General features: G+C 42.4%; 4 protein-coding genes and 2 long non-coding RNA genes across 18 annotated transcripts in view; 3 read left to right on the top strand and 3 right to left on the bottom strand.

Moving 5' to 3' along the window:
* Window positions 1-45991, bottom strand: part of LOC147262809 (uncharacterized) — a 46798-nt gene extending 807 nt beyond the window's left edge. Inside the window, exons 1-3 of the long non-coding RNA XR_015112484.1 lie at window positions 45639-45991; window positions 37154-37228; window positions 1-1349 (exon numbers count right to left, since the gene is read on the bottom strand). The exon at window positions 1-1349 is cut by the window's left edge and continues 807 nt beyond it. This is a non-coding gene — a long non-coding RNA (uncharacterized LOC147262809). The remainder of the gene's footprint in view (window positions 1350-37153; window positions 37229-45638) is intronic.
* Window positions 45992-76171: 30180 nt separating this feature from the next.
* On the top strand, window positions 76172-77293 carry lepb (leptin b). Its single transcript, XM_086202458.1, has 3 exons — window positions 76172-76210; window positions 76303-76450; window positions 76569-77293. The coding sequence occupies exons 2-3, from the start codon at window positions 76304-76306 to the stop codon at window positions 76884-76886; spliced, it is 465 nt and encodes a 154-aa protein (XP_086058584.1). The 5' UTR covers window positions 76172-76210; window position 76303; the 3' UTR covers window positions 76887-77293.
* A 1855-nt stretch (window positions 77294-79148) lies between these two features.
* Window positions 79149-82849, bottom strand: LOC147262807 (uncharacterized). The gene is made up of 3 exons (XM_086202007.1): window positions 82666-82849; window positions 81910-82478; window positions 79149-79749 (listed from the first exon to the last, which is right to left on the bottom strand). Exons 1-3 carry the CDS (start codon window positions 82689-82691, stop codon window positions 79388-79390), a joined length of 957 nt encoding a protein of 318 aa, XP_086058133.1. The 5' UTR covers window positions 82692-82849; the 3' UTR covers window positions 79149-79387.
* Window positions 82850-90338: 7489 nt separating this feature from the next.
* Window positions 90339-114200, top strand: prrt4b (proline rich transmembrane protein 4b). 2 transcript variants are annotated; one of them, XM_086202005.1, is made up of 5 exons: window positions 90339-90403; window positions 91354-91633; window positions 98047-99122; window positions 104769-104906; window positions 110287-114200. In XM_086202005.1, exons 2-5 carry the CDS (start codon window positions 91584-91586, stop codon window positions 112350-112352), a joined length of 3330 nt encoding a protein of 1109 aa, XP_086058131.1. In that variant the 5' UTR covers window positions 90339-90403; window positions 91354-91583; the 3' UTR covers window positions 112353-114200. The 2 variants fall into 2 exon arrangements, with proteins under 2 accessions (XP_086058131.1, XP_086058132.1); XM_086202006.1 differs by lacking the exon at window positions 90339-90403 and having other exon boundaries at window positions 91489-91637.
* Window positions 114201-114579: 379 nt separating this feature from the next.
* impdh1b (IMP (inosine 5'-monophosphate) dehydrogenase 1b) lies at window positions 114580-133299 on the bottom strand. 12 transcript variants are annotated; one of them, XM_086201993.1, is made up of 16 exons: window positions 132847-133299; window positions 127409-127507; window positions 127208-127285; window positions 121653-121701; window positions 119510-119611; window positions 119348-119422; window positions 119042-119248; window positions 118873-118960; window positions 118586-118785; window positions 118165-118255; window positions 117986-118081; window positions 117379-117522; window positions 117144-117288; window positions 116796-116939; window positions 116628-116711; window positions 114580-115660 (listed from the first exon to the last, which is right to left on the bottom strand). In XM_086201993.1, the coding sequence occupies exons 1-16, from the start codon at window positions 133056-133058 to the stop codon at window positions 115639-115641; spliced, it is 1836 nt and encodes a 611-aa protein (XP_086058119.1). In that variant the 5' UTR covers window positions 133059-133299; the 3' UTR covers window positions 114580-115638. The 12 variants fall into 12 exon arrangements, with proteins under 12 accessions (XP_086058119.1, XP_086058117.1, XP_086058124.1 ...); XM_086201991.1 differs by having other exon boundaries at window positions 127208-127288; window positions 132847-133289; XM_086201998.1 differs by lacking the exon at window positions 132847-133299 and adding an exon at window positions 129840-130217 and having other exon boundaries at window positions 127208-127288.
* A 6469-nt stretch (window positions 133300-139768) lies between these two features.
* LOC147262804 (uncharacterized) lies at window positions 139769-142255 on the top strand. Its single transcript, XR_015112483.1, has 2 exons — window positions 139769-140298; window positions 141740-142255. It is a non-coding gene; the product is annotated as an uncharacterized LOC147262804 (long non-coding RNA).
* Window positions 142256-144179: the final 1924 nt, after the last annotated feature.

Below are 144179 nucleotides of genomic sequence, written 5' to 3'. Positions count from 1 at the left end.
AAACCTGAAAACATTCAAAAATTATTTTTTTTGTGGGAAATTAAGAATTTATTGAAAGCTGAAAGCATTACTGAGCAGGGACCTCAGGGCAAAATATAGAAGGAACTGTGGTAACTACACATGCTGCTTCGACATGCAGCTTTGCATCATCTAGGACATCATAGAGGCGCGCGCACACACACACACGTGAACAATTTGGTTCAGATATGGTAGGTTGAGTTACAGTAGTTCGGGGGTGATTTTGTTTCCTTTTTGTTCTTATTTTTCAAGAGTAAGAAAATTCAACGTTTTAAAAAAAAAAAAAAGATACAAATCTGAATGTTTTCATGTGTTTGGTGAATTTTGGAATAGCTTAGAGCCACATTGAGGTCCATCAAACAGGATTTTATGGAAAATACTGGTCCTCATTCAGAAGTGTACCTTTTTTTGTTTAATAAGATTTTGTCCAAAAAAAAAAAAAAAAAAAAAAACCCAACTTGACCCTGATCTCATATCTGATGATTCCAACGTGACACGAGGGCTCGTCTTATCTGTCTGACGCTCTCCTTCACCCCTCCTCCAACTCTGTCCATCGCACTCCTCATCTCCTCTCTTCTATCTCCTTTCCAAAATATAACCAGAACTCTTGAGTGTGATGGTTTTGATTAGAATCAATTAATCTGCTTGCAGCCAGTCATTTAAAGACACAGGCAAACTTAGATGGCGGTACTTTAAAGAGGACCCTGTTTGTTATCGATATTTCTGTGGCCTTCAATGCATGATTGGAATAATCCAAATACTTAAATTTCATAAAACTCCTGGACTAAACAGCCACTTTCGCCTTTCAAGGGTTGCCTAAGTGAGTGGTGAAACGGATATAAAAGTTTGATGGCACTTTCCAAAAACTAAAATGAGGTAGGTTCTTTAGGAAGACTGGTTTCCATTCCTCTGGCAGAGCTCCAGAGACTTGAAGAATCCTTGCCGAGGTGCACTGGAGCCGCTGCGGCTGCTCCAGGTGGCCCGACACCTCACCAAAGCAACCGGTGTTGGGGTTTTTTTCCTCAACAATTGATCACCCGGCTCTGCCTAGCGAGCTAATAGCAAGTAGGAGTTCTGCCAGTTTATGGCGCTTTCCTGCCAAACCTAAATTAACTCCCCACTGTTAATATATACGCCAGCACTTTTTTTTTTTCCACGAAGGTCCATGTAATTATTCCTGAGAAATTAATTAAAAAGAAATGGACTCAGACGCTTGTAACGTTAAACAAACTGGGTTCTTCCTTGGCACGTCGTTTCTTCCGGCCTCAACTCCAATTTTATGTGCCTCTACTTGCAACTGAGGCTGAAGGTGGAGTATACCGGCGGGAGACCTTTTGGGAAAAAAAAAAAGAATTTTAGTTTATTTTATAAGAATTTTTTTTTTTTTTTTAAATGCGTATTTTAGGATCATGTCAGTCAGCTGATCCAACTGACGAACCAAGTTCATTTGCGGTTTAAAGGTGGTGGTTTTCTACTCTCAGCCAGTAATGAAATCAGTTAAGAGTAATGGGTAACAGATTTTTAATTAAATCCGCCACTACGATTGAAACTCTGATAGCAGATCCAACTACGCTACGGAGCAGAATTCCACGAGTGGTTTGCTGAGAAGGAAGTCATATGCATACAAACCCGTGCGCGCTATACTGTGTATTACATCATCATTAAGTACGTCTCCCCAGACTAGTGACCCTCAGCATCTGTTTGTAGTTTCCTCCATCAACACTGATGAAACATCTGTCGGCTGCATCTCCAACAGAGGCGGCACACTTAATTGCGCATAGATTACCTCGCTAATAGTGTCAACTTTTCAATGTCCGTAGCTTTTTTCTTCTTGAGACCCCGGGAGAGAAAACCGATATCTTGTCTTGATCTGACGATCGGCGGAGGAGAACGGGTCAAAAAATATCAGCGCCTTACAGAAGTGGTTGCCGAGCAGGATCAGCACGTGGGTGTCAGGTTCATGCACGGCCTTCACGGGAAACCTTGTTGATAAATTATGACTCTTTGACATCGCTGACATCCTGTCTTCTGTTTGACGCCGTATTTCATGGTCAATAAGCTGGAGTTCAACTAGAACAGCGGTTTGACCCACCGTAGCGTCTACAGTCAAGCTCCGCAATCTTTTTCTGTCTAATTGACCTCCTCCTTCCTCTCGGGGTGCATTGTGTGTGTGTGTGTGTGTGGGGGGGGGGGGGGGATCCCTCCCCATAGGCTGGGTAAGAGTCTTAGTAGTAGTCTTGTAGTACTTAAAACTGCCTGCAATGAATATTTGGTCCAAATGTGGCCCATATCCCACATACCAGCTACATCCGGGTCTCCTCTGGGCCACTTTTGGCAGTTCCGGCTCTGATGCGGGCCACATTTGGGCCAAATCTTCTTCGCCATCAGTGATTTCCAGGGCTGTCGTGGCGGCTCTTTTATTTATTTATTTTTAAATGCAGCATTTACTCATCTGTTAATGACCGACTTGTCACGGCACAGGTTAAAGAAGTCTTCCTTAACCGTAGGGCGATATAAGTTGTATTTTTCTAACCTGCCCAGCAATCCTACCAGGTATGAAGGCTCAAGATTGAAGCGGTTGTCATACAGTGACAAGAACGACCATTTTTCAAAACCTCCCTCAATAAAAAACAAAACAAGAAGAGAGGTTACAAATGGGTCCAATACTTGTTCTTGTCTCATATATAAAGTCTCATATACGGGAGACTGAATTTTATAGCGTATCCACCACTTTTATAATGCCGAGAGAGCGCTGCCGCAGACATTCATAGTTTACCCACCTTTTTATTTTAACCGCTGAGACCTTTCCTCACCGTAGACGGCAAAAAAAAAAAAAAAAAACATGAAAAGAGCAACACACAAAGGTATTTACGTCATTGATGATGACAAACAAAAGGAGGGCAAAAGGTCACGATAGATAAAATGAAAGAGTGGAATTAATGAAACGTGTCGTTCACCTTCCCTTGAAAATATGAAGCTAGATGAGAAGCAATGATGGACAGAATTTAATAAAAACCACAAACATAACTGCCTGGTATGAGTTCTGGTATCTACAAATATACTTGGGGGGGGGGGGGGGGATACAGCAATCTGAAATCAATACTGGATGAAAGAAGACCAGAGAAGATGGTCGGGAATGAAAGTGATAAAGAGACAGAGAGAGAGCGAATGGAAGGTAGAGCAACAGAAGGAAAGGCCAAGCTTGACAGAATCAGATGAAAAGGTGGTTAGTATTTCCATAGTAAGCTATATGGTGAGGTGACCCAGCTGCCCTGGTGGAGTATGTAAGTAGGCGTTCACGTAGCAGCCCACGGGCACTCGAGGGATGCAAAGCTGCTCTGAGGTCAGCTCCAAAGGCACAGGCATCAGGCCTTTGTGTTGAAACGGCTGCCAAATCCCCAGGCCCCAGATCAGATGAAATTAAAAATGCGCAAGCAGGAAGTATACATGGAGACCCCAGGCGCGTGAAGGAAAACACAAATTGGAAAAGGAAAAACATTAAGGAGGAATAAGATACCAAAGGGAATTGGTAATACAGAGACACATAATACTCTCCTTTCATGTAAACTAATATTTCTAAATGTGAAGGGGAGAGAAAAAAAAAAAACTTGCATTGTTGATGCATTTAATGAAAACGCATACATTTAGTGTCTTTTAAATCACTTTGAGTGTTGGTCTTATGGACGCTGGGAGGCTGATGATGAGCGAGCCTATAAAAAGATACATTATTAAACATAATAACTTCAAGCATCATTGGTGAGGATGCATAATTAACTCGAGTCATAAAGAGACAGGGTGAGCTACAACCACTACCAATTATTTGGGTTTTTATTTTTTTCAAAACGGATGGTTATGGCTTCCCTGATAGGGCTGAGGGTTTGAAACTCCTTCCTGATCCGCGTCATGTCTAAGAATACATCAATCATTCATGGAATTGCCCGAATTTAAAACAAAAAAAACAAAAAACGCTTCAAATTAGATCTGATGTCAGGCGGTCAAAATTAATGTAAGTCAAAGTATAATGAAATAAAATGACATACTGATCTCATTATGAAGTTGAACTACAATTACAAACTGCATTCTTACACCAATCATGTCCAGAGTAGAGTTCCTGCATAAAATTATATCACAGCGAAGCTGACCTTTGACCCTTTTGATCTATTGTGTTGCCTAACAGGGGGGGGGCGGAGCTTTTGTTAGATCCTCCCACGCGCTACACGTCCTCCTGGTGAAGACTCTCGCTGTGAGTTATGCGATCGACGACTGTGACGGGGAGAAAGTGGTATAACCGGGAAGAAAAATGGGTGTGAGAGACAAAAAAAAAAACGAATAAAATCCACGCCAACAAAATGCGCCATCCCTACGGCGCTCTACTCTCCTGTATGCATCTGACATGACCACGACAACGCTGACATAATCGTTCTAGAGGAAAGGGAAAAAAGGTGTTTGTGAGCTCACAATGACCTTCACGGTGGTGTAATGAAATTCCCTCCAGGCGGTTCACAGATATGAGAACGGGTCAAAGTCATGACGACCTTGACCCCTGACCCTCACAATGCAAGTGGTTATTTGTACCCAATTTAAAAAGCTATCCTCGGGGCATTCATGAGATGACGTGTTGTGCGTTTGACCCGAAAGCGCAACACCGCCGCCGAGGCGTACAACCGTCCTCTTGTTCCCATTTAATTAGAGGAAATGTGGGTTAAACGTGAAGTACAGTACTGCGATACTGTGTGTATCTGTGAGAAACTGGAGAGGAAACTTTAGAAAAAGGACAACGCTTCCCATACAGGCTCAAACACTGGAGAGGCAGATATTCATTCACCAAGGGAACCAGCAACTGCACAACCTGGAAAAAAGTTTAACTTTCTGACGTCCAACTATCGTAGAGATGACGGACTTCCACGAAGGCTTCTTCTCCACTCTAAAGCATGTAAAAGTATTGTTAGCCACAGAGCTTATTTTCAGCGGAAGTCCAGTCACCCTGTCTTTGCCGAGAATGCCACTTCTGGTTTGGCCTGCGTCATCCCTGCAGCACTGCATAGATTGTATCTGTCACTTACCAGAAGTGGAGGCTTAAAAAAATTGCTAAACTAGAACTAGTTTATACATTCAATGCTGGAGACGCTTCAGGCTGGAGGGACGGAAGGTTAGTATGTTCTGTGCTGCCTGTGTAGTACGTGTGAGCGGGGCATCAGGATCCGGTCCAAAGATATGTGTCAGATTCTGACACCTGCCTACTTGCACAACATTCGCGAGAAAGACTTTAGCGCAATCTGCTCGTAAGCCTGTGAAATGTGTGAACTTGTTACATCCAAAGGGAAAAAGTAAAAGTTTATGTATCGAGGCGTTTAGTGGAACGGTCCACCAGAAGCAGGACCGTAACACTGTTCTGCATTTTCTGCCGTGAACTCACGAAGTATTTGATCGTAGATGTGACTACTGCTTTGCAACGCTCAGTAATTTACTGCAAGTGCAGGGCAAACAAAATCATCCACAGCCTCAGTTCGGAGACTGAAGAGATACTGTACCTGCGAAATTCTTTGCATGATGTCACCAGGTTTCAGTCAGATATGTAAATCGTAGCAGCGCGCACAGTGCAAGTAGTCAGCGAGGCTCTGACTCACAAAGTACCTGTATAATGAATGACAGTATAAGTCTGCATCCAGCACACTGTAAGCCTGCAACAAGACACGTCGTAAGCTGCTTAATGTCAGCGCAGAACAGAGGAGAAACAGAGCCGGGGAAAAGAAGAGCTTGATAGAGGATGGGAAGGATGGATGGATGGACAGAGAGAAAGAAAGAAAGAAAAAAAGAGGGAGAAGGATTTGGGCCTGTGGTAGGATGACACAGGATGGGGGAGAAAGGGGGAGGATGACAGGGAAAGAAAGGATGGAGAGAGAGAGGAGGAGGAGGGAGGTGAAGGAGACAGACAGTGAAAAAAAAAAAATCCCTTCCAGACAGCTTGGTGACAGGACGAAGTAACCCCCCCACCACACACACACACACACACACACACACACACACACACACACACACACACACAAGTCCATCGCCACATAATCCAGGTAACGTGGCAGGAATAATAGATGAAACATCAAACGGCAATCCGCGCTCCCTCCCGTGCTACCATCCGCCCACCTTCAGCTAAACCAGCCGTGGCGTTCGCACCCCTGCCTGCCAGCCGTCCCCTGCCATCAAAAAAAAAAAAAAAAAAAAAAAATCCTCTTTCATGTTATCAACACACACACATCACTGTTGACAAATCCTCTTTTTTTAACACTACGCTTTGAAAAATGATTGCACATATCGATAGATAAATATATATCTGTTAATTATTTGTTTGAAGTATTTCTCGCGATGCGCCACGCGGCTAACGTACGGTGAAGGATGTGTGGAGTCCCGACACATGACAGGAAGACAGAGTGTTAGTGCTCCCACGGTGAGGATTTGAGGGGTCGTTACATAAACATGGGGCCTATTAAGTATGGGGGAATGTAATTTGTGGAAGTGACAGATCATCCTTTCTGGGTTGTCTGGTAATTGCAGATGCTGCATCATTGTAGCCGAGACAAATAGAGGTGGGAGGGGATTTAAAAAAAAAGCGAGAAAAAAAAAAGTGGATGGACATGTGGGGCTTTGCTGGTACAGAGGGAACTTTTCTCCTGTTCTGTGTCACGTCGCACCTTTTGGGCCCTAGTTAGTGGAAGCTGCTAACACATAATTGAAAGTGGCAGAGAACTGGCTGTGCACTGCTGGAGGCTGAGGGGAAGCTGGGGTTTGATCAAGAGTTGTGGGTCAAAAAAAATGAAAAAAAAAAAGAAGTGGAAGAAGAAGAAAAAAACGGCGAAGGGAGGGAGCAAAAGTGGCAGGGTGGATTTCCACCTTCCTGAAGTTACAGCACATGCTGAGGTAAAGATAAAGAATGACTGGAACTCAGTGTTTCTTCCTCTTCCCTCTGACTGCTACCACACACACGCCGAAAAAATGAGAGCGCACACACCGTTGTTTGGGAAAGTCAGAATTTACCTCATCAGAGCAACGTCCTCAGGGCTCAAGAGGGTCTCCTTTGCCCTCCTTTCCACAGACTTCCACTCCCTCTCTTTCTCCTCACACAGCCCCAGAGCCGAGACCTTAATGAAGACGAATGCGAGGAATCAATTTGCGGCATCTTCCCTCCATCTGGCTGGGGCTTGTCTCTGCGCCTCAATTAGCACGGCAGCTGGGGGAGAGCTCCTCCAAAGCAGTCCTATTACACACACCAGCGTCCTTACGGAGCAGCTACGAGCGTCGCTCAGAGAGGGAGAGCGTCAAATATGTGGAGAAATGTGCTACTTTAAAACTTAGCAGCGAATAAATCTGTTTTTTTTTTGTTTTTTTTGATTAACAAAAGGAAAGAAACCATGGTGTTGCCAAACTCCAATCTGCACTCATAAAAGCGCTCAGGACAAAGCCAGTTGATGAATCGAGAAGAAAAAAAGATGTTAAAGTCAAGTTGACTTGGTCTTTCTTGATTTTGCCCATTGCAAAGAAATATAGACCTGACAGGAGAGGTAGGCTCCCAGATTTCTAAGTGCTTCTTGTTATAATCCCTGAATTTGTCACGATGGCTCGATGGCAATCAAGAAACTATTTTGTTTAAAAAAGGAAGCATCAAAACCCCTACTACATAATGGCTGCAGGGCCGAATTTACCTCCACCCAATCAAAAACTGCTACCAGCAAGATCCGTTGTCCCGTTTAGCTGTCCATCAACTGCCGAAACCAGAATGCACCTGATTGGGCAGCTTAGCGGTCCGTCAAAAGGCTGAGACCGGGAAGCCTCAAGCGGGTATCAACGCCATGTTGGATCGGTGTTGGGAGAGCAGCATCAAGGAGGACGAGCATGAATCCAGAGGAAAACACAGCAAAAAGAAAAAGGTCTTTTATAGAAAAGCAACTGATAAGAGAAAGTACGATAAAAGGCTCGGTGCAGCGCGAGTGATTCTTGGGGATTCATTTGCTCGCTGGAGGAGTCTAAAAGAACCGAAAGGTTCAGTTACGGACGCGCAAGGAGCAGGACAGGTAAGAGACCCATTTGCCGACTTTGCTTCGAGCGAGAGAGGCTTTATTTGCGGTAATTTATTGTCAATGTAGGTGGTGAGGCGCGAGGAGGGAGGGTTCATGATCAGAGTATGATTAAAAAAAAAGAGTTAGACGGATTTATACCATGTTGTTTGTAAATTGTGTTTCTTTTGTTAAATTAAAAAAGAAAAGAAAATAATAAGAACAAAAAAAGAAAAAAAAGCCCAAAACAGGCGGCGCCTACCCCTCCTGGAAATGCGTATTTATCTCAAAAAAGAGCTAACGATGAGGGGCGATGATGGAGATATCATATTTATGCGAGGTGAAAGTGACCTTGACCTTTGACCACCAAAAGGTCACATCATCTGTGTGGCCCAGTGGATGTTTGTGTTTAATTTAGAGAAAGTCTCTTAGATATCATTAAGAAGAATGGGATCGCCAACCCAGGGTTTACTTTGCCATTTATCTAGTTCAGAAGCAGTAGATCAAAATAAACAATTAATCCAGCGCCGCCACAATCTGCTGTTGCTCTGATTTGTAATCAAATCAAACTTGCGCACTGACCAGACGCACGCCACGCCACAGCTGTACCAGCGCCCCCTGTCGGTCTGTGTATCAGATAAAAGCCCACAAATAAAAGGCACGGCGGTAAACTGCCAATAATATCTAGTTTAATCTCCAGCATTTACAATGTAAGCTTGTTATGATGACAAGCTTGGCGATGGATGGTCCGGAGCAGATTTTAACACCAGACTTTAAGAGCTCAAGCGAACGTTTTGTTGCCTTGAATGGAGGACAGCCAGCGTGGCCCCTTGAAAGGGGGGCGTTTGGAGGCCATTTGGCAGAGGGAGACATAATTAAGTGAGAATGAAAGCAGGTAAGTTCACTATTTGCTCATTTGTTTGGAAGCCGCTTCCTTCAGGGTTGATTAATTGCCCTTTGAGTAAAAGAAAATTGAGACCCAGAGGAAAATTGAACTCCTGGATGAAGTCAAGCCTGTACTTCGTCTTGACTTTTAAGGGCCCATTTGTGTCTAAATCCAGGCAAAGTGACCCTAAAGTTTCATTTCAGAGATAAATTTCCAAAAACACAACCTGTGTCTGAGATCAGTCACTATGCAGAAAGCTGCAGAGCGCGCCATTCAGATGTAGAGAGGGAATTATTACAGAAAGGTAAAAATAGAATACACATTATGTGGTATCATGCATTGTGCTGTCTGACAGAAAAAAAACGGCAGACAGGCGAGGGGAGAGTGAGCGGCGGCGGCAATAAACACAGACAGGTTGATGTTGAGTGTCATTTTCCACGTAACTCTAAAAGGCTGGTTTAAGTTCTTAGCTTTTAATGAATATTCGTGAATGTGATCAGTATGTTGGATGTGTGAAGTAAACAGGATATGACGTCACAAACAAGCATGAAGTACTTTGTTGTTATGAATTTGGGGAACGATAAAATGGTTGCATCTCAGCGAATAGGAGGTATCCCAGTATTTGGCTTTGATGGAAATGACAAAACGCAGAATCGTGTGGAAGGGATGTGATACATGCAGTTGAAAGTTTTAAACTTTTTTTTTTTTTTAATCAGTAATCTGACCATTTGTACAATTGGGATTTTTTTTCTTTCCATGTTAAAAACTCAGTTTAATTAAATTCAAAGTTGAACTGTGAGATATCAGTTCATGTCTGAACCGCAGAAGTGTTGTTGCATTTCCCCCTAACGTAGTTATGACCGTGTTGAATTGGGTTTTGAGTACACTGCATTAAATTGAGTACTTTTAAATGAAGTATTTCATTTTAATATTTTATACTGCAAATAACAGCTCTACAGTTTGCGTCTCGCAGTTCGTTTGGTTTTTTTTTTTGGTGACAAACAACGCAAAATATATCCATTTTGAAGCTGTAAAATACGTCAAATACATCAAATGCAATATCTAATATTCCTGTAAAGTGGTCACGCCAACTGAGCCAGCACGTAATTGTGCGAGAGCGCAGGTAGGACCGGTGTCGTGTCCCAAAGCCTTTTGTAGATGAGCTATAGTCCTCTCCCTCGGCGAATAAGTGGAGTGATTTCAGGAACAGCCACAGTGTTGACGCTGCTGTACTCTCACGGAAGACAACAAATCAACAAGTGTTAGTGTGACAGTAATATGCGCTGCATTGTTATCATCCTCCACGCTAAATGGCCCCCCTTATCAAACTGAGTTGGCGTACGCGCTCACCTAATTGAGTTGGGTGAGTGCGCAGGTCACTCGTGTGATTCACAACAGGCACGTTGCTCTCTTTCACTCTCTCTACTCCTACTCTCTCACTCTACCTCTCTTCTGTATTGATGCTGAGACATGTGAAAACATAAAAATGATTTCAGGCGGACTTTGATACTGGGCAGCGCACCATTCAGGTTTAATGGTGCGCAAAAATATACATAGAGTTCGAGTATAAATGTAGATGGGACGCATTAGGAGGAATAAGGAAGGTGGCAGGTGAAGAGGCATGCTAGCCTCTCATATATAAACTCATTAACATTTACTCATAATACTTCAACACATTCCCATTCGTAAACACATATATCGAGATACAAACACGGACAGCCTTGCATCAGTGTACAACATCCCTCCCTGCAGCCCCTTGACTCACACACGGTTTCTCTGACCGCGTGCCCTGCAGCAGTGCATAGACACTCCACCTGGATGAGCTGTAACAAGCTCTACAGGGATGGGAGATGGGAAAGACCCCCTGCTGCCAACATAGAGGAGCCTCTGACGTCCGCGGTTATCTGTGTGTGCGCGCGTGTGCACCCGCTAACGCACACACGCTTGCTGATGAGTCAGACTGAACACTGAGTCCTGCCCCTCGGGCAACACTCCTCCCCGGCTGTGTCAGCATTGGAGGCATTTCAGCCAAACGTTAAGCATACAACCATTTTCAAGACAGCTGTATTTATATTTAAATAGGACACATACATTTATGTATGGTTGTGTGTAATGTGTGTGTGTGTGTGTATGACTGTATAACTTCAGTTGAAGTAGTTAAAGGAACTTTTGTCTCCCCCTTCTGGAATTGAGAGAAATCACAACAAAACTGATAGAAGCTGTAAATATGTGTTCACTGCTAGCTCGCTAATTAGCTCGCCAACTAGCATACCAACGAGCTCCCTAATAATGAAAAGCTCCTTGCTCTTCTTCTAAAATGGTACTAGAAAATGAAAACAGATCCATAATCCAACACCCAAGTCTATCATATGAGCACAGTAAACGTTCAAGCTGCACCAGCTACTCCAAATGGGCAACAAATCCAACTTTCCCCAACACCGCTAATGCCACATCCAGGTCTCTCTTCAGGCCCGACTCTCCATTGAGGAGAAAAGCTGTAGCAAATTTCATCCATGATTGTCTTCACTGTCACTTTCTTTAATTAAATCCCACATCTGAACAGAGTCTCTCTTTTATGTCCAGCATCCTCTACAGAAACATTTCTGCACTGTTTCTTAGGTTCGTCGCAATAATGCTAGCTGCATGCTGTCGCTACAGTTTTTCCCTCCTTTAGCTTTCACTTAACACCGTGTTGTGCTGGAAAACATGTCACCATGGGTATGCTAGCAAAGGAATCACACAACTGACAACATTTACGCAATTGCATTCGTTAAGGGTGTTCACTTGTATGAAAAAGTTGCGTGCGCTAGTTATTTTTATGTAGCACATGCTCTGGGAATTTTAACTTTGCTTGAATCCATCTCAACCTCAGTCTATCCCCTCATACTTAAGATATAGAAAACACAGTGGCACGTTTCATTTTAGTCTCTCTCAAGATGTTGTGTAACAGTCTACTCGCGAATGAAGGTCACATGCAGAGGAAAGGCTGCGAGCCATGTTCAATATTCAGTTACATGTACAAGGTTCACTATGTGCACTGAACCATCCGCGTGTCCTTAATTATGATGAAAATGCCTGAGAGGGAGATGAAGTAGACCCCTTCTTCCTCACTGTATGATACCATCGCTTCATGTTCTACCATGCTCTCCGGCCTTGCCACCACCCCCCCCCCCCCACACACACACACACACACACACACTCAACCACCCAGTAGCCACACACACTCTGAAGTCAGTCCACACCAATTAGCCTTTGCTACAAGTTGTGCCTTCACACTGTCAGTGCAGATCACCTGCTTGTTCAACACTACCTATTAAAGGCAGAGATGGAGGTGGATGAGGAGGCTGGCTCTCAAGAGTGGTGCTCGTCCGCTTGTTGCCTGTTCAACACGAAAAGAGAGAGAGGCACATCGGCGGCAATTTCTCCAGAAGCGTCCCCACATTTCCTCAGCCCTCTTTGAGACGAGAAAGGGAGAAGATAGGGAAAAAGGAAGATGTATTGTGGAGAGAGTGAAAGAAAGAGATGATTAGATGTTGTTGGTGTGTGTAAATAGGGGCATAGAAGGTAACCACAGAAAAGTCTGCATCTCTGCTGCCCCTCTCAGGTCATGAAATGCAACTGCGCACACAGTCTGCTGGGAGTTTGACCAGTGTTCCACAGACACTCCTCTCTCTCATCCTGCCTCCCCCCTCAGATTTTTTTTCCAGCCCTTTCCACCATCATTTAGTGAGTCTTCTTCCTTGCTTTCTTATTTTCCTGTTGTCTCATGGCTCACAGCGGTGAGCTCATGGCTTCGTCACTCTCGCCGTCTCCACCTTCCCCTCCCTCTCATTCTGCTGCAGCACTGTGTAATGGATGCCCATGGCTTTTGCATTCCTGCAGCGTACAGTGTGATCTTGTCTGCCAGAGATGCATTAGTATGTGACATGAATTTTGTTATACATATTCTATAAACATATTTTTTTACATGTATTGCATGAGGTAGTAATCAAGTCCAGTCATACATAAATGAGTGAACTAATGTGGAGCCTTTCAAATTGCTGCCAATTCAAAAAAGTAATCCATAAAATCTGATCTTATCAGCACCTGTTATGTGGGAAAGTTATCATTTTTATAGGTTTGTGAAGTTGAGCTCTTGCTCAGAAGTTCAGGGCCATGTCAAGGTGCCTGTATGTTGATTGACCAAGCTGTTTAAACAGGCAGGCCAGCCGATACACTGCCATGTGCTAACAACTGTTTCTTTTCTTTTTTTTTAAGTAGGTACTCCTGCGATGTTGGAAAGCTAAGATTCTTATGATTTGATTGATGCCAACCACTTCAGGATAGACTCAAAACAGCAGGTACAACAATTACAGCTTTTCAGAAAACCTACGCCTGTGGTCTGGGAAATAAATCGAATGGATAATCTAGAGGGCAGCACGGTGGTGCAGTGGTCAGCACTGTCGCCTCACAGCAATAAGGTTCCTGGTTCGAGCACCGGCTGGAGCACAGGGTCTTTCTGTGTGGAGTCTCCATGTTCTCCCTGTGCCTGCGTGGGTTCTCTCTGGTACTCCAGCTTCCTCCACAGTCCAAAAATGTACAAGTTAGGTTAATCGGCGACTCTAAATTGACCGTAGGTGTGACTGTGAGTGTGAATGGTTGTCTGTCTCTATGTGTTGGCCCTGTGATGGACTGGCGACCTGTCCAGGGTGAACCCCACCTTTCACCTGAAGGATGCTGGGATAGGTTCCGACCCCCCGCGACCCCTAACAGGATAAGCAGTAGAAAATGGAAGGATGGATGGACTTATTTTTAGAGTGGTCTGGGTATGCCTGGGCATTCCATCAGTATTAAAAATTGTCTTCGAACTTCTGTTGTTTAACTCAGTGATGAAAAGTAAGTAAAATATCGAAAGAAAATGATCGAAATGTCAGGTTAAAAATGTCTGTATCGCACTTGTGATTACAGCGCGAGATGTCCATAACCTAGCTGGTATCATTGCCTTTTTTGGATTGAGAATGACTGATCTGGTGTCACTGGTTAACAAATTTGAAATCCAATATGATGGTTGTTTCAATTAGCTGAACGTGACAAGTTACAAACTTGGGGACTCCCACTGCAAACTAGTAACAGGTATGAGCTTTTTTTTTTTTTATTGCAGCATTCCCCAGTGGTCATATTCTCTTTTGTGGCAAGATGTCCCGAAACACCAAACTTGGTGAGTCATGTAGTTGTCACAGCTCTCAGCAGAGTTGCTGGGATATGACCTCACTGCCTGTTTGGCAATTTCCCTTGGCTGTGACGGACATGTGGTTTTGAAAATGAAAAACCCATCTGACTAAGAAACCCAACAGAGCGCCAATGCAATTTTGGCTGCTTGGTTCCCAACTTCAATCAATCAGCTCTTTCTATGTGGAGCCACCAAGTCACATGAGTAACTGTCTGTGTGGTGGATGAGCAATTAGATGTACTCTAATTCTCAGGATACATTCCCAACAATCAGATGACAAAACTCACTCTTAAGTCCCAGACGGTTTGTGATGAAGGCAGAAGTTAGTGAAAATGTCTGAGCTGGTGCTGTGCTTGGAGAGTAGGAGCCTTACAGCAATGCAGTGACAGCACCGCAACTAAGTACAGAGTCTTGGGAAGATGTACTTAGAGCTTTAGTGGCGTATGCTAGACAGCAAAAGCTGACTGCGGAGTACTGAGCACCACAGGGATGCCAAAGGGAGACACGAGAGGGAGCAAGGCAGAGGGAGCGAAGGGGAGGAGGCGAGTGACAGAGGAGCTTCCATTACTAAACAGAGGGAACATTAAGAAGATTTAATTTGCCTAATGACAAAGGCAGATCCCTAAATGGCTGCGCGCTATATTGTAGTGAAAAATATTCCGTTAACGCAGTACATTTCAGAATATTTAGGGCCGGATCCCTTCATAGTTTTTTCTTACGTACCTTTCAGCTTTTTGTTTATACCCCTCTGTGCCAGTTTTTGTTTTTTTTTGTTACATAATATTGCGGACAAAAAGTAAATTGAGGCTGGTGCATCCATGCTCTCTTTTCTGTGTGAATCTCTCTATTCCCTCTACTTCCCTATCTCTCCAGCCCACTTGCTTCATTACCATCCCAAACACACAGCACAGACACACACACACACACACACACACACACACACAAATGTTTACTTAAGTCACTTTTGGGGTATTTACATAGAATAAGATTCATTTCCTGGAGACATACAGGAACCCGAGCCTAGTCCCAAACCCAATGCTTTGAGACAACCTGGACCCTCACATCATCCCAGGCTTTACCCTTAGCCTAACCCTAGCTTTGCCCCAGCCCTAGCCCCAGCATGTTATCCTAACCCTTGCCCCACCCCAACTCTAACCCTTTGGCTTAACCCTTAAAAAAAAAAAAAAAAATCTGGGTTTTACAAAGTCATGCAAGAATGAGGCCAAAAGATCAGAAATAATTTGGTTTTTTTTTTTTACCTCCCAGTTCTTTCCTCTGGTGGCCTGCGGGTTTTTTGGTTTAAAATGCCTGAATTAAGGCTAGGGCTTAAATATAATGCTTACAATGAAAGTGGCTTAAGTCACACTCCCTGATGAGATTCTCAAACATAAGAAAAGAGACTCATTTCTTGAAAACTAAAAAACGCACAAAGAAAGACACAACAATAAAACTTGCAAGTATAAATTCTCGTCTTGACTCCTGCAGATCAATGAATTATGTGATTAACATCAAAGCAAAGTTTACATCCCAAGCTCCAGGGTGAGGATAAAGTGTGCACATCCATAATTGATGGCAAACTACGCACACACACAAAAAAGGGGTCTAACTTTGCACTGCCAAACTTGCTCTTACTCCAAATGAGCTAGAGGGCTAAAATCCAGATATGTATTTGCATGCAAGGCAATATCAGTGGATAAAATATGCCTCAGTGACCCTTGCATCCTTCCTGTTATCTACAAAACTACAGTTAGAAAAGAAGAAACCTGAGTTCATCATTAGTATGCACATATACAAGATGGATTATATTTGTTAGACCTTGCTTGGTGGGTTTGTGTTTTGTGAAGCTCCATTTGCTCCAATTTGTTGTACATAAACAGCACATTCCAATTTGTTAGAGGTCTAATAATATTATAAGTCAGAAGGCTTTGTTTTACCAGGCCAAAAGAGCCATTGGAGCACTTAAACTCTCCATCCTCATATTATTTTTCCCCTCGATGTAGCCACATTCGCCTTTCTTTTCATGATGTCCCGTGTGACCTTGCACTGTGCGGCCGAGTTGGCGAATAGAGATTAGACAAGGAAGAATACAACTGGGAGGGATTTAGATCATTAAAGAGAATCCACGGTTTTAAGCAGGGATGCAAAAGAGAAAAGACAGGTCTTAAAAGATACATTAAAGCTGAGCCAAGAAAAAAAAAAAAAAAAGGAAGATGGAACGGCCAAGCGGGTATAAAATGCATATGTGCATGCTTGCCTTTGTACGCCTGTGGGTAGAAGTGGTGTGAGGTCCTTCGTTTTTATTCCAACATAGTCATTAATCCCTTAATTGTGCTTAATTACCTGATAGCTCTAATTAGGGCCCTTGATAGTGTGAGGACCGACCCTCCTGATCGCATTGAGAGTCATAAAAAGACCCCTGCCTGGCTGAAGCCCACTGAGGGTGTGTTTGCTTATATACACACGTAGAACTGCAGCTGTTGATTTTTAGCAATTGAGCATTCTGCCAATCATTCTACAGATTAATTGAATAAAGACACATCTGCATATTTATTACAATACAATGCAGCAGGTCTCTTAAAATTTGCTTCATTTTCAGACACACAAAAAAATGTATAGCTTAAATTGCATGCATAGACAAAACCAAACCTGCTGACCCTCCTCACTATAATCTAATAAACAGAACAATCAATTGCTTCTTACACCACCTTATATTTTGCTGTCAGAGTTATTTTATGCAGCACTGGGAGGTGTGTTATTTTCTATTGAAAACTTAGCTGCTTTTATCAGAGTTAGCCATGTGGTTTGTTCCCAACTACCCAGTACACACATTCTTAATTGGCGTGCAATGTTTTTGGGGGGGGGGGGGGGGGTTTGGCCGATAGAACAGGGAGAGTAACCCAGTCGGGCCATTGTGAAAGTCAGCCTACCTTAAGTGAGTGAACCAGTTTTAGCTTTACTTGCAATATATGGCAACGGTGCTCGTGTTTTGAGGTGTTTCAGAATGTATTCACTGACAAATCACCTAGACAGTACAAATTCAAGTCTCTATATGTTGGTATGATCATAATTTATATTAGACCACAAAGGCAAAGCTCTCGATTTACCGGTTGATCTACGTTCCTCCCCTCACCTATGGTTATGAGCTCCGGGTAATGTCTGGAAGGACGAGATCGCGGGTACAAGCGGGTGAAATGAGTTTCCTCCGGGGAATGGCTGGGCTCTCCCTTAGAGATAGGGTGAGAAGCTCCGCCATCCGGGAGGAGCTCCGAGTAGAACCCCTGCTCCTTCACATCAAGTGGAGTCAGACGAGGTGGCATCCGGTCAGGATGCCTCCCTGGTGAGGTGTTCAGGACACGTCAAAGCGGTAGGAGGCCTCGGGGAAGACCCAGGACATGCTGGAGAGACTACATCTCTCAGCTGGTCCGGGAATGCCTCAGGATCCCCCATGAAGAGCTGGACGAAGTAGCCGGGGAGAGGGAAGTCTGGCTCTCTCTGCTTAGGCTGCTGCCACCGTGACCCGACCCCAGACAAGCAGAAGAAAATGGATAAATGGATGGATCACAAATAAAAAGGCCTGCTGTGTTTGAACTTCAGAAATGCTTTTCAAAATGAGTGGACGCAGGACAGCTTCAACATGTTTGCACCGCGACCACCACAGTACTGAGAAATGCAGTCAAACTAGTACCACGTGCTGCTGCACGTACAAACCACACCGCTACAATCACAGCTGTAATGTTACTTCTCATTTCAAGCAGTCTCTCAAACGAGTTATTCCTTAAAAGTGGGGTTTTAACTTTTGTCAAACATGTAACAGTATGGTGGTTAGCACTGTTGCCTCACAGCAACAAGGTCCTGGTCCTTTGTGTGGATGTTGTTCCCATATCTACGTGGGTTTTCTCCAGGAACCCCCCCCCCCCCCAATCAAAAGACATGTCAATTGCTCCTGTTGTTGCCTAAATGTTCTGGCAGATCTAGAGTTGCTCAAGCACTGCACATGGCTGCTCAGTAGAGGTTAGGTGCAGTTTGAAGGACAAACTTTGCTGCGAAGTGTACATGTGACAGTCTCTCTCTCTCTCTCTCTCTCTCTCTCTTGCTCTCTCTTAAAATCTTCTTTAAGTATTTTCTTTTAATCCCAGCTGCTTTGGCCCAGCAGGTTTATGGCGTACTTTTGATAGAAATCATCCATTCAAAACATGCTGACCACTGAGCAGTCGCATGGATTAAAATGAAGCTTCAAGGCAAAGAATTCGCACCAGGTCATTTTCGGGTTATTCACGTACCTGAGGAATGGTTTCACCCCTTTTTATGAGTGTGTCCATTTGTCTATAATGGACAAAGGACAAGAGTGTTTTGAGTGCTTTCAAGTGTATGACAGGGTCGACAGATTATATTGGATATTGGGATTACAGATGAGAAGGACTGTTGTTGTTGATGGCATGTGGGTGGGACAGGGAGATGGAAAAAGATGGGGTGAGTGAGCGAGCATATGTTCACTTTATTTTGGTATCTCTCCTCTTCCTTTGCACCCTCTTCTTCTTGTTCTTCTTCTCATTTGTTCTCCTAATGATGAGGGGTTGACATGGCAGTGGGCCTGCTCAGTTAACTGGCTTATGTAACCGTGCCCCGGCGGCTTGGAGGATGTGCTGACAGCATGCTTTCTCAGCTTCATTAGCAGCGTTACACAGCTGGCTCCGAAATAGAGGGAGGGGCAATAAGGGAGACAGAGAGATAAAGCAGAGGAGGAATGACAAAGAGAAAAGAAAGTGTGACTTGGGAAGTGGAGAGCAGAGGAAGGATGGAGTAGAATCCCTATCCCAAACTCTTCACAGTTGGTCAACTTACTCAAGCACTTGTGACTCCCATCTCTCTCTTTTTTTCTTGACTCACTCAATTTCTACAGCGGCAATGCAGCAGACGAGCCTTAGTTCCACCTATTGTTTCTTGCCTCAAAGGAAACAGACATGAATGAAGGGGGGGGGGGGGAGCTTTTCTCCCATCAGGAGCTCATACCGCATGCTATCGTGGCTGACATCAGAGGAAACAGAAAAGCAATTCACATGCAAATACCGATCTCCCTGTAAACTGAACACAGATTAGGAAAACAGCAACCCTGCATCACAGACCCCAAACAATGTCAGAGAAGACACGTCAGATAACACAGATGTAACGCGTCGAAAACATCAGAGACGGAAACTGCACAACAGAGGAAGCTGTCAATCAAAATGTCTGAACTGTGGGATCAAACAGAAGGAGTACCAAGACAATATAACACATGGGCAAAGTGTAGTTCTGCAGCGAGAGCACCTTGTGCAGTGAGTGGTTGGGTAGTGCAGGCAACAAACTCTTTTTGATTTCGTTGTAAAGCCGTCATGTCGGGAAAAAAACTAAATGCTGCTACGGGACTTGATTCAACAGCCAAAACATCTCTCAGACAGTTAGGAACAATTTCAATTTAACTACAGCAGCAATGCCTGCTTGGCTACGGGGCAGGATGGCAAGAAGAGAGACAATGGTGATGGACGATGGTTGGGGGGGGGGGGGCAGTATGAAAACATACACAGATCATAAACAAGTGGTGAAAATGACCTGTTCCCATGTGTAAGAGACAGACACCACCCAGGGGCCCTTGTAATTGTATCTATACTAATGTCAATCAAGAAAATCTGTATAAAGAGGTGGGGGGAGTGGTGGGTGGTTCGATAGAAAGGCGACTGCAGGGCAAGAGAGTCATTTTGGAGGCTCCAGAAAGGAGAAAGCTGTTCTGACGTTGGCTGCTTTTTGGCTTTGACACACTTTAATACCGTTCTTGACAGGATGTGTAGATACCTTGACAGTGGATACAGGGTTTTGATGGGATATGTAAGTGAATATGCAGCGGTGGAAGCAAACTGTTGATAAGAGCCATTTAAACCCAAACTACGATCTTTTCCCTGGCCTGGCCAAGGTTGTTTTATTATTACACCTACCAGCCTATTCTAAAAATGCAGTACCAGAAGGTTCGGAACAAAGACTGGCGCCTCATTTCCACATACGAATGTCTGGAGTCCCTAAATCGCTTTAATACACTGGAAGTTCAAATATATCCTATGGAAACCTCAAAGGTGTAAGATTTGTATGTGAAGCACCTCAAGTGTTTGCAGCAACAGTTCAACATTTTAAACCTAGGCGAGGCAGATGTGTAAGTGACCTTGGAAAATATACTGGCAAAAAGCTGAAAATTAGCTAACAGGCTATTGTTCTTTCTGGAGCTGTGGCAAAAAAAAACAAAAAACAAAAACAACAACAGACAACATTTTTTTTCTACAAAGTCATAAGATGTAAATACAAGGAAATGAGGAGTTACAGCTATATAGGACTTGTTGCAGAACTACATTGTTTCTCTTTTCATACATTGTATCCCAAACCAGAAAACAGAGAGACACTTTCCTGTCTTCCTACCCTGTGTGGTTTAGCACAAGCAGCTTGGCAGCTGCTATCTGTTTACATGTTGGTATTCAAACAAGAGTATGATTGGTGGAAGGCCGAGTCTAGCGAGAGCGCCGAGCCCAGGGCCTGGATAAACATCCGCTGGGCACAGACAGAAAGAAAGGCACAGAGGTGGGGATACACTGCACATCTCCTATACCCTCTCAACCAGAAACTACAGCAGCACAAGCTGCACAAAACCCCTAAAACTTTGATGCTGAGGGAGACGCTGCTGCAATCTGAGGCCCCTCGTCTTCAAGTGTTGACAAGACAGTGCTGGAAGAAGACTTGGGTAGTTCAGGAAGTGGAAACAGTTAAGGAGTGCGCTTGATATTTATTTTCAAGGTTTAAGAAGTGGAGGTGTATTGCATGGTTCCAAGACGAAAAGAATTGAATAAATGTACAGTAAGGGGGCAGGAGACCGAGTCAAGCCGACAAAGCGACTGACTGAGACATTGCCTATGTATTCCTTTATGTGCTTGGTGCAGTAAAAGACTCTACAGGCAGTCAATACCTCCATTTCCAATAGCTTGCTGTTTTGTTTTTGTTTTTTTTACCTCCTACTACATTTTTACTGCTTCTCATACCCTTCTTACCTCAGGCAAACACACAAAAACACACTGTAATTTTACTTTCCCCTCTCACTCTAGCCCCATTTCCTACAGCCTCTGCCTTCATTTGCTAACGCTTCCTTCTACTGCTCCTTCCTTCTCTCTCCAGAGGGGGGTTTCTATGGGACAAGTTTATAGTTATATAACCTGTGTTTGTTTGTCTGCTGTGTCTATGCTCTTGCATGGCAGATAACAGGCTGATGACAGGGCGGATAAAACTGCTATCTTCAACTGTTCAGGTGTGCCAGCAGTTGATATTCTAAGCTCGCTTGCGTTCGCTACTTTTTTAGCAAAACCGCAGTAGCAAATACAGAGAAAAAAAAACATATGTAGAATTTTTTTTAAATGTTTTTTGTAGTAATTAGTTGGACAAACATCCATCCATCCATTTTCAACCGCTTATCCTGTTCACGGTTGGGGGGGGTGGAGCCTATCCCAGCTGCCTTCGAGAGGCGGGGTTCACCCTGGATGGGTCACCAGTCCATCTCAGGACCAACACATAGAGACAGACAACCATTCACACTCACAGCCACACCTACGGTCAATTTAGAGTATCAATCAGCCTCGTCCCCTCTTGATGTCTTTGGACTGAGGGAGGAAGCTGGAGTACCAGAGAGAACCCACGCAGGAACAGGGAGAACATGGAGACTCCACGAATAAAGAGCCCGTGCTTGAACTTGGGATCGAACCCGGAACCTTCTTGCTGTGACAGCGCACCACCGTGCCGCCCTTGGACAAACAAACATTCAGTTCCGTTCCAAACAATATTTGTTACATAAAATTAATTGGCTCATTTTACAGTATATTCTCTTGTGGTAGTTGAGTGGCTAAAGGTACAGTTCTTGCAAAAATGAAAAGTCAGTGATTACTTCCTCACTGTGGCGGTAGAAGGATGGGTGACCTTTTTTTGTTCACATGAGATGCGAATGGGGACCAATTGCCTCCATACAGCTCGTCAGGAGTAATGAGAGTGTCCAAAGCCTCGGTATGTCAAGTTTTTTTGAAAGACATCATAGATGACATGTCTTTAGTCTCAGTAGTGTTTGTGGTATAGGTGAAAGCTCCATATTACTGAAGATCAAAATTATTTTAATTGGCCACTCGTGCCACGGGATCAATGGCAATCAGTTGGAAAAGTGGTCAAACCCATCTGCGATTCATCTCTTGGCACAGTTTGCAGGCTAGCGCACAGCATCACGTGGGCCCTAAATTAATAATTCATGCGGTTAGGAGGTTTAAAATGTTCAGGTTTTTTTTTCTATTTAAAGGCTTCTTTTTTTTTTTTTTACTTCCAACTTGTAGAAAAATATTTATCCAAGAAAAGCAGACACGTATGTCAGAAAGTCAAGTGCATCTTTTTGCTCTTGGCATTATATCTGGTGACCCCTTACATTTAATAGCGCTCTAGCTTCTGGGTTTAGGTTGCAGGTGAAGACAACAACTGTCAGAGAGAGTAAAAGTCAAATCGTTTATCATTCCCTTCATTGTCAAAATGCAGGCAAATTATTTTTAACTGCAGATCTCTGGAAGTGAGTTGAAAGTGGACAATAGAGTAATGCAGCATTGCCTGGGGGCCGCACTACTGTCAAAGTGGCACTAAGGCTCCTCCTAAGTCGCTTGGTACCCACTGTGCTTGGGCTGCTGAAAGAACATCGCTCGAAGAGGGAGAGACAGTCAGAGAGAGAGAGATAGAGGTTGAGAGATGTGAGAAATGCTACTGATTTTCTATTCTCTGTGAGGTATGTTGCTTGCGTGTCTCCTGCAAATTTTGTGGGGTTTTTTTTCTCCCCTCAGAGCTCCTTTTAAGTAGCACACTCCAGGCAAACACAAATATCCCTGAGGCTGGGGTGGAGGGAGGGCTTGAAGATGGCACAGAGAGAATTGATTAAGACACACACACGTACACACGTCCCCCTAGACGCTTCCTGGTTGGTACGTGTATGCATGCACGCTCCTATACACACCCTTGGAGAAATGTTACACAACACCAACCCCATCTCTTTGCTCTCCAGAATTTGCCCTCTCTACATTTATCATTCACAGTTTTCTCATTTTGTGCAATTTTCTCTGCTCTTTGCTATCTCCTTCCTTTCTCCTCATCCCAAAACCCCCTGTCTCGCCCTTATTTCTCACAACATATCCTAGGAAAGACACTTCCTAGTTCTTTCACTCATCCCAGAATGGGTCCTTTCCCTCTTTTTTTGACTTTGATGAATCATTCTCTCCCCCCCCCGATGAGTCCAATTATATCTGACGGAATCGCTTCTATGCTAGTGATGTTTTCCCAGCGAACTCTCCACTGCCAGGACTGTGCTGCTGTCATTCACTTGGCTAAACCGAAAGTCGGAAAAATGGAAGTGCCAGTGGCAAAACACACATCCCGCAGTGAGCCAAAACTCTGCAACCAATGCTAAAGCTGTGACAAAAACTTTCTGTTTGTGTGGACTTTCGTCGGCCCCTCTGGTCAAAAGAGGAAGCGTTTACAGGAATTCTCAAGAGCACCATCACCTCATTTGGAGGTGAGTGAAAGAGGGACGCAGTGTTTCAAATGTAGTTTGCAGGACCCGTGAGCGATGAGGAGGTAAATAATCAACACGTTCCAACTCAGATAGCAGTCTCACTTGGGCCTTATCTGGGCCGTGTCTGGCACTTCTGGCTCTGATGTGGGCCACATTTGAACATTAATTGTTATCTGGAAAGTTCCTTAGAGTAAACACTGCTTACCACTATGTCAAATGTAATGTGTGGCTGGTGCATACGAGAGGGGAAAACCTGTTTATCAAAACTATTTTTTTAAACTTTTAATCTAAAAACGACCCAGAACAAGACAGTTGGTGTTCGGTGATTTCCCAGTGGCAATTCCCGATATTCTGAATCTTGCAGAAGCTGCTGTGATTAAATAGGACTTCAGAAAAATATGTTGTTAATTGATGCTGGTCGTGTGTGAATTGTTTTGCATAGAGAAGCAGGAAAAGAAGAAAAATACGTCATGGCCGTGAAGATGGAAAGAGCACAGTGTATATGTTTTAGTGGTGAGCTGGAGAATTGTTTCATTGGTGGTCTCAAATAATGCTAGTGCTAGCTACTGCTACAAGCTAACGGTGTGCAGCGTTCGGTTTACAGTTCACGATCATCTTGTGTCTCATTCGCAGTTCCTTTCACACAAGAAAAAACGAAAACCGGTAAAATTCAAGAGAGGTGAAACCAATCTAGTGGGGAAAAATTAAGATTATGTCCATAAATCCTTCACACTAAAGCATTGAACGGACACAATCAGTTCAGATTAGACAGGATTGTCGGGAAGGGCCAATCAGACCACGTAACCTGATTATCCTCTCATTTAACAGCATGTCTCGCTCAGTGGTTGTAGTATTTCCGATTTTTCATCAAAACTACCCTTAACACAGGATAAAAACGGACACAGTTACCTCAGTCACAAGTCCTTTTAGGTGCTTTACGGAAGCTGAATGTCTTTTTTGTGTTATATGCAACGACAGTAAAATATCTGTAACATCAGAGCCAATCAGTGAGCAAAATTCTCGACATTTCAGACGTTCTGCAGCAAATACCACAAAAGTTGATTTGAGTGATTTAATTAATGAGCATTTTTGACTTCGCCAACTCACCTCCCCAGACATCAGACAAATAAACTGATTAATATGGACACTTTAAAGTTTTCAGCTGTGCTGGTGAAAAGATTTGATTTGGTCTGTTGCCAAGCTGCACTCGCCCCTTTTTGTAAGGCCACCGCTTTTCAACGCAGCCTTGTTTGGTAAATCACTTTGGATAAAAGCGGCTGTTAAATAACAGATTAAGAACACACCAGAATTGCACGTGATTTTTTTTTTTTTGCCTCATAAGCGAGGCTGGCAGGAACGCATTGATGCTGGCTGGCAACTGGGTGCAGGTGGTCGGAGCTCAGCTGTGTTTGATTAGGATTTCTACATAATAAGAGGATACATGAATTTGCCCTCAGCCAGGGATTCAAACTGATAGAATTTCACACACCAATTGTATCTGTCTTTTCCACCACATAATTAATTTCAACGTCAAGCCCAAAATAAACTGGTCAAGTTTGAACCCCATAAGGTGACCGGGGGGGGGGGGGGGGAGTTTTCCTTCACCAGGTGCTCGCTCGCCGGGCAGTGACAGTGACAGATCTCTTAATACAAAGAATAAAGATTTTGCCTGCCTTTTCATAAAAAGTGTCCTAAAATGATCTTTTGATCATATAAATAAATCTGTAGGGTAGCACGGTGGTGCAGTGGTCAGCACTGTCACCTCACAGCAAGAAGGTTCCGGATTTGAGTCCATGTTTCGAGCACGGGGTCTTTCTGTGTGGAGTCTCCATGTTCTCCCTGTTCCTGCTTGGGTTCTCTCTGGTACTCCAGCTTCCTCCCACAGTCCAAAGACATCAAGAGGGGACGAGGCTGATTGATACTCTAAATTGACCGTAGGTGTGACTGTGAGTGTGAATGGTTGTCTGTCTCTATGTGTTGGCCCTGCATCCAGGGTGAACCCCGCCTCTTGCCCGAAGGCAGCAGGGATAGGCTCCAGCCCCCCCACAACCCTTAACAGGATAAGCGGTAGAAAAAAGATGGATGCATGGAAATTATTCTGTCGAGATACGGAGTTCCAAAAAGTACACAGAGAGGTGTGTGTGTGGGGGGGGGGATCACAGATGAAAGGAGAAAAGAAGAAAGTAATTCTGAGAGATTTCGCAAAAGTATCTTGAGGTCTTGCAAAACAAAAATTTCGCTTGGGTCAATGTACTTCTGGGTCATCGTAGTCAATACAGTGTGGTAAGCACAGTTGCACTCTAAGTGTCTGTCCAATCTGAAAGTAGCAAACAGTTTTAGTGTCTTTGTATTTCAGGACAATCCAAGTCCGTCCCCAGTGTGTGTGTGTGTGTACACCATTGCAGAAACTTAGATTACAGTCACCCAGAGGTACATTGACCTAAATGGAAACTTTCGTGGAATATCGCAAATGTACTCCAACTTTTCTTTCAACCGTCTATTTTTTTTTCTCCTCACCGTGCCCCCTCCAGGGCTCTGAAACTTTTCAACAGAAGCAAGTGTGCGCACTTACACACACACACACTCACATTCTTCCATCTATCAGTATGCAACTTACATAGCGACCTTGCTTTGATCTTTGCTCCATTCCACTTTTACGTTGTGCCTCCTATCACTCTATTTACTTCAAAGTTGTAGCCTGATTTGTATGGCTTCCTTGGCTACGTTGTCCTCCAACTCAAGGTGGATTGTTTGACGACTTCATCATACAAATACAAGAATGAATGCAGAGAAGAGAAAATCGATCAGTGGCACCAATTCCATGATGGGAATTTCGCAATGCCAAGTGACGCGTCATCGCGCAATGCGCGTTCACGTGAAAGAAAAGGGTGAGGGCACTTCCTGTCTCATTAATAACGTGATTCATGCAACCTTACAATTGTAACTTTGCCTTCTGTAAATACAGTATTGTAGGCGAGTTATTTTTTTACCGGCAGGGTCTTTTTTTCATAACGTTAAAAAAAAAAAAACGAATTGTGAAATAAATTGTTCACATCTCTGTTTTGTGTTGAAGAGAAGTTAAAATGCAGGGGCATTTCAAAAAACAACTTTTTTTTTTTTTAGCAAAGTACTTTTACAAAAAACATTAAAAAAAAAAAAATGTTGCCCAATCTTGTGAAAATACTGCAGATCACATTGCAAATTTGTTTACAAATCCGCCAAAAAACTAAAACCGAGCATTTCTGACCGCAACAGCCACAAAAAAATAGCCCACGGAATCCTTAAGGGACAGACTCTCATTAGCTTTCATAGCAGCGAGCCAAACCACTCCATCGATCTTTTACAGATACTGTATATGCTGGAATGGCAGTGGTGTCCCGCCTGTATTAAAATCTCACTTCGCACCGGCTACCAAGCATAAGTCACCTAGCAACCATGTCTTCTCAAGGGGTTGCTGAAACGCTTGCATGCAGATATATTTGAAAGAAGCTAACAGAGACGTTACCGAGCTCTCCTCATCAATGTATGTGCTAAACTGTGTGACTCTTTTTTTTTTTTTTTTTTTATATCTCTAACAATAAAAGTGCAAGGGAGACAGGGAGAGCATTGATCTGGCCCTGTGAAACATCAACTGTGCGTCCAGCCACACTTGGCTGAGTCGGGGCGATCGAACTTTGGCAAGGCATGAGCTGCATCAGAGAAGGGGATAGAGAGAGAGGGGGTGGGGGATCCAACATGTGCTGTGATAAACCGGGAGCCCAGACCACCGGCAGCACACGCTCCTGTAAAAGGCTACACAATAAAACTGGGCAACAGGATCGGAGAGAGAAGTTTGCTCGCTTTGCTGTAACGTTACAGAGTGGAACTAAGGCAATCTTTTAGCAGTGTACTCAAGCACACACTGACAGCTTTGCCCCCAAGTTGCAGATGCCAGGGGAAATGTGCTTCATTAAACCCATGCGTGCGCGCACACACACACGCACGCGCGCAAACATGTACCCTCCTTAAGCCCCCCCACAAATTTGCACAGACACAGTACAAATCCATCTACAAACATGCAAAGACAGAGCCTGGGCCACCTGCAGGGATCTTTCTGGCATACTTCCTTCACCCAAGTGTTGTTGCATAAGTGGTGTAATGTAATGATGGGCAAGGTTTTGACTGTTTGCCATCCTCGAGGGCCCAGAGACATTGTAAGCTTTCACACAGCGGAGAGGGACACAGCAAGGTCAGAAAGAATCGAGGCTGACGCGTAAGTGTGTAAACTAAATTAAAATGAAGTGTTGAAGCAAGGCACACGAGAAAAAAAGGACATGGACGGAGAGGGGAGGGGGGTTTAGTGTTGCGTTTGTGCGGATGAGAAAAGTTAGTTGACAAATTATCGATTTGATTCTCTCATTCACACAAGCCCGGTGTTGCATAAAAACTTATGAACTGAGATGAGCCATATCACCTGGAGCCATATCAGCTTTGAGCTCTTAAAAGCGGCAACACTGAGTTGCAATATAACTGTTTTACTGTTACAACCCAGTTTCAAGTCTGTCCAGATGTAAGCTTTAATGGCCGTACAAGAATAAAGGTGTACAAGCTATAGATAGCCACTATAAGTCATACGACACTGTAAGACCTGGTCGTTCTGCCACTTGGACAAAAGGTAACTACAACTGGTTCTTTGGCTCTGGTGGCAAATGGTGGACAGACGCCCCAGCTGACATGGAACCAACTCCTACCCAGACAATCGAAGATGATCAATGAAAATGCAAACGAATATAAGCTTAGCATGCTAACTGTGTCTAAAATACCACATGACCCTGGGACCCCACAAAATCCCAATGGATTTGTGCCGGTTCAGATACATGAACACACTTTTAAAAAGTTGTATTTGTACACATTTGTGTGGGTTTTTTTCTTTTAATCATCTTTCGTCAATTTAGCGCATTGAAATCTGCATTGAATTTAATCATTAAAAAAAGCTAACCTTTCCCTTGCGCCCTGATGTAACATTCTATGTCACTGATGCACCAGCGCTGCAACTCTCGTCAGTGCGGAGGACTTTGAGACATTTCGGTAATTTAATGTATTCGTAATTATTTCGGGACTGCACTCACTCTTGCAACTCTAGCCTATCCCAGCTGATTGAATGAGCATTGGGTGAGAGGCAGGGTTTACCCCGGACGGGTCACCAGTCCATCGCAAGGCCATCAGGAGCAATTAGGGGTTCAGTATCTTGCTCAAGGATATTTGTGCAAGGTCACCGGGGGAAGTGAGGACCGAACTGACCCTGCTAGATGGCCACTCTACCTAAATGGGCAACCCTGATCAGGGGCGACATGGCTCGGAGGTAAATTGGGACTTAGGGAGAGTCGTGTTACGATCCAATGCACTGTGACTCTTGCCAGTGCTGAGGACTTGTCCTCCCTGCCAGGTGAAAAGAAAAGGCGGCGAGTCCCCATCTGTTGAAAAAGTCGCGTTACAAAGAGACAGGTTTTTACTGCATGAAGGTGCAAGTAAAAGAGCAAGCAGGGTTAAATAGAGCCCTGGCAGCAGGAGCATCAAGTGCACCACACATAACTGATGTGTGTGTGTGTGTGTGTGTGTCAGTGCTATTTGTTTGTATACACACCCACTAAGGAGTCTTGACAATGACAATGGATGTCACTGAAAGCCTGTAGCTAAATTCCAGCTAGAGTAGCATCCTACAACATCACTCTACTTCCTGCATGGACAGCTCCGTTAGAGGACACAGTCCCCCCCCCCCCCCCCCCCCCAACACACACAGTACAAACACTGTCATAGGAAGTTGTGCTAAAAGTGTTGAGGACAGATGCAAACTCAGCTGGGGAGAGCGGAGCAAAGCTGAGAGCACGGAAGGACACACACACACACACACACACCCCTAATGCTACAGTTATAACCAGCAGAGAACAAAATGGACAGCTAATGGTAAATAAATCAGGTAGCAGGACCCAAACAACTCCGACCTTCAGCTTTAAAAGCCAACCACTAGAAAAGTCTTGGCCGGAGAAAGGTGATCAGGCCACCCCCCCCAAACACACACACACACACACACACACACACTCACTCAAAGCAAAGTAATTCAAAGTGATGTGTAATGAATTTGTGTTAAGTAATTACAGAGAGGAAAAAAAGGAGAAGCAGAAAGAGCTGGTTGGAAGTGACCTTGGAGGAGGAAAGGGCAGGCGTGATATAAATCAGCACTGAGATTTGCTTAGTGTAGCAACACTGCATCAGATATGAAATATTAACACGCTTCTTCCTCCAACGTGTTTTTATTGCATTTTTCCACTTGATTTAGAAAGACATCCGGGTTTTCCTCTCACTGAAGTAGCCTTCGTGCACGTACATACTTTACTACCGCCTTTGCTTTTCACCTGGCGGCGAGGACTTGACTCGCGAGTCGCATTTGTGGTCGCAAAGTTTAGTTGGCTGATGTTTTGAGCTACCTGGGATAGGCGACATTATGTCGGAAAAAAAAACAAAGAAAAGATTCAAAATCATCAAAATAAAAACATGAGAGAAATGAAAAACAAAAACATAAACAAGGAATTATCCTTAAATTCTGCAGCTGAGACCTGGACTGTACTTTTCCAAATGTTAGATGTCCAAAATGTCAAATTAAGCCAAAAATTCACTTTTTTTTGGTGATGGACTCAATATCTAGCAAACCAATCAGTCTTAAATTAGACCATGATTTAAAAAAAAAAAAAAAAAACGAACGTGGAATGAGGATTCAAGTCAGAATGAAGTTGCGCTTCAGATCAACATGTCTCAGTATAAATTGAAAATATCAAAGTTGAATGTTGAAGCAGTCCAACTCTGACAAAAAAAAAAATCCAATTTTGCTTCCCCAGCTTCCTTCAGTCCATTACTTCCTGTAACTTCTGAATGAGTGCATTCTTCCTTTATTTCTACAGAATAAACCATGTTTGAAAAGGAGGGGAAATTTGTATGCAAGTGTTGCGAAGCCGAGCGCAGACCTGTGAGTGCTGATAAAGTTCAGAGTTGAACCCATGCTGTACTCTCTCCTTTGTGTTTGTGTGTGTGTGTGTGTGTGTGTGTGTGTGTGTTCAGGAGCCAGGGACAACTCAGTCTGTTCTATCAGCGTACAAACTAGCTTAGCTGCAGCTGGGATGAATCGACACTGTGGCCTTCATCCTCATTGTGCACACACTTTTCTGACTCATCTCACCCACAGATGCATTCAAAAAGAAATTGATTACTTCCTCTCCAGACCGCCCATTTCCTTTTTTCTTCTCCGTTGCTCGCTTTCCTGCCTTCACCCTTTCTGCGTGAATGTTTTTTCTGTTCATACTTTCCTTCAGAGGGGGGCGCGGTGAGGGAGGGACCGACTTTTGTACTGCGTTCCTGCTCACTCAGAAGTAGTAGGTACCAGTGTGCACCTGAAAAGGGTACAAATGCTTTCAGGTAACGTTGCGTACCCTTTCTCTGTGCACTTCTGGCCTCTTGAAGACCAATATTGTATTTTTCAAAGGTAATAAATGCGCCTTCTGAAGGGTGTCCTTCATATGCCTCTGCTGAGCTCCCTGGTGCTTGAGGTCTGATCGCAGCTCTGCGCCTCCTCTGTTCGAGGAGCACTTACTGTATGCTGCAAGTACAGGAGTACAGCAAATCTCAGCTCTGTTTTAATGAACTTGATGCGTCGCCTTTGAAGTCAAGAAAAGTGAGCCTTTTGAGGTGGCGCTACTGTGTGTGCGCGCCTCAGATGTAGCGGCGTTTAAGAAGTGTAACTTTCTCATGTATGCATGGTACCGTTGTTTATTTCCAATGGGAAAGAAACAGATCTGCACACCAAAGAGGTCCCTTTTGCAGAAGTCACATTGTGACGTTTTGAGTTTGAGGATCTTTGACTGCGTCTTCTTCTGCTTGCTTTTTTTTTTTCTGATCCCACACTCATCCCACCGAGGTACTGGATATGCTTCTCTTTTTTTCCTCCCCTTTTTTAAAAATTTCTGCATTTTTTTTTTCCTGTTGACATTCTTCACCTCCTTGCTTTGAAGAAACCCTAACAGCCACCTCTAAACTAGCTAACTAGCATGTTGAAAATTGCAACCTTTGACAGTTGCAAGTTTTGAAAAGTTGGTGAACAGCTTTAAAGATGTACAATAAATATGTTTGGAAACTCTGCTGTGCTAAAAAAGACCTAAATTCCGGCTCATTTATTAATGACCTGCAATTCAGATACGGTTCTCTTTTTTTCCAACGGATATTAAACCCCCTAAAATATGTGTTTGCACACCATTAAATATTAAATTTCATTAGTAGACAAAGTCATTTTCACAACAGTAGCAACTTAATTCCATAGTAATTCATTCATTGGAAGCTGGCTGGGACTGCCTGCATCTCCCAATAAGAATCTCTGGTAAAAGCTAGCTTGTCCCTTCTAGCTTGTCTTTTAACTCAGTGTTTTTAATTCTTCAAGTCACTTTTATGCGGTTGTCTCGGTAGAGTGGAGTGATTGCTCCGTCTCCTGTCACGAAATTTAAAAATGGTAGCAGTTTGACATCGTCCCCTCGCTACGGCTCTGTTTCGCACACCCCGTTGCCTGAACTCCCCAGCTCAGAGACCGCAAGCGCTTGTCAAAGTAAAAACCCCAGTTAACGTCATTACAAGTCATTCATGCTGTACGCTTTAGTCGTTTTTCACGTTAGTAAAAAAAAATAAATAAATCGCACAGTAGACCCGAGTGTGGACACTGAACTTGATGCCCCTGGATTTCTCATCTGGGGAGGGGGGTTGGGGGGGTTATGAGTCCAGACACACTCTTCTTTTTCCACAAAGCTTTCATTCCCCAGAGAACTTCTTCTTTCACATCTTGTATCCTATCAGTCTGGGGTTGCAGACAGTGGTGCCAAGAGAAGAGAAACATAGAAAACACACTCCTGCAAGCCTGAACTGTCTGCTGCTGTCACAATAAGAACTGCCCGAGGCCAGGAAAACATACTGGAGAAGTAAATCTAGCAGCTCATCTACTTGAGAATTCTTCAGACACGCATACTTGAAATATGCTTCTGGAGGTGAGGTTTAAGACCTTTCCTCAGCCAGACTTGTACGGATAATGCTATACCCTAATGCAAACCAGCCATTTAAGTCGAACTTTCTGAAGTGCATTCCAAGTTTGATTATTGGTTAATGTCATAAAAAAGTTAGGAAACAGAAGACCTTCAATTTCTTACAGGAATGCACATTAGGAGAAGTTATTATGTAAGACAGGAGGGAAACAACAACAACAACAACAACAACAGTGAACTTTAGTTCCGTCTTTGAGAAGTCTAGCCAGTCCCAACTTGAAAACAGTATTCATATTTTGAATGAGCGTGGCAAAAGAAAATGAACATTTCACTAATCTCATTTTAAGACGAGCGCAAGAAGACAAAAAAAACAGTAGCAGTTGAACATTCAGTCTGAATGTTATCAAGTGGTGGTGGAGAAGTCTGATAATGTGAATCAGACGGATGCAACACAACAATATCAATGAATGGCTCGTCTCAATCTCAACTTATTCAACCATGGCAGAGAAATAAACGGCCCAAATTAAAGTGTCCACAAAATGAAGTGTCCTGGAAAAATATGAACAGCCCTAAAGCCTGAACTGGCTGCTACGAGGACGACAACAAAGAAGAGCGAGACGCGGTCGTTGGCCCCAAAAAAACAAAAAACACCATTGATTTGTGAATGTATGTACACATGCTGGCGCGCAAAACACACACGCAAACGTGTACTACGCCCACACAGCCAATTCTACGTGTCATGGTTGAGAGGATCAATGTGTCAACACAACAAAGCCGGGGCGGTGGTCTCCTCGAGGCATGACAAGGTGGGAGATATTGAGTGCCTGGCCTCTGAACCTGGTGGTGGAGACAAACCCTCTGGGGAGGAGAGAGAAAACAGAGGAAAGGAGATGGAAAGGCGGGAGCATTTGGAGAAAAAAAAAAAGGGTAGCGAAAAGTATGGGTAGGGGGGTGGGGTTGAGTAATGATGGGAAAGGAATGAGACAGGAGAGACGAAAGGTCTTCGAGGCAATAGTGTAAGAAGCGGAAGGGGGAGATGGCACAGAGGAGAGCGGAAGGTAGATAAACAGGACTGGGAGAGGGGAACGGTGTGTGTGTGTGTGTGTGCGTGCGAGAGCGCACGCCCTTTCAAGTGCTGCTATGCCACGTTCAACATAATATTGCTTGTTTTTAACGTGTTAGCGAGTGTGTGTGGCTGTCCCCTCGGGTGTCGATTCCAATTCATTTCAAGTTGATGTTACTGGAATGACAAGACGTTTCATTGGTTGCCGCGGCTTCCACTAAATACGCCGCATCAAAAGGTCGATAGTGTTACAATCACACGGCTGTGTTCCGAAATTAGCACCCTTTGGTATTATACAGCCCAAGAACACGGTCATTTACAAGCAAAAAAGACATGAATGGTTGGAAAAGTCCCCGATTTTTGGAATGAGGCTACAGATTTGACGGATTGGGAACACATTGGAGGTGGGGCCCCGTTTATTCACATAAAAGCTGCCAAGTGGCCCATGAAGGTATAAAAAAGTTTGGCTTCCAGCTGTGAAGAAAATGCTGCAGGAGACTTGAGCCTCCCGAAATGTCTACTTGCTAACTGCTGCACCAACTGCCAGAGTTGCTAACCTCCAGTTTAGCCCTCGGTTCACTTGAAGGAGCATTGAGAGACAAACGTGTGCCTGAGTGACACTGAGGAGTACACATTCATATGAAATGGCGTTTGAGACCATATATCTTGTTCCTTTTGTTTTTCAACCCCTTTTTTGCATTTATTTCAGGTTCATATGTCAGTGCGTTATCTTTATGTGCATGTATCTCAGGCATTGCGTTGTGGCTGCAGTGGGAATACATAGCACCTATATGAGCTTGCATCTGAGGACTATGGGATCTCTCTCCCTACTTTATGCAGGTTAGAGGGATTCCAGGGGAATCCTCTGCAATGCAGTATTAAAGACATTAAAAGATGTAACTGTTCTTTGTCTCACACACACACACACAGTCTTTGTTTATTCTAGATCCCTCCCTATGTGCATGAGAGGGTTGTGTTCTTCTGAATAATCTTTCAGCGAAATGAAAATGGGATTTAACTGCGGTATTGGAGTCGAGCGCGGAGAATATAAACAGTGAGGTCGCACAGATAAAAGAAAGAAAGAAAGAAAGCGTACAAATGTCTGGATGTACATGTTTGCTTTACATTTCCGTGTGTGATGCGTCAACTAGACTTTTGTTGAACAATGTTGCTCTGTTGAATGTATGACGTGCTGTGTATGCACACGCCGTCTATACATTTACCGTTCTGACAGTAAATATGAGTGTGCTGCTGTTTGTGGACATACGTCTGTTTGTTGAATGCGGTTGGCTTAAGCGAGGGAGGGAGGGAGGGAGGGAGGGAGGAAGAGAGGGATAAAAAACAAACGGTCCAATCCTCTGAAGATGATGACTACGCGTTTGTCAGAGTGAATTTATTTATCACAGATGCCAGTGAAATTAGCATTGAAATGATTCTGGTGACAGACCAACTCTGGATATCTCCGATGGCAGACACCCAAAATGTTTATGTTTACAGGACTCAACGGGGGGAGTAGAGAGAGATGACGGTGTGTGTGTGAGTGTGAGAGAGAGAGAGACTTTGCAGTGTGGAGAGATAATCCGAAAGGCACGATTAGGCAGAATAAAAAAACAAAAACACACACGCCAGGGTTGGAAAATTGGACTAAATGTTGAAAAGAGACAATATAAGTAAGAGGAGACTCAATAGAATGAGCTGTCGAAATTGTTTAATTACGAGTCCGGTTTGATAAGTTGAAAAAGAGAGTGTTCCTCCTTCACAAAGGGAGTAAGAAAGGAAGAACATAGGAGAAAGAATAATGAGGGGGGGGGAAAAAGATACTTTTTATGTATGGAAGAGATAATGCCTATATTCAAAAGACGCCAGGAGAGCAAAAGATGGATTTATGGGGGGGTGGGGAGCAGGGTCAAGAAAAAGAGCCGCTAATGCAGCTGAAGGAACGGGCAGGTATATAAAGTACATTCTTCTCCGTGCATAATGATTTAATCCCACCTGTGAGCCTTTTTATTATTAACCAGAGGATCACAGTGCGCCTTCCTCCTCCACTACCCCTGCCTAAGGAAGTGGACGGAGACGGCGGGGAGAAGTACGAAAGAATAACCGTGTCGGCGGAAGAAATGGAAGAAGAAATGAAGAGGATGGAGGGGGGGGGGGGGGCGTTTGCAAGCGGGGAGCACAGAATGTAACAGTGTGTTGCCATGGTAATAGATACACTACTGAGTGCAACTGTGCGCATATAAATGGATGCGAATGGGAATTTCTGGAATCTACCATCATAAATAAACATCTCAATGGAGTTCTCTCACTTGCTGCATCTAATCTTCATGTCAGGCTGTTTCATGGTGATCCCCATCTGTCTCACACTCTCTCTCACACACACACACGGGTCATTTTTGTGCACATGTCCCAGCAGAAACACAGGAGGGAATCCAAATGGTGCCATAACGGTGACCTTGACCTCCGAAGCGTTTTCAGGTCATCTCGAGTCCCGGTGGAGGTTTGTACTATATTTAGAGATTTTCTTGCAGTCACAAGAACGGGACGGACACTGTGCACATGTGAGGTGACGTGACCTTTGACCAGAGAAATCTTTTCTCCCCATCCTCGAATCCCAGTGGACATTTGTGCCAAACTTAAAGCTTTACAGCATTTTTGGGAAGGATTCATTTATAAACAAGAAACCGCAATGTCTGCCTGTCATGGTGACCTTGGTCTTTGATGATCAACATCTTTTCAGTTCATCCTCGAGTCCCGGTGGAGGTGTGCGCCAAATTTGAAGAAATTCTCCAAAGTCATCCCTCAAATATTGTGTGAATGAGAATGTGACAGAAATGGCACGCGTGTGAGGTGATAAGCGAGCTCTGACCAACAAAACTGTGCGGTACAGACCTCCACTGGGACTCGAGGATGAACAAACTTAAGGAAAATCTCCCCGGGTGTTCCTGAGATATTCGGGTGAAAAAACAGGGATGGATATCAAAGCAGAACTCATTAAAGAGCTAGACTTTGAACTAATCCAAAGAGGATCTATAAAACCCTCACTAAATCATGCACTTAAGCCTCAAATTAGCCTTTTCATTTGTGTTGATTATTGAAGAAATCAAAAGCTTCATCTAATGCCGTTTTGGTCCCGCCAATCAGGCGAGTAATTGGTTGTTGTGCACCGTCCAATGTTATCATCCAAATATGCACTAATAACATAATCAATTCTCAAATGCTGATTACATCAAACAGGGAACTCAATCTAAAAAGAGTGAATTACCTGCAAATCTAAAAGAGTGAATTACCTGCAAAACCATGGACAGAAGTGTAGTTTTGAACGGATCATCTTTGGTCTCCAGCAGCGTCCAGAGGCTGGCACTCTGTCGATTCACCAAGATGTCAGGCGGGGAGGGGAGAGAGAAACGAAATAAGTTAAAGACATCTAATTGCCTTCAATTTAAAGTTGTGTATAAATGTAAAAAAAGGAAAAAAGAAAAACACAACTGCAAAGTCCAGGCGTACACTAAAATGCCTCACAGGTTCAGATGTAACATTCATAGTGATGTTTACATCGAATTTTGCAAAATGTTAACTAGAACGTATTGGGGGTGTAATCACTGAGCCACTAAATCGATGTATCGATTGATATTCCTATGATCCAACTACATCCATCTGTGCTCGGCAAGTTGGCCTTCCGGACGACACATCGATCTAAAATCCTTTTCAAATGTAATTAATTGTATCAATACTAGGAAATAACTCACTAGATTTATATAAAAATGGGTTTTTCATACTTTAATGATAAAGATGTTGAACGTCACTCTCTTCAGTCTGCCTGACCGTGATGTCATCACCACACACCAGCGGCAGTGCGAATTTCAGAACGACAAAACGTAGCATGGCGAAGGACAGAGGAGAAGCCGGCGAGCGAGCCAGCCCAGCGACTGTTAAATCGGCCCGAAGGGATGTTGGTTGCACTTTAATTTTAAAAATAAAAAACGTGAATGCATTTGATTTCAAGTCACTGAATCGTATCGTTCTAAACGAACCGATACCGCCCCCGAATCGTATCCGTAACCACGAAATCGTGACGCGAATCGAAACACTGTTAAAACTAATCGTTACACCCCCAGAAAAGTATGTCAGGTTTGTATTCCTCCGCCAGTTTATATCAAAGTTGGTCTAGACTCACGATAACAAAGCGAGTGGAGTGGAGACGACAATGAACGTGTCTTTTTGGTAAAATGAGACTCAAATATCCAAACAAATGGGGAGTCAAGAAAGGTCTTCGTCTCTGAATTTCCCTCCTTTGAACCCTTGCACTGAATATTTCATTTGACTATATTTATGACCTTTAATCTGCTTTTGTTCATATTTTAATATCTGTAATATATTTGCCATCTTCACTCAAGGCTTTATTGAGACCTCTTTGTCATTTCATGCCATGTGTGGTCGATTAGATGGTTTTTCAACTTTATGACCGCTAAAATCCAACCTGTTGAGTCCAACTGATCATTTTTGCCAAATTTGGAGAAGTAAAGAAAGTGCTAAAGACGGCGCTGCACCCTGTGCGTGCCGAGTTGGTGAGAAGCAGAGAGCAAGTTTAACTGTATTCCTCCTGCCACTCACCCCCAAGTTTGTCAGCTGCGTTTCACTAATTAACCGCCATCTTCCGAGCTGCGGCTGAGTGTGTGGTGACTTGCTCCTTTTCTCTCTCTCTCTCTCTCTCTCTCTCTCTGCAGTGATTGCAGCAATGCTCGGATGTTAGCAAGAGGAGAGGATGTTTCTGGGTCACCAGCTGCCTACGCTTTTTGCAAACACAGCAATGCTAGACCTCACCAGCTGTTTTCTCTCACTATCTCTACCCCTTCAAAACTTCCTTTTGTTTTGTGTGTGTGTGTGTGTGTTTGGTTTTTATTTTGTCTTCTCTTTCTCGCTACATGTTTCTCTACACTGTTTCCAGAGGCTTGCCTGCGGCTAAAGGAAAATTAACTGTCTCCTCTCTTACTACAACCTCTTCTGTGCATAATTTTTCTCTGCATTAATAGAAAGGAGATAAGAGACTTAAGCAACTCTGAAACAATGGCGCATATTGATCAGTGGCGAGGGAGCAAGGAAAAGGACACGCGGCGGGGACGGCAGACATTTTGCCTTTGATTTTGGTGGTGGGAGGAAGCGTTGATCATACGGTTCCTCCGTCCTCCGATTCATTTAATTACCTTTCAGTAACCTTGCAAATGAAGGGGAGATGGGAAGAGCGGGAAAAAAAACAGGATAAAAAGAGGACGAGAGGGAGAGAATGCAAATGAAAATGGGATAAGAGTAATTGGACAAGAGTGATAATACTAATCCTACAGCAGTTAAATATGCATCAATGGGATTTAAGCCACGGCACGGTAAACGTGCGGCGTCATATCAGAAATAGTTTTAAGTGTATTTTAAATTATATCTCACTCAGTGTATGAGTTTACAAACGCTAAGGCTTTGCATTTGGGTGCTTTATTTTAAGTGTTTATTCACACTGCTGCTCAGGGGTCCAGGAGTGTGTGGTGTGGGTGTGGGTGTGGGAGCGCGTCCCTTTTTCATCCCTTTTAACCACCTGTGCATTTGGATGCTTCCTCGCTAGCGACGGCCATTTTTGTTTCACTCTTAGGTTATGCGATGTATCCTGAACACCTTCGAGGAATTTCTTCAAAGTTGCCCCAAAAGTCCACTGGGACTTGAGGATGAGCTGAAAAGATCCATCCATCCATTTTCTATACCGCTTATCCATCAAGGGTGGGGGGGGGGGGACTGGAGTGAGAGGCGGGGGTTCACCCTGGACAGGTCTCCAGTCTGTCGTGGGGCCATCAGGAGCAATTAGGGGTTCAGAATCTTGCTCAAGGAGACTTGGACATGGTCACCGGGGGAAGTGAGGATTGAACCAGTTACCCTTGGGTTGCTAGACGGCCGCTCTACCTCTGAGCCTTATTTTTTCATTAGCGTTTCCTGTAAAAATGGCATTCAGTGGAAAGACAATTGCCAAAAATGTCTTGACTGCTTGGAAATCAAATTTAAAAAAAAAAAATCAGCTCAGGACAAATTGCATCAGTAGTTTGGGTTCATCCGAAGAAACGCGTGCTCAGTGTTCTCTTACATCATCGTGTCTAAATTTACGACAAAAGCTTTTGTCCAAAATTTCTTCTTCAAAGCTCCCATTTCTTTAATGATTTCTGCCAGAAAAGTTGTGCGAACAAGTGGCCATTATTGTTTTGTGTTTTATTTTGTAGTGCCGAGCTAAAAGCAAAACCTGGCTTGTTAGTTGTTGCCAGCTAGCTGTTGCTAGCTGTGGGCTAACCCCATGTGGATGCCACCGCTCTAGTTCACCAAGAAGTTCACCAAGTTTTCAGAATTTTTAGTGTAGAAAGCCGGAGAATTTTACTGCAAATGTTGCGATTGACACTCAGAATGTTGGGTGTGTAACTGCCAATACCAGAGCTCTTTGATCAGCGGGTCAAAAGTTAATACACCACTGTTTTAACTCCTTCTGCCACACACGATGACTGAACCACCATTTTGTGATAATCTCTGAAAATCATGACTTGCCATGTGTTCCAACCCCGTGTGCAAACAACCCCCCAAAAAATAGAAGTTCCTGCAGGCCTGTGCTCAAAAATGAATCTCAGTGTGCTCGGAGCTAATCTCTGCGTACTCCCTGCATGCTGTCCTATTCAATCCTTGAGTTTGGGAGATAAAAGATCAAACACAGTCAAGTGGGCTACAGGGATTTGTGCTTGGAGGTTACATGCACCCACACACACAGCATACATATTCACTCAGATGGGAATCGCAGTTCCAGAGTTGGAGCCGACACTTATGGTACACAAATGCAAGACAAAGCCATGCAAAGTTTGTGTGTGTGTGTGTGTGTGTGTTTCTCCTGCACGCTTTGGATGTGTGACGCGTTTATTTCTCTTATCATGTACATCAGCAGGCATGCGCACACGTGCGGCAAGGACGGCAACGCTTAAAAGCAAAACTGGGAGGGCAATTTGAATTTTAAAAACAAGAGATCAATCACTTCGAGCAAAGATTATCATTTCACACACGGTGCTTTGAACGGAGTACTGGTGGAAAATGTTAAGCACTGACAGCAACCAATACGCCTTTGAACACTCTTCTGCCACAGTTGAGTAAATCCAGCGGGAACCGTTACAGCTGCATCGTCTTACCACTGAACAACCAAGCTCTTTAATGGGGAAATAAAGAACTTGAACACCTCCTGAACTGCAGCTAAGGGCTGTGTTGTGAGACTCTGAATATAGATATTTTCACTTCAGTCTGTGGTTTTCTGCCGGGTTCGCAGGGGTGCGCACCCTACCTGTGGTTTCTGTCTCGCTCGCAGCCAAATTTAGTAAAAAAGCAGATTAAATTTAACTGCATTCCTTTTGAATGCGTGTTCCGTATTGTGCTGCATGACTGAATGCCATCACCGTGTTGCAATGGCAGAAAAGGGACGACCGTCTCAGACCTATTGTGACGGACACAATGACAACTTTTGCTCTGCAAAGGAATGAAGGAGCCGTCGGATCCACCAGGAATGTCTGCAATTCTTGTGAAAATACAGGACTGGCGGAATCAATATATATGTTCTGTGTCAGCATGAGAATGAGTTGAAGTGACAAAGGCAGGGAAATTAAGAATAGGAGCTAACGTTAAAAGACGTCTGGCGTAACAGTAAGGGTGAGGGACACATGGAATTAGGAAAAGACATAGAGGATGAACTGTCAGCGTCACGTAAGTCCTGTCACCATGAAATCCGCACTTTCACCAGCTCACTTTACCGCTTAATCAAAGTCTAACTTGAGTGATTACATGGCCCTCTTTTTTTTTTTTTCCATCAAAGTGGCACAATGTTAAAAAAAGCTCCTAATGCTGTGCTCGAGGAATCATTTCTAATTTATTCTCACCAGTCCTGATCTGCCAACCAAAGCTATTATAGAAAAGTCAGGATGATGTACTGTCAGAAGCCAGCAAAATAGATGTCATCCACAGCAATAAGCCTGTAAGAAGTACCGTCAAATTATTTTCAGGACCTAAGTAACTTTTCCCTCATCTCCCCATTTGGCCCCTGATGCCAGTTCTGCAGCTTATAAAATGCTTATTATCGTAATTGCATAACTGTGCATATAACATTTAAGGATTCACCCAGAGGAAAGGTAAATTCAGGAAGAAAAAAGAAAAAAAAAAAAGAATCGCTTCTTCTGTTTCTCCCTGACAGAACTAAGCCCTATTTAACATCAAGATGTGGACCATTACGGCTTATTTCTGGATTTTACCTCCTCAAGCCAGCCTACGACTGCTTCTCACTCTGCACTGATATATTTCTGAGAAGTGACCGCATTTAAGGAACACCGATCATATTTGAGGATCGCCGGGCGGAAAGGTCTTCAAATTCGTCGGCAACGTCCACGTGAGCTAAAGGACGATGTGGAAAGTTTTTTTGATTCTTAAAGGTCAAGGTCATGGGGGCGGGGCGGTTATTTCCTCTCCACTGGGACGCGAGGGAGACAACGGCCCCTCGTCTCCTTTTTAACGTTAATCTGTATTTTGATGTTCACATTGTTTTACACACACTTCTATGTTGTTGTCAGTGAGACCATACAGCATAAATACTAAATGCTGCTACACAATACATTCAAGTTATTTTTCCCACTAACTGAATTCAGCGGATGATGAAATTCGTGATGCTTTGTTGACTTCTTAAAATTTGATGGCAAACAAAAAGAATTCAGAATAAAATTTTGGAATTTGAAAAAAAAAAAAAAACTCCAGTCCCCCCCCCCCCCCCAACGTAGCTGCGTGTGTCAGGTACTGCAGTACAGACACTGTACAGTACGGCAAGCGGTTAATTACAGGACGTCAACTTGTGCTTGGCTTTCACATCTGCCTCTTTTCCTCAGGAGGACGATTGGAGTGTAAATGAGTAGGAGCGAATGAGTGGAAAAAGAATTAAAAGCATGAGAAAGAGCCCTTCTTTGTGTTTACGGTGGCTCACTGTAGTGAAAGTGACATTTTGGTGAGATGTGCACTTTACAAAAGCCCTGTGGGGTGCAAGGGGTCTGCCCAGCCATGCCAGCCTACTCTCTGCAATCACATTGTATCCTGACACTGAACACAACAGGCAGGCCAGGCCATGTGCCCGAACACATTACGCTCTTCTCCATCAAACACTTAAACAGAAACACACTAATTTTATTGTACCCGACATGAACACAATATCCTCTAATAATCTGGCAACATACACACACCTGGGTTTGTCACACAAGGGAGAACCATCATGCCCTGCGCTAGCCCAGGTTAGCGATGTGACAGTTTCTCGATTAAATTTTAAGCACAGATGAAGTAATAATTGTGTTTGTAGTTTCTATTGCCCAAAGATATTATCATGGGTTTGTTAGAGCCAGTTCTACATTCTGACCCGAAGTCCAGAAGAATAGGTTCTTTTGCTAGCATGTTGTTGACAGCTAAGCTAACGTTACCCTCTTTCGCACCCTTCTCTATATTTACCCTACTTACTCGCCGCCTCCTAGTTTTTAACCAGTATCACCACTCTTAATACGACAATAGAATACCAAAGTCTTGAGAATTTTTTGTTTTCTTTCCCTAAAACAACTATCTCATCTATTCCTGCGCTGCTGCATTTGGATCCACTAGCTTGACAGCCAAGACAGCGGCTGTGTAATAGAGGAAAGTTAACCTATTAGTTAGCTAACCTCACTTTATAAGATGACCACTTTATCTTTTAAAGCAAAAAACCTTTGTCATTCACATCTCGGGGTCCATGGGGAACTCGAGAGAGCAGTGTCACGGTTAAGTACAAGCAGTTTTCATACCCTTCAGTTCTCGCTACATGGTCTGGCACACAAACTCAGGTACGGATGAGGCTACATGACAGAGTATGAACGGTTACAACGTGACGTGACTAAACAAGACAATGTCTGGAGGAACTGAGTGAGAATATTGTCTGTTCTGAAATTTGACACCGTTATAGAATCATCTTGGGTGGATTTAGACAGGCTGAAAGGCTATGAGGCGCTTTCATTCACAAGGATACCCAGCAGGCTTCAGTATTGACTGAAAGTTACCACCCAGTGCAGAGAATTCACAAAACCCACATACCAATCACAGTCGGCTATCCCAGAGCATGGGGGGGGGGGGGTGTTCTTTCACTCTCATGACATGGCCACTAATGCTGGAATTCCAGCACACAATTGAGGGACTGAAGCAGAAAAGAGAGGCACAAAGAGATTGAAGAGAGGGCAATGACTTCTGACTACCGGCTGGGCCTCTACGGTATAGCCGTGCTGCAACCAGTGCTAGTAAATACACCACACACCTGTGTTCTGATTTAGAATAATATTTATTCATGTAAAGAAAAGCTGTTGGGTTTTTTTTTTGCCTCTTAAGTTGTCTTCCTTTGTAGCTAGTATGTATAGCACTTCCCTTTACAACACAATGCAGACTTCACCCTCTTCCTGTCAGTTAATGGAATTCATTACGAGAATCACACTTACAGGGACGCGTTATATTTCATAAACTATGGCATACGATTCAAGCAAATTAGCTGTGGTTTTGTTTATGGTGGCATTAGTGTCAGTTAGTGGGCGCTAGCTAGCCAGACGATCCTGCTGCTGTAGTTTTTAATGACTACGCTGAACTTGGAATAAGACATCAGATGATCTCTAAGGACTGAAAAGAAAAAAGGAAAAAAAAAAAAAGTTAAGATCAGCGATGACTCAGTGATTTTTATTTAATAGCAGGAGCCATGTGGCCCGCACTGACAACAAGAGGATTGTTATCAACTGATGAGAAATCCATTCTAATGAGGAGAAAATGAAGGGGGGGAGGGGGGTTTTATCTCAAACATGATAAACACCCTCTGAACAAGTTAATGAAAAAGAAAAAGGTTCCATTTCACTTGAGGTAACTTTCTGGAGTCTCTACTTTTCTACTTAGTTGTTTTACCCTGTCTTTAGTCTTTGTGCTCAGCTAATTGTGCTGAAACTTCACTATTGTACCTATGAGATTATGAATAATCTGTCCAATTTTAGGAAGGTGAGACTGCATACATCACTTAATCGTCAAGCTGTTTAACCTTTCGCAGATCTGACACCAAGACAACACAAGCTGAACTTAAAGCTGGAGTCCTTCATGCCCCCTCTCAATGGAAGTTTGATCTGTAACATTTCCAGAGTACATAATGTGGCCATGATGTTGACTTTCTCCTCTCTCCTTCCTCTTACTTCACAGGTGGAAAGAGTGATACGCCATTTCGACATTGTGGTATGAGGAAATGATTAATGCATTTGCAGCACAGCTAAGAAAACTGGCGAGTAAAGCTGTAGGCACAATGCCCAGTCTGGTCTATCCTCTCAAGATTTGGCTTCTAAAAAGGGAAAGCGGTATCATCAGTGGGTGCTACGCATATTATTATGGTTTCACGGCATTTCTTCCACCAGGTTTGCAGAAGAGGTTTTTGGAAAGGAGCTAAATTGCACAGTTTTGACGCTATATCATACAGTACTGTCCTGAAATGTTTCTTGTAGGGTTGAGATCTTTTTTCATCTGTGTGTTTTAACCGAAATACGCCCTTCATTCCCACGTTAGAAACGCGTTTACTGAGGGTGATTTATACTCTTAGAGAAGGGAGGAGACAAGACGTTGCATTCATTGAGTCGTAACTAACAGAGAGTTTGAGAAAAGATTATAAGCTGTGCCATTGAAAAAGAGAGGTCCAAAATGTATTACCTTTCTCCAAACAGACCCATGGTAACCCTCCAGTCAGCCGGACGTCAGAAAAGGCAAAGGGGAGTTTGGAACCGCATGACGGGGCAGGCAGGAGAAGGTGAACGTGATGATTTTTGTGTATCAAACAAAGAATCAACGTGAAATAAAAGCAACGCAACCGACTAAAAAGGACGCAACCTCAACTAACTGGACAAACAGGCGACAGAGGAAGCTGACAGTGACTGATTAACTAACGAGGCACAGGTGAAACACTCACACACACAAAAAAGGCGGGAAGCAGACAAAGACAGGAAGTAAATGCGGATGTTGGAAGTGCATTTAAAAATAAAACAGGAACTGAACAATAATTGAATGAAAACATAAATCCCAGACACAGGGAAACAGGGAACAACTCAACAACTAAACAAAAAAAAACGATGCAAACTCCTAATATAAGAGTCCAAAAGCTAAAGTCAACAACCAAATTCCACGCATTTAAAAGGAGAAGCTAAACCATTTCCAAAATAATTCCTGATAGGCTAAAGGCAATCACTTTCAAACTAATCTGATATCCATAGATGAAAACAGATCATGTAAGGATTTTTACAGGATTGTCCCCTTAACTTTAATGATTTAAATCAAGTCAAGATGATTTGTTTTGTTTTTTTTGTATCTGCATCATGCGATCAGCACAGGACGACAACACAGCTAAAGCTTCGATGTTTACACTCAGAATCAAAGTAAATATGATTACAAGAATCATTTAGGCTTTTATTGTAATTTTGTGTGGGTTGTATAAGTGGCTGGTTGCTGTGAGTACTATTTCCTATAATTGCAGGTTTGGACCATTGAAGAGAAACTATGCTGTTGTTTTGCATCCATTCAGCCATGAATGTCCTCAGTCAGGTACAGCCCCGTGTTTTTAATACAGGTTAATTATTTCCTCGAACACTTCCTCCTGCAGTGATTATGACATAGCAGCATTCCATCTGTAGTTGGGAAGCACAGGGGAGAGTTTGATTGCTGCTCAAGGGCTGACGGTGGTGATAACTTTGACTTGGACCCCCTTCGCTGCTCAGCAGTTGGCAAGGTACAAGCAAAACAGGAAAAAAAACAAAAAACTTGGCTTAAGGAGCTTTATTAGCAGTAGTATTTATTTAGTGTTACTATAACGCACTGTAGCTCGGCCTCTACTACACACACTGATGGAGTACTCTGAAACACTCGGAGCTTTTTAGATATTAAACCGTCACACCAAAACCTGGAAGCCTACGTGGCAGTAAAACAAGACCGTACCTATTCCTTGGACCGGCACATTATGAAAGACATTTTTATGTTGTCAATACTTCATCATATATTGAAAATGGAGTACAACAAATGACTTGTTTGGAGTAAAGTTTTGGAGCAAGACCACACCATCTGTCATACATACAAATCTTACCAAGTCAACCAGAGTCAGCCTCCTGTGCCTCATCTTTTTTCATCAACTCATCCTGGACCAACTCCAGATGTTCTGCCAGCACCTTGGTCAGGAGCACCGGCAGGAGTAATTAACCTAACGCACATGTCTTTGATGGTGTGGTGAACTGGAACTGGGGGAAACCCACGTAGACCCACGTCGACACGGGAAGAATATGCAAACTCCACACTGGGACAGCCAGGGCACAAACCCAGACCTCCTTGCTGGGAGGCAACAGTGCTCACCACAGTGCTGCCCCTATAAACCCATCTAATCCCTCTCGTTAGTCTCAGTTCTCGTTACCCACCAAACCAAACTCCCCTTCTTTCTTCAGCGGGCAGCACGGTGCCATAGTTGTTAGCACCCTTACATTACGGCAAGAAGGTTCTAGGCACAGAACTCTGTAATTCCAAGTCTTTTCTCGCTCAAGTTCTCCCCTTCTGAGCAGGTGCTCTGGTTCTGTCCCACTGCCACAACATGCGCAATAGGTCCTGCACCTCACAACGGTACTAGTTTCTTTCTCATTACAGAAAGTACGGGGGAATGCCGAGCTTGCGCTCACGGAACATGACCCCTACCCTGAGTCTCGACCCCTGGTTCCTCTTAACATCATCAGAACATGCACCCCTCCGCAATAAAATTCTTCCCCCAATCATCCCTCTGTTTATGACCCTCTCTCCTGCCTCTTCGTGACCTTTGCTCATCTAAATTAAACTGCTTTACACCAAACCAGAAGTATAATCGGTTTTGGAGACTGTCAGAGTACCCCGAGTCTGCTCTTTTCAATACATTAGCAATAATTTTCCAATTTCCTCCCCGCGACACCACTGTTCGTCTGATTGGGAGGTAAGAGGTGGGAACTTTTCCTGAACATTTTTGATGCTGTCTGAATGAATGAAATTACAGGGATTTTAATGACGTCATTTACACTTCAGCGAAAGTATACAAACTTTAACGCCGGGGTTTTTCAGAAAGTTTGAATGTTTTAACACAAAAGTCAAGGAGAAAAACCAAACCCAATCACCTCAAGTGTTAACCATTGAACAAGGACATTGCTGGGCTATGACCATTTTCTTAAATTTAATGGAAATCATTCTATGGTTCAACAAGCACAATCATCTACACAGTGCTAACAACCTTGCTGACCAAGAATGTTCAATTTGTGCTTCTACCCCTTGTTCCTTTCTTAGAATATGGGCTGAAAGTGTACCCATACTATATATACACACCCCACACACTCATTGGTTTAAGACTCAAGAGACCTACAGCGCCCTTTCTCTCTCCCTCTTTTTCTAATCCTGGCAATTAGCAAGAAATAATTAATGATAAAAATGAAAAAGTTGAGGGCAGAGAGCCTTGAAGATAGAGTTCTGCACCGTAAGCATTCAATTCCCCCTCTCAAGGTCCTTAAGGTCCACTGCTCTCTGGCTCTGATCCTCCTTCAGCTACTGGGGGAGGCTTGAACAAAGGCCTCTTTGATATCAGTCGGACCTCCTTCTCTGTATTTCACTTTGTACCTGTACACTTTTTTTGTTTCCCTCTTTTCTCAAACTGTGTTTTGCATGCAGAGTTCTCCGCTTTCTTTAATTTCAACCTTCCAAGGTGCTCTGCATCTGTGTGGCCTACCAACGACGGGTCCATTTGAAAATATTTCAAAGGTTATACCAGACATCTGCTGTACCCCCAGAGTAAGGATTTGTTTGATTGCCTCCCTGTGAAATTAATAAGAGCAGCCATTAACAATCTGGTCTAAACAGGAAGTCCGTGGTCGTGAAGGGATGTGTGACGCTGCTGAACCTCGATCACGCAGTGCAGAGATTTAATTGGTCTGAGGGGTCGGACGAGACCTTGTAAAGTCACTTTGGGACCGCAGACAAACACAATGTAGTCTCGGGGTCACAGAGAAACCGCAGTGTCACTCTAGACTCAGGACTAACTGTGATGTCATATCTCCACAAGCATTTGTTTTAATTTGTATAACTGTGTCTAATCAGTTCTATTCCCCCAAAGGAAATCAATATTCATATCTATGTGTTGCCATGTCTGTCTGCAGCGGCGTGTGTGAATGCGCTTCTCTGAGAAGACAAAATGTCATGAGGGAGAGGAAAAGGAAAAAAAAAACACTGCTAAGCACTCCTGCCCCCTGGTGGCAGCATGTAGTAGCACCTCTTATTGTGCAAGGAAAGGGGAGTTGGGACTGCTGCGGTCTGAATAGTCTGGGGGTTTCTGCTTATTGCACCACCTTTGCCTCCTGAAGGATGTCTTTGATCTTTGCATACATTTAAATTCCAAAGAGGCAAAAAATACCAAGGGGTGGTAAAGCTTGTTCAATCATAAATGCAGAGACTGGGATTTAGATCTGGAATTACAGAGAGAGTAGGCATCATTTCATAATACTCCTTGAGCAAACTCATTTGCTCGATATTTCAAACGCTTGATGTCAGACCTTGAACACTGCCTTCATAGAGATGACTTGTTTGCCAATGGCAGACATAATTTACTGGGGGGGGGGGGGGGGGGGGGGGTGAATGTCGCCTGAAAATGTGCAATCAGTCTTGTGCTAGATTTCCTTCCTCATCTTATTTGGACATAAGTTTCAACTTCTCCTATGCACTTTTGAGGCACAGAAATTTGATGCAAGACAACTTGAAGTTGAATTAGTGGTGATTATCATAATTTTGCATTTAGAAAAAAAAAAATGCAGAGACATTTCATCAAACACTGTCTGTAGTTTAAATATTTGGCCAGCAGATGGCATGAGCAGTTAGTGCAGTGTATCCACCCTGACATTGCCCCTCCCCTAGGTCTGTCTGGAGGCGACTACACTTTGGCAATTCGCTTGAGGCAAGGATGAGATTTTTCTCCCTTGAATCAAACATGATAGAGTCCAGATATCAGGAAAACATCGCAAATCCATGCACTTAGTCTGACTGAATCAATTTCTCTCACACCCAACAGCTTCTGCCCCCCCCCCCAACAGCTCATCCTCCCACACACACACACACACACACACACACACTCATACATCCCTGTCAAAGCCTCTTTGACCTAGCAGCCCATTTGCTTTGCTCATGTGTGTGAAAGAGACAGATCATTACTGTACACGCTGAACAGCGCGGCAAGACTTGTCTGGAGGATCGATAGAAACGTCAGATGGAGGAAGGGGGAGATTAGACGTTGACCGAGGTCGCGGAGTAAGGCAAGGAAAAATGACAATTAGCTAACTGATGTTTCCATGTTCAAAATGAGCGTTTAGGAGTTAAGTTTAAAAATGTAACAACAGTGGAATCATTCGGTTTAAGAATGAAAAAACTGACAAGGTCACAGGACTGCCTCACCAATGTCGGCCTCTTGACCTTTGACCACCAAAATCTTCTTCAGGTTGTATTTATGGACGCCTGTACTGTAGTTGAAGAAATTCCTTCAGTTTCCTGAGATTCCTATGAGATGACAGTGACCTTTGACCTTTGAAAATAAAAAAAAATGTTTTCAGGTTATTCTTGAGTAAGAGTGGACCTTTGCACCAAATTTGAAGAAACATGAACAAGGTGTTCCTGAGATGTTGTCCTCAAGTGAGGCGACAATGACCTTGAACTTTGACCACCCACTTATCATCACTTCATCCTCGTGTCCCAGTGGATGTTGGTACCCTGTTTAGCTCAGAACTTAATGTCCCTTTAATGTGGTCTCTCATATAGAAAATGCTGTAGATCCTCTTTGATTAAGAGCAAGAAGTTCAGGTTTCTTTTCTCGTTCCATCCATCCATTTTCTACCGCTGACCCTGTTAAGGGTCGCAGGGGGGCTGGAGCCTATCCCAGCAGACTTTGGGCGAGAGGCGGGGTTCACCCTGGACAGGTCACCAGTCCATCACAGGACCAACACATAGAGACAGCCAACCATTCACACTCACAGTCACACCTACAGTCAATTTAGAGTATCAATCAGCCTCGTCCCCTCTTGATGTCTTTGGACTGTGGGAGGAAGCTGGAGTACCAGAGAGAACCCACGCAAGACCCCATGCTCGAGCCGAAGCTCAAACCCAGGACCTTCTTGCTGTGAGGCAACAGTGCTGACCACTGCACCGCCCTCCTTCCTTGTTATAGAAAGTAAAAGAAAGAAAAACAAAAAAAGGAAAACTGGAGAACTCACAATCTTTTTCAGAAATGTGCTGAGAAACAACCTCTTCAAACTCATTCCTTGTCCCAACCAGTGCTTAAATGTCAACTTTGTTGCTAATTTACTGAAATTCTCGTCATCATGGAACATCACATGATCAGTTTTCTTGCGTGCATTAAGCAGCAATTTAACCCCCCCCCATCATCATCAAAAGATGATGTGAAGCTTCTGGTCAATTAGCTGGTGTGGTTCCCTCCATCTGAAGCATTTTTAAAAACTGATAAACCCACAACTCACAGACTGTTCACATCTGGAAGTGATTGAGGGGTCAAATTTGATCACAGTTTTTATTTCAAGTTGAAATTCACTGGAGATTATTGATGTCTTCAGTCCTTAATAATTACAAAATGACAGAAATAAAGGAAGCAGTAGCACACCAGCAGTACACACTGAACCATGCTGAGTTATTAGGAGTTGAGTTATTCATCATCCCTTGGTGGTACTAATAACACTTAATGCGCATCAACTTGCAGTACCACTGGTAGAACGCCACTATTACATCCGAAAATTCGAAGGAGCTCTTAAATCAAGTGAACAGATTATGTGACTCTAGTAGAAACTTCAGTTTAAAAAAAAGGCACGGAGTTTAAAGATCTCCTTTAAGTCAAAACTGAACATCATCTTATAAAAGCGGAGTTAAACGCATGAGCTTTGCTAATTCAAGAGTTTTGCTTCCTCAAACTGAAACTGTGAAAACACCCACATACCTTTTACTGTAACTCCATGTCTTTTACAGGTTCGGCCGTCCGTGGACATCTCGCTAAGTGGCTAGAACCTCTGACGGCTACTGAGGTTGCTCATTCTCTCTGAGGTCGTCTCTGCAGAAACTGTTAATTACCACCTCTGTTGGGCAGGGAAATATTCAAATTTGACACTTGCTGAAAAAAATTAATGAACAAAAATAAGCCACCTTGCTTATAAATTACGACATGATATTCCAAAATTGTGTCACACTTGCCTGATTCGGTTAGCTTTGAAATATATTCTATTTTGGTGCAAATTATGTTGACTCACCCATTTAGTAAATAGTTGGCTGCTGGCTAGACGTCACTTGGCTTTGGATAAATTTGTTAAATTTGTCAAGCGATTGGCAGATTAATAATCCTCACCAGGGTGGCACGGTGGTGCAGTGGTCAGCACTGTCGCCTCACAGCAAGGAGGTTCTGGGTTCCAGCCCTGGCTGGAGCACAAGGTCTTTCTGTGTGGAGTCTCCATGTTCTCCCTGTTCCTGTGTGGGTTCTCTCTGGTACTCCAGCTTCCTCCCACAGTCCAAAGATGTCAAGAGGGGACGAGGCTGATTGATACTCTAAATTGACCGTAGGTGTGGCTGTGAGTGTGAATGGTTGTCTGTCTCTATGTGTTGGTCCTGCGATGGACTGGTGACCTGTCCAGGGTGAACCTACCTCATGCCTGAAAGCTGCTGGGATAGGCTCCAGCCCCCCCCCCCCCCGCGAGCTTTATGCAGAAGAAAATGGATGGATGGATGAATGGATGGATGGATGGATGGATAATCCTCACCACATTAACTCAGGAGCTTTGTGTCTGTATGGTACCTCCTTAGGTAGAGCAACAGCTCTAGCAGAGTTTGTAATAAAGGCACTTGGGGTTTTGGATTTTTTGTTTTTTTAATAACACCTCAATTTAAACTCATACTGCAACATTTTCTGAAAACTAACCAAGGGATTTAGTGGACTAGACCTGGTCAGATTATGATAGATATATATGTATATATACAGTATATATAGCTAGGTATATAAATAAAGGCATTCAAAACAATATGGAAGTAGTCAGAGGGTAAAAATGATTTTTTAAGCAGTTTGTTTGTATGGACTTCTAACTGGATGGAGTGATTAGTCTCCTGCAGGAACAAGGCTTACCGGAAGTATCTCTTATAACTTTATTCACTTCCGGTATGTAATTTGTCTGAGAAAACAAACCTTTTAGAAGACATACACAATTTCCTGAAGTCAGTTTGGTGTATTGTGAAAATATTCAATTCGAGCAGCAGCACACTTCCGTATGTGTCCTACTTATTTAGGGATATCACCTTAGCAACAACTGGCAGTTTACCGTTTTACAGTCCACCATCATCTCACTTTCATTCTTTAAGGCCACGGCGTGAATGCGGCGTCACCACTCATGTGCCAAAGGGATGTCACAGAGGCTAGAGCATGTGCACTTGCACACGTGACTGTATGTGAATGTTGGCGCATAGTGGGGGCTCAGCGGAAAGGGAGGGGTGGTGCACGCGGGGCTGCATGTCTCGAACATCAGAGAAGATAGATGACGCTAATGCTATTAAACAAGGAGAGAGGTTTGCGTCAGCAGAAAAGTGTCTGCCCGGGATCTGTGAATGGTTTAAGAAAAGAAGACTGCATGAATGACAGCTTGAATGAAAATGATTTTAAAATAAAAAAGAACGACTGGAAATAATTCCGACTTTTAATCGCCTACACTTGACAAAACAATGTACCCTAAATCTCGCTGAGGAGAACTTTATTGGTTAATCTCAGAAAATGTAAATGATGAGAGGCAAATATTAGTGAAATATGATGCCATAAAAAAGGAAGTGTGTGTTCTTTTCCTCATTTTGATAATGTGTTGTATTGCTTGCTTTATTATCATAATCAACTTGAGTTTAGAGGTCATTCATACACACTTTTTAATCTTCCAACTAAACCATTAGAGATCTGCTTTTTTAAGAACCTTTTTAATCTCCTAAATCGGGGTCGGTACTTTCTCAGCTCAACAGGAACCAGGAATGACACAAACTTATTTAGTTTTAAATTGCCTTGTGAACAGGAGTGTTGTGATGGGAAAAAAAAAAAAGTGGAGATACCGTCGGCCAACTGACGTGTCTTTCTACTGCTGGTGCAAATACAAACAACAAGAACTGGAAAACATCTCAGACTACAAATGTTGCCCTCATAGTGTCTGCTGGTCACAGTCACCTTGACCTTTGACCATCAAAAGGTTTACAGATTATCCTCAGGTCCCACTGGACATTAAAGCTAATCATTTTTGCTACATCATATTGGCTATATCGTATTAGCTAAGTCATATTTGCGACATCATATTGGCTACATCATAATGGCTACATTGTATTAGCTCAATCATACTGGCTACATCAATTGGCAATATTGTATTAGCTAAATCATATTTGTTACATCATATTGGCTATATCGTATTAGCTAAATCATATTTGCTCATCATATTGGCTACATCATAATGGCTACATTGTATTAGCTCAATCATACTGGCTACATCAATTGGCAATATCGTATTAGCTAAATCATTTTTGCTACATCATATTGGCTACATCATATTGGCTATATCGTATTAGCTAAATGATATTTGCTACATCATATTGATTATATCGTCTTAGCTAAATCATATTTGCTACATCATATTGGCTACATCATATTGGCTATATCGTATTAGCTAAATCATTTTTGCTACATCATATTGGCTATATCGTATTAGCTAAGTCATATTTGCGACATCATATTGGCTACATCATAATGGCTACATTGTATTAGCTCAATCATACTGGCTACATCATTTGGCAATATCGTATTAGCTAAATCATATTTGTTACATCATATTGGCTATATCGTATTAGCTAAATCATATTTGCTCATCATATTGGCTACATCATAATGGCTACATTGTATTAGCTCAATCATACTGGCTACATCAATTGGCAATATCGTATTAGCTAAATCATTTTTGCTACATCATATTGGATACATCATATTGGCTATATCGTATTAGCTAAATCATATTTGCTACATCATATTGATTATATCGTATTAGCTAAATCATATTTGCTACATCATATTGGCTACATCATATTGGCTGCATCGTATTAGCTAAATCATATTTGCTCATCATATTGGCTACATCATAATGGCTACATTGTATTAGCTCAATCATACTGGCTACATCAATTGGCAATATCGTATTAGCTAAATCATTTTTGCTACATCATATTGGATACATCATATTGGCTATATCGTATTAGCTAAATCATTTTTGCTACATCATATTGGCTATATCGTATTAGCTAAATCATATTTGCTACATCATATTGGCTATATCGTATTAGCTAAATCATATTTGCTACATCATATCGGCTATATCGTATTAGCTTAATCATATTTGCTACATTATATTGGCTACATCCTAATGGCTACATCGTATTAGCTAAATCATTTTTGCTACATCATATTGGCTATATCGTATTAGCTAAATCATTTTTGCTACATCATATTGGCTATATCGTATTAGCTAAATCATATTTGCTACATCATATTGGCTATATCGTATTAGCTAAATCATATTTGCCACATCATATTGGCTATATCGTATTAGCTAAATCATATTTGCTACATCATATTGGCTACATCATAATGGCTATATCGTATTAGCTAAATCATTTTTGCTACATCATATTGGCTACATCATATTAGCTCTATCGTATTAGCTAAATCATATTTGCTACATTATATTGGCTACATCCTAATGGCTACATCGTATTAGCTAAATCATTTTTGCTACATCATATTGGCTATATCGTATTAGCTAAATCATATTTGCTACATCATATTGGCTACATCATAATGGCTGCATCGTATTAGCTAAATCATATTAGCTACATTATATTGGCTACATCCTAATGGCTACATACTATTAGCTAAATCATTTTTGCTACATCATATTGGCTACATCATATTGGCTATATCGTATTAGCTACATCATATTAACTAAATCATTTTTGCTACATCATATTGGCTATATCGTATTAGCTAAATCATATTTGCTACATCATATTGGCTATATCGTATTAGCTAAATCATATTTGCCACATCATATTGGCTACATCATAATGGCTACATCGTATTAGCTAAATCATTTTTGCTACATCATATTGGCTATATCGTATTAGCTAAATCATATTTGCTACATCATATTGGCTACATCATTATGGCTACATCGTATTAGCTAAATCATATTTGCTACATCATATTGGCTATATCGTATTAGCTAAATCATATTTGCTACATCATATTGGCTACATCATAATGGCTACATCGTATTAGCTAAATCATATTTGCTCATCATATTGGCTACATCATAATGGCTACATTGTATTAGCTCAATCATACTGGCTACATCAATTGGCAATATCGTATTAGCTAAATCATTTTTGCTACATCATATTGGATACATCATATTGGCTATATCGTATTAGCTAAATCATTTTTGCTACATCATATTGGCTATATCGTATTAGCTAAATCATATTTGCTACATCATATTGGCTATATCGTATTAGCTAAATCATATTTGCTACATCATATCGGCTATATCGTATTAGCTTAATCATATTTGCTACATTATATTGGCTACATCCTAATGGCTACATCGTATTAGCTAAATCATTTTTGCTACATCATATTGGCTATATCGTATTAGCTAAATCATTTTTGCTACATCATATTGGCTATATCGTATTAGCTAAATCATATTTGCTACATCATATTGGCTATATCGTATTAGCTAAATCATATTTGCCACATCATATTGGCTATATCGTATTAGCTAAATCATATTTGCTACATCATATTGGCTACATCATAATGGCTATATCGTATTAGCTAAATCATTTTTGCTACATCATATTGGCTACATCATATTAGCTCTATCGTATTAGCTAAATCATATTTGCTACATTATATTGGCTACATCCTAATGGCTACATCGTATTAGCTAAATCATTTTTGCTACATCATATTGGCTATATCGTATTAGCTAAATCATATTTGCTACATCATATTGGCTACATCATAATGGCTGCATCGTATTAGCTAAATCATATTAGCTACATTATATTGGCTACATCCTAATGGCTACATACTATTAGCTAAATCATTTTTGCTACATCATATTGGCTACATCATATTGGCTATATCGTATTAGCTACATCATATTAACTAAATCATTTTTGCTACATCATATTGGCTATATCGTATTAGCTAAATCATATTTGCTACATCATATTGGCTATATCGTATTAGCTAAATCATATTTGCCACATCATATTGGCTACATCATAATGGCTACATCGTATTAGCTAAATCATTTTTGCTACATCATATTGGCTATATCGTATTAGCTAAATCATATTTGCTACATCATATTGGCTACATCATTATGGCTACATCGTATTAGCTAAATCATATTTGCTACATCATATTGGCTATATCGTATTAGCTAAATCATATTTGCTACATCATATTGGCTACATCATAATGGCTACATCGTATTAGCTAAATCATATTTGCTACATCATATGGCCTACATCATAATGGCTTCATCGTATTAGCTAAATCATATTTGCTACATCATATTGGCTACATCATATTGGCTGCATCATATTGGCTATATCGTATTAGCTAAATCATATTTGCTACATCATGTTGGCTACATCATAATGGCTGCATCGTATTAGCTAAATCATATTGGCTACATCATATTGGCTACATCAGGGTGGCACAGTGGTGCAGTAGTCAGCACTGTCACCTCACAGCAAGAAGGTTCCAGGTTCAAGCCCCGGCTCCAGCACGGGATCTTTCTGTGTGACTCTGCATGTTCTCCTTGTTCCTGTGTGGGTTCTCTCTGGTACTCCAGCTTCCTCCCACAGTCCAAAGACATGCAAGTGGGGACGAGGCTGATTGATCATCTAAATTGACTGTAGGCATGGCTGTGAGTGTGAATGGTTGTCAGGCTATATGTGTTGGCCCTGCGATGGATTGGCGACCCTAACAGGGTGAACCCCTCCTCATGCCCGAAAGCTGCTGGGATAGGCTCCAGCCCTCCTGCGACCCTAAACAGGATAAGCAGAAGAAAATGGATGGATGGATGGATGGATAGATATTGGTACATTGTATTGGTTACATCATATTAGCTACATCGTATTTCCTACATCACATTGGCTACATTATATAAGCTACTTCATATTGGCTACATCATATTGGCTATATCGTATTAGCTAAATCATATTTGCGACATCATATTGACTACATCATAATGGCTACATTGTATTAGCTCAATCATATTGGCTACATCATATTGGCTATATCGTATTACCTAAATCATTTTTGCTACATCATATTGGCTACATCATATTGGCTATATCGTATTACCTAAATCATTTTTGCTACATCATATTGGCTATATCGTATTAGCTAAATCATATTTGCTACATCATATTGGCTACATCATAATGGCTACATCGTATTAGCTAAATCATATTTGCTACATCATATTGGCTATATCGTATTAGCTAAATCATTTTTGCTACATCATATTGGCTATATCTTATTAGCTAAATCATATTTGCTACATCATATTGGCTACATCATAATGGCTACATCGTATTAGCTAAATCATATTTGCTACATCATATTGGCTATATCGTATTAGCTAAATCATATTTGCTACATCATATTGGCTATATCGTATTAGCTAAATCATATTTGCCACATCATATTGGCTACATCATAATGGCTACATCGTATTAGCTAAATCATTTTTGCTCCATCATATTGGCTATATCGTATTAGCTAAATCATATTTGCTACATCATAATGGCTACATCATAATGGCTACATTGTATTAGCTAAATCATATTTGCTACATCATATTGGCTATATCGTATTAGCTAAATCATATTTGCTACATCATATTGGCTACATCATAATGGCTACATCGTATTAGCTAAATCATATTTGCTACATCATATTGCCTACATCATAATGGCTTCATCGTATTAGCTAAATCATATTTGCTACATCATATTGGCTACATCATATTGGCTGCATCATATTGGCTATATCGTATTAGCTAAATCATATTTGCTTCATCATATTGGCTACATCATAATGGCTGCATCGTATTAGCTAAATCATATTGGCTACATCATATTGGCTGCATCAGGGTGGCACAGTGGTGCAGTAGTCAGCACTGTCACCTCACAGCAAGAAGGTTCCAAGTTCGAGCCCCGGCTCCAGCACGGGATCTTTCTGTGTGACTCTGCATGTTCTCCTTGTTCCTGTGTGGGTTCTCTCTGGTACTCCAGCTTCCTCCCACAGTCCAAAGACATGCAAGTGGGGACGAGGCTGATTGATCATCTAAATTGACCGTAGGCATGGCTCTGAGTGTGAATGGTTGTCTGTCTATATGTGTTGGCCCTGCGATGGATTGGCGACCCTTACAGGGTGAACCCCTCCTCATGCCCGAAAGAGAAAATGGATGGATGGATGGATAGATATTGGCTACATTGTATTGGTTACATCATATTAGCTACATCGTATTTCCTACATCACATTGGCTACATTATATAAGCTACTTCATATTGGCTACATCATATTGGCTACATCATATTAGCTACTTCATATTGGCTATTTCATATTTGCTACATCATTTTGGCTACATCGTATTAGCTACATCATATTGACAAAATCATATTGGATACATCATATTAGCTATTTCATATTTGCTTCATTGCATTACCTACATCATATTTGCTACATCATATTGGCTACATCGTATTGACAACATTGTATCGGCTACTTCATATATGCTATATCATATTTGCTACATCCTATTACCTACATCATATTTGCTTCATCATATTGGCTACATTCTATAAGCTACATCATCATGGCAACATCGTATAAGCTACTTCATATTGGCTACATCATATTTGCTACATCCTATTACCTACATCATATTTGCTCCATCATATTGGCTACATTCTATAAGCTTCATCATCATGGCTACATCGTATTAGCTACTTCATATTGGCTACATCATATGAGCTACACTAGTGGCCATGTCTGATGCTACTTCTGGCTTCTTGAACAGGGAATTAAGGCCACAGTTAAGGTACACGGACTCTCCAAAATTGGTAGATTGAGATAAAATGTGACGGGTAAGTCTTGATTTCTACTGTGACACTCAAAATGGGAGATTCCGAATTTTCACCATGTACAACCTACAGAGCATAAATCCATCACTGCAACAACTAAATGATGCTATCTAGTTAAAATGCTTTCAAAGTGTCTCAGGATTGTTTCCATTACTTTGTGTGCAACTTTGAATGATGGCAAAAGGGGTACAACTTGCAAATAACAAAATTAACCAAACAACGTGGGCACAAATTTTGTGCAGGTAGAGAGTGTATACGTATAAAACTTCAGTATAATAACATGACTCACATTTGACTCTTTTTAATTCAGCTAATTTACATCTTTTTTGATGAGATTAAAAAAAAGAGGTTGCAGTAGGAATGCAATGCAACACAAAGATTGAAATTCGTATTATTCCTTGATTGTCAACCACATTAACCTCTGTATGGAGACACAGTTTGGGTCCTGCATCTTATTTATTTTCATAGTGGTTCACTTCTTGATTAGATGATGAAAATAAAAACCAGGAATGTTCTGGGTACAGAGATCTGGAGCCTCACAGCTCACTACACACTGAGGGCTCTCAAGTCTGAGCTCATACTCTAAGGTTGATAAATGTCATTAGGATGCTACTTTTACATGTAGTATTTATAATCCACATTGGGGAGGGAAAGCCACAGCCATGCATAAAATTATGTAAATCACACAAATGTCCTGTTCACATTTGCAATTTTATCTTAATCTGAATTTCGTGCGGGGAAAATTCACATGGAAAAATTCTTAGCAAAATTATATTTTAAGTGGAAAAATATCCAATGCAGGTGTCCGGAAATGTTCTTAAATTTTTATGTTACACGTTAAAAGTCAAATTTTATACATGACATCTTAATAAAGCACCATAAATATAACTTTTTCACAATAATCTGGGATTCCATAACATGTAAAGTAGAAAACAAGGAAGCAATCAACAAGTAAAACGAACTGTGAAGTCCAGATGCAGTTCCAGAATTGTAATTAAACCTGTGACTAACCACTGACCACAACAACTAATTACCAATACAGCAGTTATATTGTGATACTACTGGGATGAGACTAAAAACTGTCATGTTTTATTGAAATCTGCAACTATTCTATGGATTTTATGATATAAAAACTCACCAAACAAAGAAAAACTGGGGGGGGGGGGAGTTACTTTAATCAGCTGTGATGCTAAAGGTATCAGAGGTTAATAAGATGGGCAGAAACTCATTTACTGCCAATATTCTAAATAAGAGAAATGAAAATACGGTGTGAAGGGTAACTTGTATGTAGCCTCCTACTGGGGGGGAGGGGGGTAGTGATGGGGGATTGATTTAAAAAAAAAAAAAAAAAGAAAGAATCTCCAAAACAAAAAACAAAACAAAACAACAATAACAACAACAAAAAACAGCCCCCAACTAACCACCCCCACCCCCCGCCCCCAAGCCTGGGGTTTGAATTAATGTGTTTCTATTTTCGGCTCTCCCGTGTTTCCAGGGGAAACCTAATGACGCAATGACGTCAATGCAGGTCACCAGCAAGAAGCAGACTGGAGGAATTGAGTGGCTTCCATTAGAGCTTTTGCAGCATTTTCCAGAGAGGAGGGAGGAGGACAAAAAAATGGATTAAGAAATTCACAGCAATAAAAATAAATATAGAGCGAAAAATGAATGGGAGGCAATGCGACTGACGTCTGGGAAGAGAGAGGAAGGAGGGAGGGTAAGAGAGAGAGAGAGGGGGGTGGTGGTGGTGCTGGTGTTGGAAGGAGGGTGGTGGGGTGTGTGTGTGTGTGTGTGTGTGTGTGTGTGTGTGTGTGTGTGTGTGTGTGTGTGTGCGCGCGCGCGCGGGGTGGTGGTGCTGCTGCTGGGGGGGGGGGGGGGGGGGACCCTACTGCTGCATATCAATGGGTGCCGTTCAAATTCCCAGGGATTATTGGAGGGGAAAAAGGGGGGGAAGAGAAAAATGATGCACGCTTCCTCGGATCGGTGATGACTGGGTGAGCCCACTCTATTTCTATTATTTGCTTATTGAAGTGAGTAAAGAGAAGCTGCCGTTGTGTTTTTCGTGCTTGCAGACAGTGTTGCCACATAGAGCCATTGAGAAATTCATCCCCGAGTTTGACGGTGAGGCGTGAGGCGGCCAGCGTTTCCTCCGGTGAGACGTGTTGATGTACGGTGATGGAAGAAAAGATTTTTTTTTTTTTAAAGCGTATTAAACTAAAAAAAAGTATCTCGACTTCCATTCAATTGATTCTAATTCTTCATCGTTACGCGCAGCGGTGGACGTGCTCCGTCTGGCGCTGCTGTTCCGAGCCCTCGGAGTGCGCTGGGGGTAAAAAAGAAAAAGAAAGAAGGCATTTTAATATCGAGAATAGTTGCGGTATCTGAAATATTAAAAAAAAAAGGATTCATACGTTTCACTGCATTGCAAATCATTCAACATATTACAACATTTCCGAGTCATGAAAACACATAGAACAAGTTAAATGTCATTTGCTTAAAGATCACTTTTTTTTTCTTCAGGGGACGGCCCGTGTGTGTGTGTGTGTGTGTGTGTGTGTGTGTGTGTGTGTGTGTGTGTGTGTGTGTGTGCTGGGGGAAGGGGATGGGGAGGGAGGGTGGGTGCGGGGGGTGGTGGTGTTGTGGGGGGGGGGGGGTGCAGTCGTGCGCGTGGAACCTATAAGAAGTACTTCTTCCTTTTTTTGGGGGTTATTTTTCTTATTTATTAATTTATTTTTTCAAACATGGAATATATCGAAGGTTCCGCTGGTGCACAAGCACGCACGGATATCAGGCAGCTTTTCAGTGGCAACAAGTGCCAATTCATGCACTATCAATCCATCTCCTGCCTGCCTGCGCATCCCATCATGCCCAAGATTTTCTTTTTTTTTATCATTTTATTGTGTGAGTACGTCTGTGGATATGTGTGTGTGTCTGTGTGTCTGTGTGTAAAAGACCTAATATGATGTGGCAGCTTTATTTGATAAATGTCTCCTTTATTATATATATATATTTATAAAAAAAACAAAAACAAAAAACAATTTCGCCCTTCTTATTGTTTCAGCCACTCCACTTTCCCCCTCGGTCTGGGCTCCAGTGCAGGGCGTTCACCGTGCAGCCTGAGCTGCTTCCCAGCACCGTGGACAGCTCTGTGTATTTCAGGACCGGGGAGAGCGCTCTCCCCAGGCCGATGAGCTGCTGTCATGCGGTCATCCAGCCTTAGAATTATTCGCAGTTAACTCATATGGGCCTGCAAAATACAAAACAAAACACAAAAAAAATCTAAATAAATAGAAGGAAAATTGTAAGCGATTATTGTACATTTTAAGTAAATAACTAAGCAGGCATTCTGCAAAACCTGAATATGTAGGACACAGAAAGAGCAGCAAGGCGGCATGTGACACTTTTTCCCCCCACATATGACGCATGTGGTGAGGTAAGTGTGGCAGATGCCTACGTGTACAGATGGTCCAGTCTGCTGCTCTTTGTTTGACGTATCAACCCGTACAGGCGATGGGCTCCATCATTCCAGATGTGATCTCAGCAAGATTTACTAAAAGAGCCAGCCCCTCCACCACCACCTCCACCACCACCACCACCTCCTTTTATGAACTTGGTCTTTACTGGACCGTGAAATTTCTCCACGCTCGCCGAACGGATCCACGCTCCCTGTTTCTTCATTCGTGTTTAATCCTGTGTTGCGGTAACCCCACTGCCCCATCCCCCAACCCCCACCGTCCTCCCCCACTTCCTCAACCTTTTTCTAGTCGAGATTTCTTTTTCCCACACAAATTCAGACGCGAACCATTCAGGACATTCCCCGTTATCGCTGCAGATTTGCGAGAAACCGAGGTTTACGCGTAATTACGGTTCCAGTTTTAAACCCCAAAGGTTTCTCCTGGTAAATTTGCACCCAAGGGTCGAAATCCGAAGGACTGGATCTCTTAGCCTCGTGTAAAAGCTCCCAACAAAATCTTAGTTTACGACATTGCAGCCGTCATTTGTTCCAACAGGTTATATTCTCATCAGCTGTGAAAAGACTTTTCATTTAAAAACAAACAAACAACAACAACAACAACAACAACAAAAAACGCGACAATAACCTAGCGTAAGGCCATGTGAGCAGGCTGAATACGTCTAGATGAACTCGTTGAGGTGGAAACCGAATAATTAAACCATTAAAGACAGATATAGAAAAAAGCCTTTTATTTTGATACATTAAAATCATAAATTATTACATTATAAAATTAGATCATCCGCAGTCCCGAAGCCTTCTCTTTATAGAGCGATCGGTGGTGGGTGGTGGGTTTGGAAGCCATTATTTTGTTATGATCTGGGTGTGGCACGGAGATAGAAGTTGGTACAACGTGGTACTAGTATCACTAAATCCAGACTTTGAGGGATGTTACTACACATTTTGTGTTTTCAGTTGTAAGTGATGAACTGGCGTGTAACATAGGAACTTAATCGTTTATAGCTGTTTATTTTTATTGATCTTTTTCTTTTCCCTGCCTTCAGTTGCTCGTCTGAGGACGTATTTCAGGTTGTGATGCTGATCAGAGTCTGGTAACCCAGATTATTTGATGAGCAAAGATGCAAAATGCTAACTTTTTGAGGTGTTTCTGTCTGTTTTCCACATGAGCTCACTGTTGAGTAAAGAAACAGTTTTCCCAAACATGATTTTAACAGTCAGTAAGGGGAGAAAGGAAAGAAACGGGGGAGGTGTGTCAAGACAAAATCTGATGCCTCACATTCAGCAACAATGACATTTGTGGCATTAATTTGAGCATAAATAATCTGATTGAAACCTTGGAGGTGGATGATACAGTTAAAGTATCCATGTACAGCCCTTTAGATGATTTGAGGGACCTGATGTGGAGTTCTTAATATATAAAAAGCATTCAGCTTTGGTATGCTGTGTTGTTCACATGGTAGAGTTCCCGTATCATCGCCAGCATTCTGTTCAGATAAATCAACTCTGATTGATATTTTGTAGAACAGCTTAATCTGAATCGGAACAAAAAGTCATGACACTGTTGTTGTCTCCGAAGAAAAGAACAGCTGAGGGTCTTGGACGTGGCGCTGTGGTAAAGGCCAGAGTATCGAGGTGTGAGTTGTCGGGATGTATCAGCTCACTTACGTGCAGAGATGGTCAGCAAGGAGTATTTGGTACTCAACACAGAAGTCTCTTGTGAAAAGACCAGACCAAGATGCAAATTTATCTGCGTGACTCGATGGTTGAAGTCTAGAGGGGCACAAAATCGTTTCACATCAATTTTATTGAAAAGACTTGACAATTGTGACTTCAGGACATGTTTAAGAAAAGACAGGGGAAGGGTCATTGTTAGAATTCCAAAATAAAACAAATACAATTTTGGATTGGTGGAATTATGCATGTGTATGGTTGAACATAAGTGACAAGATACGTATTACAGACGGATGTCAGACCTGCTGCAGCTTTAGCTCCAGTGGCACCAGTGAGAACAGTGTCTGGTTGCAGTTGGAGCCTAAATGTATTCATCCAAGACTTAGAAAAGTTGCATCCAGGACATGTTACAGTGCTTTACCAAACCCGGATGCCTCTTTTTGGTATAAATACATGGATGTAGCTCATTAATGCATATAAGCATGGTCTATTTACTGTTACAGCAGCATGAGAAATGTACAATGGAAAAAAAAATCCTTTTTTTTCCAAATATTTGCGTGTGTAACTGCTTATATTGGCAAATTATAGCATTTTGCTCTGAATTTAAAGAGAATTAAAGATAAATATTGCTTAGCTTCAAAAAACATAAATCTATTTACTCAAACAGACAACTATTGACAAACTAATATTACTTTTAGATTCATATATTCACCTCTAGTCACTGTGTTATTACTGCTGTTTAGGAAGTAATATTAATGCTACATAACATTAACGCAAATAATGCTATGTAGCAGCAATGCAAACAAGGAACAACTAGCTTACGCTAACACCTGCAGCCTATTACAACATAAACAAAAACAGATTAACAGCTCAGGGTAAATTGTCCGTGCCATTAAACACATCCAATGCATTCAGACAGTGCTTGCCATTGGCCAGCGCTAACAGCTAGGCGTAAAAGGTCAAGTTACATTAATGCCACACAATGTTAATGTCAATATTGTTAGTTCGGCTCAAAGGGTACATGTAAGTCTGTCAAAAACCCAACAAAGTTACAACTGGAACCACTGTACACAAGGAGCAGCTAGCTAACGTGCAGCTAAATATGATGTTAACACAAATAGAGGAACAGCTTGCGTTAACTTGACATTGACTGAATGGTTCCATCTATGAAACAAGTCACACACACACACACACACACACACACACACAGTGCTTGATGTTAGGTAATACTAACAGTAATAAAAGGAGAAGTAACATTAATGCTACATAACTTTAATGGCAATAATGCTAGTTTGGTTCAAAAAGGGTATGAAGAGAACATGTAAGTCAGTCAGAAACAGAACAGAGCTAGAGGAAACAAGGAGCAGCTAGCTAACATTAGCACCTGTACCCAACTAGGACATTGACAGAAACAGATGAACAGCTCAAATTAAATTGTCATTGGCTGACCACTTCTAGCCATGAAACAAGTCCAATTCAAGGAGACAGTGCTCACTGTTAGCCAATGCTAGCTAATGTTAGTACCTGGAGGTAACTATGATGTTAGCACCTGCAGAGAACTATGTTGTTGCGTTACCTGCATGCAGGCAGTTTTTGCTCTTTACCTATACTAACAGCTAATAGTTAAGGGTGAATTATGGGAAGAAATAACTTAAATTATTTTATATTCAACATAAACCTCACGGGCCCTTTTTAAGCTATCGGTGGTGCCGGGCAGTTGGTGCTATGTGTGCGTTGTGCGTTCAGGGTGTTTTCGGCTTCGTTTTGATATTAGGGGGCGCATAATCTGAGCGCAAACCACAGCGCATGGTTCAAAGAGACAATGCTTAGACACTTAGTTACTCATTAGTTTGCTTTGAGCATGGCATAACTCAAACCAATTAGAGTGCCACGTGTCATTTGCTGTAAAGCCCAGGGTGCACCGCCACGACTTGTTTTTTAAGAGGTGCATGCATTTCAACTGGGGAGAAGCAAGCGCTGCTCTTCTGAAGAAATAGACCTCCTCGTGCATCAGATGATGGCGCGCTCATGTCTTAAGTTCAGATACGGGAGCAGCAGGCATCCACCAAAGCCACTGGAGGTGAAGCAGGTCTGGGAGGAGGTTGCAGCCAATGTTTCCACATCATCGAGCATCAATAGAGCCCCGTTGCAATGCTGCGTATCCGCTCGTCTGATTGATGCAACCCTCTCATTAGCACTAACACATCACACCACTGCCCAAAAAAACCAAGCCTCCTCTTGGTTTATGGCAAAAAATGTTTTCTGGTGTTCTCAAATAGCAATGCACCACGGTTGCACCACACCACGCCTCATTAGGATAGTAAAGAGCCTGTCGGTGCAGGTGGGGCAGCAAGTTCATTTGTTAGTAAAAGGGCGAGGGCGCTCGGTGTGAAACATTATTTGCGCCGGCTTGAAACTAGCAATGACACTTGCCTTTGACCAAGCACCAGCTCACACCATCCTGAAGAAGGGGCCCCGTATGCTGACTAACAGATAAAAGTTTTGTTATTTCTCCCTGCAGTTCACCTTTTACAACCAGCCAAAACAGACACATCCGTCAGTTACACATACCAACACGTTGCACTTATTCCATGACTTAATTATCGTATAGCCGTTAGCAAACACCCACTGTTTTATACGCCCTGAATGTAGATGTAAGATGGTGGCACCGTCTAGTTAAGCTCCATAGCTTTTCCAGGTCATGCACTTACACTATTTATGAAAAATTCTCACAGTATTTTACATTAAACCTCAGTTATTGGTTTTATTATCAACCACCCTACACAGCCTTTTGGTAAATTCGCAGACAAAGTAACATTTTTAGTATTACACACCTGCACAGATCACACCAACTGTGTGCAAGAAACCAGACGGAGGTCCGGAAGTTCAAGATCAATAATTAAAAAAAAAAAAAAAAAAAGAACTTTATGATCATTATACAGCTGTTAGTTGAACATCACATGCCACAGTTGCACAAAATGGATGAAAATGCAAGGTTTGTTTGAGCTATTCAGGACGGACAAGAAGCTGAGCAGAACTGTCATCTGGTGAAATATGGATCATGACCTTGATGCGATGATTGTCTTCACTTATCAAGGCATGCTCTTATTTACAGAACATTAAACAGAATATCTGAGTTAGTGAGGCGACTCCGGGAGGAAAGCCCCAACATTATTGCATTGTGTCTTTTTGAAGGTTTGGGATTTTCGGAATGTGATTTAAAAGGCTTACGACAACTTTAAGGGGTTAAACTTTTTTTTTTTCTGTACTGTATGTTTAATACCCTTTGGTTTCTGTGGCATTGAATTCAACTTGCAAAGCATTTCTATTTTCTACCCAGGAGTTGCCACACATATTGGGATAAACTGAGGGCTGCCTTTTTTTTTTTCCCCTGTAGGTGCTGGAGAGATTCACCACGAGATGTTGAAATGAAAAGCATGTCCTTTGTGGGTCTTTTTGCGGTCTGGGCTTGCTGTTCCTAAGGCAGTAGCCAGGAAGCCCTTACCCCAAAAAGTATCTGCGCTGGATTCTGGCATCTGAACCGAAGACCCAAAAGAAGCAGTGAGTATTTGTGGCGTTCCAGGGTGAGGTGACAAATTATTTGTGGTGCACATATTGAGGCATTTCAACATCACCAGCAAATTAGACGCAAGATTAATCCAACAGGAAGTGTCTTTATATTGTCACCAACTTCTTACATGCAGACTGAAACAGACAAAAAGAGCGAGAGCAAAACGTAGTTAGCCCAAAAATTCCACTTAGAAGGGCACAGTAATTATAGACTTTTGCTCCTTCTTAACATACCAGTGACAAGACATACAGAACATTTACTGTACGTAGTAAAGGGAATGTCACTCAGCCACTGAATAATGCCATCAATGGAATCTACTCTGTGTTTATAAAGTGTATGGATTCTTATTGTAGAACTTCGATTCATTGCTATCGCTTGTTATTTTGTACTAATATTGACAAAGAGAAACAGATAAGTGATGCGCTTTTTTGTTGCCTTTTTTGTCTTAAAAGTCTGTTATAAAACAAGCAGCTGTAGTGTCAAGATTTTATGACATTCATAGATTCTGAAATTTTAAATAGACACTATTCATTATCATGGATTTAGGACTAAGTCTGATTTGAAAGTTGTTAACTAGATCTACAAACTATGCTGACACACCTTTGTTATTTTGATGCTCATTACGTAACAATACAAATTTGCCAAAATATCAGAGATAAATATTTACGTTGTATACCATATACATCATATGAAATCGTACTTTAAAGAAGCTGTATTTGCTAAAATGTCATATATAGTGTGGGATGCCTATTTTCCTAGTTTTATTATGATGGAATGTTTAGGTCTGTTGTTATTACCTTCACAAAAACGTAAATATGAAGAGGGGAATGAATATGTAGATTTGTACATATTTGTTATGTAATTGTGATTATTTATGAAAGCCCAAATAAATACTCAGACCGTGATTTGTGTTTCTTATGTTGCTATAATTGTTGGTGTTGTAACGGCCTTATAGGAAAATAACAGCAATTCTTTTAAAATCGTATACAATTTCAGATACAAGTCTTTTCAGTTAGCACCAGCTAACGTTACGCTAACGTGTCCTGCTTTCGTGGCAAGCAGACTAATATGAGTGACACGTTTTCCGGCCTCAGCATCCGCATGCTGACCTAATGAATCTGATACTGACCTTTACTCGAGAAATAGAGATTCCCAGTTAAATCACAATAGTGGCCCATAATTTGTGTGTCACACATCGCCCCTGGATATAGGGCAGCGCCTCATCCATGCCATCAGACAGGGAGGTGCAGCACTTGTGCACTTTTGCCCCGCTTGTGGAATTCAGGCAGGAGACGATATAAAGTGATAAGTACAGTATAATTATTTTTATTAAAAACTTTAAATCTTGATAGTTCTGAGGACATTAGAAGTACTTATAAGAGAGAAAATGCAGGTTTTTGCGTTAGCTTCAATGTGAGGAAATTCCGTGACGTCATTGTGATTACTCTTATAATGTATTTTTATATTGTTTATTATACTATTGGGACTATAGATGTAAACGAGCTATCTCTGGTGGAATGTATTTATTGGGCGTTTATTAAACGTTAGCATGAGTGGGAACCTTTTCCTCTCTAAGAACAATTTTGGTAAGAGCTAAAAATAAGATAAGGCTTTTTTAAAATCCTTTTATGTATATCTTTATCTCTGTGTTTTTTCTTTATTTAGGCATGTTTTGTGTATAATTACTTGCCAAAAGTGTTAAAATATATTCTTTAAGTATGGTTATTGCTATCACTGTATGTGACTTTTTTTAAACAAGATGTTTTTTATGTGTGCCTTCAGTTACTCTACAGATGTGATTTTTCAGAAAGGAGACCAAATATATTTTTTTTTTTTTTAACTAGAAAATAATAGTAAAGAATAGTAAGGATAAATTCAAGATTACCACAGATACAACATGAACTCATCAAATGAAACAGAGTTGCGATGGCAAAAACACAATTGAACATTTAAAAAAAAAAATTGCAAGCAATTGTTTAGAAAAGTAAAAGCCAATATAAAAACTCATCAATATTTAAGGACATAAAAGACAACTAAAATATTTTATTTCATCTTTGATTCTTTTTATTAAAAAAAAAAAAAAAAAAAGGAGACTAGTATAGAAAGGTGGCTTTTGCTGTGGAGCAACTCAACCCAATCAAATCTTTGGGTGAGGAAAGCCCTCCAGAGGATGTTTCAAGAACTACAACCACACTTCCATCACACAAAAAAAACAGTGAAGAGAACATCAAATAATTAAAAATGTTCCTGTAAGGTTTTCACTGTTCCCCAGCTGGAAACAGGATAGCTTAACAGCAGGTTAAAATTATAAAAATGTACCCTCCTCTTCCATGACGTTCCCCCACCAAAGTTACGGTAAAAGGGATAATCCAATGCCTCAGCTATGTGAGGGCAAGTTTCTTTCTCTTGGCCTTTTGCCCTCTGAAGTTTTGGTCTGTGTTTTGGTTCTCTGTCTTTTCCAAGCACTGCCAAGGATTTGCGCTTAACTCATAAAACTGATGCGAGTTGACTCAGCAGATAATTAATCTTGTTCCAGTCAGTCATGCTGCTGGTGGGACGGGCAACACACTCTGATGATTGTATCCAGGCCAAAAAACAAAAAAAAAGGGATTTAGTGGAAACATGAACAGTGGAAATTCGGGAAGATGTTTTTCATCAGATCTGAAAAAGCAGCGACGCACCTGAATAAGGGGGAAAAAAACAAAAAGAAATGCTCCCACGATGCAGAGAGAAAGGTCAAACGCAACGCCATCACGCTAACGGGAGAAAACGAAACGATTCTGGATTAAGACTGCCAATTTGTGAAAACACAACTTAAACCTGAGTTTGCAAAAACAAAGATGTTGTCAGCGTTTTCTTTGAATCGATCAAAACCAGTTTGGAGTCCTTTCCCCGTCAGAAATGTGTTGTTGCTTCCCGTTTGGCAGTTTGACCGCGTGACGTTTGACGCTGCAACGACGCTCCAGGTTTTTGGAGGTACGGATGTTCATGTGTGGACTTCAGCACTGGATTCATTCACGCAGGTGGAACCTCGGAACCTCTTAGAACACATTTTCTACGATGACAAAAAGCTCCTCAGTGGAAAAAAGAGATATTAAACTTTTCATATGCAGCATTTCTGCCCATAAAGATTACATATTCAGTGGTTATGTGCTTATATCATCCCAAATGTGTTTCAACTTGTTGACTACGATTACTTTTTCAAGCTCCTATTTTTTCCGACGGTGCTGCTCGACAAGAGAATTTAATTCCCCTCCTTGATTTGATTTATTTTAAACTTAAATTAAAATGTTTTTAAAAGCACTTCGTCTCATTTTATTCAACTCAAGTACATTGTTATCATCGTTATTTTTTTTATTATTTTTTGTTGTTGTTGGTTTCAGTCACAGTCGCGGTAGTTCAAGCAGCTTTGATCTAGCAGTCGTTTAATTGGCGGCTCGATTAAGAAGTTATCAAGTTATCATAACTTGACACTGTTAGAAATGTGAATTAATGTAACTTGATGAGAAAAAAAACCAAAAACGACGTGAATAAAAGTGTAATACAATGCGATTTCTAGCTGAGCCTCCTCACCTGCAGTGGTGGCTGTTTGACAGTGAAGACAACAACTCCCATGATCCCACGTTGCTTCAAGACATCAAACTTTTTCTTTTTCTTTTTCTTTTTCTTTTTTTATTTGATCAAGATAAACGAGATACTGGGTGTTTAAACACGGAATCTGAATACACGTACAGTTGTGATGAATGCAAGGGAGAGAAAGGAGTTCTTGAAATTGAAAAGTGACAAATTAAGAGATTGGAGCCTGATTTCTTCTTCGTTGGTGGGCTTTGGCAGCTTTGTCAGAACAGATCTGAACTTTTAGGTGAATGAGTCGATGACATCAGATCATTTGGAAGTCGTACAAGTCAAGTTTTAAACACCCCAACTATTTCCCGTACTGTCGAGTCATTGTCTAGACTATACCATTGGTGCAGCGAGAAGGGGGGGGGACTTACTGGAATTGACTAAAGCAAACATTCCAGTATGATATTTTTTTTCTTCTCTACTTTGGCTTGGTCCTATCATGTTCTTCAGAGGCCAAGTGTTTCCATGTGCGTCACTCTGTTGTCGGACATGAAGGAGCACTGACAGGACAGCGAGGCTCATCCCTTACAGCTGAAGTTGAACTCTTTTGGTGCCCCTGCTTACTTTTCCCTAAGCTAAATAAAGTCACCATTGATTGGTGATCGATTTAAAAATGTCCCGATCGCAAAAATATTGATCTGCATGTCAGAACTTGACTCAACTTTTTTTTTTGGGCACTTCCATATAAACGCACGCTCATTTTGTGGAAAAAAAAAAAAAAAGTTTTGGGGGAAAATCCTACGTTTTGCAAAAGTGAAACTGTTGCATGATCTCACAAAAGTTACAGAGTCACGTTGCATTTTTTTTTTCTTGCAACCATTTTTTTTCTTTCACTTATGATACAAGGGAAGCACTGAGTCACTCCATGTGTAAATTTAACGAAACATTAAAAAAAAAAAAACTAAATCTCTTTGCTCTTGAAACTTTTGTTGTTGTTGTTGTTGTTTTCGTTCAGAGCTGCTAAAACAAAGGTTGCTTTTCCAAATGCGTTGCAACGTCTACCAGGAATGAAAGTCATCAGGAACGCTCAACCGTGCTGAATGTTTTCTTCAGCTCCGGGCGAGGAAAAAAAAAAAAAAAACCCCAGTGTTTAAAACGCCGCGAGTTGCCCCTCTCAACCTAAACAGAAAACCGGTGTTCTGCCTAATGCTGTTGATTCTCTGGACTGGTTAGGTTCCTTCTGTGTTTGTCTTTTAGTAGTTTAAAGTAAACGCAGGGGTAGATTGGAACTCCTGAGGGGACGAGGCTGGAATTACAGCCCTCTCTTCGTGGGTCTGTGTATTTTGATGGAGTTTTGAAGTAAAATCCGGGCCCACGAAACACTGACACTCCGTTTTCTTTACTCCTTTAGTGTTTTCTGTGTTGTTTTTTTTTTCTACTGCGGGTCAGTTGGATTAGCGTGAGCAAGTAGAGGCGCCTGTGGAAAAAGACACACACACACACACACACACACACACACATGTATAAGGTAGCGTGAGGCATTTCCTGAATTATCATCTATTTGAGTGTGAAAGCGGTGAAACTGGCTCCCGAGAACATAAACTTGTTCATTTTACTTAGGACATTTTCTATGGAAGCCTGTATGGGGGGAAAAAAAAAGCGTCCCTTGATTTTCTTCATTGGAGGAGCTCTGTTTTTGTTACTAATATCTTTTCCTTAAAAAAAAAAAAACTGTTTTTTTTTTTTTAAATCGGGAAGATGAGAATAAGAGAGCTTTCTCGTCATCGCACAAATCAACTGAAACTGTTCCCGATCACTTCAAGACATTCACGCATTCAACAGAAACGACAAGAAACTAAAGAAGAGAGCGGAGAGCTGCTGGAGCTCGCGTGCATTGCCATCTTTAAAAAAAAAAAAAGAAGTATGTTTTTAATTTTTTTTTTTTAAATGTCACAAAATACCTTTAATTCCCTGAAAACTCATCTTAATAATTCAGGGATTTTTCTTCTTTTTTTTTTTTTTTTTCCTGCGGCGAGTGGAGTCGCCCCCTTAGGGGCCATTTGAGAAAAACAATGACAATATTTCACCATTGGCTTCACTTCTGTGGGGTCATCTATACAGTCTAAAACTGAGTCATTTTTCTGAAATTACTTTTTTTAATTGAATGCCTCTTTCATGCTCCATTCAGCAGCAGTTTCACGGACTGTACAAAGATCGAACTTATAAAGCTAATAAAGTAGCCGGCGCTCCTTCTAAACCCCTCGGGTCCACCCACGGGTCTACACACGTGTCCACCCACGGGTCTACACACGTGCCCACCCACGGGTCTGGAAAAAAAAAAGGTTATGAAATTAAAAGTGTACCTAATGGAATTTCCCCTGGTCCCATCATTGCAGCAACCTTAGTTTAATCTATCTGCTTTGATCAGTGGTAATGTAAAGATTTCTGTAAACCTTTATTATATTTTTTTTTTCTGTAAAAATATGGAGTGAATTTAACTTGGTCAAATTTTATTTAAACAAGGATATTGTCAAAGTCTACATGAAGTTGTTGGGTTGTTTTTGTTTTGTTTTTTCCAAAAAATACTTTTAAAAAAAGTTTACCGATAAATACCTGTTTGCTCGAGTTTAATTTTTAGTTTTGAAAGCGACCTTGTGAAAGCAGCGGTCGATGGTTCGAAGCCCAGCTCTCGCCCTGCCTCACCTCTGCTAAAGAGACACTAAAAATAACAACAGCAACAACAAAGTCAAGGTGACTTGAGAAGTTTTAAAACTAACAATGACACCTTTTATGTGGGGAGGCGTCTTTTTTGTAAAAATAAATACAACATCCAACCAGTAGAAAGCTTCGAAATATTGAAATTTTGTCTACACTTCTCATCAAATTAAACATTAGTAACACTAGTTTTCTGATGCAGTAAAATGTACTACGTGTTCATCTTTACAAATACGGTAATTATACACAAGAGTTTAAAAAAAAAGCCTCAAGTCTTGTAAAAAAACACGACAACTGTAGTTATTATTGTTCCATTTGTTAACTCATTGTCGCCCAAATGATAAGATGAAATAATAATTCAAAGAAAAAGGACGAGTCACCGGTTTTATTCTGAAATGCAAAAAAAAAAAAAAAAAAGCTTACCTATCAAATTTACATCTACGTGTTTTTGTTTTTCCTCCATCTTACAAAAACCCCCATCTATGTTTTATGGTTTGTTGTTGTTGTTTCTATGTGTGCTTCCCCCGTTTGCGACGCCAGCTACCTTCACATTTTCCAGCGTTTAAAAAAAAGCTGAAACTGTGCCACCAAAATAAAAGCACAATAATAACGATAATAATAATCATAACGATGATGATAATAATAATGATAATCCTCCGCATGTAGCAACTGAAAACATCTCACAGGAAAACTATGCTGGGAAATGCCTGAGTCAGAGAGATAATAATGAATGTCCCTCATTATCAGAACATTTTGATGATTTGACCTTTAAGGGTCAGATTCAGGTTTGAAATCTGGATGGTTGGGGGGGAGCAGGGGGGAGGGGGGGGGGTTGGTGGTGGTTGCTGGGGGGGTAGAGAGGAGGGGAAGGACCCTCAGCTGACTATTTAAATGGGGAAAACCTGCGGAAAGACATTTCTGTCACTTTTGTCACTCGGTTCAACTGGTGCGCAGCCACAAAACACGCAGGTAAGACGACCATTTTTGCGCAAATATACATCCATGTACAGATGAAATGAAGAACTGGAGTATTTATTGTTTTGGTTTGTTATTTCCTCCAGGATGTACACCCCTCTGCTCCTCGTCTGCGTTTTGGTGGCTCCTGGTTGCACCACCAAGGGAGACACGGGAGAGATCAGAAACACGATTCACAACATCACAAACATAGCCAAGTTAACTCTGGTTCACATTGACAAACTCAGAACAAAGGTATGCATGTTCAGGCAGCGTCTCAGCGTCGGAACGTGACTGCATGCTGTGTCACACTTCCAGCAGAACACCAAGGTGGAGACATCTAAACCTACAGCCTTCATCTTCTTTTCCTCAGTTGCCTGCGGCTCCCTTGATAGAAGTCAGCGTTCCTTCCGTTGAGGGACTAACTTCTATCACCCGTGACCTCGGACTTCTGGATAATGAGCTGCAGGGTCCCTTCACGGAGCCTCTCAGTCAGATCAGGGCTGACGTCTCCAGTTTGGAGGGACGCGTACGCTTCCTCGCTCAGATAACCGAGTGTCACATCTCTGAAACAAGAGCAGAAGCCATCGATACTTTGTTCCCGGACAGCTACCTCCACCAAACGCTAACGAAGGTGCAGAAGTACCTGCAGAAGTTCCTCCTCAACAAGGACAAACTGAAGGTCTGCTGAGGTAGAGTAGCGCCTCTCACCCTAACGAAGCTTATTTGCACAATGTAGCTCTCAGCAGTGTAACCAGCACAGAGTTTCTGCCACTTCCTCCACGTAGAGTCAAAATAATGACATGAGATGCAGAAATACATTATTTTTTACAATATTTTAACCACATTTGATATTTTTGATATTGTATGACTACCAACATACAGAGAAATATATATATATTATACATTTATACATATATATTACATCGTGTTTAAAAATTTAAGTGTGACGGTGCAATTTTTAATGTTTGAAATGTATGGAAAACTCTGGAAGTACGCTAAAGCTATTTGATTATAAGCTTTAAGCAGGCACTAAGCTTGTAAACATGGACGGAAGCTGAAATATTAAGCGTTTGGATGTTAAATGTGTCAATAAAAACACTTTCAAAGTCAGTCCTTTGGTTTCTGTTTGGCTTTTTAGGGTTCTGGTGGGACAAAGTGAAATTATTTGAGTCCTGCTTTGGAAAAACTGCACTGTAGTACAATTTCAATTTCAGAGTTTGCTGTAAAAATGTTCTAAAATATGAAGATTTGATTTGATTAATAAATGTCAAAGGTGTTAGAAACAAATCATAATAAGAATCACTGGATTTAAGTGTAATCTGTGAGTTTTGTGTAACTTTAGGCTGCAAAAGAGGAGCTGAAAAAATCTGAAATAAAAGGTTTTACCTTTTTTTTTTCCCCCCAAAGATTTGGAGTCATTTCCTAAGTTTTAAACGACTCAAACGAGAGCGAAAGTGTAATTCTCGTGAGTCATGACTGAACAGAGGAAAACAGGGTGACTCCAAACTCCCATCTGGCGCTCCGGAGGCCCCGCTGTAGTGGCAGTATTTTTACCTGTAGCGTGGTTTCAAATACTACTCTGAGCAACAGAACCCTGGAGCATCGTCGTTGTTGATGAGGTTTCATAGGATAAAAGATTACGTGTCACGGATGAGGCTGCTGCTAAAACAATGAGTCAGAAATACAGCTCAAATCATTCATTTCCACTTTGTCCCCGTCAATGTGTGTGTGTGTGTGTGTGTGTGTGTGTGTGTGTGTGTGTGTGTGTGAGAGAGATGTGTAGCTCCTCCATTCAACCCTCCCGCTGTGTGAAAAAAACTGAGATTATAACAAAAATAACAATCCCAAATCTGACGCTACGTTGGCGAATAAAGTGGGAAAAACTGTGTCGACCATCCAGCATTTTAATGATGCGTCAGCAGTTGTGCCGCCCTGCTCATAACACCAGGCGGAGCGCTAACATTTCCAAATTGCGCACCTTAAATTCAGATGAATTCACTTGCAGAGGGACAGTGTAAACGTGTACATTGATTATTTTCAGGGTACAAAAAGATGGACGCACCAGATTTAGCAGACAACTCATTCCGATTGTAGTCCTGTACATTTGTGCATGGATGTGTACATATGTGCATAAATGTTTATGTTTGTGTATACACGTGCGTGTATGTGTATGCTTTGGCTTTTTTTTCTTTCTTTTCTTGCGCATGTATGTGCGAGCACACGCGTGTGTAGTCAGGAATGCTGGTGGGAGGAACGCGGAGGTCTCTTGTTTGGTCTCGATGCGCGTGTGTGATTTGATCAGCCCACAGCACCCCTCACACAAATGAACACTCAAATCGGTTTGAATCGACAACCCGGCCTCTGAACGCTGTTCTATCATTTTCATATTCCGTGTGATTTCACGTCCCAGTATCACCTTGACTTTTCTCTGTCTCATCTGACAGCTCCCTGATTTGTTTGCGTCTCCCTCGCTGGTGCAGGAACTCTCATCGGCCGTCGAGGTTCTTTCTGACCTCTTACATCGCGCGTGCCTGCCGATACGGAAGGAAAGAAGCGACGGCAGACTTGAGCGTAAATCATAATGTTGTCAGATACTTGATTTTTTTTAATTTTTATTTTACATTTTCTCTTACGAGGACGCACCGCTAGTGACCTCCTGGGACGATAACAAGGTCTGACATAATTTACCACTTTTTTCCTCTCTTTTGTTTTGATATGAAGTCATGAACTGCATCTTTGAATGAACGTTCCTCCGTGTCAGCAGATAAACGATACCTATGGTGAATATTGACAATAACAATCGAGAAAGTAGATGAATCGGTATTTGCTAATTTTCCGTGCCTTTTTTTTTTTAATAAAACAAAATCATCATTGTGTATCCAAAAAAGGTACAATATCATTCTTATTTATCAACATTTATACATTATAAGGTACTTTTTAAAAGAAAGAAGTGAAGCGGCTCTTGTTCACATTTTTTAGTTTTATTTCGGAAATACGTGTTTTAAACCAACCAACCGTTTATGAAGCAACACTTCCTGTGATGTCATTGTTCATTCTGATTAAATAGTGCATATTTTGAACTTCAACAAGAAACTTTTGATTAAAATGAAAATGATGTTTTTGGGGTTTTTTTTTTGAGAATATTTGTGAATCATGCAAAAACTGCAAGAGAAAATTATAAGCGAGAGTTTAAATTCTTGTTTGGAGGGCAGTAAAAGGGAGCGTGTTCAAGAATCTCTCCAGTGTGGAGTGATAGTCTTCGGGGTGACACCGCATGTGAGCCGCGTGTATCGACTCCTTCCATTTTCTGCTCTGCACGGCCACGCCCCTTTCCCTCCAGCATTCGATGGTGTTCTCGATGGCAGCCGGGTCGCACAGGGCGTCGTTTTCACAGAAGAAGAATAGGGCGGGCGCAGTGATGGGGCTGTTGTTGAAGACGTGGATGCTGTGGTTGTAGTAGTCCGCTGTGCTGGACTTGAAGAGCCAGAAGTAGAACATGGCCAGGTTTTTAACCAGGGCCTCCAGACGTGGCAGCAGGGTTTTAGCGAGACCTGAACAAAAACAGATGGCACAGAGCTCCATTACATAGGTTACACAAAACTGTAGGCCGTAAAACAGGCGGACAAATGTGGCCCCAGCACCCCATGTTAGTGTTAGAGTTAGGGTTAGTGCTAGGGTTAGTGCTAGGTTTAGTGTTAGTGTTAGTGCTAGGGTTAGTGTTAGTGTAAGTGTTCATGTTAGGGTTAGTGCTAGGTTTAGTGTTAGTGTTAGTGTTAGTGCTAGGGTTAGTGTTAGTGTTAGTGCTAGGGTTAGTGTTAGGGCTAGGGTTAGTGTTAGTGCTTGTGTTAGTGTTAGGGTTAGTGTGAGTGTGAGTGCTTGTGTTAGTGTTCGTGTTAGGGTTAGTGCTAGGTTTAGTGTTAGTGTCAGGGTTAATGTTCGTGTTAGTTTTAGTGCTAGGGTTAGTCTTAGTGATAGTGCTAGGGTTAGTGTTAGTTTTAGTGCTAGGGTTAGTGTTAGTGCTAGGGTTAATGTTAGTGCTAGGGTTAATGTTAGTGCTAGGGTTAATGTTAGTTTTAGTGCTAGTGTTAGTGCTAGGGTTAATGTTAGTGCTAGGGTTAATGTTAGTTTTAGTGCTAGTGTTAGTGTTAGTGCTAGGGTTAATGTTAGTGCTAGGGTTAATGTTAGTGCTAGGGTTAATGTTAGTTTTAGTGCTAGTGTTAGTGTTAGTGCTAGGGTTAATGTTAGTGCTAGGGTTAATGTTAGTTTTAGTGCTAGTGTTAGTGTTAGTGCTAGGGTTAATGTTAGTGCTAGGGTTAATGTTAGTGCTAGGGTTAATGTTAGTTTTAGTGCTAGTGTTAGTGTTAGTGCTAGGGTTAATGTTAGTGCTAGGGTTAATGTTAGTTTTAGTGCTAGTGTTAGTGTTAGTGCTAGGGTTAATGTTAGTGCTAGGGTTAATGTTAGTTTTAGTGCTAGTGTTAGTGTTAGTTTTAGTGCTAGGATTAGTGATAGTGATAGTTTTAGTGTTAGTGTTTTATTTTGTTTTACAGATGAGAAGTAGGTCAACGTGGGAATTTTCCTTTGTTTTTTTTTCCAGGAATTTTTTTTTTAAAGTTGCCAAAAAGTTTATTTGAAACCAAACTCGCGGTTGACGCTCCTTTTCTCTTCGAGTCCTGAATTAATATTAAAGAGATGAGATTAAAGTCAGTTTTTGAGGTCTGAGTTGAAAGTGACAGAGGCTGAAGTGAGAGAGGTTACCCAAATCAATTCAGATTACTTGAATTTCATAAATATGTTTAAACTTGTGAATTTTGTATAAAAAAGCATTACTTTTCTATATTAAAGTCCTGCTTGCGATATTAAAATCCTAATTTTGAGATTAATGTTCTAATTTTGTATTTAAAGTCATTATTCAGAGTTAAAAGTCATCATTCTGGCTTTGAACTCAAGCACTTTTTCTGAAATGTAAATTATTTTGTATATTACCTTGTCCTCTTTTGTAATTATTCCTCTGTTTGTCAAATTTGAGGTCTACAATATAATTCCACAAGGACGCTTTTATCTGTCTGATCGTATTTTAATTCCCGGAAGCGCGACACACTGAAGGTGTGAGCCAACTGACGGTCGCAGCTGCAACATTAGATCTCGCCTTTGCAGCACTGTCAGAAAAATGAATAAATAGGTAAATAAATAAACGCATTTGACCTTTTTTAAAAACCTTTTTAGCTATATATCATTCCTAATTTTGCAGAGGAAGTTTTAGTACAACTAAATTGGGTTGAGAAGAGGATAGTTTTGCTGTTGTTTTGTGATTAAAATTCATTTTACTGTTTAATTGTGTTTTCTGTAAATTCCGGAGTTTTCTACAAATTGCGGCGCTGTGGCTTAAATGCTCTTTCGTGTGATGAATTCTAAATGAATACAAAATATTCAAATTATTTTTTCCTTCCAAACAAAGTTCAGAGAACCCATTTCAGCGGATGCAACTTGGGCACGCAATAACAATCGCTCAACTTTCAGGAATGCTGCTCGGGTGGTGAACACGGGAAAAGTTGACACGCTCCACAGGCATGTTGACAACAAGCTGCCGTGATGAATTCCTGGATTCGGGCCAAAATGGAGCAGTGGGTCATCTGGTGGATTCATTATTTAAAGATCTGACACACAAAAGTAAGCTGAGCCCCGGCGGCCGCCTGCATCTCTCTCTCGCTCACCTATGGCCATGTGTTCCAGAGTTCCAGCCACCAAGCTGTCATAGATGTGACCTCGAACTCTCTGGGCCAAGCCTGCATGTTGTTCCTGTTCCTGGGAGATGTGGGTGAGTATCTGGGTGAAAGTGTAGCCGCCGATGGAGGAGGCGTAAACCAACAGGGGCCGACAGGAGAACTGAGGCTCCTCCAGCACCTGTAAAACCTCTGAACCGTATTCGAGCCCCCACCGAGGCCACAGGAAGTGCATGACATTGCTCTGGACAAGGAGCACATCCACGCCGCGCTCCAGGTACATGTCTGTGTATTTGGACACCACTGATGGGTGGGCGCCGAGCCACGAGAGGAAGAGGAGGACTGGACGGGTGTCTGATTGGGAAGATGCAGGTGTGTGCTGAAGCAAGGGAGAGGAAGGAGAGTGCGGAGGGGTTGAGGGGTGGGGAGCTGCTGGAGGGTCTTTGAAGGGACTCTGCTGGTCTGCATCTGAGACCCCGTAATAATAAGTCATTCCCCTGCGGATCTTCCTGGACAGGAACCTGCCTCGCTCAGACCTGGAGGTCTCGGTTGTGAAGAGGCTGGAGAGGAGGAGGAAACATCACCAAACATCACTATGGAGACATTGTTTACAAATAATGTGAGGGATTAAAATCCCTCATTTCATATGGATTAGCATGGCATTACTCTGACCTATATTCCCTAATCTCTAACACACCACAAAGCTGTACCAAAACAAAATGTTGGTTCTTTTTTTTTTTTTTTTACCCCGTGTTGGTCGGTAGATTTCCCATTGTACGTTCTTCGGTGGTCGTGGCTCTAACAGACCCCAACCCAGATCCAGAGGAGAAACGCCGCAGCTGTGGGAACGAGCCGGCGTCTCCGCTGCGCACCGCACTTCCGCAGTCAAGTGAACGCTCCGTTGCGCGCTCCCGCGAGAGAGGACGTACCGCGCACGCGTACCTGTATAATATGACACATACAGGAATTGGAGCTAAATAATAAGCAGCAATAATATTAGTAATCATAATAATGATGATGTCACGAATAACAACAGACTGAGAACCACGTCAGGGAGTAAATGTATCCATCCGCTCGACTCGGGCTTGAACAACTTTCCCCTGTTGGAGCAGCTGGTGGAAGAAGTTGTGACTCACGTGACCCGCCACTTCAACTATTAATGGAAACATTAGAAGGTCATTGATGTCTGTTTGTTTGGCGCCAAGAAACTGCGATATCTCCTACTGCCACTAGATGGAGCCAGAGTCAAACACACGGTTCAGGTTGGATTTTTTTTTAATTTCTTTATCCATTTATTATTTATTTATTTATTTATTAGGAGGTGGATGAAGTGATAAATGTTATTCTTAAAGGCCCCTGAAGATGGAATGTTTCCTTATCAATTTAATTATTTTCTTTTTGTGAATTTAATAGAATTGATTTTCATTTTCTTTTTTTTTCTCTTGAGTTCGTTGTTTTTCATCATTAAAGCTTTAATTCGACTCAAAATCCAAAAGTGTTTAATGTTTCTTAATTTCCACTGTTGGTATGTTAGCAATAATCATAACAAACAGTGCCAACAACACCACAAATAACATAAATAATGATAATAGTAGTAGTAGCAATAATAATAATAATATATAATATGAGAAGCATAAAATAAAATAGACAAACCATTTTAATTTTATATAATGATAATAAAAATCTTAATTTCTATCCAAGCGACTGTGAAGAAAGTAATGAGAATAAAATAAAAAACACCCTAAAAAAAATAAGATCAACCAAAAAACATCAACATAAATGCTGAGCTTGACCACAATTGTCAAAAAATTAATTTGATTTCAATAAGCAATAAGCTTAAGTTAAGAGATATTAAAAGGGGTTTTGTTGCGTTGACAAAGTGAATCTGTGTCCTAGCATCACATCGCATCGTGGGCAGCTCAAGAAATATTTTCAAGCAATTCGTGTGGACTGAAACCTGAGTCCTGTACTCCATGATGTTTCTTCATTTTAACGATAATTTTAAACTAATTTTTGCTACTTTCATTAACAAATCACGCTGCATATTAATATGACACTATGATTTTCACAGTACTTTTTTTTTTCTTAAATGCAATTCTACAAAGTGCCAGGCTGTAAAAAAAAAAAAAAAAAAAAAGTGAGAAGTGGTTGCCATGGTAGCGTGAAGCATAGGTGACTGTCACACACCTGATCAGATCTTCCCCTCTCCCTCACAGCAGAGGAAGATGGAGGTCATCACATCTCTCTCTCTCTCTCTCTCTCTCTCGCTCGCTCTCTTCCCCTTATTTTTCTGCACTCATTTGCACCTCCTCTTAGTAAACACACTCACACACACACACACACACATTTCTATCCTGACTGTCATGATAAAGTCTCAGTGCTGCTACACTAATGAAAAGCTTATTTTAGCCTTGATGCTAACAGCAACTCTCAAAACAGGTCTTTTGAAAGTTCAGGCCAATGTGTATTTAGTCCCAATTTTTGCAAATCAAATGTGAGTGTGGGAGAGAGACAGAGAGACAGACAGACAGACAGACAGACAGACAGAAAAAGAGCCATCCAGAATCAGTATTTCAGGCTCAGTCAGGCAAAAAACATCCCACAAAAACATAACCTTTGACCTGCATGTTACCTCACAGCTCTAGACCACACCCTTTTATCCTCATCTTACATCATCTTCCCCATCAACCCCCTCATCCATGTTGATTTTCCATGCATTCCTCCTCCTCCTCCAGCTAGCCCCCCCCCCCCCCCCCCCCCCAAGAACTCAGACCATCCCCCTATTGCTTCTGCAGAGACCCCGGCCCTTCCTGTCTTTGTCACATTCATTGTCCAATCAGAAAGATGTGAGGAAAGGGGGAGAATGCACCCTCTCTCTTCTCTGGGCAGGAGGGGTCCACCCACATGAGGGTGTGGATGTTCCATTACAGCTTCCTGCCTTTTTCCTCCCGGTCATGTTTCCCATAGTGGCATGTGCTTCTCCTCATGATGACATCACAATCTCAGCAAAACACACACTGGGAGTGGAGGATGTGCCACCTGACTGACCTCAGGGACCGAACATGAGCAGAAATATCCAAGTAAAGTGAATTCATATCTCTTCATTAGGTGAATATGTTTCTCCACTAACAAAAACACACCGGCCTCGTTCAGACGTTCTCGTAATGTCTTGGGTTCTAGAAGGAAGTTGTTTCCAAACTCTCCAACTGCATCAAAACCTCGTAAGATGTTGTCAGTCTGACGAGCGAAGCGTACCGACGTCTCTGCCTCTTTAGGTTTCATCTTAATTCCTTTCAAATGCCTTTTTACCAACCTGATAAAATTATGTAAAAAAAAAAAAGTTATTATTGTTATTGTAAAGCTCCTACATTTATAAAAGCGTTTATTTTTCCCGCGCAAGAAAGCACAGAGCAGATTTATGTACAGATAGCAGTCGTGTTTGGGCCTCGTTTGGGCCGCATTTGAGCCTCGTTTGGACCGCGTTGAGCCTCGTTTGGGGCTCCTTTGGGCCGCGTTTGGCACTTCTGGCTCTGATGTGGGCCAAATTTGGACCAAACATCAATTGTTATCATTTTTACACGTTTTCATTTTCTTTATCATCCTCATCATCATTAAATTATTCTGAGACATCTGTAATGAAACGACTAATGATGTTGATAATATTTACTTTATTTGGATTTATTTTACGTATCTATAACATCTGGCAGGCAACTGAACCAGTCTCGGACAGCTCTGGTTTAAACCTTCCGAATGTTTGTAGAACGTAACTGAGGAGGTTGTAAATGTGACCACATATTTGATGAACTTCATGCAAACAATCAGGAAATATGACGCCATGTTAGCATTCATCTCTGATATCCACTCTCCTTCCAGCTTTGGTTTGGTCTTGGGACGGAAGTATACCCGCTCTTCGTCATTTGGTGCAGCTCCCTACGAGCCGGAAAAACGAGGCTAACAAGCAGACCAAAACAGAGTAAAAGTTGTGGGTTGTAAAGCCACAACAGAGAGTGAATGTAGACGTGAAGGAGACGGCAGAGTTTGGTGCTAATTATCTGGGTTTGACACTTTCACACAAACCAGGGTTCCCACAAACAAGGAAGCAACGTGAAGCTTGACACAACACTGAGCGCGCTCATATCCCCCTCTCCTCCTTTCATCCGTCTTTGTCTGCCTTTCATCCGTCTTTCTCTGGGATTCGCAATGAAAACTCCATGCTTTTGTCGTTTCTTTGTGGGACGGCTGTCATCGGTGGGAGGAGCTCTTTATTTTTCCATCAATTTTTCTCCTCGTTGGGATGAAAATCACGTTCCATCCCTTGACGATTCACAGGTCCGATGTTGTCAGTGATTACAGGTGGTACTGCTGCACCTCACTCGACCGTTAAAAAAAAAAAAACACCATCATGTTCTGTCATTTTGAGTTTGGTAATAATCTTCTAATGAGAAATATAAAGATTTATTATCAGACGCTGCAGTTTAGCATTTTCGCGTCTCTCTTTTTGGTTTAATCTGCTACGTACAGCAATAATCCCAACCACGTTTGCTATCTCGGTCTTTTATGTTGATAATATATCAGATTTAACATTTGGATCAGCCTAACTCTTCCTTTAATGTATAAAAGACAAAAGAGAAGTACAAGTACACATAATAGGTTGTATTTTGAGTACTCTAAAGTGTGAGAGCTGTGCATCTCTGAAGGAAATGCAGATGATTCGTCCGTCAAGGTCATGGCTGATCTTCATCTAACAGCCCTAATCAGTCATACTGGATCTGCAGGGAGAGCTACACTCACTCACTCACACACACACACACACACACACACACACACACACACACACACACACCAGAGGCTGTTTACTCTTACACATCAACAGAGACGTCGTGTTGCATGCTAAAGTCATCACGCCTGTTATGGAATTTTTTTTCCCTCCAGTTCGATCGTCTTAATGGATTTTTTCTTCTAAGGTCATATTTACATTACAGCTGTTGTTCCACATATTAAAAAACCTCAGTTACTCACACGTCTGAACTCTTTGTTGTGTTAAAAACGGCGTGTTTAAGCAAACGTGGCACTCTTATTTAAATTAAAACTGCATACACAGAGCAAACGTCGTGGGTTCTTCTGCATTCATCATTCGCATTTATTGTCACTCACAATCATTCACGGTGAATGTTTTTCGAGAAGTCTGGGGTCTTGACCTCACTATAAAAAGAGTAAAATGCCTCTGCAGCAGATTGGATGTAGATCAGAGCCAAAAACCTACTGATGGAGTCCATTGTTTTTTTGTTTCTTGTTTTTTTCCCGGACAAAGTTACTTTCTTTAGTCCTCACAATCCGCTATTGTCTGGCACTTTCCATGAACCGGAGCCAGCTGACAGTACAAGCAGAGGACATCAAGTTATACTCTGAATTGTTTAACGTTCTCATGGGGACATCAATCTCCTTAAGAGTGTCCTCAAGACGCCAGGCAGACCTGAGAAAGCACAACTAACAACGCTGAAACCCTGCCTGCAGTCACACTGATAAAGCAGGAATATGCGCTAAAGTGCACGATACACTCCAGAGACGTTAGCCGAAACTGGGAGTAGCAAAGGGGTTTTTAGTGCTGAAGCATGAACTTTGAAAAAGCTGAGAGTGTGAGACTAATAAACGAACAGCTACATTCAATCTCTTGTTTTTATCGATGTCAATTAAAACGCACAGCAAAATTTGCAAACACCTTCCTTTTTTTTTTGTTTTTTGGCCAACGTTTTAAATCCCAAAACGTTGCTTTAATGTAAAATAACGGAAAATAATTTTCTGCTCAGGGAATGTCCCTCAAATGTAGCTAGTCTTTGGCGTACAGGAACAAAAGTTAGCAGTCCTAACTTTTCTAAATTTTGTGGATGTTTAAAGTAGGGCAGAAGTTCATGGAATGTTAGAGAAGTACTGTCGGCAAACCGTGAAATAATGCCGTATCTGTCGCTTGGAAAAAATTCTAGAAAAGAACAGGTCGTGGCAGACAAGCAGGTAGACGCAATTCCCTCCACTCTCTGGATTGCTAGCTAGCTTAGCTACAGTCAATGTAAGCATTATGGCACGATAGCACCATGACTGCATCAAATTCAACTTAATCCAGTATTCGCAGAACTAGGGTTGGGTTTCGCTCTGGAAACAAACTGCAAAAAACAGCGGGATGTCGTTATTCCAGCGTCAGAAACATCCCCGCAAGTACTTTCCTGACCGGCTGCAGTGATTTGCCGCAGCACCTACAAAAGTTGACAATACAAAAAGCATTTCCTGATGACCAGAAGAGCGACTGATATTAATCATGGCTGACTTTAAGAGAGGATGAGGAGGATTATGTCTAGACAAACCAAGATCCTGATCCTGATCCATCTGAACCGGGATATACACCAGTTTAGAGCGAGACGGGGGGGGGGGCCGAGGCAGTCAGAGTAATTCCGTGTACGTATCTAATAAAATAACATCCCTGGCAGGGTTTTTTTTCTACGACAAATGTAAAGCTAAACTCTAGTTCTGTTAATATAGGCAAAGACTGTGTGCCAAAAATGCGTAGTTGACTTTTGAGACAGACTGCTACAATGCTGCGAGGCTAGCATACATAGCAAGTATAAGCTAACTAGCGTTAGCCGTCCACTGGAAGTCCCTTGTTTATGGTCATAGCAAGTCCCCATGCTTCCTAGATGTAGCCAGGAAATGTTTCACATTTGTGCTTGAAAAATGATTCGATCACTTCAGTATAGTATCAACAACAGTTAGCGATTAAGTTTTTAATACTGAAATATTATAAAATTTGGAATGAGTTTAAAATATCACATTGTACTTTGGGGTTGTATTAATATTTGCGGGGCTTTGTTGCACAAAAAGAATCATTACACATCCTAACCATCCTTGTCACATGAATTTTTGTGTGTGATTTGAATGATAATTTGAATTTAAGATATTGATGCATGTTGATGCTTGTAAAAATTTCTGCTGAACTGAATGTGTGAGTGTGAGTGTGTGTGTATTCCAACAAAAGGTAAAACTACAGGGATACAAGGACAGTAAGAAGAATAATGACACTCATAAATAAAGACTTGACACAAATGAGAAGGAGCGCAATCGACCATCTCCTTATGGGATCGTTTCACCTTTCATATAATATTATGTAACTTTCATAAGACCAAGCCAGACAGGAAAGAAGAGTGTGTGTGTGTGTGTGTGTGTGTGTGTGTGTGTGTGTGTGTGTGTGTGTGTGCGCTGTTAATCCAAAGGTGTTTTGATTTCTTCTGTGTTATGAAACCCGGCTTTACACAAACTGGAAGCAAAATCTTCTGTCTATTATTTCAAAAGATTCAGTGGTAATAATCGGGTACTTTTTCAGTATTAATAAGGGCTGTTTTGAAGGTCAGAATAACAGAGAGTACTGATATCACTTATATAAATATATATATATATATATATATATATATATATATATATATATATATATATATATATATATGTACAGACAATACAATAGTGTAAAAACATTCAGAGTGGATGGTTTGCAGCCCTTTCAGTACAACACCCGTGGATAATCTCACCAGAGTAAAAGTGAAGGTGGTAAGAATAGCAAGGAGAGTTAAGGTCAAATATGTTATTAAGGCAATCTTGCCTGCGCCGGCGGGACTGAGCCGGGGTTGGGATGGGGGGGGGGGGGGGGGGGGGCTTTATTGCGAGTTAAGCCAGCATTCAGGAAATTATGTTTCCTTATGGGCTGGGAGTTCACTGATTGTTTCTATATTTGGGAAATTCCTGGGAATTAGAGAGACGAGGATGTAGGAAATTCTGTGCCAAAGTTGGTGAAAAACAGTGACCCCCACCACCACCAGCAGCAGGAGCAAAGTGGCCACCTTAGGTAACACCAGAGGTGAGTGGGTGATGCAGATTGAGAAAATTATGTTACGAGATAACTGTGTTAAAGGTGAACTTATTTAACCTCCCGTATGCAGGAACGTCGGGTGAATAACGAACAAATAAATAATTTGGGTCGAATCTTTTCGGTGTCTAATGAATGTTGTGAACTTACCAAGGCAAACCGGACTTTACCACTCCACCCAAATCTGTTTACACCAACTATCAGATGAAGAATGTTGACGCAGGTTAAACTGGAGGCGCCATTCACTGGATGGAGCTTTGAACGAGTTCACCGGACAAGATGAACGAAGCTGGACACTGACATCGTTGTAGTCAATCATGTCTTTAATATCATGCAAGCATTAGGGTGCCTCCGGGTGAGTGGGAAGCTGAATCGATGCATTGATCAGGTTTGAGGAATCAGGCAGAACATGAGGAGCTCAAGTTGGGGATTTATTGAAGTGACGCTAAACCTCTAACAACGGGGATTTGAAGGGGAGGACAAAGCGCAATCCGTCAAAGACGGAAAACCAGAAACTGAAGTAAAGCTCCACGAATGGCACAACGAGAAACAGGCGGCAGAACACGCGGGAAGGCAAAGGTGCTGAATGCATCGGAGACGCCGGGGACAGGGCTGTGGCTGACAACGACTAACGAACCCACGAGACACAGGCGGGTAACTCATAGAGGCGGGTAACACAAGAAAGAAACATTTGGAATCAAACGAGAAGTTACAGCAGCGAAACCAAGGAAACACTGAACAAAAGAATTAAAAAACAAGGTTTGACCGAACGTGGCAGTATTGGAGTGTGAATTTGATCAGTATCAGAGAAATTGGTACTTATTTTGAAAAAGTATTCTTCCTCAAAAGCAACCTCTGGGCTAGCTAGCTAGTAGCAACCTACAAGCTGAAATGGAAATGAAGGTTTGGAGCCTAAAATAAGGCAGATATGATTAAATCTCTCGTTGTAGTAGTTAACATTTAGGAAAACTGCATAGAATGTGGTGTGCATCATTTTGCAAGGGCACCATTGCCACGCCGTTGAGCACCACCCATGATTACGACTGGCATACAGAAACGACCAAACAAGCTAGGTGAAAAGGAGAGACGCCTGGCTTTGTAAGACAAGGAGTTGTGGCGCTACAGAAGCCGCGGTAGTTGTTTTATTGGAGCTGCGACCACAATCTTTAATGTTTCTATGCATAATTCTAATTCCTACAGCCAATTTCGTACTGTAATTCATGCCATCCTGACAAAGAATTGTCATAAAGTAAAGAGAACTTTTACCACATTCGTTCGTCATAATGGAAGGAAATGATGACCGCAAGTGTAAATATAAGACCTAAATAATAAGCCACAGTGATCGTTTTTTTCCTCTCTGGTGGTGGGTGATTTGTTTCCAGCCTTGGCGTACATGTTATATTCTGTCAAAATACAGTTCTAGACAAGCTTTTCACTTTTACCAGCCCGCGTGGTTTTTTTTTTCATAAATAAGCAGCGGATGTCATTTTTCACCATGTGTGTTTGCATTGTCCAACTCTGTTTCCCAGTGTCTGCAGCACTGAGGGATCTCCGCTAATGAACAATTTGCCCAGTGAGGTGTGACCGCAGGCATTGTGACGGGAGAGCAAGAGAGAGAGAGAGAGGGCGAGAGAGAGTGTGTCGAGGGAGGGAGGGAGACTGGAACTCAGTCGAACCTACACTGGCACAGATAGACGGTCTCTCCTGCAGCACACACACTCACACACACACACTCACACACACACACACATACAAACACATGCACGCACACGCACACGGCTGGCTGTGGATTCTCCATCTTTTTCACCTGTAGGTAAGCAGATGACATGTTTTCTATTGCTCTCTTTCTCACACTGACTTTGTACGTGTGTGTTAATCAGCTGGTGTGTATCTTGGGTGAAGGGATGTGTGTGTGTCTGACTCCCATAAGCATGCACACTGAGACAGGCACTCTAGCTGTGACTATAGATACACACACACACACACACACACACACTTCCATACATGTTTCTACTGTAAAAGGGCTCAAGTGCATGGATACCAATTACAATGAGGATTAAGGAGATCAGAAAGGATCATTGGGGGTAAATCTACATGCAAACATCAGTGTGTTACCGTGTGTGTTTGTCATGTGTCATCTGGGTATGATTAAGTGTGTTTCCAAGAATGTTATGACTATGTGGTTTGGATTTTTAGTCATGTGCACTGCATAAGGATGCACATAATTATACATGCGTGTGTGTTTTCAGCGGCACATGCTCAATCTGTGTGTGTGTGTGTGTGTGTGTGTGTTTGAGAGAGAGAGAGAAAGAGAGAGGCCAACCATTTGCATGTGCACAATCTGAAAAGCACCACGGCTGAAGTCAAAAAAAGGTGCTCCAATCCCGGGATTAGCGAGACGTCTTTGGCTCCAGCTGTCACCATGGCAAAGGCAGCCGGTGGAACGCTTGTGCTTTGAGAGCGTCTTTTATACATTCATCAGCTAACACGAGCATTAGCACAATTACTGCTGTTCTCGAGCATGTAGAATATATTTAATGGGTGGTCAGAGTGAGGCATTAGAGAAAATACAAGGCACGCAAGATGCTCGGGAATGACATTTGTGGGATTCAACAGGTTTTTCTCGACAATATACAACTCTCTCGCTGCTACTACCAAAGACGAATTCTGCATATGGACTTTAGAACTGTACAAGAGGAAACCCCACAGCTTAGATGGAGGAATTAATCTTGTCTGTAAATAGCATTACTCTGCCGATTGCATTTAATTCCTTAAGGATACGCACTCATTTGTCAATTTATTAAGTACCTCCAGAAAAACGTAATGCGGCCTTGCAGTAAACCCTCCCCTCATGATTTCTACTGAATCTGTTGATTTATTTTAAGGGTCATTTTGGGGTCTGAAATTTTTCATGCTGTGGAAGAATAGAATATTTTGCCGCTGACTAAAATGAACGGGGCAGGAACACATTGAAGTACAGTTGCTAAATACCACATAATCAATGAAATCTGAACGTTATAATCCCAACATGTACCTGATATGAGTAGTAATGTAAACTATCAACCACATGACAAACAGGGGTGGCTATTTTTAGACACTAGAGTGACTCTCATTATGGTCAATGATGTTCAGGAACTATTGACTACAGCTGGCTGTACTTTTTCTATCTGTGCATCTGTTCCATAGACCCGCACCTCACAATTCAAGCTAGTTATGTCAGATGTGCCGTTGACTTTAATAGGGATTGCAGTCTGCGGTTGTAATGTTAAATATATCTCCTTTTACATGCAGTTGAATTGTATGACCTTATAAACCCTTTGTTCCTGCTAAAGTTAGCTAGAAGCTACGAGTGCTATAACTGAGTATTATGAAGCTAAAGAACCGGCTCTACCTGTCAGGAGCTGGTGGAGACCAAAACAGGGCTTTGAGGAGAAGGGTTTTTATTCAGAATGAGCTTAGACAGAATGGAGTGGTTGATTCCTTTAAGTTGGATGTGTAAATAGAGCACTGGATGGATGGCATGTGTTTTTTGTTGTTGTTTTTTTGTGTGTGTGTGTGTGTGAGACTTGCTTACCCAGCAGTTAACATTGGGATTGGGCTTCCTCATCCAATGCGAATGGGATTATTACATCATATTTTGCATTTTTTCTGCAGAGAAAAACCTCTATGGCAAAAAAAAAAAAAAAGATGTATAGCATGAGACTTGTATGTTTTTCTTCCCCAAGAAAATGTTTGAAAATTAACATTACTTTTATGGTTTTTGAAGCGGAAGTTAAATTGCTAGAAGTACTGAGCTAATGCCACGCTATGAACGGATTACATCCTGGGCGTCACCTCAACGAAGCGTCTTACTTTTTCTGTTTTGTTTTTGTGTTTTTCATGAAGAAGTTCAACTACTTGTCAGCAACCAGTGTTTTTAAGACACGTAGGAATATTTCCAAATCGGTGGCGTATGTTCTGACATTTTATTTTGTATAATTTCCCCTTATGAACACAAGATAATACAAATCAAAACTGTATTCACAGCTTGCGTCCACGGACATCAACTAGCTGATCAAGACTTACTGCAGTTTCAACCGTAGTCAATCATACACTATGTAAACGTGCATTCACTATGAGAGCGTAATTCTCCAGTAATGCAATCTTTACATTGACAGTGACAATCTCATTTGACTATCAAATACTCACTGTTAGATGTATAATACTGACATTGATATTTGTGAAGGCTTTGATGATTTGAGAATTCCAAAAACCGCTAGTCACACACTTGTTGCAAGAAGCTAACGGAGACCGAAGATTAAGCCCTCTAACCCTTTAAAGCCCTTCAAATGTGCTGCTTTATGCAAAATAAATCCCCGCTGGCTTAAAATACAACCAGTCGGAGTGAGCCAGTGCAGTATTGACATCTCTCTTGTAGTTTCAAAGTCAGAGGAAGTCAACAGGAAAAAGCTATAAGTTGACTCCTTTGATGTCCACGACGCTAAAGAGCTGTAATCGAAAATACAAGCCCTCTCGCTCACTCGACAACACGTGGGAGGATGTAAACACTAACGTGCAAGTGCGTCTGCATGATATCGTTGCAATACTCGATGGGGGGGGTAAACTTCGACATGTGCACACCCACGCCGCAGATTCCAAAACAACTGTGATCCATAATGGTAGCCATTCGTAGGGAGGTATAGTTCCATCGTTTCCTGGACTGCCATCAAGCCTCAGGTCTCACTGTTCTCATAGAAGGTTTGTTAACTGGTAATGACACTGGCTGCAGTCAATTTGTCTCCATTTACTCCCCACTGAAGCCTCTCTATTTTAATCACTCAGGGACAACACACCTCTAGTCCTAGCCCTCTCTTCTCCTCTCCCTCCTTCAATTTTCTATCTCCATCTTTCCTTCTTAGCATGATTATCAGTGCCAAAGCGGCCGCTGCTGCTGTCATTTCCATTATTTTAAAATAGCGATGAGAAATGCAGGACAGCAGGTTGGTAGCTCATTGAGATCAAGATGGCTGGTAGTCCCGAGACGTAAGGAAGAGAGTGTGGGGACTTCTCATGCAAACAGTCCAATTGAAAAGACAGGAGTCTGTTGACAGAGTTAATAAAAGAGGCTCTGGCAACAAACTAAGATGAGCATTAGGTCGACTGCCTCGGAGTTTACTCTCCTGGTCGAAGAATGCCTCAACTGCATGTCAATATGGTGTCTGGCTGCCTCGCTCTCTCTCCTCTGTTGTCCTTGTCTTTTGCTCTCTGCCCTTCTTTTGTTTCCGTCCTTCTCTTCCTCTGTCTCTGCTTCATTGAGCACGCTACAGTGGCAGGCCCAGTCTTTGTCAGGAGCAGTGAGACAAAACGCCAGCAAAATAATAAATTCCCAATAGATCTTCTTCTTTTTTTTTTAAACCATTGCACTCGTTCCTTCTGCCTGTCAAACCGCACGATACGTTTATTAAAAGGCATATATCTGATGCGATTGGTGACAAATTAATGTGCAACAATAGTCAAGTGTGTTTTAGCTAATTCATTCACTACTTAGCTCGTGTCCTAATTTGGAATGTAAATTAACTTTTTAGTTTCAGAATTATTTTCTCCTGGGCAGACATTCTGAACGACACTACCGCTCTGAAACGCCGGGGAATTGTTTCTCTTCATATTCTAATTGCTTAAAACAGCTATCGTTTTATTGAAGCGGACGTTAAATTGCTAGAAGTAGCGAGCTAATGTTATGCTATGAAGGGATTTATTTTTAGCAATAAATCAAATGATGACTGAAAATGATCTTAAAGCATCTCAGAGGACCGTTTGTGAGGTCTTTGTTTTGTCTTACCTCTCAGGTGAGGTCAGGCGTCGGAAATCTCTGCCTCACTTGCTGTTTGTTTGTTAGCTTAGCCGCTAGCTAGTTAGCTAGCGGCTAAGCTAACTAGCAAACAATGAGCATCCTGTCAGGAAGGAATGGAAACCCAAACCGGGCTAAAAAAAGAAGGTTAATATATGACTCCAAAAGACAGATAATGTCGCTCTATAACTGCTGGATGTGTCAATAAGCAACAGTTTGTTATCATGTTCCCAGAAATGTCTGTGCTAATGCACTCCAAGGTTTCCATGTGCTATTAGTTTGTCTTAAAAGCTGACAGCTCTGTGTTCCCCAAATTGAAAAGAAGAAAATACCGTGACCAACATGTGTCAAATTGTGAACATTCACGGAATATTTGCAAGATATACTGTATCACGTAAGCTATGTCCAAAAAAACCCCTCTGAAACCTGCATATATATTTCAATAGTCTAATTAATAATAAAGTTATTAATTAGGACATTGGATCTTTCAAATTTCAACTTCATGACCAATACAGAGCTGCAATTCTTCGTTCAACTTCCTGGATACTGTTTTAAAATAGAAAAATAAATGTCAAAGAAAAATATTGCATCTCTGCCATGCTAGGACAAGTGAACATAAACAAATCGTCATTAGCAATGTAACTTGAGTCAAAAAAAAAAACAGTCTTCTATTTTTAAATGCATTCAATTATGGCCAAACATTCTTTGTGGTGAGAGGTTCTTAATAAAAAGGTACAGTTTTTCACATAATCATGATTTTATACATCAAAAATAAATGGACATGTGCTGTAAATTAAACATTCTGTGCTCAACATGGGTTTCCTTCACCCACACAAGGTGATACTGAGTGAAAGTGATACTGAAGTGAAATTGGAGATTGTAAAATAAATTAAACATATTGCCTGCTGTCTAAATAATTCATCCGTTTCACATCAAATCTCCAAAAAAGCTATCAGGGATGACAGATAATTCGCCCAAAGCTTCGCAACCAATTAAGATGTTCTTACATTAAATAAAACTGGATCTTTCATAAGCGATCTTATACTACAAGGGCATCAATTTTTAATTTAATGGTGTTTGAGTAAAGATTCTGAAATTTTTGTCTGAAGGAAGCCTTCAAAATGCCTGTGTGGGTGTTTAGACTCACTAGTCAACAGTGAATGTGGGCAAGGAAGTACACAATTGCTCTTACATGCAGAGTTAGATTGAAATTCACTGACAATAATGTCTTAACACATGAAATTCGTTCGCGTGTGGGTTGGTCGGTGCACGGCATCTAAAAACAACCTCACCTCACTGCAAACTGACTTCACGCTGTTCCGTCAAAATGCTAAAACTAGGGAGTGTGTGGGAAGCTCAGTGTTTGACCCCTCTGGTAGTCGGTCTTCATATCTGAGCATCTGACTTTGTATCTAGGCAGGTTCTTTCCCTCCAGGAGGAACAGAGGGGGGGGGGGGAGAATGCAGGTCAAGTCCCTGCTCTCCTGTGCTGTGAGAACAAACCTTATGATAGTGGCTGATTGATCTCGTTCTCATGTCAAGAAAAAAAACACAAAAAAAAAACAACCTAAGAGAGAACTGGATTAGAGAGAAAGAAGTGAGTCGTACATAAACTTGTCAGAGGAGAGAACCGAGGCTGACAAAGTAGAAAAAGTAAGAGGTAACATTCATAATAGAGAATTCACGGTTTTCTGTGAATATTGATGTTGTCACTCCCACACAAACAAATCTTTCTCCCTTTGCTTTAAAGAACAAATGAGATTGAAAGAGGCCAGAGGAGGGGGGTTGGGGGGGGGGGGGTTAAGCACAACTAAAGCATATAGGTTGTTGTTCTCGCAGGGGAAATTCCATTGGTTCCCCAGTCTTTTCACTGAGGCAACAGGCTAGTGACTTTGAACCACTCTGTGCTCCACAAAAGAAAAAGAGGTCCCTCTATTCTTGTGCTGGAGAGCCAGACCCTAATTCTTCATGAACCTCCCCCCAACCCTCCTCACACACATACACTTTATTTCCTGACTTGACCGGAGAGAGTGCATCTGGATGGGAGTTCTCTCTCTAATTCTGTGTATCCGCCCAACCACTGCGACACAGTACACATGTGAGCAGCAGCATGACATAAATACTGACCTCCGCATCTTTTAAGGAAACCACTAATTGCAGGGTGTCCATAATACTTAAGATCTTGTTGTGATTAGTGGTGGGCGACGTATATTCAGCCTGCTAACTTCATCAGTCGTTTGTAATGGGTGGCAAACTTGATTTACTCTACAGTCTGGAAAGCAAAGCAGAAAAGCAGGTTATGAGTGGCTAAAATTGTTCTACATCATCAGATGCAAAACATGCAAGAACGGACTGGGAGTGTTTCACTCAGTGTCTTGTGTTTTCTTCTCTTTCAGGCCATTTTGCCGGACAGCCTGTCAAATCTGCCTCGGGGAGAAGTCGGATGGAGACCAACATGTGACCGATTCCTCCATCACTAACGACAGCATGCTTCGCCTCTTGGCTCTCTGCTTCTGGTGTCTTCTGCTGGTTCAAAGGCAGGTTCTAGCTGATGAAGAGGCCTTCCAGGGACCTACACCATCAAGAGAAAATACGCCTGAAACAAAGTCTGACTCTTTCTGGTGGACCCCTTCTCTACCAAAACTCCCAAAACTTCCCTCTCTGTCACTCATGAACCCCTTTGGATGGTCAAACAGTAAAGATGAGGCTGCTACGTTGACCACAGCCACAAAAGGGTTGTCGGAACCATTTGATCACTTGCAAGAGGACTCAGGATCAGGCGTAGGAAGTGTTTCTGAAGCCTCTCAACCACCCACCACTTCTACTCAGGGGCTCCTAACCAGCGTGAAGGAGATAAGAACAGAATCACTTCCCACAGGGACATCAGATTCTCCACGCGGCAGCATAGCACAGAGTGACAATGATACCCTTGTTTCAGACTCTTACTCTCCCACAAGCAGTTTTATCAGAAACACTCTGTTCACCGAAAGTTCCACCAGCACAAGTGCTGCGGAACAAAATGCAACACATACCCACCCACCATTGGACACTACCCAAGCAGCCAAAATGGGTGCCACCTCACAGCACCTCACAGAGGAACACACTGAGAAAGAAAAGATCTCTTTGACGATTGCACCAGAAACTACAGTTCCCACTGCTCTGACATCGGCCGTGGCCCAAACCACAACAATAGACCCTGGATTGGTAGAGACCACACTGACTAAACACCCCCTTACTCCCCCTACGTCTTCAGAAACCGCTTTTGTCACAACACGACAAGACTCTGCGGTTAGGATGAGTTCTGAGGAGACCACAGTTAAAGAAACTCAGAGCCAGACTGTCTTCTTCAAAGCCAAGTCTGGGACTGTGGAGGAACAGCCAAGGGTCCTCACCACTACCATGGGGGTCGATCACAAACTAGTGCTGGAATCCATGACAAGCACATCCCAGAGCCAAAAGGTTACAGCCGGAGGTAAGCAAAGTTAAACAAATCAATAATGGCTGGATTGACTAAAGTGTGATCAATCACATGCAGACAGGTTTCAAATGTTCAATCGATGACTGTCAAAAGGTTGCAGACATTTCAGTTCGATCGATAAGATTTCTGACATGGAAGTCAAAGGTACGTCATACTCGGCATCTTGGTCTTGTTGCCAACACGCATTAGGCTGCCTTGGTGAATTATGTGTTGGAATTTATGTACGTTAAACTGGGGGGGGGGGGTTTCTTATAGCTAAATTTTTTTTTGGGGGGGGGGTGGTTAATCCAGAATACATATAAATATTTTTAAACCTACAAAATTCTTGCAGGATTTTACTCTCATCGATGGTACGACTGGGAAATTACTATATTTGAATGGTAATCAAGATAGCAATTTTGTCTGCAGCAAAGTCAGAGCAATTAACCATTAAATTTGCCAAAAAATGGACACCCTAAACTAATTCAGTCGTTATAGTTTAATATGTCAGCATATTTACAGTGCTATGAGGACAGTGTAAATAAGTGTTTAAAGCAATTGTTCATTCATCATGCTAAAGGTAAGGTAAAGGTTAGTTTTGGTCTCCACATTGCACGGAAAGAAAAGGAGACGAGCTAAAACAGATTCTTGTCAGTATGTTCCCAGACTGGAGAACCGTTTAGATTCTTCCTTCCATTGCCCATCCCCCAGCACCGGTCGGATGGGGGTGTCTGTATGCCTAATGAGTCTTCAGATGTGAATCCCTCCTCCAGGTACAGACACATTCATCATGTAGGGTCAAAGGTTGATCCAGAAATTGATGAGTCCATTATTCTCGGCCAAGGAGGTTCACCGACCATCTGATAAAAGCTGGATTCATGCGCTGGTGTCTGCAATATTCTCTCGGCATGTTGGACAAAATGACTTTCCGTGCGTTCGTTTCCATATTTGATGCAGAGGTAGAAGTTAAAACGTGAAATCTAAATATATCATAGCTTAGCCAGGATGATGATAAACGTAAAATCAATTTGAAATCTGTGAATATAACCTTTATTCACGTCAAACACTGCCCCAGGCTTGCATGAACACTGTTAACATTTATTTTCCAGCATGGCACCTCCTAGGAATATTAACTGACTTTGCACACATCTCGTCTTTTGTTTTAACAGATTAATCTCAATTTCTGATCAATTTTTTGCTTAATTAACGTTGACCTGCCAGAGTGGGGCGAAGCCCACCGTTTAACCGTATAATTAATTACATGCCTCTATGCAAACCATGAAAATTAATATCAAAATTTGGCTGCTTCGCCACAGCAACAGTATTTTATCAAAAACTCAGCCCTCACCACAACCAATCACCACATTCTTTAGGTCTTTCTAACCAAATTTTAGGTGGATCTGGTCAACCCACTGGGAGGACGGCATCAAAGTGGGAAAGGAACATGTAATTTCTTGTTGCCGCCAGGTGGCGCTATGACTGATCTACCCCAAGATTTATCAGATTGTTCCTTGGCCCATTTTACACCGTTCCATCACATTTGGTTGAAATAGGCCCCATAGATTTAATGTAATTCTGCTGACTGGTAGATATGCAAATACCACTGAAAACCCCACCACTATGTCGTAGGCAATTGGTGCACCAACATGGAGCACACATGGACTGGCGTTTCATTCATTTGCAGTGCTGTAATGCATCTCTTCCAGATGGAACGCTGGAGCTACTGTTGTGTTGTGTCTGCGGTGTCTGGTGTTGTGTCTGCACTTGTTTTCACTCGTGCACCATGCGGCGGCATACAGAGAAAAGGGCTCGGCCTGCGCGGGGAGGGCTGCTGTGGTCGTGTATATCTGTATTCCAAGCGCACACTCAGCGAAACCGCCACCTCTCCTGTGGGATCATCTGCTCGCCGGTCGCTGTTCATGGATGCTGAACATGCTTCTCGCCATTTAGCCTCCCTCCGTACTCCCCCTCCTCCTCTCGGCTCTGTACAAACACAAATTCCTGTCATTTTGCTCCGTGGACGTGTGGTTGCTTTGAAGGGTTGACAAGGATGAGAGAAGCTTCTAGTTGCCTAAGAAGGATTGAAATCCAGGGGGCCTTATAGTGTACCTGCGGTGTAGTATTGCAGTGTCTAAATGACACCTTGCCAAAGGACACAGGAGGAGACGAATGTAAAAATGAAAGCACAGCACCCCTGCATTACCATACATTACCCCAGTGTGAACATCGTATCTGCAATTTAAAGCTGCATGTCCCCACTGGAGACCTGAAACACCTTCAACAAACAAACAGCTGGGTTTACATTGATCTGGAGAAGATGTGGCCTTGCCCTTGAGGATGCTGGCAGGCATTAGAAAAAACCAGCTGCGTTAAATTCTCTACCAAAGGACGGCTGATAACAAGGGTAATTACGGGAAGAGAGAGAGCCGAAAGAGAGAGGAAAAAGAACTTGAGGATGATGGGATGTGAGGGGTTGAAAATAGGGGGTTTCTAAGACAGCCGTTGCTGTACCTTTTATTCCAAAATGCTTTCCTTAATCCTGCAATTTCTTTTCCCTCCTCCCAGCATCTCCATTACTGTTTGCCGTACTAATAGGCAGCACCAAGACCAGAATCATAACACACTCCATTACCTGTGTGTGTGTGTGTGTGTGTGTGTGTGTGTGTGTGTGTGTGTGTGTGTGTGTGTGTGATCTGAGGGTTGTACCAACTAGTTAAAGTGCAGGCATTGACAGATTAATTTATTAAGGAAAGCTGTATACGACATGAATATCTGATGCCTGTGTGGTTTTAACTCGGGTGAAAGCACATTAATGCACACAGACTCTAATATTATGTTAATCTTGCCATAATGACTCCTTTATCCTCTACAAGTTTTTTTCTTTTTTAAAAACTGCACGGATTAAGCCTGTTTGTTCTTCAGATTTGAGCCACAATGCGCAGACTGAAAGGACCAGAATGGATGCAAACATACAATTTTCCGTATGGAAAAATCATGACAATTCTCTCCCTTTGTTCTCTGCCCGAAATTAAAGCCAGACACAAGAGGATAATTGGGTTAGAAAATGTGATAATCTTTCAAATGAGCTGAAATAGCAATGACATGATGCAATTTAATGCAAGTATATTAATCATTATGAGCATGCGACTCCCTGCACCGCAGTCCAACACATTTATATTCCTTCTTATCACTCCACACTCAGCGTAACAAACACACACATGCTGTCTCTCGCAAATGTACCCAAGGCTTATGTAGATAAAATATAATACATAGCAGCATTATCTTTTCCTTATTATTTTGTGATGCTTAAGAAAATGAGGAGCTTTTGAAATACATTTGAATAACATCTACCACACCAAACTTGCCATCGAGTGTGGTAGAGATGAACAGGTTTTGGGGGCTAACTTAGAAGTTAGCATTGCCATATGTTCCCTCAACCAAAAGCCAACTGAATTTTTACAGTAGGTTTTGGATTACTGCTAAAAAATATGCTCTGTGGAGAACCCGTTGGGACATAATTGCCACGCATGAAAGCTGCGTTCATGATTTTGGAATAAAATGCCACCATTTGAAGTGCAAAGCTAACGTGATGCTACCAACGAATTACGCTGGAACAACTTCTCTAGCCTGACTTAGCTACTTGTTAGCTATCGCCACGTTTAAGACACATAAAGGCTTCAACATTGTTTATGCTGTTTAACCAAATCTTAAACTAGCACAGACCTTATTTCAGGCATTAAATCAAAATCCATTTCAAAAGTCCCACTGGCTTTGAGAGGAGGGAACCAGACAAGAATACCAGGGTTTAGGACACATCCCTGCCCCACCCTGCCACCGCCAAGGTTTGCCTGCTGTGGGCAATATTGCAAACTCGGCTTTGGCCTGATATTGATAATTGAAGTGATACAGACTCTTTACCTGAGTAATAAAAGATCTGCGATCTTGAAAAACTAATACACTAATGTACCAGGCTGTGTTCCTCCCCCTCTCATCCCATGCTGCTTTTATTTTGCTTCATCAGCAAAGTTACTGTACAGAGCTGGTCATCAGGTATGTGCTGAGGAGATGAGTTCCACTGTACATGAGTGAGTGAGTGCACATGTGCACTGTCCTTATATCTCATTTGTAGCAGATCTTGTTAGCCATGGTAATTCAATCGAATGCTGCTGGCACACCAGTGTGTCTCCACGTCCGTGCTGCGGTGATCTAGCCAGCAGCATTCGCCAATGTTTCTTTGCAATTTTCTTGATTTATTAAAAAAAAAAAACCTCAATTAGAACACATTGTAAAAAAAAAAAATATATATATATATATATATATGTATAACAGTCACATTGTCAGAACCTTTGGAAAACGTTTTCCTTGAGGGAACAATCTTCTGTGAATTGAGATTTGAAAGTATAACACACTGTAATTATTATGTAATGGTGTATTACTACACCATGTCAAGGGTGAATCAAGTTAAAGTTCTGAAGCGTTACTGACTCAGTTGTGGAAATAAGTACTGGCATGAGAGGCTAACTTTGCCTGTCTCTTACAGCATTTCAGGGATAGCTATAGCCTGTTAGCTTACTCGTAGCCTTTTAGCTTGTTTTTGCTTGCGTGGGGTCCCCAGTCTTTCCAAAATCTGCAGCAAAAGTTATTTATATTTTTTAGCATACTTGAGGCAAATATTGGGCCGGTAATCATCAGTTGGGATGGGCTTTACCGACATGTTGGTGATATTTTTAGCGTATTATATGGATAAACACACTCCAAACGTCTCTATACAGAAGCTCGGTGTTCGGGTGGCCCCTCAAGTTGGGGCGATGACGTACATTGATTGACTCTTGTACTCAAGAGTCTGAGTCAAATCTCCAGCTGTCTGCATGTCAGCAGCGCACAAAGTGATGAGCAAATTTTGCTTTGGAGACTTTTAAAACTTCAGATCAACCCAAGCACTATGAACGACCTACATTAGAGGGGAGAATCTCATATTGCCTCCAAGCTGTTGATTTTTTTTTTTTTAACTCAACTCATTATTCCTCCCACAAGCCCTGCGCCCATTATTTCTCCCACAATGCCTTGCTATCTTTTATTAATTCGGAAGTTATAAACTTCTACTGTACCTCATATTTAGCTGTGGACACAGAGGCGGCTCACTTAATTGTCCTGAATCTCAGCGCTGTGTGGTGCTGTGTGGTGTTAATGGAAAGTCTTGCAGAGGGCTGAGTGAGAAACATGGAAATAGAATGATGTGACTCACGTTCTCTCCATCTTTGCTGTCTTTAGTTGTGCTTCTTTTACTTTCACTTTGCAGAACTGGACAAGATGGCTCCCAGACCGAATCCATACACACACGCTCGTAAACAAGCGCGCACACATCCGAATGTCAATGTAATTAGACTACAGAGGGCCAGACTACAGAGCTATGGATGACTGGCTACAACTAACTGGAGGAGAGGCCGATCCATTTGACAGAACTAGGTTAAGATATATAGCCGTTCCATTTTCTGCAGTTTGATTTCTCAAATGTGAGCGGAGAAACCGGCTGGGTTAAACTCTCCTTTGGCAGGCTCTGACTTTGCTAATCTGTTTTTCCAAGGCAGCGTTGTGTAATTTAAACTGCATCCCTTGATCACTTTGAAAATCACTGAGAGGTTCAATCGCGTGTCTTCCCAGAGTTGCCAGCTAAAGAGGATAAAGCGGATGAGACTGAGGAAGGTGCGGCTGCTGACGGCGAGGACGGTCACACGAGGTTGGCAGGCGGTTCCGCGCCATACGCTAAGCTGCTAACAACGTCGCTGTCACAGAGCACAGGTGAGCAAACACGTCTCTTAAGATGTAAACAAACACCGTTAGTCACTCAAATCCTTTTTTATCTGCGAGGCCATGCTGGTAGAATGAAGGCAGCTTAGACAACTGCATGCTGGTTCTGTCTTAAAACAAGTAGAGGAAGAAAAAAGAAAACCTGCATCCATAACCTTGATACACTAATTGCTTCCAGTGGGAGGTGCAATTGTGGGCAACTCCAGAGAGCAGAAAGGATTGGGATAAACGCCCACCTTTTTACTGTACCGCTCTGATAAATATTCACTGATTGGAGGTTGTTTTTTTTCTGCCTTCAAACACAAGCCCTGAACTCAATTTGTGGCCAGAGTGAGAAAAAAAATAAACAAATACGGCCACGCGATATGACCTGTTCCTTTTAATCGCTTTAGGCCACACAGTACAACTTGTTCTCACAAATTAATCTAATCACAGGAAACTCGAGGGTCCGAGTTATACAAAAACATTAAGTGTGTGTGTGTGGGGGGGGGGGCTATCTTGTGACCTCAAAATAACTACATTGAGGGAACAAGTTACATCTTGTGGCCACAAATTTGTATAAGTAAGGGAACAAGTTATATCCTGTGGTCACTAATTATTAAAATGAAGGTAGCAGCTTACATCTCATGCTAACGGATATCTAAATGAAGGGAACGACATATCTTCTGCCCACAAACTGATTAAATTAAGGGAACAAGTTACAGCTATTGGCCACCAATTATTTAGATTAAGGGAACAAGATATAAATTGTGGCCTCCAAATAAATAAATTGAGGGAACAAGTTAGGATATGGCTACTTCAGGGCTTCAACAATCCGTCTGTAATATTAAAGAGATTTATATTGGATGAATACTTGACTTCACCTTGAAATCGATTGCTGGGAAAATATCTTTCACGCATGTCACATCTAACCCAGTCCACAGGAGCAGCTGTAACCCACATTACCTCGCCTGAAATAGCAGATGTTGTCAAGTGATTTTCAAAAATAGATTTGTCAAAATGTGTCACTCGCTGACGACGGAACACCAAAGAGATATTTAGCCTGGTTCGTCACGGTGAGGGAGTGAGAGAGCTTTAAGTTCGTCCTCTCTGCGGCGAAGTGTTAGTAGGTCAGCAGCGCGTCGATAAATGAGTAGGACATGAAGTGTTGTGTTGGTTTAAAATGGCCGACAGCAGGTGCATTTGCATGGACTGTTTAGGAATCAGATGAAAAGTCAACCCAGAGAAGCTCACATGCCTGATCTAACTCCTCCGTGAGCTCCCACTAAAATTGCTTTTTTTCGGAGGTGATCCAAATTGAAAATGAAGGCAGGGAGAGTCTTGACGTTTCACCACGGAGAATCAACACGCAGCCAATTCAGAACGAGTGCAGGGCCCAACCTCAGTCGCAGCCAGGAAGAGAATGGATCTATTTTACGAGAAAGGAACTGAAGGCAGCGAGCAGGTAGGGAGAAAGCAGGCGAGTGAGCTCTCTGATCACACCATAAGAAACAGGTGAGGGAGGGGGGGGGCAGGAGCCGACTGAACAGGAGACGCTGGGAACAAGGCTGTGGTCGATGAGGGCTGATAACCGGACGAGACTCAGGTGAGAACCTGGAGGAAAAGAAAAAAAAGGGCGGGAAACAGAAGGTGTAAAGCAAAACCAGGAGCAACAACATCCACCTGAAGACCACGCATAAGCAGTTCAGTCTGGATACATTAAGATGAATGGAAATAAATCTGAAAGCTTTCTTCTTTATTTTACAACACCACATATAAGTTTTCTACGCACCCCCCCCCCCATGCAACCACAGCACATGCTTTAAAAAACAGATATACAAATCAGTCACCTCATCGATAGGAAGCAATACTGACTGCGTTGATATGCCATTTTTAAGCTCTTGCAGTGTAGCCTGAGTGTCGTGAAATATCTCCAAAAACGTTTTAGCCTCTTTCTAAAACAGGAAACTCCTTCTCCAAGTCTGTCGATGTCAACAGAGAACATGTTTTTATTCTCTCGATGTGACCCTGGCACGGGAGGCTTGTTCCCACAGGAATGTGTCAGATGACCGAGCAGCATGCAGTGGAACGCAACGCTCTGATCCATCCTTGTGCTGTAGCCACCACATACCAAACCCCGTCCAGGCCACTCGGCCAGCCGGCCGGCTCAGATGTGACAGTAATCGACGTGAGCGAGGCAACAAAGCGTGGCACCGATTCAACCCCTAGTCACGTTTTCCACTCGGCCTGACTTTACTGGCATCGGAATCATCGGCGTCGCCCTGGAAAGCAAACAAGCCGACGGACAAACCTTTGGGATAACACCGAACCCCACCTACTCTATCAGCGCCCCCCCCCCCCCCCCCATGTTCAAAATGCCTGCGGTTGTGTGTTTGTTTTACGCTCCAGCCGCACTTCCCATTCACTTAATGTCTGTTATGACAGGGCGACATCGTCAGGGGAGGTTACATACACACACGACGTTTGGAACCATGGAATTTCTGAAAATTACAGCTGAAAAAAAAAAGAATCTCCCTCCACATCTATGCAAAATAACTAAGGTCAAATAACCTGAGATCACATGACACGGAATGCATGGAAAAGAGGACATTTTTCAGTCCATTTTGCACTCAGATATTAATATAAAATGTAGAGAGCAACAGAATTATGAAAAAAGGCGTTTCCCATTGTCCTATATTTCACATCTCGTACTAATACCTGGTACTGAGTTGTAGTCCCCAGGTCACATGACATGGAAGCTAGGATTACAATTTTACTGCATATACAAAAATGCATTTTGCATCTCAGTATGAAAAGGAGGCGTGTCCTGTGCTTTCTGTCTCGTACTAATAGATGGTACCGATGGGACTCCCTGGGTCACATGACTTCGAAGCTACTGAACAAAAATGAATTTTGTAAGTCTTGCAAGTCTGACAGGCAAACACAGTGCTGCGTCAGGTTGAAACGGGACAAGAGTGTCAGTAGCCACATGCTCTTTTTCATGAAAAGAATGGAAACTTTTTCTTGTTGTTGTTGTTGTTGTTGTTGATGCTCAAAACTAAAAATTTACATTTATGAAAAAAACAAATCATAGCAGTCCGACGTAAACCTGACTGGGGGACGGGGTCATTTTGAGTCAGTGGTTCCAACATTTCAGCACTTAAGTATAGAAAAAAGGATGTTGGGTGCATTTGTTTTTGGCATTCACTGCAAAACAGCAGCGGTGTGACAAATGCGAATGTCCCGACTGACACTCACATGCTCGACATGCTCTCACATACACGTTTGCTCTTGACAGTACGATTTAGTAGGATTGTTATGAGAATAAAGGAGTCATAAGAGAAAGGGAAGCGATACAGGACACCAGGGCTTTATTCTAATTAAAATTTTAAAAAACAGAAGAAAGCAACCACCCCTCAGCTGTTTTTTTTCTTCGATTTACTGTTGATGATGCTGTTGGGCATCAAAAGACAGAGCTATGATTACTGCCAGGAGCTGCCAGTGGCGTTACATTTCCTTGAAATTTGACGTTTTTCATCAGAACCTGGCATTGATGACGCTGTGGTCAAAAAGAAAATGAGGAAAGATTAAAAAAAAAAGAGTGTCAAGGCAATATTAGGTTGTTGCTAACACCGGCGTGAAGTGAAAATCTCCTGATGCTGAGAGGGAGGGAGGGAGGGAGGGAGAGGGTTTGTTCACAAAGGCGTGTCAGACGTACAGATTTGCATCCACACACATTGACATGAATCGTTCAGGAAACCCAACATCGAGCGAAAAGACCTTCAGGGATGTTTGCATCCCAGTATCAGTAGGAGAGCTCAACGCTCTGTCAACAGAAGCTTAAAACATGGGAGGAGACGGTTCGGCGCTGCTGAAAATCGTCCCAGTTATTCTAGAAAAAAAAAAAAAAAAGCAACAACAACAACAAAAAAACCCAAAACAAACCCACCTATGGGAGTTTCCCGTCTTTGACGTGGGTGTTGGAGGGAAATCATAAACAAAGGAGTAAATTAAGGAACAGGGTGGGATGGGAAATATAACCTAAAAATGTGCATTAAAAAAAAAAACACATGCAAAGAAAAAAAACCACGATGAATTTTCAGTGCGTATGCAAAGATTTGTGGATTTTTGCGCCGCAGATTTCTGTTCTTTTAAGTGGCGCATGACATCACAACCTAATATAATGTATTCCCCAGGCTTCTCTCTATGCATTTTCTATGATTAAAAGGAGTCATGGCAATTTCTTTGGTTATATTTATACCAAAAAAAAAAAAAAAACTCTTTTATGAGGGTACTAAACCTGCCTGCTGTGTGATTTACTGTTCTGGCTGGTTATCACATTCGTACGTCCCTCTTTCAGTGGTCCATTAGGGTTCTTTATGGAGGAGTCCATGATAAGCCTGCAGCAAAGTGACTGATGAGCATGAGCAAATGACTGACTTGCGAGAACAGTCTTCTTTTTTCTTTTTTGTGTGTGTGTGTGTGTGTGTGTGTGTGTGTGTGTGTGTGTGGAATTGACTACCTTTTCTGCAGCCAGCTTTTGAACAGCCACTATTAAAGTTCTTTTCTATATAATACAACAGTGACTGTAATGATTTATGGAAAAGGGTGAAGCTCATTGATGTGGAGATGAGGTCTCTTTTTCCATCCGCGAGGCATTACCCAGTGTAAAGTGCCTTGTGTTGTGTTCAATCGAAGTCATCAGCCAGTAAGTGAATTATATAAACATGTTTGGCACAAATGAGCTTTGAAGGCATCTCGGCGATCTTCATGCAAACACATGCAAGTTCCAAAACAGAACCGCTCAGAAACAAACGTTTCCTTCGCACTGCTAGAACATGTCTAACACAATCATAATTAGCTGTGCTTGCATGGAAACTCCAGATGGCTTACGTAATCCAAGAGAAACTGGCTTTGTGGTTCTGAGTGGGCTGATCTCTCACTGAAACTCTCTTTCTCTCTTTCTTTCTCTCTATCACAAACACACACACACACACACACACACACACACACACACACGCACACACACACACAGGCATTCACATAGACTTGCATTCATTTCTAAGAGACCTACCGTAACCACTACTTGCCTTACCCTAATCTTCACCAGGGACCCAAAAATCTGTATTTTGCTTTTAGGGGCCATGTTTTTTTACCCAATTGCACATGCCATCCTCAATGAACTTGTCTACAGTCTAGTTTTGGTCCCCAACAGTGTCCAAAGTCATTTTGTTTGGTGACTCAACGGTAGAGGCCTTCTCACAGGATTAGCACATTAAGAGGAAAGTGTTCCTACACTGTCCTGTACACCAGCCAACTTGTTTCCTTTGTTTTGTTGTCTCATTTAAAAATCAATCCATAATTAATCCATGAACTTCTGCTCTCTTCTCAGGCATCAATCCAGGAACAACTCAAAATCCTCAGCAGACAGAAGACTGGTCGACGTCAAACCCGGTGGACGGTGACGTTACGTTCCTTCCAGATTGCAATAAAGAACACTCAGGGGTCTGCAACCTCTCTGACACCTGGGATTCCACAACCTCCTCCGAAGCAAAGCCAGCACAAAACGGCACAACCACAAACCAGTCAAGCAACCCCTTTCTGAGCCCAGCTGCACTTATGTTGGTGCCACTCTACACTGACTGGAACAGCGCCATGGCAGCCTGGGGGTTGGCTTGGGAGGCCCATGTTTACGGTGCCGGTTGTGTCTTTGCAATGTTGACACTGGCCTCCGCTCTCAACCTGCTCTGCTTGCCATTGCGATGTCCGTCTGGTTGTGGCTACTTTGCTCTGGTTAGCCTGTTTCTACTAACTGCCGGTTGCACTAGATCTTTCTCCCTCCTGTACGATGCCTATGGGCACCAGGACCGCCTAACCTCCACCGAGGCCTCCCTGATGCTCTATGAGGCACCGTTTCCCTGCCTGACAGCAGCTTTTGGCTTGGTTTTCCTTCTACTTTCCATGCGCTCAAGAATGCAGCTCTCCTACTCAGCCTTCCAGAGACCCTGTTTCCTAGCCTGTCTGGTTGTCCTGCATTTTGCTGCTGTATTCGGCCCTGTGACATTACTGAAGTTCTACAACCAAAAGCCTCCCTTTTGCCTCTTTCTTTCACTCATCTCCCGTGGAGCCTTTGTAGCCCTAGCAACGTTTCTGTCCGCTGCCTATTTTGTGTTTTATATCTATGTGCGAGCAGACTCAAAGCACATATACCACCTGAACAACACATCTCCAACACCTGCCGAGCGATACAACCGCTGTCCCTTTGCTGAGAGTCGGGATTGGGACCGTGCTGCTGTAACCGTTTGTCTGTCAGCATTGTTTTGTTTAGCCTGCGCCGGACTGCAACTATACGCAATGCTGAATGCGATGGGTGTTGCTGGCGGAGAAGAAGTCTTCCACCCTTGGCCCTGGTGGACTTTTCAGTTTAGCTGCAGACTGTGTGAGCTAGGGGTTTGCCTCACCTTGGCATTGGTGGTTGCACAACCTGTCTACTGTTCTGACCAGCTCCCAGCTGCTGGAAGCTGTTGGACTGAACTGTTGGCATCCAAATCCCCCATCCTGCCTGGGAACTACCAGTGGACCCTGAGCCAGCAGGAGAAGCTTGCCATTGTTGACACTGTTGGACTTGGAGAGTCGGAGAGTCTTCCACTTTACACCCTGATGGATGAGAGGCTCGCTAGCAGTCTGCATGGTCTGGACCTCCTATATCACAGCAACCGAGCTCTGGCCTACAGAGATCTGGATTTGGATTTGGACTTTCAGGGTTCAAAGAAACCCGCAGATGGAGGAGGTGAAGAGCCCTCAGGCGGATCTTCTTTTACAAGCGATTCCACCACAGACCTGCGGCCACCGTCACCCATCAACCTGCGCCGCAGCATAGATGAGGCCCTCTTCAGCGAGGCTTTGTTTCCCATAAGCCTCTTCAGCCCTACCAGGCCCATGCGTCGCAGTGACCTCTCAATTAACAACCACAGTGCAACTCCCAATGGCCTGTGCGACCCCCTTGCAGCTGACCCTGGCCTATATCGAACCTCTTCCTGCATAGAAATGGCCTGTAAAGCACCTAAATCTCAAGGAGACACAGTGGTAGACGCTCCACCATCTCCCTCCCTCTCTTCCTCGACCAGCTGCTCATCTCCTGAACGCTGGAGGGGAAGTTCTTCCTCATGCTCTCTTTACCAAGCCTCTGTAGGTGGCTCCTCGCTGGTCCTCTGCCCGAGCCCAGAGACACATGCTCAGCAGCTTCAACAGCAGGGAGGCTCGGGTCATGAGGCATCCTCTGGGCATCAGGGTTCTTCTGACCCACAAAGGTGCTACCAAACGCTGGGTGCAGCATCACAGGAGAGTCTGGACCTGGACATGTCATCTGAGGCGGACCGATCAGTGCAAGAAGAGTTCATCAGTGCTTGCAGACAAATCGATGCTTTGAGCATCTGCAGTGAGACCATTGATTTATGAAAGACAGTCTGGCCAATCAAGTTACATTTTTTTCTAGGAGTATTTGTTGGTGCACGGTAGCTTTTGCATACACGATGAGAGACTCGTAGCTGCCGCGACATCTTTTGGAGGTTTGAAGAGCTTTCATATGTGGTCATGTGGGTCTAAGTGCCAAGAATGTCAGTGCCAAAAGGTAATTTGTAACTTTCTGCAGGTTTGATATAAGGCTTAAGTTTGATACAGTCTGATAATAGAACATTTTACTGAACGGGGAAGTGAGTTTATTTGTACAAGTGTTTTTAATGTCATTCACATATTCTAATAGATAGAACGGTGGCTGAAAAGCATATATACATATATATATATATATATATATATAAAAAAAACTGCAGTTACTCATCAAATCTTACCGTGAACAAATAGGACAAACTTTAATCTCTCTACCAATGAGCAAGACATTGGTTGCTGTTGTGTCTATACGGCGGGGTAGCAGTGCCCTCTGCTGGTGATCTGCACTACCATCACCTTTCTTTTCATCGATCACCAGTGGTTTGTTATATGAAAGGGTCATTAAAAAAAAAATCTTCTGACTGCTTACCAATTTATTTATGCTCAAACAACTTTGCTCCACACCTACTGTTTAATAAAAAAATGTGTTTGATAACCTTTGACACGTTTCACTCACACATGCAGCAATGACTTAGTGGCTCATGTCAAATAAGACGGTAGACTGAACACAGTTTGATTTCTTTATTATTATTATTGTTGTTTTTTTTAACCATACTGAACAGCAAAAGCAAAGCACTCTGTAGAGTGTATTACTGTAAACATGCTCCGTCATGATCTTCCCACAAATAACCCGAGCGAATTTCTAGAATACTGAATTGTTTTTATCCAACGAAAAGCCTCCGTCAACTTTTGAGACACAGACAGTAGCAGTGCACTTTGAAATTTATTAAGTAAATGGTGAATCAAAGAAACAAGTAAGAAGAAAAAAGGGTGTAAACTATTGTAGCACTCATTCGTAATACTAAGGCTTTTCAGATGGACTAACAGGACTCAGTAGATACTTTTAAAAACCTGGTTTCTCTCTTGAAGTGGGAGACTGACAACAAGCAGCAGTCATTTACATCTGAATAGAAGTATATATTTCTCCATATATTTCCATGTACATTTACTTGCAATTCAGTTCAAGTCAAAAGACTTTTTGTTAGTGAAGGGTAAAAGAAGTACATTTTGCGTGTTAGAGGAAGCAACTCAACTCTGGGGCATTTGTAATGTTTTTAAAATAAAATTAAAAAAAAAAAACACATTAAACCTGGCAAAAAGGACATCCAGTATGCAAACGTTAGAAAAAAGCCTACTCCTACATAAGCTGAATGATAACAAACGCAGCTACACTGTAAAAGTAAGAAAAGAAGGTCGGAGGGTGTTATGCACCTTCGCTGAGCTGTCACGTACAGCCTTTAAACGTTTCCATTTCAAGGCATTTCTCTGGTAAAAAAAAAAACAAATCAAAAATAAATCTATCACAGAGATTAAATGCCGCACTCTGTGAGAGCACAGGAATGAACAAGTGACAAGAGAACAAGCAACTTGTTGCGCTCAATTTGGTTTTGGTTTTTTTTTTTTTTTTTTTTTTTTGAGTTTACAAAAGAAGACAGTCAGAGGACGTATAAATACACTTGGCAGTATGTATGCAATTACAATAAAGCAGAATACAAATATAGCCGTGTTTGGCGTCGTGAAAAAACAAACATGCATATCAAAAACCCTTCACACTCAATTCAAAGCCCCCGAGACTATACAGGTTTAAGAAAAAGGATTCAATTCATGGACAGAGAATTCAGGACTTCCATTAGAGTTTTGGATTCGTTGTAAAGGGAAAACTTGGCAGGGGACTGAACTTGGTAGAACTGGTTTGTCTTCTGTTTAATACAACACAACGTTCTGGTACCACTCGCTCTCACTCACGTCTCGCAACAGAAAGCGAGTTACTCCTTAGCAGCGCGCGGGAGCAGTAGCCAAAGCTAGCCGGACTACGGAGGAAACGACTTCTGGCCGATGGTGTCAACGATCTTATTCTTTTAAGTACGTCGCAAATGGGCAAGAATTCAACCTCCCTTACTGGTAAACTGAGAATTTCCCATCAGATCATGCTAATGAAGCTGGCATTGGCTTGCTTCTTGGAATAGACATGCATACCCGCACTAGTTTATTCAGACCCCCCCCCCCCCCCCCCCCCCCACACACACACACAAATTTCATTTTTTAAACCTATCTTCAGCTCTTGCTCCCTTCTACGCGCAAAATGTGAACGCGCCTCAGAAGGGACGCTGATTATTTGGCTTAAGATGTCTTTCAGGGGAAAAGGACCGTCCACAGTGGCGAAGACCGTGGCGCCGAGTTTTATCTGGAAACTGTTCGTTGGACAACGAAAGACGTGAACAGGAATAACTGCCATAGCCAATATATCTATATATCTGAGATATCTATACATAGATATAGATATATAGTGATAGTACCTCAGGATCCACAAAACAGGACTTAATGTGATGCACTGAAACATAAACAACTACTCAAGTAGCTTTGCCTGTTACTGCTAAAAACAAACATCTTTGCCGACAGACCGCTCTACAGAGGCGCGTTTTGTCATATATTCAGTACACAAGAGTGTGTATACGAATTGGGATGCTTGTGATAGGGAGCTTGCTGGTAAGCGTGTATCCCATAAACAAAAAAAGTCTAAAAAAAAACAACAAATCTGCACCACGGCGGTTTTAGACTCACTAATATTAATAGGACATAAAAACAACATAGTGCACCTTTACTTTGTTTGTCCCAACACATTTTTAACTACATCACACACTCAGACACTACTCTTAATTCACCAAACACACACCGTTCACTCTCTCACGACTATCAACACAAACCCCCCCCCCAAAAAACCTCATTGGGAACAGCTGCACAATCAAGATACAGGTGTGTGTGCGCGTGTACGTTGTGTGTGTCGTTCCGAAAAACCCTGATGCGCCGCTTCTTTGAGTGCAAAAATCCTTGGTGTTCATTGTTGGGTGACAGTTTGAGGATTCTCGCTTCGCTACGATGCCCCAGTTTTCTTCCCAAAGCAGCCGATTGGGATCGAGAGAGAGAGAGAGAGAGAGAGAGAGAGAGCAACGGTGGACACGATTCAGGGGAGGGAAAAGGGGGTGTGGTCAGTGGTCCATAGTTTAGCAGGAGCGGCGATTTGGTCGCTGTTAAATAGGGGATGTCTCATGCACCGCTGTTCTGCACTTCATTCAGCTGTTCAGTAAAGCCGCTTCTCGTAACTGTAGATGTGAGAAGAAAAAAAACAAAACACAAAGGATTTATCATTTGCTCTCGAAGAAGTACTGACGCTGCAACAATGCTAATTACACTCCATACAACGGGTCGCTTGACCGTGTTGCTAACTGTTCATCCGCAGACTAGCATCTCCTGTCTTTCGTCCCTTCTACACATGATGTGTCAATGTCTCGGGACCAATCATAGGGTCAGAGTAACACTTAAGAGAAGTGACACTGTCCTCTTTGCGCATGCTAGCAGGAGCTCATAGTGTTGCTATTAGCTGAGGTACCTTTCACAGGGACTGAACATGCTAAATCTTTTGTAGCCACGGTGGTGTTCGCTAATTTCAAGTGTGACACACTCATCTAATGGGCAACACTTGTACACATGTCGTTCTACAGCTCGTGAACTCCTCCCCACCACCTGTGCTTACATGGCCAGCTTCTCAAAGTACCGGTGCTGCAACTATGCTGTACAACTACATCCGATTCAACTAGTTGCCAGACTGTGTTGCTAATCTGCGAGCTAGCGTCTTCTTTCTTACATCACTAAAGCTCATGAAGTGAACAAGTCTAGGGACCAAGAGCACAATCAGAGAAACGCGGAAGAGAACTGATGTTTCCTTCACAGGACTAGCAACAGTTCATGGTGTTACGATAACGAAGGTACCTTTCACAGGGACTGAACATGCTAACATGCTAATTCTTTTGTTAGGCGTCACGGTGTATGCTAACGTCACCACCTAAAAATAAGTGCTATCCTAGCCAGGGTGTTTCTTCGCAAAGCAATGATGACACCTTCTACGACGGCCGCATAGGAGACAGTTTTAGCGCATCTGTTTAATTGCAATACTACTTTTTTTTTTTTTTAGCTGATGTCGAGATTGGTCGTGTCATTTTGGCCCAAGTTCTGACGTGTTAGATGAATCTTGCCAATAAGCTACATCTTTAGATCCGTTTTGCTACTTACGAGTGAAGTCCGTGAACTCCTCCCTCCACCTGTGCCGACATGGTCCGTTTCTCAAATTTCAGCTCTCCAGAGTACATCATGGAACTGAGGAAGGTGGAAACATTTGGTAAATACAAAAACAGAAGCGTTTACATGTTTATTACATTTTCATAAGCCTGGTCTACTAACCGGAGGACAGAGAGACTCTTTGCCCCAATATCCTGGCAGCCATGTTGAATCCCAGCTATCAGGTACGGTGCAAACTTGTGGATGGAGCCTTTGTCCTGGACTGACCCAGATACGCCCTGGGCTACCTTCACCTTGTCACCCTCGCTATGGAGAGATAGCAGTCATTATTGCTCTGATGGAATTACACTTTGTTTCTTTGGAAAGTTTCACAGTGTGAAAGAAGACAAACTTGTCTACATTGGTATGGAAGTTTTTACATAATCCCTCTAATTGTCTGTCAGACAGCAATGAAAACATAGCCTCCTTGGCAGATGTAATTGGGTTTTTCATGATTGAGCTCCCACACACCTAAAATAGCGTTTCTGGCTGCTGGTGCTCTTCTCCATAGCGTCCAGGGAGCCCATACCGCGGTACTTTTTCAGCCGTACACCATCTGAGAAGAAGTACTCCCCTGGAGCTTCAGTGGTTGCTGCTAGCAACGAGCCCATCATAACTGGAGATGGAAGACCAGCAAAAAAATGATCCGTTTGTTCTCGGGGTTAACAAGATATGATGAAACTTGGAAAGGTTCTTGAAACCTCACCAGTTGATGCCCCGAGCGATAACGCCTTCACCACGTGGCCTACGGTCTGAATACCTCCATCGGCAATCACTGGGACGCCAAAACGCCTGGCGTACTCTGCTACCTTGTACACCGATGTCCCTTGGGGCCGCCCACATGCCATTACTGAAAAGGTAGAAAATACATTTGATTTGAGTGCCACGGAAACATGAAACACCACACACACACACACACACAACGTACAGAAAAGCAGGGCTTCGTCAAGTTCATCTGTGAAAGAGACATTTTAAGTTCCTGTCCCTTTTCCTTGCAATGCTGTCCTGTTGGTGAACTAGTGTGAGCCAGACTGGTCCCCATGGCAACACAGAGCAGGGCCTTGGCAGATCACCATGACAACTAGGAGTGGTCTCAGGGTACTTGTTACCGTTGACAACTGATAGCCTTCGCTTTCAAGTGTAGCTCAGAGCCACAGACCCGATGTGCCACAGCCACTCTTACTGCTGGTTTTCTCTGTCTAAACTCAGCTCGTCCGTGTAGTTATAACAAAATCATACATGCATCAAAAAAAAAATTGATGTCAAATAAGCTGAATATCTCTGGGAAAACGTGATGCCCTCGAGGATCGTACCTTCCTGAGTGATGCAGATGGAGCCACAACCCATGCCGACTCTCAGAGCATCCACACCGGCGTCGATCAGATTCTTGGCCTGGGCTGCTGTAACCACTGTGGACCAGGGGGGGGAGAGTCAGAACAAAGAACCGCACTCGCAGGAAGAGCAGCGCATGCATAATTAAGCCTTTGCTCACCGTTTCCTCCCACCACTTGCAATTCTGGATATTTCTGCTTAATGTAATTTATCATGTTGATCTGATACACAGAGTTTCCTTGCGATGAGTCCTAAAAAGACACACACACACAAAAAAAACCTATTGGTGTACTATGGCAGTTTAACTACGGAGACAATATCTTAACACTTCCGCTGCAAAGAGACTAAAAATAGACTTGGCCTGTATTTGAACTGGACAGATGAAACCCAGCATTAGTCCAACTGAGTTCCTGGTAACAGCCAGTGGAAGAAGAAAAAAAATCCAATTTGAACTGAAAAGACGAGTCTATTAATCTGTTTGTTCCACATCAGTATGGTTCTTTACTATCGACACTCTTTGCAGCCTTTGTCTTTAATCAAAATCATCCTGCAGTGATTCAGAAGCTGCTTTCACAACCCACCAGTACGACCACATCCACTCCAGCCTGAACCAGCAGGTCCAGTCGATATTTGTCATCCTCCCTGGTGCCGATGGCGGCGCCACAAAGCAGCTGTTTGCGTGAGTCTTTGGAAGCCAGAGGGTAGTCCCTGTTCTTCTTCAGATCTGTCCTGGCGATAATGGCTACCAGCTCGTCGTTGTCGTTGACGATGGGAAGCTTGCCTGGTTGCACAGATGGTGAGATGACTAAAGTACAACCCAGTGGACGTTTCGGTAATGCGAGCAACAGTCACGTGACTCTTGATTCACCTTTTTTGCTGCGTTGAAGAATATCGTTGGCTTCTTTGAGAGTAACACCTGCTGGAGCGACGACCAACTCCTCCCTCTTGGTCATCGCCTACAAAAAGGAACAATCTCAATTCATTCTGATTCTTAAAAGCTGTCTAAACTGACTGGTTTTTTCACTTCCAATACACACCTCCCCCAGAGGTTTGACGTGGTCTTTTTCAGAGAGGAAATCGATGTCTCTGGAGGTGACGATCCCCACCAACTTGCTGCCCATCTTTCCCGTCTCCGTAACAGGAATACCGGAGAATCCGTGTCGTACTTTGGCCTCGAAAACGTCTCCAACTGTGTGGTGCGGACTCATGACAACTGGATCTGTGATAAAACCTTGTTCAAACCTCTGGAAACATGACAAAAACCCCAACAGATTTGTTGAGTGACCCTTAAAACACAGAGATATTTAAAAAAAAGAAGAAGGAGGATAGAATAATCCGTTTACCTTAACCTTGCGGACCTCGTTGGCTTGGAATTCTGGTGTGCAGTTGTGGTGGATGATGCCAATACCTCCCATTAACTACCAAAATCAATAAGGAAATAAATAAAAATGCATTCAGAAATCACTTTGACGCATGAGAAATCACAGAAACGTGTAAAAGCTTACCGCCATGGCGATGGCCATGGCCGACTCTGTGACAGTGTCCATGGGGGAAGAGATGAGGGGAGTTTTCAGTGTGATCTTCCTGGTTAGTGCAGATGTCAAGTCCTGAAAGACAAAAATAGAAGACTGCACATCGCAAATCATCCACCAGGGGGCAGACTAAATAAGGGAGTCAAACACTTTACAGTCCAACAACACAAAGCATCTTGACAGACAGAAGCCCAAAGTTGAAAACAGGGTTTGTCAGAACAGGGTTTTTGTTGCTGTCTTAATTTACAATGTTCATCAGTGTGTGTGAAATGTTCACCTGAGGTTTGAGATGTGTAAAAAAAAAAAAACACAAAAAAAAAAAGACATTCAATCCATCGAAAATGTGTAGTCCCTACAAATCAGCCGTACTTCTTTATCTTCAACGGCCACATTTTACTCCCAGTTCGGAGTGATTCCCACAGCAGCTGGAGTTCAGCTGCCAGTGTGAAAAATAATGACATTCCTCACACATGGGAAACCAGCGAATGAGATCTGGACAGTCCAAGCTTTTCCTTCTTATCTCAGAGAGACGTAAACTAAGGAGGCCGTCTGCTGTTTTTCTCAGGGGGAGGTTCATGGTGAAGGCGAGCTGAATCGCCTAATATCGCTCCTCCGTTTCCAGCGCGCAACTGCGAAATTCGACGGAGAGGTGGGAGAGCATGTCCAGGACGCCTTGCCCTCAAAGCACGTCTCATAGGAGATGCATGCGTGAGAGGCACAGCTGAATGTGTTCACCCAAACATCCACACACACACACAGGTGGAGGGGAAACTGACAGCTGCTAACTTAATTCGACTGAGGGGCCTCATATCTATATTCTGTTAGTTCGGCCAGCAAAACTGTGTACCGCAGTATATTGTTGGTTTTTTTTCCCTGAGCATTTCATTATAAAAGCTTCTCTGGAGGTGAAGCGCTGGCACAGCAGCTATTACTGGACCTCCTACTTTGTCATCCATAGATGTCCGACATCGGCAATTTAACGTCATTTTCAAGGTTTATGTTGCACCAATAAATGTCCACGATGGAGAAAAATCATACTCTGAAACATCCGTGAACACGTGAAAAAAAACTGATGGCCAGCTACGTGTTTTTACACAACACCAACTTGTATTTAAAAAATAAATGATAACCAACAGACTTTCTTTCAAGTCGAGCTCGACTGAACCACACATAGTCCAACATACGCACTCAATCGTGTCCCTGCAGTTGGTGTAAAAGGTTAAAAAGCAGTGTCCTGTGTGCTGAGGGCTGAGATGGGCTGGACAGAGAACCAACCGCTCTATTTAAATACCATGTTGTTATTGTGGGTGCGCTACGGATAAACCAACGAGTGAGAAACACAGCGTTGTTTACAGACGGCCTCTGACACACCTCGTCTGGCTTTTTTGGCGTCACTGCAGAGTTGGGCTCGTTAGGGAGCTCTACTGGTCACACAGTGTGAGGCCATAACATAGGACTAATTCCTACTGGTCAACATTCTCCGCCGCCCATTCCTGTGTGTCAACATGAGCGACTCTATTCAAAGTCGAATCTCAATGTAAATGTGGAGGCATTTGTGTTACTCAAGCCTGAATAGACTCACTATCCAGAGGGAAAAGTAGGGCAGACCAAGACTCGATGCACACAACTAACTGATGACAATGACGGCCACGCCTCCGACGCAGCAGCGAGGGCTCTCGTAAACTTGGGAGGAAACCGACAGATTACAGATATCAATTAACTTACAACCCCTTTGAGGTGAATTCAGCAGAAGAGAGGGATTTCATGTAAAACCCTGAGATTAACTGCTGTGTCATGTGCTGGGAAAGGCAGGATGAGCAACCAACCAGACATAAAGGTAAACACAAGGGTGAGGGAGCAGCCAGTGGGTGACCAACAGGGGCAAAAATAGCACGAGGAGGCAAGACTGACGACAGAATGCAGACGCTTTTAAATGGGCAAAACAAGGCTATTTTTATGAGAGGAAGGTTAAGATGGCGGAGAGAGGTTTGGTCAGAAAAATAAGACAGACTGGCTCACAGCGCCACTTCCATCATCATCTTGATGTCAAAAAGCATCTCTACATTCTCTTTCGCACTCTCTGTTAGGCCTTGCACTCGTATGAGGACGTACTCACCACTTCGTCTGAGGTAAAGTCGATGAAGCCGGGTAAAATCAGGAAGTCACTGAAAGACATAAGCGGAGGGTAAAGTAAGGGGCTCAATGTTTGCAACACCTAAAGCGTTAACTTCACATTTAAAAAAAATAAAGAAATGCGACACTAACAACTTCCACCAGTTTGAATATGAATAATCAATATTGGTAGGAATTTCTGAAAATAACCCCCAAGCAAAGAACAGAACACTTTTTTTGTGTACGAGTTCATGTCAACATCAATTCATCACGAGCGGCTTGAGGGGGCACTGAACGCAAGCGCTACTGAACAAGATGCGGACACACCAGATATCCACCAGTGGGTTTACATGATGTTAGAAAGAAGACGAATGATTGAGGCAGTTGGACTAAAACTGGACTCTGAAAACACAGCCGGATTAACTTCTCTGAGTCAGACTAATTAGTTGAGGATGGATTTACTTCGGTATGTAGTAGAGTCGGGTAATCGTCTCGACTGTCAGATCGTGCTGTCATAATCAACAGAGATCGCCACACAACCCAATCGCGCTTGGGTGGGAAGTCCTAAAAAGGGCAAAATGTCACCTGGCGCTCTGGAGGCCGACATACCGAAGTGAATATAATTTTGACTTCCTACGCCGCAGCACGTCGGTGAGACGCGAGCTGAGTTGAAACCGACAGAAAAGTTGTAGAGCCCTCTAACACTCGGCCAGGTTGCCTTGTATGGTTCTGATTGGTCGGGAAATATTAGATGATCTGATCGCTTATAGAGATAAGCAGAGTGCGTACTTGAATCAACCCAAGTGTTGCCTGTATGTCATCAAGTCCTGCTGGGTTTTCTTTCTCTCTTTTTATTAAATAGCCAGTGAATTTAAGACGGGTGTTCAACAGGGACTTAGTTTGCAAACTGTTTGGTTGTGATGCAAAATATCCGCCGCTGTTCTGGAGGCCGACAAACTCAAGTGAAATAGATGGATTCTTCCCTGGGACGACTGCGGTGGTCACGTTCATTGGACCAAGCGAGCTACGCCTTCACTTAACCCACTGAGTGTGACTGCTAAGTAACAGGATACACTGAACTGCCCACTGAGTGAGGGTGCATTTAAATGTTTGAGGGATATGGATGAACATACCTGACGGCTTTATTGGCTTTGGAACTGCCCAAAGGTCTTCCTACCCATTTCCCTCTGTATCTTATTTTCAACAATGACAACACATGACCTGTAATCTATTATTGCATGTCTCCTGTGTTTCGTCGCGGTTGACGCAGTACTACAAAAGTGGCCATACAGACCGTGAGCCCACAAGCATGTTTCCTGTACTTGGTGAAAAGCTACAGTTGGCCTCTTCAACCTTTGGGCCTGTATAAACACAATAAAACAAGACTAGACACAGGAAAGATGAGCTGTTATTTTTGGGTTTCATTAAAACAAACCAGTGTGAACACTTTTCCAAATGAGGTTTTCCATTTGGCTGGTGTATCTCAAAAAGGATATCCGTCACACTGCTGGCTAAATGTGCTAAAAACAGTTATGTAGGGATAAAACGCTGAACTGCACTTTGGTGTCATTTATTGTTGTGCTGGCACTGTGGCACAGATTTCCTCTGGACACTGGAGGAGGCATTACGTCAGCTTAGACACCCACACAACCATTTTTCTGTGGGTCTGAACAGTGCAGCAAATCTAACGGTACCGAGCAATCCGAGTTTTGCTGCACTGTTCCCCATTTAGGACATCAGCCTCTCAGCTAAACTGTCACTCGCTGCTCATCTGCTGCCTCCTATTGTCGCACTGTAGCTAATTAAAGAGGAAAGGAAAAGAAAGGTAAGCAAAAAAAAACAAAACAAACAGTTGCGCAACTTGTATGACATAGAGGCTGCGAGGCGGTGTTCTGCTAGTGTACCACAGGCGAAGTATAGCATCTGCATGGGTTTAACACCAGTGAGCACAAGCCTCTACTAGGGTTTACTTCTGGTGGAGCCTTGCAGAGAGAAAACCAATTGCAAAGTAAACTCTCGGAACGATTTTTCGGGCTGGAGATATCTTTGGGCTCCAGAACATTGGTCCTAGATCGCACTGCGAGAGGTTCCAAGATGCACATTACCATCGTCTTGCAGAGAAAGATGGTGTAAAACAAATCCTGACTGCGTCAGATCATCTCTTACACCAACTAACCAAACAATAGGAGTGCAGCATGAAATGGCTGGGATCCGTGGACCACACAGGCATGCTAACGACAACATTTCTCACCGCTCTCTATGAAAATAAGCATTCCAATTTGGCATCTTATCCTCACCATGGCTGCGTCCACATTTTCCTAACCCCCCCCCCCCCCCCCCCGCCTTTGTTGAACTTTTTCCATGCATGCAAAAGCCTTGAAACTGGCATACTGTCTTTTTTTCTTTTAAAAACTTCATCATGACTGCGGCAAGCGCAGGCACGCTGCTCGCAAGCACCCAATCAGCAAGCGTCTCGTCTTACATCAGATTGTTGGTCATACCCAAGGTTCGTAGATCTGCGTTACAAAACGTGGATCCAAAAAAAACAAAAGGTTGCAAATATCTCGAGGGTTATGGCATAAGAGGGTGTGGTGCCAAAGAGGAAAAAAAGAACTCCTTGAAGACTTCTTGACTTTTATTTGCGATTGATTTTTTGCTTTTGCCTCAGGTTTGTACTAAAGGTGTGGAAAAATAATCGATGCATAGATGTGCATGTGCGCGATGCGAGTGCATCGGCTCATTCACTGGGTATGATGCAATTGATGGGTGAAATCTAGATTCATCTCGATGCGTTGGTGGGTATCGGTAAAATCCGATGCAAGCGCCGTTTTCTTCATGTTAAACTTCACCCTATCTGCTGTTCCCCAGGAGCTCTGAATGCACCATCATTATTTTGCGTATTGTATTGAATACGGACGGAAGCCGTGAGGCACAAACAATACACTACTAGTAAAACAGCATGGACGTTCGCGCGAACAGCAGCGAGGAAGCTTCTATATTTAATGCACCCGCAACGTTTAAATCATATGTTTGGAAACACTACGGATTCGCAAAGAAAGGCGGAAAGCTCGACAAAACGTCCGTCATTCGCAAAGAATGCCGCGTTAGGAAGCCGCACAACGGCAGCACGACAAACATGCAGACCCACTTAAGAAGAGTACACCACATCACCGACAAGTCTACCGCCACCTCCCCGCTTCCCCGTCTAGTTCCTCGCCGGACACCGGAGAAACATTGATTGCACTGTTGAAAAAGTCACTTTAGGTTACTCATTGAGTGTTTTGTTGTTGCTGTGTACTGTACTTTTTACAGCAGTAATTATTGTTTAATTGTTTTTCTCTTTTATTGTTGCAGAACTCACTCAAATCACTGATTCTCAGTGGCCAGTTAGAAAGTCAACTCTAGCAGTTTGAGCCAGAGGGTACTTCATTTAATTTCTTTTTTTTTCTTTGCTTATTTGCATCATGTTGAATCGCATCATATCGCAACAAATTGCATCATATCGTATCGCATTGATTTGAACTAAATGATTATTGCATCGTATCGCATTGTGAAGAGGGTAAATCGTATCGCATCGTATCGGCAGAAAATTATAATCGTTAAAAGTATCGTATCGCTGGCAGCGCATCGAGATGTGTATCGAATCGTCCTCAGTGCTGAGATTCACACCCCTAGTTTGTACTCAGTCGACTAGTTCCTTTGGCTAGTGAGTCAAATTTTGGACAACGGGTGCAGAAATCGGCAGGAAGCAAGTGGTAACATGGTGGAATAAAGGAAGCTCTGTGCCATACAGAGAGGAGGGAACTACAATGCATGTATGAGTGAAACAGGTCGATCTACTGCTGCCTCATCGTGGGTGTGGAAATGGAAGGTCTGAAATAGACTCACTTGATGGAAAGGGACCAGATAGACATGGGCGGAACCCTGTTTGTTTCCCTTCAACTTTAACAGACCCAAAACACCCACAAATATCAACGTGGGGACAAGCAGAAAATTCCAGCGCACATCTGGTTGCATTTAGCAGCAACCGCAGAACCTCAGCTACAGCGCACAGGCCGAACCGACTGACTCAGGGTCAGCTCCGACTGTTTACGAAAACACCGCCTTGGTTATACTTCATTGTGGTTTCATTTGAATGTCAAATACAGGCAAAAATTATTGATGCTAAGTGTTTTAAACTACAAATAAACAAGCATTTGACAGCATGGCTCCTGGTGTTCCGTGAAGGTGGTAGCAAGGTCAGCAAGGTCTTTGTATGTTTTCGCTTCCTTTGGATTGGATTTAGGACTTTGCAAAGGGTGAGACATTTATAGGAATTACAAAAGGACTCCCGTGTGGTTTTCCACTGCAGCAGCAAAGCTCAAAAGTCCATGCATTAATTGCACAGCATGTAAGTCTTCAGTATAGTTTAGATTATAAGTTAGAGCTGAAGTGAATGGCAACGACCTTGTATTACTTCATAACCAACAGCCTGGGGCTTTGAGAAAAGGGCGTTCAAGGGATTTTTGAACTTGACTACTCATGGGCACGTTTCCCAGTGTCTACACATATCAAGAACAGCTCGTGGAGGAGTCCAAAACTGCAGCATCAGCCAATGAATCTTACGATTTTTCCGCTTTTTCCTACATAACAAGAGAAGGCCTTACTTTTCAGGCTGTTGCGGGAGAGAGAGAAATGCACACAGGGGATGACTAAGCTTTTCTCCTGTGCTTTTGGCTCACGTTTGCTAAGCGGCTCTTTATTTCGTCGACTTTTTGTTACATGCTGCAACATCTAAAATACTAAACTATACACTTTACATCAAAAGATAGAGGAGACGTGGTCTGCTATTATAAAGCTGTACAATCTGTCAAATGGCTTGCGACAACCGGCACGTTTGTTTGTTTGGGTTTTGTTTTGTTTTTTTATATCTGAAAAACCAACTCCATTTACCCAATTTCTCCTGCTACGATTCACATGATGTCAATTCAGGCCATCACGTGAGGACCCTTGACTCGGGTCGTGATGCACTCCATTACAGGGTGGAAAGGTCATTCGATTACACGCGGCCACTATTCAATAAGCATCTGAAAAGCAGGCGGAGCATGCAAAGCACTGGGGCTCATTTGGAGAAACAACAAATGACTCGTCAAGAGGTCTGCGTGTCGTTATTTCACAAATGACGGACAAATTTGGATTTTAAAGAAATCACTTCAAAAGAAAATGCAAAGGAGGTCATCGGCATGCATTCCTCATTCGACAACAGATCGCTAAAACTACAAGATTAGTAGAACTTCTCAGACAAGACATGCCATGCACTTACACAGTTAGTACAAGTTATTAATTCACTTGTGTTCACTGGAAGCAAATTTCATCCTCAGACCAAGATCAGGATAAAAAGCCCTTTCATGGAGCAGCATCTGTGCTTCTATAGGAATTTGAGCAAAGGTAAAATAACTTTATAAGGACAACCATTTGCTTCCCCTTAATAAATCCACCATGTGGAAGAAAATAAGGGAGATTTTATAAAACAGCACAATTTCAAAATATTTTTTTTTTGAAGACGACTGTTTTACTCACTTGTAAGTCAACCCATCTCCTTTAGAGCATAGCTCTTCAGCCGTTTGACCATCGGAGACAACGCACTGTTGGTCAGATCTGCTGGTTCAAAATGTGTTGGCCATTACAAAGCACTGGTGCGGAACACGTCACGCGCTATTGTGTGCAGGTGAGGTTTTCATATCAGGAAACCTAAGTTGGAATGTATTGAGTAAAACTTACTTGTATGTAAGGCCGTCCCCGATGGAGAAGAGCTGCTGAGCTGACAGTCCGTCCTCAGGGACATAGCCTGTGCCTCCACTGATTAAGTAATCCGCCATGCTGGGAAATGAAAATGACAAACTTTTATTTATATCGTGCTTTTAAAATCAGTTTACAAAGGGGCTCTTTAAGAATGACGAATCAAAAACAAACACAAAAAAAGTTTTAAATTAATTATCTGAAAGAAGAAGACATTGATTCTGTGAGCTATATTTCCCTGGGCAGGTTCCAAAGCTGATCCAGCACTTTGGATTCAAAGCTCAGCTTTAGAACAGCTACAAGGGCCCCACCCCAGGATCTAAGGCTGCTGGCAGGCTCATAGTGGGGGGGGGGGGGGGGGGTCAGCAAAATGATAACAAGGACCTGTCAATCACATGTAGAGCAAGTTTAACAGAAAACCTCCAATAGGCAAGCAGAGCATTTAGTGACCTTCTCACTAGAAGACATAACCATAGCAACATTAGCACCCAGCCTCATATCTGCTGCTGCGTGACAGGTGGGGGCTGCACCTGCTTCCCATCCTTGCAAAAATCCCATAATGATGCTCATCTAAAAACTTGCTAAAAACATCCCAGCAGAGGTCAATCCTGTTTTAACTGCCACTTAAAACAGTAGAAATATCATGGTGATGCATCGGGAAAGAGATGCTGCCACGGTAATGTGTATTTTTTTTTTTAATTTATTTTAAAAACATAAATTAAGCGCAGCAGTACAAAATGTCCGTGGTAAACACAGCGGTGTTGTTCCAGGACGTGTGCCAGACTCATGTGACCGGGTGACCCACTAACCACTACGAACCATCCCAGCCTTAGCTAATCTATATTGAAGCGTTTATATTAACGAGATAAATGTTTATTACCGAGAAACTGCGTAAAGGAGAGCACAGCATGCATTCATGTCGGATTGTCATCGGGTTTTTTTACTGGCCCGGTGACCTGCATCAACGTTAGATTGGTTAGCAAACATTAGCACGGGTTAGCGAGTCGTATCCCTGTTGAATTAACGGTAAAATATCAACACTACATCCACACTGCTGAGCATCCTGACATGTCTGAGATCCACGCCTGATCGTACGTCCCTGTTTTGGGGTCCGCCATAAGTCATATCTCGTCACCGAGTGCTATTACGGGTTAGCTAACCCCCACGTGTTTTGGTGGAATAATGATGCAAACGGTTGAAATTTTATTTTAAAATCGATGCCGAATTGAAGGGTGGCTCGTTTTATATAAAACAAGATGTGAAATAGTGTTCTATTCAACAGAATGCCTTGCTGAGGACAAAAGAAGGCTATTTTAGCTGAATTTTTAGCCAAATTTGGCCTTACGCCTCAGCCGCATGTGCCGAATGTGTGGATGCAGGTCTAAATTAAAAACCAAATTATGTTATAAGCTGAAGAAAAGACACTGAGATGCTTTTAGATGTTTAATTTAGTCCAGCAGTAATAATAATGTTTACGATGCCGTATATACGCCATAACCCATGGAATTATTTACCCCAAAATAGTAGAAAAATGACAATATATGCATCCAACAATTTCCATAGCGTAATGGTTGCCAATGGTCACTAATATTACATCGTAAGCAGCTTTCGCAAGACGGCTGGTAACGTAAACTACTTGAAGGAGGGATGTGAATATTATTTTTAACGTACAAGTAAATTGGCGATGCTCTGACACATTTTAACCGTCACAAATAAATGCATAAATGCACTTATATATGTGTGTGTGTGTGTGTGTGTATGTATGAACAGCATCCAGTAATTAAAGATATAACGGTTTTGTTACCCACATGTTTAATGCTAATGCTAAACTAAATACTGTCACATCATCATCATCATCAATATTATTATTTGGAGTGGCGGTGTTATTTGAACAGGCTGTATATGGACTCCTACCCCCCTCCCCACACACTAAAATGCATATATGTGTTAATAATTCACTTGTAACTTGTTTAAACTTTTGGGACACACACACTCACTCTCACACACACACACACACACACACACACACACACACACACACACACACACACACACACACACACACACACACACACACACACACACGCGAAGTGGAATCAGGCTACGATGATGCATGTGGAGCCACCGTTAGCATTTAGCATTAGCGGCTTGCTTGCCTTGGGGCTGCCTCACAATTATTAGTTACTTTTATTATAATTATTTACGTAAGTAAAAACATTCATACAATTAAATAAACACAGCTACATATTTTTTTAAACATCTTAGCAAGGGAGAACTCCAGCGTTTTTGTTTTGTTTTGTTTTTTTTCTTCTATGACGTTAGCTAGCTACCTTTAGAGCTGATGCCCACGTTGAAGAAAGGGAAGCAACTTTCCGGTTGTGCAGAGGGTCCGTTAATAAGAGATGGCGGTTACCGGGACGTGATTCTCCTCCTTTATCTCGGAACCGGACGAAGCTTCTCTCGCCTCCCAGATGGAACCGTAGGTGACGGTGACACAGTGAGACAGAAGCCCCGTCGCTGGCTTGCAGACGGTGCGTGTTGGTGTTATGTAGCGACGGCGGCTGCGGCGTCACATCCCCTTTCCCCCTTGCGGAGGCGTGTTTAACCGTGGAACCACGCAGCACCGGTGAGTGTGTGTGCATGCAAAAACGGTCAAATGTGCAGGAGAAGAAAAAAAAAATTGAGTTGATCCACGTTAAAAGTTGTTCGGGGCCGCCATGTCCACCACGCCAGTGTCGAACTGCTTCGACTGGTTTCCTCTGCCACGTTTTATTTGATGATGGTTGTAAAAGCGGACCAACCGTTACTCCACATCATGCTTTTATGACAGTTTTACTATGATTTTTTTTGTCCCTTTACGACATCCAATATCACTTTCTGCTAAGGTTGCAGAAGGGATGACGTAGAAAAGGCAGGAGCAGAAGCAAAAGCTGGTACTTCAGAACTGATTTGGCTGGTTTTCTCACTGCTGTTATTTTAATTGATGATATTCAGACTGCCTTAGATGCTGAAAACACATGGAAACGTTGTGAATTTGAAAAAAAAAAAAGTTTTAAAGTTTCCAAAGCCCATAAATCAGTTATTTATCTTTCTCTTGTCACTGATAATGAGCAATTATGAAGAGTGCGAAGTAATACGGGTTATAAATAGCAGCCTTTGGACCGATTCTGATGAAATAGTTATAAAAAAATGATGATGCACTGCTATTACCTTGCATCTGATCATTATATTTGTTTATCCCGACAGCAGCAATCTATATTGCAGTTTCTATTCGTGACACTGCATTATTGGACTACACAGGTGATACCCAAAAGTTGTACTTTCAGTTTTTGCTTCTTCTTTTTTTGTTTTTTAACTTAAGTATTATTACATTACAGCTGTGTATCTGTAGGTCCATGCCAGGGAGTTTTATAGGCCATTTAACTTCACTAATTGGAACACACCCCTGCACAGAAGACACCAGACAGCCGTACGAGTAGGTGAGCTGGATAGATTGAGAGCGTTCAAAAAAAACGAAAACCTGTCAATCCTAATTTTTTGTCAAAGATCATGTGACTGCGGTCACGGCACGTGTCGCGATGTGCGATTACTTGTCAAGAATGTGAACCTTCTTCAGGACAAGCTGTTTTTCCTTCCTGTGTAATACTATGAAAGAGATAAGAACCCCCCCCCCCCAAAAAAAAAACCAAAACAAAGCAAAACAAAACAAAAATGTTTCCATTTATACCCTTAAATCGTTACAGTCCTGCATCCTGTAAGTGTCTGTTGAGGGAGCCGGAGCAAGTTCAAACAGATAGTTCTATTTTAGACCGCGCCAAGAGTCCCTGGCATACCGGTTCACACGAGGACGCCAGAGCCTCCTACTTCCTTCAAGAATATTTTATGTTTCCAGTTCTGTTTGTTTTGTGGTGCAGAGTTGAATGAAGAAAAGAGATGAACGCTATCATCATCAATTACCATCACATTTAATGAGGGAGCTTTGACTCACTGAGCAATAGAAAAGAAGGCCTGTCCAAGAACAAATTCCAGCCGTGCTGCGTTTCACGTGGCACCCCGACTAAAAATAGAATACTTTCTATCGATTATTTGGCTTAAACTCTTGTAAAGCTGCAAGAATCAACTTTTACTTACTCCTAAAAGTTTTGGGAACATGATTTCTTACACTTTTTTCTTACCCCCTGCAACCCTTAACAGGATAAGCAGTAGAAAAAGGACGGACGTCACGATTTTACATTTTTTCCCTTTAATTGAAACTTTAGATCGTCATCCGTGCAGGTTGTGATGCAGGAGCGTGTTTATTCCAACTGAGCCCACAGAATTGTGCTGGTATTGTCTATAGAATATAAAGACATATATAGGCCGTGAATAAACACCCCCAGTTGATTTTCAGGGGCTTTAGAAATTGCCAAGACAACTACAAAAACTCGATAGCGACATGTCAGCGCCAAGATGGCTACTACGCTGTTTTATTTGGCTCTTATTCGGTTTATCCTGCATGTTCTAAGCAGGATTTATGTCACAATCCAAGCTGTCACAGTCTTATGTCAACTCATGAGTGTGCACGGTGTTGGAAACTAAAAGGGCTTACTAGGAAGTGTGGGTGTGTGTGTGTGTATGGGGGGGGGGGGGGGGGGGGGGGGGGCTGCAAACATGCCAGCCACCTGGCGGGTCCCCAGAGTTCTCGCGGTGGCAAACTGTCCTACATTAGGTGACAGTTGCTCGAAATGTTTGGCAAGGTGACTCCTCGGGTGGTTGAGGAGCTCTTTCCCACCCCTGTGTTTGTGTCACGTTAAATGTAGGTCAATAAAGATATGGGTCAGTGGTTCCTTTATAGCTATTCTGAGTAGATGATTCCACCTTTGCTGATCCCTCCCTGGAACGCGCCGCATCACTCCTGCTTGGACGGGAGCATGAGAGAGTGAGCGGCGGCAGGGTTAAAAATAGCAGCTGTAAACTTAAAAGCTCTGTTGTTTTTGCAAATACTTCTCATAAACCGGAGGGATAATCTACCTGAGTCTCACACACACACACACACACACACAAAGGAAATCTAAGCAAAGAATTTAGACCTCAGTGGCATTTGCGAGTTGGTCATGTAAAGTGATCCAGTGTCATGAAGTTGATTTACATGTGCGGCGTAGGGAGGGCAGAGCCGGCGAGAGCAACCAAACAAGGCGATGAGGATGCAGCTTTCACTTGCAGAACCGGACCGATTTAGCAGTCTGGCGCTCGCTGGCCGATAATTTGCATCCTCGCACACTCGCGCATCAGAAAGTATCTTGACAATATGATTTACTTCTGATATACTGCTTTTTTCTTTTTAAGAAGTAGTTGCCACAGTTGGATTTCTTGTTAGCATCATCAGAGTTAGCCCCACAGGTGGCTCAGTCTGTCCACTACCCACCACCATTGTAACTCACCTCTGTGGGCCGAGACCAGCCTGGATCCGGGTGGCGCTGTATCGCTGCGCTGCAGTTTCATGCCCGTGGCCGTGAGGGGTTGGCCGGAGGTAGAGCTCCCCTTCCAGCGGGTGTTGTTGGGGTTGAATGTCTCCCACTGTTCTCCTGTAGCCAAATGGCTTTCTGTCTTTAGCCTCATCAGCTGCAAAATGCTCATAACCGTATCCTTCCATTGCTGGTCCAGGGTCAGTCTCAATCCTGCGGCGCTCAAGATCTGTGCTCCTAATCAGAATCAATATTTGAAAGCTGCATTTGGAGCAAAATGGAAGAAAAGCATTGAAAAGAAGTCGCAGCCCGAGTTCGCAAAAGGAACGCTCACTTGTTTCTTATCTGACCTCTTGCATCTGCTCTATGACTCCCCAGTGTTCCCACAGAGGGAAGAAGAGAAGAAGAAAAAAAAGAGGCTGCTCTTGTCTGTCCCCGCACAGGGTGCACCTGCCTACAAAAAGACACCAGCCACCTCTAGGCGTGTCAACAGAGGGCGTCGCCTTGGAGATTCTCCCACTGAGAGGGTGTCACCGTGGAAATGATGCCAGCAGAAGTGCGTGTTGCGTAAAGAGAGAGAGAGAGAGGCTCTAAATGTCATGAAAGCAGTTTGGTTAATGGAAGGGGAGGAGAGAAATAGTAGGAGATCGTAGAGCTCCATCATGTCAAGGGGGATAAAGCAGTCATGGCCTTAAGCGTTCGTCTACATGTTGAATGGGTTGAGTGGGATGGTCCTGCTGAGTGCCTCGCGAAGCGCTCGCCGCCGCAGGTCTGGTACGGATTAATCCCGCTTTCTAACCAGCAGCGAAACGTCACAAACCACAAAGAGGATTTCAGGATAAACACCAGCAGAGATGAACGGCGCAAACTGAGCAGAACATATGGTGGTTGTTGTTTTTGCACAGTACAAAATTTCAATAAACCTGAGTGAAACACCTAAGGCGTTGATGTAAAATCGCTCGCTTTCCCTAAAGGGTAGTTGCACAACGTGTGTGTGACACAGATGAGTGACGCTTTCACCGAAGGGTCGAGGGTGTTACGTAATCACTTGTTTCAGAAGCGATTTTTTTTTTTTTTTAAAGATGCCAGCAAGCTTGTTTTTAACCCATCAACGCCTCGTTGTGATGTCCTTCCGAAAAAACACTCCCCCCCCCCCCCCCATCAAAAACCTTCTTTTAGTCTCCTTCCCGTCGTTGAACGTTTGAGATTCGCCGGGTACAAATAACAAAATTTAGAAATGAAAGGCTTCTTTTTCCCACTTTATTTCTAGGGGAAAGTGTTCACTGTGCTAAATCTGTTTTTTTAGAGGCGGTTCTTATTAATACAAAAAAACAAAAACAAAAAAAAAACAGCTCAATTATCCAAACGGTCTTTATTTAGCCGTTCAAGCCACACGCAGTTTGAGCTCAGAACAAACCATAACGCCTCTGGTTTGGACATCGGCCTCAGGCTCCTCCTGCATTCTGGAGAGCTGATGCAGCAATGAGGAAGAAAAACATATTTTGGTGAGATCAAGACATTATTTGTGAGTACTTTAATTTCGAAATACATGTTTTGGGAGAAGTATTAGTTTAATACAACTGTGGAAAAGATCCATAACCCCAAGGAGTGATGGAAAATCATACGTTAGTGAAGTGTGTGGTATTTGTCGTGCTTTTGTTTACTCGTCCATCTGTTTTCTGTTGTGCGAAACTTTTGCAGGAGGATTCTCCTGTACACGCGCGCACACACACACACACACACGCACACACACACACACACACACACACACACACACACACACACACACACACACACACACGCACACAGGGATCACCTCCAGGTGACTGACTGTTTTTGACAGTTGGCGAAATGTTAAGATGGAAAATCCTCTTAGCCTGTCCTCTGAGGTTCAAGATAGTTCCCCACTTACGTCTCATGTTTGCACGCACGTGCGCGCGCACACACACACACACACACACACACACACACACTCTACCCATCCACCTGCATCCAAAGAGAAAACTGACTCTTGTTTGCCAATGACAAATGTTAAACAAGAAATGCTGGATACTGATGATGATGAATATGTGATTGGTGGCACGGTGGTGCAGTGGTCTGCACTGCCGCCTCACAGCAAGAAGGTTCCAGATTCGAGCCCCGGCTCCATCACAGGATCTTTCTGTGTGAGTCTGCATGTTCTCCGTGTGCCTGCGTGGGTTCTCTGGTTCTCCAGCTTCCTCCCACCGTCCAAAGGCATCAAGAGGGGACGAGGTTAGACTCTAAATTGACCGTAGGTGTGACTGTGAGTGTGAATGGTTGTCTGTCTCTATGTTGGCCCTGTGATGGACTGGTGACCCGTCCAGGGTGAACCCCACCTCTCGCCCGTAGTCGCTGGGATAGGCTCCAGCTCCCCCGCGACCCTGAACAGGAAGTAAAAGAAAATGGATGGATGGATGGATGGTTATGTGATCATTTTCACGCTGTTTGCTGGATCAGTGCTGCTCCTGGGGCTAAAAATCAAGTCATCTATGACACAGGAGGGAGGGTCACATGATTAGGAGCACTTCACTCTCAATCCCGTGTGTCCTGAGGTCCCTCACTTACACTCCTCATTTAATTACATTCAGCGAAATGAGTGTCATGTGCACGGCGTGGACACTCATCCACGAGCTGAGACCAATCAGAGTCATAAGATCTGGCACAGGGTGTTAAATGTGTGTGGGACTGGCCGAGTATTTCTTAGATGAAGTACTTTGTCGTGTCTTTCCACGCAATGCAGTACAACTCCAGCTGAGTCGTTGAAATATTTTTATTTATCACCATAAAAAGTAACAACTCCAAAAAATGTTGTGTACTGCAAGAAGAGCAATCCGCTCTCTTTTCTCACATTTGTGAGTTTTATTCAGTGAGATGTGCCGTCATATTTAGGAACTACATTTTTGAATTACCGTATTTTTAGGACTATAAGTCGCAGTTTTTTTCATCGCTTGGCCGGGGGTGCAACTTATACTCCGGAGCGACTTATATGTGAAATTATTAACACATTATTATATAATTTCATTATAAATATACAACTCTCCGAAACCATCCTGTCGGGATTAAGAAAGGCTGGAATAATTGGAACTGCAACTGACGATGAGTCTGACGAACGCGACGTAGAAGAAGCGGCGCATCGTCTATAGACGAGGTATACCTCCGGAGTTGTTTAGAAGTGACACCGAGGATGAAGAGTTCCTTGGATTTAGTGATTTGGAGTGACACTGATGGTTTGGTAAACTTGTTAGCATGTTCTTTATGCTATAATTATCTGAATAACTGTTCATATGTTACATTAACATACCAGGTACGTTCTCAGTTCGTTGTCATGTAACGTTAGCTTAATGTGTTACGTTAGCATACGGACACCTATTCAGCCTGTTGTTCTCTATTCTATTTTTTATTTTAAACTACCTTTCTTGATGAAATGTCTGTTCTTGGTGTTGGATTTTATCAAATAAATCTCCCCCAAAAAAAGGCAACTTATACTCCAGTGCGACTTATATATGTTTTTTTTCCTTCTTTATTATGCATTTTTTTGGCTGGTGTGACTTATACTCCGGAGCGACTTATAGTCCGGAAAATACGGTAATGCAAGTATGAATGCATACAGATCTGACAGACTGACGTCAATAAATGTGTTACGAACATGTAAAGATCATTTTAATACCGTTTACCTTTAAGTTTGTAGAGTTTGGGGTGTCATAGCTGAAGTTTAATATAAGGTTAAAACATTTGTAAGTGTTCACAATGAGTCGTATAAAACACATGATAAGGTTTTTATATCAAGAATGCGTATTAATTGATAGTTGAGATGCAGAAATGATCAATTCGTCAATGATTCTGTCTTTCAAACCCAAAGTAACACAATCGTCTCAAGAAGGAGGTTTTCTGTGTCTGGACTCCATAAATCTACCACTTGGCTTAGGTGCCTATATGTTGGGAGTTAAAAACTGGAGGTGTGGTTTGACCCAATGGTTTGAAAAAATGTCAGTGTATTTCACATCATTTCCAAAAAAAGAATGAAAAGCAAGTCTGTTGTCAGAATTAAAGACTGTTGATGTGGAAATGTTACGCATTCTTTTATCCCTTTTCTCTATGTTGTTCTATTTTCTTTCATATTTTCTGCACTGTTGTCATTTTTTGGGGGGTTTTGCTATTAATCCTAATTTCTTAAACTTTATAAAGATTAATCTATAATTCAAATTCTTTCTTTCTTTCTTTCTTTTTTCTCTTGTAAACCAATACCTCTGAAGAACCTGGGTTCTGGCCTCAACAGTTGCACTGCCATCTAGTGGAAAGTATATGTTGCTGCAACAAACGGTCAGAATCACAAGAACAGTTCCAGATGATCAAAGTACACCATGTAAAACAGACTAAAGTTATAGCGCGCCACCATCAGACTCTGGAAACCCCTGCTCTACAATGTTGCACTGCCATCTAGTGGAAGATATGTGTTGTGGCACCAGGGGGAGTGATAACAGTGTGTACACAACATGAAATCAAAATTGGATTTCAAAGATTTCTAGAAAAAAGAAGTCAATGCACAGGAACAAAATATTTACATGTACAGTATGAACAATTTTACATCCCTACAAACAGAATTGTGTGCCTTGTACTTTTAAAAAAATAATAATTTTGTCCAACTTTTATTCCTCATTATGTCCAGATGCTTTTGAACCTCTGCGGAACACCTTGGAAGCAGTTGCTGTCTGGCTGCTGACACGGCGTTCCTCTTGTCCTGGATGAATCTGCCGGGTTGTCTCATCCCTCTCAAGGGCCGCGCCATCACTTCTCACAGAAAATTAAAACAAACACTGAAGAAAAAACAAAAACCTCCAGACACTACCAAAAACAAAGTAACAGTACCCTGTCCTCTCCTCTCCTCCACCCAAAAAGAATTGAAACACTGTAAAAACACTCAACCGTCAAGACATTCATAACCCTGCTACAAAATCTTGAGACACTCCAAACACTTCTAAAAACACTCCAGACGGCTAAAATCATTAAAAACACTGCATTGAGACACTCAAAACACTGCTTGAGACACGCTCCAAGAAAAACAAACAACAAAACTGTTGAAACACTGCCATAAATCATCCCAAACACTGATTTAAACACCAAAAACCTTTGGTGTTTAAATCAGTGTTTTGAGTGTTTTATCAGGTTTTAGTGATTTTAGGATACCAAAAACTGCTTCAGCACAAAAAAACTGCCAAAACCCACCCCCCCAAAAAAACTGCTTAAAACACAAACACTGCTAAAAAAACAAAAACAAAACAGAAACATGCAACCCACTGCTATAAAACATTCAAAACAGTCATTAAAACAAAAAAACCAACATTTGAAACACTTCTAAAAACACTCCAAATGGCTAAAAACACTGCTTAAAACACAAAAAAACTGCAAAAAAAAATACTCAGAACAACGTTATACAACATACGAAACACTGCTTAAAACCCCAGGAACTAACAAAAACACCCGAGACCCTGTTAAAACACTGAAAATGCTGCTAAATGTGGTCCGAACTGCGAAAGTCACTCCAAACACGCAAAACTCTCTGCACAAACACACTTTCCCCTTGTCTTATCCGGTGTATTCTGGTAATCAGACCAAGCTACAGTCTAAAACCCTGCGTGGTCTTCTTTGCGGCTTCTCTTCGTTCTTGCTCTCCACCGAACCTCGACCTCCTCGTGTTTTGATCGTCATCGAGGGGACGATTGTCTCCCCGGGCGGTGGAAACACGCGGGCCGAGAGCAGGTCTGGGTTTACATGCAGAGCTGCTGGCTGCTCTCCGGTCGCCGATGAAGGAGGAGGAAGTTTTGGCAGTGTAGATAAAGTCTCAACTTCGGGGCCAGAAAAAAAAGAAGAAGAAGACCGTTTATGGAAGTTGCTTGGAAACCGGGTGCGTTAATTACCTTTGAAGAAACCAATGACTGCTAATAACCACGCAGAAGCACAACGTGCCGCTCCTTCTCCTTTCATTTCTGATGGCATCAGACCAAACTTATTCACCGTGCAACTGTGTGTTGTTGTTGTTTTGTTTTTTTCATTGTTTATTTAGCTCGTGCTAAAAACCATTCCAAAGCCTCGCTGGGAAGTGAAATCAAGTGTGAAACGACCTCGAACACCTCTGGGACTTTCCACGTCCTCCACTCCTCCACACAAACCCGCTGGAATTCCCGACATCTTTGACTGAAGGCTACTGAAGCGGATCAGATGATAAATATGTTGCCCAATACGCTCTCCTTATCGCTACGTTTTCACACACACACACACACTCTTGTATTTATATCTTTGTGAGGACTTTCACTGAGGTCATACATTTCCAAGCTCCTTGACCCTGAACCTAACCAGAACCTCATGCTGACCTCCACCCTAAAACCAAGACTTGACCTCCAAACGGCCCTCTGAGGATGTGAGGACGGGGTTAAATGCCCTCACTTTCCAAAAGTGTCCTCACTCTGTTGGTTAAATCTGTATTCTAGTCCTCGATATGTAGCAAGAACAAGAACACACACACTCTTCATAGTCTCATGATTACATGGATTATCATCTGACGATGTTATTTCATTTCATGTAAAGGCTCATTAAGGATAAGCCGCATTCACAGCACAAAGGGAGAAGGAAGTAGAAGTTGGTTTTTTTGGCGAAAAACAAGTACACTTGTGTTTCGCAAGACATTACTAAGCGTTTTCCTCCGCGTGACACAAGTAGTTTTAAAAAAATCTGATTTGACTTTACCTGGCAATCAAGGGGGGGGGGGACAACCTTAAAATGTAACCTAAGAGGGCATTATCTTGACATTACGGTAAAATTTCCTCTTGAATTTAAGGCGTTTAGGGACTGTGTGTGTGTGTGGGGGGGGGGGGGGCACAAAGAAAAAGACAGGAAATGTGCTGTTCAGTTTGATCAACTCATGATCACAATGTCACGACCCCTCTTGTGTGTGCCTGTGTGGTTTTATTTATTTTTTATTTTGAACTCTGCCTTGCAGCCGTGTTTCCCCTCATTAAACACAGAACAAACGTTGTTTTAATCAATAAAAGGCGTGAAATTAGAAGGAGGGAAGACAAGAAAGACAAAAAAAGCACCACTGGAAACTCCTGAAAGTCCCTCAGGGCTTGACTCAGGAAGCTGCCTGCTGACTTACAACGTGACGTACGCACACACGTATTCATCATCGTCGTCATCATCATCAGCAGCAGCAGCGTTGCAGCAGCAGAAGAAGAGAGGAAGCCGTGTGTGAATCCAGGGATGAAGACGTCCCTCTCAGGAGAGAACTGTCGCTAGTGACTTTTGTGGGAGAGGGGGTTCGATTGTCTCATTATCAACCGTCGGAAACTTGCCAAAGTCTGCGACAAAAGCCGAAGAAACAAGGAAAGATTCCCAGACACCAGTCGAGGCTCGGTACGTTACCACACACTCTTACGGAATAATCTGTCTTCCTTCCTTTTTGTGATTAATTAAAAAAAATATATATATATTTTAGGATATAAAATGATGTCGATGACAAGCTAAGGTGGAACTCACTGGATTCCATTCGGAATGCGCGTCTGCGGCCATGTGCTCCCGCCGTGTCTCGGAAGGTGATGCGTTCAGGGTCCTCGGCTAGTTTTGCTGTAACGTCAAGCGATCCACAAACTGCGTAAGCAGTGGCTTCTACCGTGGACAACTGTTGTTTATTTCTTTTATTTTTAAACGCATACGTCAAAGATGGCCGAGCTGGTTTTCTAGACGTGTAGCAATGAATTGTTCCGTCTTATTTCAGTTTCCTTTTTTTCCCCCTTTTTTTTTTGTTAGGCTAAAGTGGTTTTCTGGTTTCGAATTCGTCAATACAAGGATTTTCTGTGGTTGTTTTTGGGGTTTTTTATTTCTTAGTATTACGCAGAAAATCCTTGCATTGAGAGTTTGTGGCGAGTGTCGACCAAAGAGGAAGTTTGAAAAGTGACTTTCTGAGCTGGGAAGTGGCGCTTTGTGTCTGATTCTCCTGACGTGTCATCGTTGTCCGAATATTTATCGATTAATCAGGAAAACAAGCAACCGAATATTTGATGACCCAAGTATTCCTCAGTTGCAGCCTTACTGTTTTCTGCCGTGGTAATTTATCTCATTATCTTTCTCCAAATAATAACTTGATTTATATCTTATTGCTGGAAAACTAGAGGTTATGTTCTTAAGGGCTTTTGCTTGTAGCCTGGTGTTGATCTGAAATCAGGAGCTAGCGTGCTAGTAGCACCCAACCTGAAACATGTATCAGTTGATTTAAGATGAAAAATCAGTTCAAATCGTGAATTTTATCGATCAACTCATCGGATGATCTTTCAATTAAGGTTTAACACAGGCAGGAACTGCATTGAGTTTCTTGCTGGGTAGAGAATAAGCGGCTGAAAATCAGGCGATCAAAGGAGGAAGATACTCATGCCTCGGTCTCCATAATAATCTCTCTATGAGAGAATGAGAATGAAAAAAGTTGTTCTAAATGCATCTTTAGAAACAAGGCTTTTTGTTTTTCTTTCGACATAGCAAAATAAAATGAACCCGTGATGGCGACAACACAAGCTCAGCTCTCTCTCTCTCAGGAATCATGCTAAGGATTGCATAACAGCTCCGAAATCAAATGTCCCTTCACAGCTCCCGTAGTGCAGAATGTAAACAATGACACTATACAGCTGCTCATGTGCTCCGGTTGATGTTATGTTGGATGAAAGAGAGAAACTGTTAGTGGTTTTTTTTTTTTTTCCACGCTTCAACTCAGTCCTAAAACACCCACGTCTAAAAACAATAATGCGCGCATCTAAGTTTCTGTTTCCAGACTTTTAGGCTGATTCTTCTTCTAATGTGCCTACAGTTTTCTTCCTCCTCTGCCGTGGCGCCATGGTGGTAGCTGTTCTTAAGATGTACTTCATCGGCACCGCCCTGATTGTCCTCACCGTCCTTTTTGGAATGGCTGATTCCATCGGCGGCCTGATGTACGTCCAGGATCGCCACTGCTTTTTGGACTCTAAGACACAGGGGAAGCTGTCGTCGAGCAACCATCGGACGGGATCGCCGACTAAACGTATCGGATCGTGAGGGGTGGGGGGGATGCTGAAGCAATGGGCAATCAGCCCCCCCCCCCCCCGAGATGATCGCAGCTGTGTGCACTTTGATAAATCTGCGCTAGACAGTTTGTTGATGTGAACTGATGCATTTGTGTCACCTGCTGTCGAGACTCGTTTGTAAGAAGCGCAGCTACGAACTTGATGATGACTACTGACCACTTGTTTGCACTCGAAAAAGAGAAAGTTTTGTTGTTGCTGTTGATTTGGGTTGAGTGTGTGTGTGTGTGTGTGTGTGTGTGTGTAAATAAAAGATATCAAATGTTGTTGCCTCTTGACCGTTAGCTTAGCACGCTAACTGAAATTGTTCTGGCTGCTTGCAGCGATTTCGAATCCCAGTTGTGTGAAACGTGACCGGTTCCACAACAGCGTAAAGGACCTGGTGTCTCTGTGGTCCGTGAGGTTTTATTAATCATGAGTCAAATATTCTACGCGTGGTGGGAATTTGATTTAAAAGGAAGAAAGAAAAGCCACATTAAGTTGTCTCTTGACTGCGGCTTCACGGACTATTTTAGACTCCTGGAACACAGTAACTATTGGATTCCTCCTCACCACTCGTATCAGACCAGATGATTTTTCTCATGAGTTTCTGCTGATCAGCAAAGACCAAAACAGGAAAAAAAAAACAATAGATTCCTTGTTCATACCCCCCCCCCCCCCCCAAAAAAAAGAAAAAATACAGGCAGCAATGCATTATCCCTTTTTTGGACAAAATATTAAAATGCAGAAAGAATTGTCACGTGACTCCAAATCAAAATATAATATTGTATTAATACACGGGATGGAAACATTTCTCCTTTTAATGCTACTTGTATTTTTCTTCCCCAAGTGTGGAATTTTATTTATTTTTTTAGTAACTTTCATGTCATACTACGGCGCCGCCCCTAATCGGTACCAGATCTTATTTATGGACTGGACAAATAAGGCACACCCCCTTTTTTTTAAAATTGGATTTTACTCTTTTTATTTCGATTTCATATCAATATTTTATTGCTGTTTCAACAGCTCCGTTTTCATGTGGCCGTGTGAGTCCAAACCAGATTTCAATACTGAAGTGGAAAAATAAGACGCACCACATTCAACAGTTTTCTCCTGTATTTTTTGCGAATAGTTTAATGTATAAATCATGTATTTTTTTTTTTTTTTTACAATTGCAGTACTTTTTACAGTTCTAATGAATACTTTAATGTATTATTTATTCTATGCAGTAGCTTCCATGTTACGTGACCCATTGACAGTGAATCAACACTGAATATTATTACCAGACGGGCTGCACGGTGGTGCAGAGGTCAGCACTGTCGCCTCGCAGCAAGAAGGTTCCGGGCTCCAGCACAGGGTCTTTCTGTGTGAGTCTCCATGTTCTCCCTGTTCCTGTGTGGGTTCTCTCTGGTACTCCAGCTTCCTCCCACAGTCCAAAGACATCAAGAGGGGACGAGGCTGATCGATGCTCTAAATTGACCGTAGGTATGAATGTGAGTGTGAATGGTTGTCTGTCTCTATGTGTTGGCCCTGTGATGGACTGGTGACCTGTCCAGGGTGAACCCCGCCTCTCGCCTGAAGGCTGCTGGGATAGGCTCCAGCCCCCTGCGACCCTTAACAGGATAAGAGGTAGAAAATGGATGGATTACCAGATCACCAGATCAGACAAATAAAACTGATCACATTTAAAGAGAACAAGGGCTTCTGCATTTTGTCATTTTCGTGGACATTTTAAAATCAAATCCCATGTTTCCGTGTGACCTCTTGACCCCAAATCAGTTCAGACATTAATAAGAGATGTTCCTCTCTTCTTGTTTTTCATTTAATTAATTTTTTTTTGTGCTTGTGAGATCTGCACGTGGACACACCTTCTGTACTTTCCAACACAGCACAAAGAGACTCGGGCGGTGAGTCATGAGGGTAAACAGTTGGGCTAATATTTTACACCACCTGGAGGCTTTCTTTCTGTCTTAAATGATACAGAGACAGAATATGAAAAGAGTGAGACGAAGACACGGAGCTGAAAAGAGTCCTCTTGCGTCAAGTGGTGCCATTACACATAAAACCCAAATCCTTCATGGTCTGCTGTGGTGCATTTAAGAACACCCCCCGCCCCCCCGCGCCACCCCCCGTGTTGTTAAATAATGACACTGTCACACGATTGTGTGATAAATGTTAGTGAACATTAGTTGCAGCAGTCGCAAGCTGCGT

Source organism: Aulostomus chinensis, chromosome 4 (genome assembly GCF_037954235.1).
Source record: "Aulostomus chinensis isolate RoL2024-O1b breed Wild chromosome 4, RoL_Achi_v1.0, whole genome shotgun sequence".
In the NCBI taxonomy this organism is placed as follows: Eukaryota; Metazoa; Chordata; class Actinopteri; order Syngnathiformes; family Aulostomidae; genus Aulostomus; species Aulostomus chinensis.
Note: the sequence above shows the minus strand (reverse complement) of the source record. Positions and strands in the feature narration are given on the sequence as shown.

Coding starts and splice junctions, on each gene's coding strand:
- lepb (XM_086202458.1), top strand. CDS start 76,304: ATGTACACCCCTCTGCTCCTCGTCTGCGTTTTGGTGGCTCCTGGTTGC. Junction 76,451..76,568: donor TTGACAAACTCAGAACAAAG/GTATGCATGTTC, acceptor TCTTTTCCTCAG/TTGCCTGCGGCTCCCTTGAT.
- LOC147262807 (XM_086202007.1), bottom strand. CDS start 82,691: ATGGGAAATCTACCGACCAACACGGG. Junction 82,479..82,665: donor AATCTACCGACCAACACGGG/GTAAAAAAAAAA, acceptor CCTCCTCTCCAG/CCTCTTCACAACCGAGACCT. Junction 79,750..81,909: donor TCTGGAACACATGGCCATAG/GTGAGCGAGAGA, acceptor GTTTTTGTTCAG/GTCTCGCTAAAACCCTGCTG.
- prrt4b (XM_086202005.1), top strand. CDS start 91,584: ATGCACGCACACGCACACGGCTGGCTGTGGATTCTCCATCTTTTTCAC. Junction 99,123..104,768: donor CCAAAAGGTTACAGCCGGAG/GTAAGCAAAGTT, acceptor GTGTCTTCCCAG/AGTTGCCAGCTAAAGAGGAT. Junction 104,907..110,286: donor GTCGCTGTCACAGAGCACAG/GTGAGCAAACAC, acceptor CTCTCTTCTCAG/GCATCAATCCAGGAACAACT.
- impdh1b (XM_086201991.1), bottom strand. CDS start 133,058: ATGGAAGGATACGGTTATGAGCATTTTGCAGCTGATGAGGCTAAAGAC. Junction 119,423..119,509: donor CCATGGCCATCGCCATGGCG/GTAAGCTTTTAC, acceptor TGATTTTGGTAG/TTAATGGGAGGTATTGGCAT. Junction 118,961..119,041: donor ACGTCAAACCTCTGGGGGAG/GTGTGTATTGGA, acceptor TCCTTTTTGTAG/GCGATGACCAAGAGGGAGGA.